Below are 119,401 nucleotides of genomic sequence, written 5' to 3'. Positions count from 1 at the left end.
GTACTGTCACGTATCGAATGTTTAATACTAAAAGTAAAAATTCGAAGATTTTTCAAGATGATAAAAGCATTGGTCGGCTCAAAAAAAAAGTGCATATCCCGTAACACCTTAGTAATAAAGTGTTGTGCTTATCAGTTCAACCAATATGAACACGGCATTGAAATACATTCTGCAGCTAAATGTTCTTTGAAGTCTGCACGTCCTCAGTCAAACTTAGGAAGCCTAATCACTGCGAAATTAAAATACCGCTAATTTTACAGTAATTGTGATATCTTCAAATAGATAAAAGATAATCGAAATGTGGAACAAGAGCCGCGCTAGACAATGTTATTTTGCATGAGGTGCCATTATCACGTGTCACCTAGTAGCTTTCCGTTTGCAACCATTTAGAAACGCGAAAATAAATGCCGATTTTCTAAATGGCTCGAAATCAAAAACAGATAAGTGAGTCGTGATAACGATACCGTATGTAAAATAATATTGTCTAGCGAACTCTTGTTTCATATTTTGATTATCTTTTATCTATTTGAAAATGTCACATAATTACTGTAAAATTAGCGGTATTTTAATTTGGCTGTGATGGGGTCTCTTAATATCGTTTACACATCTATTGATGAAAGTAGAGTACTCAGGAATCACCTCGCAAACGTTGTTTTGAAACACCCTGTATAACAGAAGGGAACTAAGCATTTAGAAAGAGGCTAATTTTGTTGACAATACTCATTAAATACAGCTCCCCGTAACCAAGTGATCTACATTGCACTTTTTGTGTAATTCTAAGTTCGATTCCCGGTGAGTAGATTCATCTGGCCTAGAGAAGAAAAACGTGCATATGAAACTTAAAAAATAATAAAAATCAAAATACTGAGGTGCTCTTTTTTGAACCGACTGTACATTTTTATGAATTGGAAATCAAATGTTAATATCATGATTTTTATTAGTATATTTTGCTCATAATTATTTGCTTTATTTGTATCAATTTCTGTTAGAAAATATCAGATTTTTTCCACTCAGCATTAAGATTCACAATACAGTAGTTCGTAGATTAATTTTAGTGTTTCCAAGTAAACGAAAGAATATGAAAGGTTTTATTTTAAAGAAAGCTTACGGGATATGTCAGGCGGTAGACGCACGGCTTTTGTGAACAATTTTTGTTTGTGAGAACAAAAATATTTACACTTTACAATGGTCAGTAAAAATTCTGCCTTTGTGATAATTGCATTTATATATGTCGTTGCACATGTGCGTGTTCAAAAATCGTTGCATTAAGAACAAGTGTTCTTCCTACTTAGCCATGTCTGTTATGAATTTTTTACATATTGCAATAAATTTCTTTACCAAAAATTATAGTCTGTTTCCTTATGAATTAGCATAGTGGTATTAAAATTCTCTAGATACTATGTAAGTTTTCCTGATTATTTGAGACCATTATACATTCTTAAGGATCACAACAAAGAAACAAAACAATGTGACATGGAAATGCTTACTCTGATAACGTTTTTCTTTTTCAAGAAAAAGCTTGCATGCATATTGTAGAAGTTTGCCACTAGGTTGCAGTAGTAACAAATATGGCATTCAAAACATAAGCAAGGCACTTATACTCCAAAACATAAGAACCTTGTCCGTTGTGACTCTGAAATTATGATTTCGAGCAGAATTCTATGCTAAACACAAATACTTGCACAGTGCCTCCGCCAGGACGTCCAGAACCAACAAGAAAAATATGAATCTATTTCAGAAACTTACCAGCGTAGCCTCTTTCTGAAGCTTAGCCTCTCGCAATCAACAGTATGGTGGATTCTTCGTAAGAAACTACATGTAAACCCTGCGGTCTGCAGATGTATCAGGATCTCAGCAACGGACGAGATGTTTGAGTATTCATAAACAGCAGTACTTTTCACGCTTATTAAATGCCATATTTGAGTTTGTTGTCTCCCAGTGGCAAGTATGCCTAATGAATGCAAACTCTTGCTAATACCAATTCCTAAATATTCAATTGAAAATGAAATGAAATCTTTGAATTTTAATTCCCACGATTATGCCGGCTAAGCTAAAGGAGACGTTGATGAGGAGAAATGAATGAAAGGGTGGAAGGAAGAAAATGGGAGGAAACAGGAGAATCCTGAGAAATACCGACGCACACGGTGTTTGTCCACCACAAAGTTCACTTGGCGCGAGCTGGGATCGAACCAGGGACCCCGTGCACCAGACGTGAACGCTCTACCACTGAACAACTGCGGCACGTAGATGTTCAATTGGTTACACGCAATTAATGTAAGGTGTCATTCTGAGAAGAGGGATGAAAACTGGTAAGTAAAAGTCATATTTTTGGCAAAATCAGTATTTTAAAGTCATTATTTCAGGCTCTTTGAATGATTAAACAAAAAACTTTCAATTATTAAACGGCAGTTCGGAAGAATAGACCTCTCATGTTAAAATTATCTTTGTTTATTTAACCTATTCGTTTTTCTCACAGCAGTTTGAAGAAATACTGTAGAAACTGCTGTTTGCATTGGTCAGTAGGTGCTTCAGCAACACAAATCGCTTACCTCTTATTTTTCACGTGTGTAATAATAATAATAAAAGCCATTTGGTGTTAAATTTAGGTGAGTTCGGACAGTGAGTTATTAATTCGATTCTTTTACTGAAAAAAGTTCGGTGTGCTGTATGGAAACGCGTTATGGTGAAGAACGATGCGACGATGTGGGTTGGTTTTACGCAAGTCATTGATTACATGTGGCAAACAAATTCTCACTCGCCTTCGATTTTCTAAAACTATGATTATCACATGTCCGGTGTAAGAAATAAGCCATCATTTGGTTGGCAGCACTTGATCAGTGATGAAACTCTCATGTGAAGTGAAGTTGTTAATGTGAACCCTGCTGCTGTTAATTGACAAGTAATGAATAGAAATTTATCTAGAGAACAGCATGGTTTGTACAGCAAATGTGGTGGAAACATGGCCATAATTTACAGTGATGTTGAATTGTTTATGGATCGTTTTCCAATCATCATACCGCCATCTCGTGAAGTTATTCGGAAATTTAATAAAAAGATTTGAATTGACCGGTTCGATAAGGGAACTTTTCTTAAACCAACACAGTGAAAATTTCTGATAAAACTTGTTTCAGTGTTGCAATGATATGAACTTTACGTCCAACAGAATGGAAGTTGCCTTGATAATCTTTTGAAGGCATATCTTGTATACTTGAGCAATACCTTTATTATTATTTTGTTTTGGAATTAAAACATGCTGAATATATCATTTTTGGTTTATATTTCACCTATACATCATCAATAGAATTTTGCCCACTGACTTCTGGGTCACCCTTTGTTGCAATTCTATTTCCGCAGACATGTCTTGGAGGTTAGATTTGCTTATCTGTAAGTTTTTCTTTTGTGTACAAGTCGGTAGTTCGCCGAAGATCAGGTACCTCAGTGGAAGAAAACTTTGTGTTCTGTGTTCCATGTTATTCGGGTCGTGTTCTGTATTATAATACTGGTTAACAATCTATTAATTAGTCAATTTTAGTAGTTTAAATACTAAATTAGTAACAATACAATGTTTCTTTTTTTATTGTTTCTATATCAACCAAAGCACCCATGTGAGAAAACAAAAAAAAAAAAAATCTTTTCTTTTGGACATCTACTCATTTATGGTAATCATGGGCCAAATCAACGGGTAAGAACTAGTACTACCAGTGACAGTGAGTATGTGTTTCATATATTTAGTCTCTTTTTGTGTACTGTGCTACCATAACCAATGGAGTCTAGTGATAAAAGCATAAAGCGAGTCTCATTTCAGGTTTGTGAAACTATTATAGACTTCTAATGTATGGAGGTCTAATAATGAAACCGGATGTGACAGGTCTACTACGTCCGGTTTCGTTAAATGCATAAGGGCAGAGGTGGAATATCTCATTGTTTTTCCTCTATGGGGATCCAATATTGAACCTAGGATCTACGATTTCCAGTTTCAATGTAGGCTATGTGTATGTAATTCTCGTTCTTATTTTTGCTTCTGATACCCGTCTACAATGACTTTTTTTTTTTTTTTAGTTTAACCTCCCACGATTATGCGCCAAGGCTAAAGGAGACGGTGAAGATGAAATAAAGAAAGTGGGAGAAAATAAGAGAACCCCGAGAAAACACACGTGCGTGGTGTTTTCTCCCCCACAAAGGCCACCTAGCGGGAGCACGCAATCGGTGAACATTCTACTATAGCCACCCAAGAAATCCTAAATATTCTTTAGGATTCAACCAGATTTATGCTAACATATTAAGATAATAAACAGTGAAAAAGTAGAACAGGTGACTACTTTTTGATACGTGGGTAGTAGTATTAGTAATGATATGAAATGTGAACGTGAAATAAAAGCAAGGATACGAATGGAGAAAGAAAATGCTATTTTGTTGGACCTTAAACAGAGAGTTGAGAACAAGACTCTTAAAGTGTTTCGTGTGGAGTATTGTGCTGTATGGGTCAGAAACATGGACATTATGCAAAAATGAGTAAAAACTACTGTAAGATTTCGAAATGTGGAGAAGAAAGAGAATTAGCTGGTTCGAGTGGAAAACGGTGGTGTTAGAAGCATGATTTTTCCAAGGCTGTAGAAATATAACCACCATCACGGTTTACCCAGTCATGAAGGTTTCTGAATTTTTAACAAGAGGAATTCATCATTACCAAACTCTCCCTTTTTAAAACCTACGGAATGTACTTAAGCACAACTGCACAACAAATATAAGTGAGTGGTTAGCTTTTGCGCTTCTATCGAAAAGTCCGGGATTCAATCCCGCATTTGACCATTCTGACAAAAGTTTTTCTTAATTCATTTGTGAATGTAGAAATAGTGTACGTACTGAGAGTCCTGGCCGACTTCCTTTCTTATTGTTTTTAAATCGTTATTATTGCTAACTACCAGCAGTGATGGATTTGCGAATGGGTTAGGGTGTCTTTCGGACTGGAAGTCTGTTCCCTAAAATTACGAATTTCTAAAACAAACGTCACATTAGTTACGTCTTTACTCATAAACTTCAAGCTTCCCTCAAATAAAAATTAGGAATTCTTATAAGAAGTAAACATTAATAAGAAAAACCTCCTTTCAAAACACTTTTCTAAATCTGCCCACTGATTTTATCAATGGTCTTCAAAGTTGAATCTACAAACGAAACGAAATATTAGTTATGCCTGTATTCATAAACTTCAAGCTCCTCCCAAATAAAAATGAAGGATTCTTAATAATAATAATAATCTGAGAAACTCTTCCCAAAGTACTTTTCTAAACCCGCTATTCATCATTTGTATAAAATAGTATTCGGAAGATTACCGCTAAATCATTGCACAGCTACAGTATAACAGAAACGTGGAAGTACGCTCTGACGGATATATTAAAAACCACAAGTTTAACTTCTGTGCTAGAAGCTAGAGTACTAAGCTCTAAGAAATGAAACACGGATGACTAAAAATGAAATGACCTAGAGAAGAAAAAATGTCGATAACTCAGGTGTTAAAGTTAAATATCCTCTAAATTTACCCTCAAGTACTACGTACTTTATATTTACTTTAATTCATACAACGTGCTCTACCATCATTATGGTGAATTTCCGACCAAAATATGGCATTTAGATCATTAAATCTTATTTAACTGTAGAGTATACTATAAGAAAGCTATTCAGATACAAAAATCATGAAAATGAAAAAAGCCAAAATTTCCGTTTTTTTTAAAACTGTTTTTTTATGTAAAAAAAACTCGATTCAAAAAAGCCGGCTTTTTTGCATCTCTACTACTAAGGTACAAGCAAACCCGTCGGGGTGATCTAACACTTGCTAAACAAGAATAATTATATTAATTCTACAAGTTAAATTAAGAGTTATTCTAAAACATAGAGTCTATGGAAAGAAACTAACATGTCCAAATTGATGATAATAGACAGTAGCTAATTTGAGGTAAAAAGGATTTGCAGGGAATGCAACCATAACCAGATAATGGCTTTCTCTCTCCATGGAGTTCTCCTAAGTTCGAACTGACACACTGGTACAGTACCTACACAGGCGACGTGTACAGTGGCAAACTATCCTACCGAGTCTCCCCGAACAGCTCTACTCCAACGGTTTTGTTCTCGATTCGTGTATGACGTAAGATAGGAAACGTCTGATGATCTCCACGTGTGGCCAAAATATCGCAGTGGAACTTTATCAAATATAAAATCAACTTTGCCTTTAATATCCTATAGCGACTCAGTCCTCATGTCCCAACAGGAAAGAGGACATGACATCCGCATATTCTTTAATATGGCAGGAACAAGCCACATTCTAAAGCTGTAAATCAATTTCAAGCTTGACAGTTCTCCAAAGTTGATTTTAATATATCCTGTAGAATCGAAGTATTGGCTCTTGTCAAAATACATACGTAACATGAGTTATGAAACACAAGAGTAAAAAACAGACTGTTGGAGAACACAATTAAATCAATGACCGAAAATAACCCAGAAAAAGCTGAATTCATGTAGCATACGTGAAGAATTAAAGTAGTTGCAATTAAGGAAAACAGAGGCTTTTGTAGTATCCGAGAGATAGTTTTAGCTCTAAGGTTTATTACTGTAATTTACAGTTAATCGAATTGTTCTTAATTTCAATGACAACGGAATTACTGCATTGAATAAGCTTAATTAACAAAAAGTAAAAGGATATTGCTTGTTTATTCTTGATGTGACGTCAGAAATCAATGTTACTCCAATCGACGACGAACTCCAGGGTAAATGACCAAACGGTTTGATGTTGAAAGACGGTAAGCTTCCGTGTAGAGCTCAGCTCTTGAAGATGGTCAAGATACAGATAGAATCGATAATTAAAAATCTCCATCCTTTGACTTGGAGCCCAGGGGTTATTCACCCAACAAAATGATATCAAAGTCAACGAATTCTGTCGCCGAGAAAGAAGAGCTCAGGAAAGAAAGCACAGAAAGTGGACAAAGAAGAAAGCGAATGGAACCCAAATTATATGATGTCGATCCAGACGAAGCGGCTATATACAATACTGTGAAGAAAGGTTATTGTTATTTAATTTACGATTTGTTGATATTCATCCGACATGTTGGTTGTATAGTGTTGACACGCTATCATTCATATTATCATAAGTTATTTTCTGGTATAGAAAGATGTTACCAGTATGTTTAGCAAACTAAAAGTCTGATTTGGAATCCTGTTGCCGTTATTATTATTATAATTAGCAGTAGTAATAGAGTGCAAAAAGAGCCACTGCCAACAACTCACTTACCTAGTTGATATACGAGATATTAGGCGAGTTTATGAGTGATTACAACAAATGATAACGCCAACGAAAGTAGCAGAGATTAAGTATGCAGAGTATCGAAATTGTTAAAGAAACAGTACCGCCAATCCACTAATTTTATTGCCAAGCGTTTTAAATTCCATTCACTGAGACAGCAGAGGACAGTCATTTAAAGATTATGCAAAACTAGTAGAAACCCAGACAAATTAATGCACATTTACGAACACTTTACAGGAGGCCATTAGGGATCAAATTATGATTGGTGTAGAAAATGAAATCATGATCAAAAAGTTACTTGCAGAAGCGTCCCTTACATTAGCAAAAACACGAGATGTAGGTGCATATATGTAATTGTTAGAAAGAGGAGCTTAAGTATTTTACAGAGAAGATTAAATTACAGGGAACATAGCCAAGTTTAGTAAAAGAAGAGCAGAGAAAGATCACAAGAAGAAACAAAATGAAAACTATAAAAGTAGTCTAAAGTATAACACTAAACATAAGACACACCGATGTCTGGCGTACGTGGTCAAATGTCATAGATGTAAAAGGTATCACCATTTTACGCTGATGTATTACCATAGAAAGAAAGTCTAGAAAAAGATGTTATCAGATGGTGACAATACAATCAAGTTTATCAATTTCCAAAGCAGATTCAAGTACAAGGTAGAAGTTTGATGTGAAGAAATCTGAAACACATTAAGCAAAAAAGATGAGTTGGAAGATAACGAAGAAATAAGTATGAAAATTATTAAGTTAGTCATGGAGTAAAAGTGAAGATGGGGGGGAAGGAAGACCTGATGACAACAGTGATCAATGAGTTGCTCAGAGGCAATAAAGATGAATCAACAGGGTGTCTACTAAAATCCCAAAATGAAATTTCGTGACCTTTTCTTTACCAAATTATAAAATTTCCTAATATTTTCAAGAGTGAATTTGGGTGCGAATTAGACCGAATTTTCATCCATGCGATAGAAACGTACTTTGCTTGCGATTTGGTAGCGTCTAAAGCTGATCATAGACATTTTTGGTGGTGAACTTTGACGTTTTATAGAACAAAATTTTACAATCTGTACTTACATTTGAACAGTTAAAAAAAATCGTGACCCAAAAGCTAAATTTCGTGACTTTCATGACCATTTTCTGATTTCGTGACTTTTTCGTGACATTCGTGACTTTCGTGACCGATAGACACCCTGATCAAGAGGAAGACAAAAAAGACATAGGAATATAAATTAAAGAATTCCACATGGAGTAAATATGAGGAGACGGAAGAAGACGGGAAACGACTGGGTGTTCAGGAGAAATCGAAATGAGACAATAAAGGAAAAGTTCGAAAAAAAAAAAAAAAAAGACAAAAAGGTTAGAACTGTATGGACGTAAAAGAAGTAGAACAATCATTGCGATTTTAAAGATTAGATTCGATAAAATCAATAAGTGAAAAGAATACTCCAGAAGAGAGTTGTGTAGATTGAAAGTCAATAACAGGAGAGTGAAATTCGAAATTGACACCGGAGCAGCCAGGATAACTATTCCATATAGAGCATACCAGAAGAACTTTAAAACTAGAGAACTACAACTTACCAGGTACCGAATATTCGACGTAAATGGCAATGAAGTTAAAGTGATGGGACAAATCACAATCCAATTCGAGACTTCTGAAACTTTCTCTTTACCTATTATACTAATGAGGACAGAAAAGACACAAATATCCATGTTGCGAAAAACCTGGTTCAAAGAAACTTAAAACAGCACTAATACGGGGAAGAGAGATGATTTAACAGGAGATCCAAGAACAAACGAAGAAAGTGTGTGGAAAACTAGAAATCAAACCAAAAGATAAAGTGATAATCAGAAGTTTGTGAGAGAAGACTGTAAAGAACGAACGGACAGGCAGGCAAGCAGACGAACAATGGAAAAGAACAACTCAATTTCAAATCAACATGAGAAAATTATATAGGGATGACAATTGCTATAGAAACATCAAACTGATGGCAAGTTACATATTGGTCTGGTATTTAATCATCTTGTTTCTAAAATATCTCAAGTCAATACTTAAAAACTAAGATTCTTCAAATTGTAATACTAAAATGTGCTTCTCGTTTGAAGACTAATATAATTTCACTGTTGTTGGGTATTTTGCTTTGCTTTGAATTCTTGGCAACAAAATCACCAACTACAAAGGATACTAGGAAAGTTGCAATACCACACAACCATGTGTCGCAGGAGTCTGCTTCTTGGTGCATGCTGACATGCTCATACGTGCACAGTAACTTTTGTGCCAAGTCAAAGGGCTGAGTATTCATTAGCAGTGATAGTCGAAAGTGCTTGCTATTGCATCTTGGTCACGAAATGAGATACGAGCAGTTTTGCGGTATAACTTCGCGCGTGGTTTAAACATGGACCAGTGCTTAGAAGAAAAGACTCTTGGACAGACTGGGTGATGTCTGTTCACAACGCAAGACTATATTCAGGTGATACAGAGAATTCCAAACGGGAAATTTTACTCTGGAGGACGCTGAGAGGGGAGGAAGACCACGAACATCAGTGACGGAGGGAAACATGGCTGCTATTGGGAAAATGCTTGACGAAGACAGGCAAGTGACCTATAAGCAGATTGTAGATACCTTAGGCTTAAAGGTATCATTTGCACGTGAAGCAACTTTATTGTCTAGGTGCCGCATAGTCTGACTGAAGAGCAGATGACACGACGTGTGACATGGTGCCAGGAGGTGCTGTAACAGTTTGATAATGGATAATCTCGATATGTGAACAACATCGTGACAGATGATGAAACTTGGTTGAACAATTATGAAGTTCCGGCCTTGACTCAGAATAAAGTGTAGCTCTTTGATAATGAGGATACACCTGTAGCTATCAGAAAATCCCGATCAGTAAAGACGAAAATGATATCTGTGAGTGGAATTGTGGAGTGTGTCGTTTTGGACACACAAAAGAGTCGCAGCTAAGTGGTACATTGAACAGTGCCTGCCTAAAGTCATCGAATCTATGAAGAATCAACGACCAAACTGAAGAATGGACACCTGGTTCCTCCATCATGACAATGCTCCAGCTCACCGCACGAAAGTCTATACCGAATATATGACCACTACAAGACTGAAACTTCTTGAGTACCCTCCTTATATTTCAGGTCTTGCTCCCTGCGATTTTGCACATACGTAAAACGAAGCTGAAAGGGATGTGGTTTTCCAGTGATAAGGATCTCCTGAGGGCTTGAGTCAACGAATGTGCCTTCCTCTCTAGTGAAACTTGGCAGATCTGGTTTTATGATCGGTTTCGGAGGATGGAGAGGTGTATTGAATGTGGTGGAAATTATTTAAAAATAAATAAATAAAACTGTATTACAAATCTTTCTTAGTACCCTTTGTAGTACAGTATACTTATACACATTGCTGTTTCTAGAGATTCCGAGGCAACGTTGATTGTAGATTCATAACTGATATTGTACCCAATACTTTCACTGTACTGTTCCTTAGTTTCATTAAATTCCTATTTTCCTGTTGTACTGTGAAGACCTGAGTGTTAGACACGATCCAATATTGTAGTTGTTAGTTTGTGGGTGTGTGTGTGTGTACTCCTATTATTTATTAAGATTGCCCTTATCCAAATTCAATTTAGGTACATTAGTTCTTTTTAAAAATCATAGACTAGTCTTTCAATATATCACGACATTTTATGTATAATATTTTCTTAACGTTGTTTGAAATAGAAAATTAATTGAAAAAAAAATGGAGAAAATGGGACAACTTCGAGGGAAAAAAAAAAAACGCTATACAAAAAGAAGCTCATATGATTTTGGATCAAACCTAGGATCCTTCGCACCACAGTTGAGCTACACCACTAGTCCATTGTGTCTTTCTCCTAAACAAGATTCTAAATACTATAGTAATAAATAACATAAATGCAGAAGATAAAAGCTTGTAATAAAGGAATGATTTACTCTTAGTTCTTATTAAAAACAATACTAAAAAACTCTACATAATATAAACAGTTCTTACAAAAAGTAATGTTCTGCATACAAAGGAAGGAAATGAATCAATTCTCTTGCAGTTAACACTCTTTCTACAATAGATAAAATTTAAATTATTCGATATCCAGACATTCGAATAACGAATAATTACTCGAATATATACATATATACACACACTGAACATTCTACAGCATGGGCCATAAGTCACTTGACAGCAGCAGTAACTCAGTTCTCAACTGACTAGAGTATTAGTAGTTCATTGATGTAAACAATACATTATGGTGTGATTTCATGAATAATAAGTGCTTGTAAATAATACGTTGTAAAGAGTGATTTTATAAAGGATTTCAATCTAGTTACAGTTGTGATTAAGTTAATTTATGACGGATAAAAAGGTATCCTAAGGATGAACTTTTGTATTCGTACTTCATAAGTGCTGGTTACATGATCACAATTGCCGAAATGTGATTGAGTTATTTGTGAATTTTACTGTCTGGGAAATAATGAAAGACAACGTTCTTTTCCTCCTGAAAAATACGTATCTAGAACTTTTAAAAAGAGATCATTACTTCTGAATTTGATAAATTATTATCTAACAACATCAGTGATATAATTTGTTCTTTTTTTTGCTTAAAAGATGTAATTTGTGGACTGAAAATGGCGGAAGTTACTTTGAATACTTGATTTTTGAAACCTAACTTAATGTTATAATAAAACTTTTAATAATTATTTCATAACTGATAAATAATTCATTTCAAATGCATTTTTGTCACATACTGACTTACGGCCCATCCTGTATCAGAGAAGACAATAAATAGTTTCTTAAACAGTTACTGTTTTATCATACATGTACTAAGACTCAAACTCCTTTGAGATGTCTTTTTTTCTGTTTCGTACTTCACCACATTCCTTGCAACACCAGGAACTTCAATTTTGTAATTTGATATAAAGATAACTATAATAGGTACTACGGTGTTTCAGTTATTTTTACAATAACAATTCACTTAGATGACAATCCGACTGATTACTAGAAAAAAAATGTGTAACATAAATTCTTTACAAAAACTCGCATAATTTTTATGCTTATTATTCCCCATGTAACATTTATTATGTTTTGTTGTAGGTCTTCCGTTTTCACAGATCGAAAATTTAACACAAACATACATATACACACTAACAACTGGAAATTTGTGGGACTTGAAGAGGGGATAAAGAACTTCAGGTCATTGTTTCGTATCATTGGTTATCTACACTTGACCTTCTAGTTTCTTAATCTTACGGTACAGTCTATGTATTTCATCTCTCTGGTTGGAAATAATCTTGTCACGCCCCTGAAATAAGAAATTATATTTTGATATTACTTTCATAATAAGTTGTAATTATCTTGTGATGTAATTACAAGTAATATGTGCATCACTGTTCGAGAAATCAAACAATAGACATTCTCCTTCTTAACGGTGTATATTTCATATACAGTAAATAAATATCGGCTTATTACAAATGATTGACCCGGTTTCGTAATTCCACTGTAGCTTTATTATTTGACATATTGTCACAAAACTTCGGAGATGTATTGAAAAACTCAAAAAGTTTGTGTGTGTGTTGCAGGTTCGCCTCTGATTTCTGCCACGACAGCAAGGCAGTAAGCATTTATTTAAGATGGTAACAGGCACAAAGAAAGCTTATGTTGTGCTCGAGTTTCATTCATATCTGTCTGTTCTAACAGTGCAACGACACTTCTGAACAAGTTTAACAAAGATTTACCAACTGCCAAGTCCATTCAGCGATGGTATGTACAATTTACAGCTTCAGGCTATGTTTGTAAGGGAAAATCAACTTGTCGGCCTACAGTGAGAAATGGCTGAGCGCGTGCGAGCGTGTTTTGCACGAAACCCACAGAAATTGATGAACAGAGCAAGCAGAGAGCTGAACATTCCATGACTTACCGTTTGGAAGATCTTACGGAAACGATTGAAACAGAGGTCTTAACGTTTGCAATTGCTACAAGCCCTGATGCCTGATGACAAAGTCAGACGCTTTGAATTTTCGGCATAGTTACAACAGCTTATAGAGGAAGATGTGTTTTGTGAAAAACTCATTTTCAGTGATGAACCAATATATATATATATATATATATATATATACAGAGCGTTCAAAAAGTCTCTATACACCTGAATTGTCACATATTCAAAGCAACGAGAAAATTATTTTACTCAAAATGTATTATATTTTATGGCATAAAAGCACTATGTACAGGGCGTAGCATATATACACACATTTTCACAGCAAATGTTGGAAATGTCCCCCATGAGCCTCCAAACATGCTTGCACACGATTCAGGTGATAGAGACTTTTTGAACGCTCTGTATATATATATATATATATATATATATATAGTGAATATCACTAACAGAAGTTTTTCAATACGTCTGCAAAGTTTATGACATGTCCAATAGTAAAGCTACAATGAATTTATGAAGTAGGGTCAATCATTTGTAATAACCCTTGTAAATAAATAAATAAATAAATAAACCAGCAGAATAGAAACTGTTTGCTAGTGTTATAATGAAAAGCATGAGGAGGGTATACTTCAGTAAAAGCTTCAGCTAGCAACAAACAACATACCTCTTAACGCCCATGACAATGATTTTTCTCGAAAAGTTCGCATTAGAATTTACCCTCTAGTTGTCATTTTATTCAGTTCAAAGGGGGCACGGTGGCTCAGTGGTAGAGCACTTACCTCTGGTACGTGGGGTCCCTGGTTCGATCCCTGGCAAAGTAAGTTTGTGGTGTATCCCGTTTCCTCCCACTTACTCATTCCACCAACTCTTCCATCATCATTTATTTGCCTTAATCCTTCCTCTCTTAGTTTAACAGGCAGAATCGTGAGACGTTAAAACGAAAGATTTCATTTCCGTCGAAAATTGATAGGAACGATAAAAATAATGGGTCATAACTCGAGAACAAAATGTCGGATCAATGTCGAGTAAAAATATATAGCGATTACTTCGAGTCTAGATTCCATTAAGGTACGAGTGGATGTGAAACAGATGCACTGGTATAGCATACAGACACTTCTCGTTCCAAAACATGTTTACATTAAAAAGTAAAATAAGAAAAGAAAGAAAACAGCACATCTCTTGGGTTGCATATCGTCCAGGGGTTAGTATCACGAAGAGAGAAAAATGAGATATAAACAATTCTAACTATGGTATCAAACGCTGGTCGACTCAGTTTGACTTCATTCAATATTATATTATGTAATGTACCAACTTGATCACTATTATATATATATATATATATAAAATTCCTCTTCATACCAGACACTGATGTCGCTGAAGTAAGAAGTAAACGTTGTTTGATATAGACATAGGTACTCCCTAACTTTATGCAAGAAATATATTTGCTGTTTTCTTCTGATAAAAATGTAAAGTAATTCTACAATATTAGCATTTAACGGGAAAAAGATAAGATGTGTGTTAATCGATAGAGCTTGACAAAATGATATGTATAAGTGTTAAAGCTCACGAAATGAAATGAAATGAAATTTTTCAGTTTTACGTTCCACGGTTATGCCGGCTAGACTAAAGGAGACAGTGATGATGAGAAATGAATAAAATGGTGGAATAAATAAGGTGGGAGAAAATGAGAGAACCCCGAGAATACCCACATACACGGGGACACGGTGGCTCAGTAGTAGAGCGTTCACCTCTGGTGCTTGGGGTCCCTGGTTCGATCCCCTTGCGCTATGTGGAATTTGTGGTGGACAAACACCGTGCTCGTGGGTTTCCTCGGGGTTCTCCCGTTTCCTCCCACTTTCTTCATTGCACCACTTCATTCATTTCTCATCATCACCGTCTCCTTTAGCTTAACCGGCATAAGTGTGGGACGTGAATCTAAAGATTTCATTTCATTTTATTTACCCATGCACACGTTGTTTGTCCTCCACAAAGTTCCCCTGGCGCAAGCTAGGATCAAACCAGAGACACCAAGCACCAGAGGTGAACGCTCTACCACTGAGCCACCGCGACCCCTGTTAAAGTTTATGCGCAGTTTTTCAGAAAATGGAGGAAAATGAATTTGTTTGTAAATCTAGAAATTCATGTAATACGACATTTTTTGAGGTGCAACTGATATTGAAACATACGCTCATCAAGCTTTTCATTATGGCACTAACATAATGACAGTACATAGTACGATGAATGAGATATAGTCTAACTCTGAAAGCTACGGGTGTTTTAATCTTAGTGAATGAAAAGTAAGGGAATGTTACTTTTCCTGACTCTGCACTCTTAGTTGGTGAAAGTATTTTCGTTAAGCAAAGACAATCAAGATCGTCTCTTACTTTCAAAGAAAACATTTTAGTATTTCAAATTATAAATTACATTTCGATTTTTTAATGTTCGATTTCAAAAACTGAAAATCGGTTTATGTTTGTTAAACTGATTTAATAGCGAAGCGTACCATGAAGATCGGTGGCAGAACTTACCATATTTGTTTTCGTGTGCTTTGTTTTAATCATTACATTCTTATGAATTTAAATTACTACTTACAATTTTCGACTCTTATTGTTACATACAAAATATTGGATAGTCTGGTGGAGATTCCTTTTTTTTGAGTCTCTCTAGTGTGGGTGAGGAACAAACAGGCTATGTTGTTCGTGAAGCAAAACTCGTAAGAATAATAGTACAGCAGTTTAGAAATTTGGAGACTTGTAATCCATTGTTAGATTTTTTTTTTTTTTTTTTTTTTTTTACATCGAAACTATCAAGCAGTACTTGTAAATTATTATATTACGTTATACCTGCCCGAAAATTCGGTGCAACAACGTATCTTTCTATTAATAAATCCGAAATTGCTAGATCCTTTTACAAGGTATCTAAAGTAACCGAATAATTAGGATGGTCTGCACTGAAGATTTACTGTGCACTGCTCGGGTTCAATTCTCTTTAAAATTCCCTCTTCAATAGCATTCAAGAGTTAATAAAAAATCTGCCAGTGAAAACATGAATATAAGAAGAGGAAAAAAAAAAAAAAAGTATAACTAAGAGTTTTCGATTCAACTACTTCAGCATACAAAGAAACAGTAAAGTAAGCCCTTTCGTTTAAATTACTATTACTGTAATACCGATCCGCTCACTCACCAAGACGAATCATGTGCCAGCAATTTGTTTAATATTACTTCCATTATTTGTTTTTGTTTCCTTATGCCTAACTTGTTTCAGGTATTACACATAATTACTGTATATGGTATTTAATCGAGCACGTTATATCGAAAATGTACTATTTTTATCGTACAAGCTAACGATTTTTTTAAACAGAGATATTTGTAAAATGAAACGAAAAAAATCAAATCTTTAAGTTTTACGTCGTACGGTTATGCCAGCTAGGCTAAAGGGGACACACTGATGATGAGAAATGCATGAAATTGTGGAATGAAGAAAGTGCGAGGAAACGGGAGAACCACGAGACAACCCACGCACACGGTATTTGTCCACCACAAAGCTTACTTGGTGCGGGCTGGTATAGAAATATTTGTATTTCTAATAAGAACAAAATTAATAATGCTATTGTTTTGTCTCTGAATTTTGTTTTACGTATCTTACCTCAAGTTTCTTCTCAAACTCCTTTGCTATTTCCTCGTTAGTTGCAATTGCTGTTCTTAATTTTTGTTTAATTTCTTTCGGTGACATATACTTCTGTGTGAGGCCCATAAGTGATTCCATTTCGTGAATGTGGAGGCGAGCTATCTTCAGTTCTTTGCGTAAAGCGTTTATTTCGTTAACAAGGAACACATTTTCCTGAAACATAACGAAGTTTTTTTCTTTTAGTAAATTACACACAAGAATTCAAGCGTTAATCAAATCATCACAATTATTCTGCTATCATTTGCAGGCCAATTGCTGTAAATTTAAAGTTTCCCTGCTCTACGGTACTTTATTAATCTCTTCAACCTGGACACTTTATCATAGTCCGTATTACATACAGCGTTCTTTCCTCTCTTCCTCTCCTCCCCCCCCCATCATATCTATTCTAGAGTAGGGTTATGGCACTATATATCGAACACTTAAGGACATTCCTATGAATATTTAATCATTATTTTCTATCAGTGAGGAACAAGGCACTGTTTTAGCGATAAAACTTTAAAGGTGTTATTTATTGATTGAAACCAACCCTTTATGACAATTGTAATTAACAATTTTGAAATTTGAAGAACATTTAAATAGCAAAGTTGTATTACTTCATGTATCGAACGGGTTGTGTTATATATCGATCAATGAGGTTTTAATTATCGAACAGGCTGTTTTATATATTGAAGAGCGGGGTTTAAATATAGAAACAAAATATTTTATTTTTAAACAAGTTCACTTTAAGGACAATACGGGTGTAGTTTCATTGTAAACACATTGCAATAATTCTAAAATATAAACTAAGATAGCAGACGCAAAGAGAAATACATATTAAAATATTCTAAGCTACAAAATGTTTGTTTCATATCGTCACTATTCAGCATAGAGAGGAGCATCTTACGTTAATCTTTTTGGTTGCCTTTCTTCTTCTTCGGTTCTTTCCGGTATTCCTCGGAAGATATTGCATACACTTTCTTCAGCTTAAATTGTTGGGGTTTCTCCGTGGCTTCAGGAAGTTTGAGAAACTCTTTGAAAAATCGTCACTACTACTTGAGGAAGGCGAGCATAATAATTCCGAAGCAATCTCATCTTGATGCAATATTTTGACTTGTGAATTTTTACTCCAGTTTTCGAAATGATGGCACCTAGAAGATCCTTCTTGGGTGAAGGTGCGTACATATTTAAGCGTTCATTATGCCATGTGAATTCACCATTATCACTTTCTTACTCTTCGTTTTCTTCTTCTGAGCTTCAATCATTTGTTGTTTAGTTTTTATCAGCCAATTTAGTTTCATGTGTCACACTGTACCGGGTTTTAACACTTTTCCAATAAGCATCCAAATCTGAATCACCATCACTCTGTTCCTCTTCGTCACGGCTTAGTTTGTCACGGAACTTATTAAGAACACGAGGAGGCATGAATTCTTCCAGATCATCAAGCACGAACTTCAGTTTCTGATGAGGAGTAGGGACCTTTTGTTGAAAAGATGAAGGGGTACTCTAGTCACTCTGTTGCTGTGGTTTTCCCACTGGGATCTTCCGAATATCGTCAACACACACGGTATAGTCCACAGCAGCAGGACTCAATGGATAAAGACCACACTTACGAAATGCGCTTTTCACAATTTCTGGTTTGACGGCATCATTACAAACTTTCTTCAATTGGGGTGCAAATTTTACTTTCGTTACCGAGAGTTTTGATTTTCTCGTCCTAAAGAGCATTCTTCAATGCTCGTTTCAAGGATGAAAATACGCCTACATCTGCTGGTTACAGAAGATGAGTGGCATTGGGGAAAAGACAATGCACCAGTATTCGATAATCGTGACAATATCCACTGACTTGAAGTGATAGATGATTCCTGTGCCCATCAAGAAAGATAATAAAAGGAAGTGTGATTTTCTCAGTCTCCAGCCAAACCCGTTGGAGGTAAGTCAAAAATGTTGTAGTCTTCATTCAGCCACTTTCTGTTTTCTCATAGATCCATAGCTCAGGTACATTCTTCTTCATAATTTGCTTAAGTCCTATGTTGCTGTAGATAATCATGGTTTGGGCGCAAAGCTCGTTAGCACAGAAATTGCCAAGTACTGTTATGCCCTCTTTTTCTTTAGATGTTGCTGTAATTTGACGCTGTACTTCTCTCACATCAAGGTACTTTCCTGAAACCATGTGGAACGAAGTTTATTTTGTCTGCGTTGAGGATCCTTCTTGGGTCTTCCATTATTGCACTTAATCCCTCAGATTCAAGATAGCTCTAAAGTTCAGCAAACCAGCCGCTCATTCTCTCTTCCAAAACCGCAACCCTACCCTTGCTAGTAGTTTCAACCTTCTTCTGAGACAGACAAGGATGTCTTCCCATAAAACACTTGAACCAAATTTTCCCTGGTCTTCCATGCTTGAACGATGTGCTTCTTCCTAAAGACTGTACAATTTACTGAACAGTGTCCAGTAAATTACTTTTCTTAAACGGAAATCCTCTATTTGCCATGTTCATTACCCATTCAGAAATTCCCTCTTCTTCTTGCGGGCTCAGGAACGGCTTCCGGCCAAGAGCAATCTCAGTCTTCTGACGCCCAGATAATTTATCGTTTAAATTTGTGATAGGAACCTGGAAGGTTCTCGATGCCTGTCTTTGGGACATCATACCGGACCTCATCTGCTGACCAGCTTGTCAAGGCAGATAACGAATAATGGAATGGTTTCATTTTCTGACAGGTTTGATTCTGATTTTGGGGACACCTTCCTTGTTGGGTGTCTTAATTTTGCCCATTGTCAAATCCTGAGCAGTAGTTAAGGATACTCAACAAGAATGTAAACAATTATTTATGATTAACTTCAACTGGGTTACTAGTCTATACGTTAAGGAGAAGAGCCCGGGTCAGAAGTGTGAAATAATGCGATCAGCACGATGTAAGACCTCGATTAGATAGGCTCTCTTTGACGAAACATTACTAAAAATTGTAAATCTAAATATTTTTATAACGGTTTGAACCCATGAACTATCAGATACAAAGTGGATGGCTTACAATTCAGTGTAAAACTCGGTATTCAGTGCAAAAGAAATCAACAACTTAGTTAAATTAATATTTAAATCACCAATAGCCCTTCGAATTACAATAATGTTCGATACAAAAGAACACTTTTCCTTAAAGGAACCTCTTTTATCGAACGGCATTTCGATATTATGAAATGGGTCTCGAATATCGAACATTATTTTCTTTTCCCTTCAAATAAGACGATAGCTGAAAAGAAATATTATAACAAATAAATATACATATATTGATATTAACACATCGTATTATTAAAAGGATATTTTATAATGACACCATCACACAAGAGAAAAAGGATTATTACTGCGGTGCTGCACCTTACAAAAAATATAGCGACTTCTCCAATCTCCCACCAAGACCACAGACTAGGAAACTTTCCCGCGTTCACTCATATCGAAACGTATCGACCTATTGATTTTTATAAGGCCAGGTTTGGAAGGGTGTGATCACAAATTTCAGATAGTACGCAACGTTTTTGGTTTTCTTATTTCTTAACGAAATGACCAAGGTGTTCGATATTTAGGGGTCGTTCGATATTTACTGCCATTACCCTACATTCTCTTAAATAAAGTCGTAACCAACAAATAGAAATTCACAGGAAGCAAATTACCAGTGGGCGAGAGGTGAAGAAGATTTCCTTCCCCTTAATCACATTTTGATCTTAAGAAACTAACTGAACCACCTCTGCTGAGGATACTTGTACTCCTTTTCCCAAACTATGTTTAGTAATAAAAATTTCGAGTATAATGTTAAATTCCACTAGTTTTTTCCTGCTAGCTGCAAGGGCGCGGATCCTGGGGGCCTGGACACCCTCAGTGCTCATGTGGGTCCCGCGCATTGTATTTATGAATATACAATATTTGGCATAATTTGAATTCAATTTTTTTTTTAAATCCTCACATATGCTTTCTGCAACCAAACACACATCTGAATGCCCCCTCCCCACAAAGTTACAGAGAAATCAGTGCCCTTAGCTAGCTGTATACCGAAATGAAAGATGTCGACTATTTACTTTCGGCTTCTAATTCTGTCCACAGCTATCACACTATACATATTCTATACCCCTGTTTTCTCCGTCATCCAGATTAACTATTTTATTGTGCCTATAGTTGGCATTTCCAATCTATCTTTATACCCTTCAGATCGTCGCCAGAGGTAAAATTTGGATGACAATATTACCCTAATTATGTATATCAAAGTCATGTATGGAGTTGCAGACATCTTATATTTTATAGTATGCGGCAAAACAAATAGTACTAAAATCACATCGTTGGCATTTATTTATTTATTTATTTATTTATTTGTTGTACAACATAATGAAACATAAGAAATGTTGTCAAATGAATGTCAACTAAACGTTACTCAACCCACATTATAAATTTAAGAAGACTCGTGCCTGCATATCATGTGTTCAAAATGATGACCATTACATCGCGCACATTCTTCATAGCGGTCCTATAGATCGATGGACGTTAGTGAACACGGGTTGCTGGAACGACAGAACAATGAGCGAATCTTCTCTCTGAACTACGGTATACTGGTAGGGGTTATCTAGGTGTCTTGAGCCCTGAGGCCAGGGGAGTGGGAAGGATATGGAAAATCTATTTTGCGGGAAATCAGGTGATGTCCAAACTCTTGTGGGCAGAAGGACAAGTGACGATCCAGTTGCAATGTGAGCGGTAGCCCCTTCTTTCTACATCCATTGTTATTGTAACGACAGATTTTTGATGCGGCGGAAACCGCGGAAAAGATGCAAGAATGTATCAATAATCAACTGGCAATCGATGTGGCGATCAAGGTACATATGGCTTTCATCACTGAACCATATGTTACTGATGAAGGCTTCATGTTCATATGCCATAGCTCCAGAGCAATACAGTAGACGTGGGCGCTCATCTGCAGTGAGATGTTGCTCCACAACGTATGAGTGGAAATAGAGCTCATCAATAAACCTTCTCCTGTTGTAACATTATCTTTGCATCAACTGCACACTACGCTAGTCCACACACGACTGAGCGCACGTTTGACGCTCACAGCTCATACCATGTTGTATCTGCGCACCATCCGTACGCGAATTTCAGTACTCTTTGTTTTGCCGCATACTGTACATATCCAATGTAAGACACTTTCAATCCTATATTCAAACACATTCGGAAAGATTAGATGCGCGTAATTCAGTCAATATAGGCCCTATAGTTAGTTTAGTTAATCTTTTTTATTATTATTGTTATTATTACTCTCGTCAGATAGTTAGGTTTGTGTGTGTTAGATGAGTGGGGAAAAGGCTGTTAGACCTTTATGTCTTCCTGTCGAGCCTCAGATTATCTCCCAACATCAATAATTTAATTCGCACACTGGTTAATCGTATCCTCATCTCGCAATCGGGTATAAGATTCGAATCCAGCGAATGCGTAACCTTACTGGAGTTTCTCCAGGAATTTTCCTAATTCTCATCAAGAACATACTGGGAGGGTACTTTTCTATATTTACAGAGTGGCGCACAAGTCAGTTTACCCATACACAAAATTTAAGTTTGATTATAGAAGTCAGTTACATTGCGGGCCCCTACACAAATAAGCAGTTTCTGTTGTATCGCTCAAACTATCCTCCATTCTTCACTACATTTTACAAATACTTGGACGACCAACTGTCTGTTTTCTTCCGTACAAACACCTCTTAGCCATCCACACTTCGCTATACCTGCAATACTTTCCGTTGTTTCAAGTTTCTTGTTCACTTTCCACAGCTGCTGTGTTGCTAAAGGCGCATCAAGAAACGACTCGAAAAATTTTCTGCACTTCAGTTGTTGTTGTTGTTAAGTTTCCAACACAATTGAAACACTTTCACAATATTGCAGTTTTCAACACGTCACAAAAAAGGGGAAATTGCTTGAATACAACAAATCAACACACCACAACAAAAACTGAGTTTTAACTGTAGACAAAAGAATAACAATTGGTGTACTGTTGTCAAGGTTACACGACAGTGTGATCAACTTATTACTTAAACATACCTAATTTTAGTGCAAATTATCTTTATTTTTATGAGAAGAAAGGGCGGGGGACTGACTTTTGCGCCACAATGAATATTTATAAGTACTGGCCAATTACTTAAAAAAAAGTCCTTGGCATCTTTCATTGCTAACCTTTAATTGGTATGGTTTAGGTCAAATTGCTGCTGCATAATTACAGGATATTCTGTTGTGGATCTGGTAGTTTTTCGTCCAAAGTATTTTACTTCTGCATAGCTACATTCGTTCAGAAATCCTATTTATAAAGGAGGAACGTATCAAAAATGAAATCTTTAAGTTTTACGTCCCACGGTTATGCCGGTTAGGCTAAAGGAGACGGTGATGATGAGAGATGAGTGAAATGGTGGAATGAAGAAAGTGGGAGGAAACGGGGGAACCCCGAGAAAACCCACCACGAGTACGGCGTTTGTCCACCACAAAGTCCACACGGTGCGAGCTGGGATCGAACCAGGGACCCCAAGCACCGGAGGTGAAGTTCTACCACTGAGCCACCGTGCCCCTTGAGGAACGTATCAGCCTGTGAGTACAGTTAATATGCAAACTTCAAAACATTTAAGAGTTGTGGGTTGCATACACATCTAGACTGAAATATTTAGATATTTTTCATCCTTATTATAAACGCAAGACGATTCAATACTTCACAGTCTGGCTAATAGTTTTTGCTAGCCGCGCTGCCTCTTACATGACACCAAGAGATGTCACTAGCGTGCAGGAAATTTTCAGACGAGCCGCGAGCTTGTGGGGAACAACTAGTATGCTCATTCCTAATAAATGGTAAACAATGTGAGTTTAGTTTATACTAAATGAGAAAAAATTAGGAACAGGATTTTGAAAGTCGTTGGAATATAAAATGTACGTTTATATTGTAAAGATTCTGACTTAGGGTAGAGCTAAAAGATAGTACAGGAGAGTTCCGTAGAGCTAAAAGATAGTACAGGAGAGTTTCGACTTTCACACCACCTTTTTATTTTAAAAGTTTCCTCTTGTATACAGTAGTAATAAATATTACAGATAAAATATAAGTTCCTCTTAATAACCTGGCGATTGCTGGTGAATTTATAGGAGTCCAATGAACATGCGTCTTAGGGCGGTAGGAACTGAGGCACTTGTGGCCAAAGTGTAAGTAGGTGCTTCTCAATGGCCAGGCGTCTTAGAGAGTGGTGTACGATCAATCGGTGCAGATTAACGTCTTGTGCGGTGTTTCGTGTCCTTTGACCCAAAAATGTTGGCTAACTTCGTTGATTTTCGTTATTTGGCGATTGTTGGCTATAATCTACGACATCTTCGTGGCTGTCGTCTGACATGTGTTTACAGCCAACACATGGTGTTGGAAGCACGTGGAACCTTGCAATACTTTCTTTTTGTATTAAATGCGAAATTTTACCAACTGAGAGATGGGCTATCATAATATATTACTCTAAGCCTCACATTGTACATTTCACCTACATTTAAATCTCCCGTTTTAATTCTAACTTAACAAGGAAGCAAGCCCTAATAGACTTGTAATTAAGAATTTTTCTGTAGAAGGGAGTTACCCTAGAACAGTGGTTCTCAACCTTTTTTGATTGAAGACACACTTTACTAAATATCCAGGACATCGCGACATACTTCTTTGATATTATTATTATTATTATTATTATTATTATTATTATTATTATTAATAATAATAATAATAATAATAATAATAATAATAATAATAATAATTAATTATACTAGTGAAACCAATTAGTTTTTACAATGACTCTATATAACACCGAGCATTATTGCTACCGCTGAAGGTGTTGACTTCTACAGTCTGTCTCGATTTTAACTAATTATTATTTAATTCCTCGTGATTTTTAAATTCTTTTGCGACACAAGTTAGGGGACTACATGACACACCCTGCGTCGCGAAACATCGGCTGAGAACCACTGTCTAGGACACTTCATAGTTTAAATACACCTTGTGCTAGTTACTTTTAATTATCTCCACACTGCGCCTTTCTACCCCACTTTCTCCATCATTATCTATTTAGATTTACTTCTCTTTCTACCCAACAATCTCTCCAGTGTCCAAATGCTTTGCATGTCTGCTCGGCGTTCGATTTCTGGACGAAACAGACTTCAATTTCTGCATACTGTAAATTATAAGACACTAAACTAAAAAAAAAGTTACAAAAGCTTTCCATTTGTTTAAATTAATACATTCCATTACTTAAAATCATTGTTAGCAAAATCAGCTTCATTTAATAGTCTAAACAATGCTCATTATTACATAGAAACAGAATTTTACAAGTGATGTATATAAGCACCTGAGAGGAAGTTAAAAATATTAGGATGATATACGTTATTTAAGACAATATAAAAATACGTAAGTACATATACAAGCTATTGCTAAAATAGGAAATTGAAAATGTAATATATGTATTTTTAGAATTCTTATCTGAACAATTTGCAAGAGATCATGCATATATTTACTATTTTGTTTTTCATGTCCCTATCTTTGTTTTAACAATTTCTAGGTGAAAAAAAAAGAACAGAAAAACATACCTCCATTAATTTCAGTTGACTTCCTGTTTGACTTGAGCTACCTGCTTGCATCTGTCGCTTGAGTGTTATTATCATTTTTTCTAGATGAGCTCGCTGTCTCTCAAATTCCGCCTGGGCATCTCTATCTTTAGCTCTGCTCTGCAGCAGTTCTGGATCTTCTCCATGCCTATGATAAATATCCTAATAGCGGATAAAATAAAAATAATAATTATTAACGATAATTATTAAAGCTAATCCATTATACGAAAAATCATCGAATAATTTTTAGATACAGTACATAAGGAACAAGGACAGAATATGGTATTTGTATGAGCATATAGTACATACATAAATCTATTATAAAATTTAAAGTAACTATGTTTGTGACTCTTCATCTCTTGAGCCACTCGACCGATGTCGATCAAATTTTCAACATAGATGAGATTCGGGTCTGGAATGGGTTTTTGTCATTTCATTTTCACGGAGCAATGTAAGGGAGAGGAGAAGGCGATATATATATATAAATGAAAGTGACCATGTTTGTGACTTAATAACTCTTGAATCACCCGACCGATCTCCATCAAATTTTCAACATAGATGAGGTTCGGACCTGAGATGGTTTTTATCATCACTTTGACGGTGAAACTAAGGGGAGGAGGAGAGACATTTAAGAATGATCGAAAATGACCGATATTTATGTTGAATCTATAGTTTTCGAGGTCGCTGAGATGAACAGTGACACTTCCGATGCCGTTCAAATCCAATCAAATTCAGCCCTGTAACTTGAGGGAGGGGGAGATACATAGAAATGATCCAAAATAATCAATATTAATGTCGAATCCATATTTTCGGGGTCGTTGAGATAAATAGTGACACTTCCGATCTCGTTTAAATCCAAATTCATCCCCGCAACATGCGGGAGAAGAAGGGAGGAGAAATACAAAAATGATCGGAAATGACCGATATCAGAGAGCGCTTTAGTAGTAGTAAAAAGTGACTGACTAAAGGAACATATTACAATTCTTTCTTAATTTAGCCCAGCGAAGCGGGCAATTGATCCTAGTAATAAATAAATAAATAAATAAATTTATTCTAGCAGAGTAAAAACTATTCAACTACATCAGATCGGCAAGCAACGACATACTTTTTAACAGCAAATAAATTCGATTTTCGCGATTTTCTCGAAAACTGTATTATAATTTTACTATGAAGTATATCCAAGTCACCTGCTCCAATTTCTTAATCATGTGCTGCAGTTAATACCGAAACATTTATTTGTAATATTTGAACAAAATTATCAAGTAAGCCTTCTCGGGATATCAGCTAGGTAAAAGCATTGATATTCGACGTTTCGAATGCAGACATCGCACTCATCTTCAGAGATTGTAAGGAAGAGACCGGAGAGACATGAGTATGTATATATAGTGACTATAGAATGACAACCCTTCAGAAGTAAAGGATATTAAAATATCAGTGGCCTATTCTTAATGCTTTATGCTTTACAAAATTAACCGCTTTTTTTTTTTTTTTTCAATATAAGCAATGTACTAATGAAAATGCTTATTTTAATTTACTATATTAGTCAAAAGTTTTCTAGCTTACAGCACCTAAATTCTACAATAATACCGTTTAATGGAAAAAGATTGTTCAAAGATGAGACATATAGCAATCGATAAATATTACTGATACGAACAAAAGGAAATGCGTTAGAATAAAAGTTCACGCATACTTTTTGAGGAAATAGAGAAGAAGACAAAAATTAATTCGTAAACCTAAAAGTGAATACTGAACGAGAACCATACCACCTATTGATCTGAAACTAATAGTGAAATATACCCTCATTAAACCTGTCATTATGGCACTAGCAACGTGATAATTTATTTATTTATTGTCTTCAACAGAGAATATCTTCTCCAATTACAGAAGACCTGGACATTTTTTTACAGGAAAACAATTTAAGTCCGAATAATATAGATGTACTACCGGAGTACCTCAAGAATCCTAGCTTGGACCTCTTCTTTTTATATTGTATATTAATGATATATTTAATACGGTTAAATATGCCAACTCCAGGAATGTACGCAGATGACTAAATTATTTATCGAAGTAAAAAACCATAAAGATAGTCTATGTCTACAACAAGATATTGATGAATTGTATAACTGGTCAGTAAGATATAGACTTCAATTTAATGTCATTGTAGATCTGCCGGGGTAAAACCCATGTTGAAACTCAGAAATATATGGTTTGACGTACTTAAAATTTGTTCAAATATTTGAAGACTTTGGGGCAAAAACCCGTTAAGTCCAAAAAGTGAACGTGTAAAGAAGATAGCTTCACAAGGGTTTCTCCTCATCCGATTTTCTTCAAACTTGACACATATATAGTAAACTGAAAATAAATCGACACGTATGTTTTGTTTCTTTCGGAAAATAGGTTAAGGGAGGCAAAGACCCCCTTTTCAAAAAAAGGGCCCAATTGTTTAAAAGGGCCAATTTAAAGAACCGAAACTCTGCCGATGCGAAGAGACTTCAAAGTAGGAAATACGGGTTTTGTCGTTTTTGCGAGAAAAGGGTTGCTATGGCCCCCTTCGAAATCACAAAAGACCCCGCACAATCCTGATGGAAATTGGATTTCGGTGGAATTGCTTAAAACCATGTTATGTTGTAGATATGGTGTTCCTTTGAAAAAGTCTCAATGAGCACAACCACAAATCACTGACCGTTTGGCGACTACAGGGCCACTTTTTTGAAAACAGCCGAAGATAACGATATTCTGGATTTCGGTAAAAATGACTAAACCCGTGATATGTTTTAGATATTGTGACCCTGAGAAAAAGTCTTAATGGGGATAATCACCAATCACTACAAGACAACTTTTTTGAAAGCAGCAGAAGATAGTGATATTGTGGATTTCGATGAAAATGACTGAGACTGTGATATGTTGTAGATGTTCTGATCCTGAGAAAAAGTTTCAACAGGCACAACCACAAATCACTGACCGCTTGGCTATTACAGGGCTACTTTTTTGAAAACAGCCGAAGATAACTATGTTCTGGATTTCGGTAAAAATGACTAAACCCGTGCTATGTTTTAGATATTGTGATCCTGGGAAAACGTCTTAATGGGGATAATCACCAATCACTGATCGTTTGGCCATTACAGGGCCACTTTTCTGAAAGTAGCAGAAGATAATGATATTCTGGGTTTCGATGAAAATAAATGAAATTGTGATATGTTGTAGATGTTGTGATCCTGAGAAAAGTTCTTAATGGGCTTATCACTGACCACTAACCGTTTGGCCACTACAGGGTCGGTTTTGGAAACAGAATGTAACGGTATTTTGGATTTTGGTGGAATTGCCTGAAACCGTGTTATGTTGTATATATTGTGACCCTGAGGAAAAGTCTTAATGGGCACAACTACCACTCACTGACCGTTTGGCCACTACGAGTCCACTTTTATGAAAGTAACCGAAGATAGTGATGCTCTGGATTTCGGTGAAAATGCCCGAAACCGTGATATGTTGTAGATATTGTCATCCTGAGAAAAGGACTGAATGGACACAACCACAAATCACTTATCGTTTGGTCACTACAGGGCTACTTTCTTGGTAAAAGCCGAGTATAACGAAGATATGTTGAAGATCTTTTCATCACGAGAAAAAGTCTTAATAGACACAACCATCGAATTATGACCGTTTGGTTACTACATGTCCAGATTTTTTAAAACAGCCGGGTATAACGATATTTTTGATTTCGGTGTAAATGAATGAAACTGAGATATGTTGTAGACGTCGTGACCCTGAGAAAAATTGTCTATGGCTTTCCAAGGTTTTCCTTTGTCCAGCAAGATGAACATCTGAATGTTGTCTGTGCTTAAATGATCTTGGCCGCTACTCTTCCCATCCCCTTTTGCAGTTGTGGGATCGGACTTTTCAGGGTTTCATACAAGTTTACTACCGAAATTCCAGAGTATCTTTATCTTCTGTTGTTTTAAAAAATGTTGCCCCGTAGTTGCGAAATGGTTACTGATTGGTGGCTGTGTCCATTGAGATTTTTTCTCAACATTTTTTATATAACGACTGTGGTAAGCATAATATAATATAGTATGATATACGCGGCGACTCGAAAACTTGAAGACGCTTTTTCTCCGCTATATTAGGCCACTGCGCTCTCTCAGTTTGTAATATGAACACTTTAAATGTACACTATCACCTTGCATAAAATGGACCTAAAGTTCATTTACCAAAGTCTGCTTTCTCCTTGTCAGTCATTTTTATCGAAATCCAGAATATCACTATTTTCTGCTGCTTTCAAAAAAGTGGCCAAACGATGAGTGATTGGTGGTTATCCCCATTAAGACGTTTTCTCAGGATCACAATATCTACAACTTATCATGGGTTTAGTCATTTTTCCCGGAATCCAGAACATTGATATCTTCTGCTGCTTTCAAAAAAGTGGCCCTGTAGTGGCCAAACGATCAGTGATTGGTGGTTATCCCCATTAAGACGTTTTCTCAGGATCACAATATCTATAACGTATCATGGGTTTAGTCATTTTTACCGGAATAGTGAACATCGATATCTTCTGCTGCTTTCAAAAAAGTGGCCCTGTAGTGGCTAAACGATCAGTGATTGGCGGTTATCCCCTTTTTAAGACTTTTTCTCAGGATCACAATATCTACAACATATCACTGGTTTAGTCATTTTTACCAAAAGCCAGAATATCGTTATCTTCGGCTCTTTTCAAAAAAGTGGTCCTGCAGTGGCCAAACGGACAGTGATTTGTGGTTGTGCCTGTTGAACTTTTTCTCAGGATCAGAACATCTACAACATATCTCAGTCTCAGTCAGTTTCATCCAAATCCAGAACATCACTATCTTCTGCTTTCAAAAAAGTAGCCCTGTAGTGGCCAAACGATCAGTGATTGGTGGTTATCCCCATTAAGGCCTTTTCTCAGGATCACAATATCTACAACATATCATGGGTTTAGTCAGTTTTACCGGAATCCAGAACATCGATATCTTCTGCTGCTTTCAAAAAAGTGGCCCTGTAGTGGCCAAACGATCAGTGATTGGTGGTTATCCCCATTAAGACGTTTTCTAAGAATCACAATATCTACAACATATCATGGATTTAGTCATTTTTACCGGAATACTGAACATCGATATCTTCTGCTGCTTTCAAAAAAGTGGCCCTGTAGTGGCCAAACGATCAGTGATTGGTGGTTATCCCCATTAAGACTTTTTCTCAGAATCACAATATCTACAACATATCCCTGGTTTAGTCATTTTTACCGAAATCCAGAATATCGTTATCTTCGGCTGTTTTCAAAAAAGTGGGCCTGTAGTGGCCAAACGGTCAGTGATTTGTGGTTGTGCTAATTGAAGCTTTTTCTCAGGAACACCATATCTACAACATAACATGGTTTTAAAAAATTCCACAGAAATCCAGTTTCCGTAAGGATTGTGCGGGGTCTTTTGTGATTTCGAAGGGGGCCATAGCCCCTGCAAACCTTTACTCTCAAAAACGACAAAACCCGTATTTCCTACTTTGAAGTCACATTTGCATCGGCAGAGTTTCGTTTCTTTATACTGGCCTTTTTAATCAATTGGGCCCTTTTTTGAAAAGGGGGCCTTTGTTCCCTTAACCTATTTTCCGAAAGAAGCAAAAAAATACGTGTCGATTTATTTTCGGTCTACTATATATGTGTCAAGTTTGAAGAAAATCGGATGAGGAGAAACCCTTGTGAAGCTATCTCCTTTACACTTTCACTTTTTGGACTTAACAGGTTTTTGCCCCAAAGTCTTCCTTTTTGCTGGTGCACATAATATTGCTATGGGTCGATAATTATCAATTATTTTACTATTTCCAGATTTCAAAACAGGACATACTCGAGTTGTTTTCCATAATGTAGGGAAACAATTAGTTTTTATAATCATATTAAAGATGGAATATAGTGGATTCATAAGTAGTTCAGAGCATGCCTTAAATATAAAAGGAGGTAATCCATCAGGTCCACCAGTCTTTTTTGGTTTAAATTTCTTTATAGCAATTCTACATTCATTAATGGATACACTATTTAAAGTTAAACTATGAAAAACAAACATTATTACTAGTGGGCCAGTCCATAGTATTGGGGAAGGTTTTATATACAGATTGAAAGAATTGGGCATACCCATCAGCTATACTTTTACCAGTTTCCAATGCTATTTTGATACTTTAGTATACTATTATTGTGTTTCACTTTTCTCTTTTTGTTTTGTACTAAATTTTAAAGAAGAGCGGATATCACATCTAATGTTTTTTTTTTTTTAATTTGCTTTACAAAATCAGAATATGCAATATTTATCATTTTCTTTAATTCTCTCCTGGTCTTTACGAACATAAATTTATTATATTCAGATAATTTTATTTTTTCCCTATAATATTCTTTTAATTTTAATTTATCTATAATATTCTTTGTGAACCAGTATGGATATTTCTTTTGAGCATATATCCTTTTCCTGGGAACAGTTATATCAAATATTGAGTTCAAAATCTGATAAAAATTGTAAACTGCATCCTCTATATTACAAGAGGTACTTACAACATTAAAGTTAGCTTCACTTAGGAGTTTATATAATTGCATAAAATCCGCTCTTTTAAAATTTTGTTCAATAGCATTTTTTCATCATTTTTTATATACTTCATTACTCTTTCTTGTTTAATCACAATAATCACCGGAGGATGGTGTTTATCCGGTTTAACCAATGGGTCATTTTCTTTGGAGGATATCAATTTTTTCTTCAAAGTTCGATAAAACTAGGCCAAGAGTTCTATAATTGCTATCCCTAATATTATTCATTGAGCACAATTCAGAAATATTCAAAAAATCTGATAGTGTTTTGTAACAAGTCCCTCCTGTTGTAAGATCATGGTTAGAATCAGTGATTAAAGGAAGATTAAAATCTCCTATTATAATTACACTTCCATTAAACTACTCGTAATTTGTTTCAAATAAATTATAAGAAGATATGTAACTTTCAATTTTAGATGCAGGACAGAAATAAATTCCAAAAATGTAATATGTGGTGTGATTGGAAATTTTAAGTTGGCAACACTGCTCAGGAGGAATAGATATCATCGCCCGTTAGCATGGAAGCGGTGACTTGGTGTGTCTTTGAGACATGTTGAAACATGCACCGAGATATTTTTATTCAGTACGGCGTACATTCAGTTGAGTGTAGGCGTGTGTGTGTGTCTTGGCGGATTTTTAAGTGAGCAAAATGGATGAAAAATTTGAACAACGCGTTTGTGTGAAACTTTGTTTTAAAACTGGGAAATCTGCTTCGGAGACTTAAGAACTCTTAAAAACAGAGCTTTTGGAGACAAATGTCTGAGCCGGACAAACGTGTTTATCTGGTTTCACAGATTCAAAGATGGCCGCGAGTCAGTAGAGGATGATTCCCAGTCTGGTCGGCCTTTAACATCAAAAACTAACGAAAACATTGCGAAAGTTGGCGATTTAGTGCGCTCGAACCGTAGACTTACAATTAGGGAGATGGCTGAAGACCTGAATTTAAGTTTCTATGTGGTTCAGTCAATTTTAACTGATGATTTGAACATGCGTCGAGTGTCCGCGAAATTCATTCCAAAAATGTTGTCACACGAGCAGAAGCAACACAGACTTGAAGTGTCCCAAGAACTATTTAATCGAGCCGAAATTGACTCAGGTTTCTTGAATAAGGTAATAACAAGTGATGAGTCATGGGTTTATGGGTATGACCCAGAAACAAAGGCCCAATCTTCTCAGTGGAAGAGCCCAGATCCACCAAGACCAAAGAAAACGCGACAAAGTCGGTCGAATGTGAAGACACTGTTGGTTTTTTTCGATTCTAAGGGTATCGTGAATCATGAATTTGCTGCTAGGGGGCAGAAAGTCAACCAGGAATACTACAAAAGTGTCCTTCAGCGTCTGTGCGAAAATGTGCGGCGGAAAAGGCCTGCCCTCTAGAAAGAAAAGAATTGGATTCTCCACCACGACAATGCACCAGCGCATTGTGTTTTCTCGATCCAGGAATTTTTGGCCAAATTCAACAGTCCTGTGCTTCCGCAACCCCCGTATTCCCCAGATTTGGCCCCGGCCGACTTCTACCTTTTTCCTAAATTAAAATTGTCATTAAAAGGGAAGAGATTTGACTCAATTGAGGACGTTCAAGCACATACGGAGAGAGTGCTTCACACCATCACGGAAAATAATTTTCAGGAATGCTTCCAGTGGAAACACCGTTGGAATCGGTGTGTTCATTCAGCAAGGGACTACTTTGAAAGGGATCCATCACAATTGCCTTTAAGTACTGCCATTTTTAAATTACAAGCCCAGTCTTAAAACTTTCCAATCACACCTCGTATACTTGGCGGTTTAAAATTATTCTAACACAGATAACTTCATTTTCATAACCCAGATCAATTCTATAAGAGGCGATATCCTCTTTTACTGCAATCAGTACTCCTCCATCTCTTTTATTTAATCTATCAGTACGATAGACTTTATAAGAATGAGTAAATAATTCATTTGTAATTCCACCATGCAACCATGTTTCTATTAATACAATAATGTCATATTCACAAGACAAGTTATTCAGATAAAACTTATTAATTTTAGTATTCAAACCATTTACATTTTGATAATAAACAGTTATGCTATTATGACAATCCATCTATTATATATTTAAAATATCTTCAAGTGTTTAATACAAATACATTCCTAACATCTACCCCTTTTTCCCAGTTTTATTGTACCTGCATCATCCACCCACAAATAAGCATAACCCTTTTCCCGTTTATCTTTCCTAGCCTGTCTCATAATATCCTTTCTATATCGTGTTCGACTTTGGTTGATGTACACGGATTGGTCTTTACTGAAGCCAACAATAATATATAATGAATCAATAATAGTATGGTTAATAAGATAAAGTCTATAATTATCTTTTACTATTAAATTTTATATTCCATTTGAATGAAATGTCCAAAATATAGAGGGTAAAACAATAAGTATGCACACTTTTATTCTAATCATCTGTAAATTGGCTGCACGGCTTTCTGCTCTCGCAAGCCGATAGATGGCACTTTTATTTCCGTTTGAGACAGGTTTCAGCGTTATTACTTCAATTTACTGTTGCGAAGTAAACATCGTTGTCCCACTATCCATTTGCACCACAGAAGAAAACCAGTGATGATTCATTAATATATATATATATATATATATCGTTAGCATGACGGTCCAATAGGTGCTGACATCGATTGCCATACGTCTGCGTTTGTGCTCTTCAGTGGGTTATTTAGGGACCCACCACGCACATACATCCTCTTTCCTCGTCCTTCACGCTTTTTCGACCGATTGCAAAATTTTTAATCCACTGTTAAACACTTCGCTGTGGTAAAACATTGTCTTCCGTGTTGTGCTTAAAGTCTTCTGTGCACTTCAGTTTTTGGTACACTTCAGACCATAAAAAACGGATTAAAGAACGCTCTTCTTCTGTGGTGCAAACGGACATTGGCGTAGCCATGTTTATCTTGCAACAGCGCATAGCGAACTGAAGTAATAACGCTGAAACCCACTAAAAGCGAAGGGATTACTGTCATCTATCGGCTTGAGAACGCAGAAAGCCGTGCAGCCAACCTACAGGCGATTAGAGCAAAAGTGCACATACTTTTTGACTTACTCTCGTAAGACATACATCAGTCAATAAATCACATCGAGCTGAAGAAAATAACATGCTTGAGCGTAGATTCTCATGCGTCGTTTTTGAGAAAATCGAAAGAACGAATTTTTGTGGCGCCAAAAGGTATGTCGCTCGTTGCCGATAACTGACAGTTTTTATTTTGGCAGAAGAAATTGTTATTTATTTAGTTATGTACTGTATGTATAGCAAAATACACTTTAACTAGCAGATTATTAGGTTGTCTTGTCCTAATGGTGACACAATAATGTTACACGGGTTTTTTCCCTTACCTGTTTTATTATAGAAGTTTGTATACAGTGTATAAACTGAATTACAAAATCATGTCTTCAATGATCCTTTCTCTATAAGTTGGACCTCCTGCCCAGAGCAGCGCGGAGGTTTACGGTTGTTGGTTAGGAACCTGTTGTCCGATGCAGCGCAGAGGTGAGATAGTACCTACTGCAGCGTGGAGATTGGTAAGGAACCTCTTGCCCGAAGCAGCGCAAAGATGGCATAGTATCTTCTGTTTAGTGCAGCGCAGAGACGGGTTACGAACCTCTTGCCCGAATCAGCGCAGAAGTGGGATAATATCTTATGTTCTGTGCAGTACGGAGATGAATAAGAAACCTTTTGCCCAAAGTAGCGCAAAGGTAAGGTTAGGGAGTCTCTCCCACCCAGAGCAGCTTGGATATATATAGGATACAGGGTTTGTCCGGGAAGTAATAGGACTGATTTTATTCCGTCATGACTGTACTTCGGAGCGTGCGCGCACCGACTGGATCCGGTAGAGGGCGTTCTTAGCTAACGAACGAGCGGCTGGTCAGTTGTCTCCGAGCACACGGAGAGTCAGGACAGGCTTTTTCGCGCGACGTGTTTCTGTGAGTGGTGCAAGCCAAAAATGCAGCGTCCGTTAGAGCAGAGGTACGCGATTAAATTCTGTGTTAAACTCGGTAAATATGCGACAGAGACGTTTGATATGATCAAGCAGGCTTACCCAGATGATGCTTTAGCAAGAAGTGGTGTGTTTCGGTGGCACAAGGCCTTTTCGGAGGGCCGGGAAGAGGTCGCCGATGAAGACCATGCTGGAAGAACTTCGACTTCGACAAACACCGACAATGTGACTCGTGTGCGCGAAGTTTTGAACTCAGACCGTCGACTAAGTATTCGTTTAATTGCCCAGATGTTAAATTTACCAAAAACTGTGGTTCATGAAATTGTGACGGAGCATTTGAACATGCGCAAGGTGTGCGCGAAGATTGTCCCAAAAGTGTTCACTGACGACCAGAAATTGCGGCGAGTGGAATTGTGCCAAGAAAATTTGAACATGTGTGAAAGTGACCCCCAATTTTTGAATAACGTAATCACAGGTGACGAATCATGGATCTTTGAGTATGATCCCGAGACAAAGAGGCAATCTTCCGAGTGGCACACGCCGGCGTCTCCTCGCCCAAAAAAAGGGTAGAATGAGCAAATCCAAAGTGAAAACGATGCTCATTGTCTTTTTTGACATCAAAGGCATCGTCCACCATGAATCTGTTCCTCCTGGACAAACCGTCAACGCCAAGTTTTACGTGGAAGTGCTCAAGAGACTCAAACGAAGGGTCAATCGGGTCCGACCAGACATCGGAGCCGACTGGAAGCTGCACCACGACAACGCCCCGGCTCACACCGCCTTTCTTGTGAACAGCTACCTGACCAAGGCCGGCATCCCAACGCTTCCGCAGCCGCCCTACAGCCAAGATGTGGCCCCCCGGACTTCTTTTTGTTTCCTTGCTGAAACGCCCGATGAAAGGCAAGCATTTTGAGACGACAAAGGGGATCCAAGCAGCTTGCACCGCGGCTCTCAAGGCTATTCCGGAGAATGACTTCCGTGACGCCTTCAATGCTTGGAAATCGCGCTGGAAGCGCTGCATCGACGCAGAAGGAGCCTATTTTGAAAGTTTTTAAAGAATTGTAACGATTGGCTCAATATTTTTTTTTAAAATCGATTCAGTCCTATTACTTTCCGGACAAACTCTGTATGATCAGTTGATGACTGATGTTTTCTGCTGTTGTGCGTTCTCTTTTATAGCCATATTGGAGGCGTAGCCTGTGGAGGGGTTGAAAGAGTCCTCTTCGTGACTTTCTCGTATTTCTTCGGAGACGGCATCCCTTGGCTGCTTGGTGGTGTTTGTGCTGAAGCACGTAGGCTAGAGTTGCCATTCGCCCCGAAATCGAGATCTGCGTCCTGGTGTCTCGAAAATAGTTCTCGGGACGCTTAAATGTCCCGGATTTCAGCGAAGAAAGAAAGGGAATTTATATATATTCTTTTTTTAACAGGATTAAGCACATAATTATTCTCTTCAACTTCTGAGTATGGCAATTCAAAACATGAAAAAAATTGAATACATAAAACATGGATTTAATTAAGTTCACGATTTAACTACTTTGAACAAAGCATTCGTTTTATTGGGCCAGGGACAAAAGGTTTTACTACTCAATCTTTTTGTTATCTTTAGTACTCTGTTTCAATCTGCATTTTGCTTTTGAAATATTTTAATGAATAATCCCTGACTGATATTTTTGGTAATTTTCCGCTGACCATTCAAGAAGAAAAATATTAATAAAATTAAACGTACAACAATGGAAAAATGTTGGGAGTATTTTCTTTTTTTTTAAAAAAAAAAAAGACTTGCGAGGGAGACAAATCATCTGCTTACGTTTGCTTAACTAGGGAGGAGGTGGTCTACTAAAATGACTAAAAATGTGATTACGTAATACTAGAACAATTGTATCTAATGGAAGAAAGTAAATTAGTATATAACACTTCTTTTCATTTTGAACATTTCAAAAATTCTCATAATTTAGTAACGTTCCGGATTTTTATTTTTGAAATATGGCAACCCTACCGTGGGCATATCTTGCACTAATATGAGAGGATATTACAATATTCTTTACACATATAGGCCTATTATTTGTAAATAAAAAATATTATTACAGTTGAAATTAATAACAATAATAATAATAAATAAATAAATAAATAAATAAATAAATAAATTTATATTAAAAGTAGTGAGAACCAACCTTAACTGCCTTCTTCAGCTCCACGGGATTCTGTATGAGACCTGAGGTATTGTGTAAATCAATGCGAATATGTCTCAAAGTACTTTCTAACTTATGATTCTTTATTTTAAACTCATTCAGTTCACGTTCCGTTGCAGTTACTCTATTACCTAAATTGTCAATTTCCAATTGCAGAACTGAATTCCTCTTCAGCAGTGTTTCTAGTTCAGTTTCCATCTGCAAAATAAATAATTAACATATAATATTACAAGAAGGATACTTACATAATTGTTTTATTTATTTATTTATTTAATTTATGTTCAAATGATCCAAAATTGTACATTTGTACATGTCAGTATACTTATTTAAGAATTCTGTGTCATTAATAACAATAGATACTTTCATATACACCATATTACTACTACAGCATGAATCTGTGAGATTTTTTTTAAAACTTATTAATTCATTAATTCTCACATATCAGATTACAAATATTTGGATTTCATAGTACTAACATATATTATTACTTATATATTTTACACTATGTTAACTTTGTAGTTTCTAGTCTGTCATTGTACTTTTTTTTTTTAACAAGTTCATATTGCAGTAGGTGATTTATTAGCCTTTATTTGAACACTTTTTTTTATCAGATTTTGATTTTCTTATGTTGTCAGGTAAGTTATTGTAAGTTAATATTCCCATATGCTTAAGAACTTTTTGGTAGAATGTTATATTATATACAGGAATAGGAAAATTACTTTTATTTCTAGTATTGTAGATATGTATGTCACTTGTCGGTTTCAGGCAGTGGTGCTATTCGCATCGGTTCGCTAGAACTGGTTGTTAAAATATTTTGGGTTCACAGAACCGTTTGTTATAAGAGACATAACAGTAAATTTTACCCAGTTTTACCCAGGAAGAAAATTTTAGTTTAACTATCTTTGTTTTTAGAAATTCTTACAGATACAGGGTTAAACATATGATCTCTCAGAACAAGGTATAAGCGCTTATTTCTTAATATCAAATGCTCAGATATCAAAAATGAGGAATAAATCGCATGAATGTAGTGGTGAGGATTATTTACATCTGAAACGCATACATATCATTATCAACAATTATCGATCATTGCTGGATTAAGATTTTCCCAATAATACTTGACAACCATCTATCTTGGACAATTTGTTTTCAAGATATTCGCAGTGCTACCTAATTTCGTCACACCACCTTGTATAAGGATGTTGTATAGGTTCCTACTTGTTACTTGTGATATCCAGTAAAAATGCTGCTTTAATCTATCTTGTATGGTTTGCTTCCTAAGAAAGTTTTATCACCTATCTATCTATTCATCTACTCTCTCCCTCTCTTTATATGTAAAGCTCTTGATTCAATACCTTTTATAGTTCGTATTATTCTTTCCTGTACAACACAGAATGGAAGTATTAAGTTACATTAAGCTTTCGAACCACAGACGTTTCACCGTCACCGTATAGAGAAGAAAAACAGCGTTTTAGAGAATTTCACAAACTGAACGGACAAACGTAAATAAGTGACACGTGAAAGGCGTTTATAGTTATAGTAACAAATGCGTGTTTATCACAGAAAACGAAAGAGATATGGGAAGAATTCTTTTAAATATCTATTACGTATAATTTTTGTATTAATTAGCAACATTTTATTCAAGCAAAGGACTCGTAGTGAGAATTGCCTATTTTAGGACGAGAATTCACATCTAATGAAAACAGACAAAACAGTAATGGAATATCTTAAACTCACAGGACTCATGCTTAAAATCTGAAGTTATTTAAACTTAGATTCATTTTTCTTAATTTTCATTTGGTCTCTCACAAAGACAATTTCCAAATTCTTAGGAGCAGCAAAGTGATGTGGCAAAAGGTAAGGTTTTACTACTCAATTTTTTAAATTACAGACATTTTATGATGAACAACATTTGAACAAACATAAATTATTAATACATATTTTGAACATTGTTGACAATTTCCGATAGTAATTTTCACGCTTAATCATGGAAACTTTTTAATTATATGGTACTGCTTCGTTCTTCCGCTATTCTACTGATTTTGGTAATGTATATTTTGTAATAAAGAATTGGTAATGTATATTTTTGTATATTCTTTCCAAGTATTGTTTACATTTTCGGGCAAAAGTGCTATTTTAAAGGCACAAGCACTTAAGACGAACAGATAAAAAAAGTAGAAAGAAATAATTTAAATATTTGTATTCTATTGAGAGATTTTCTTAATTTGGTTGCTATGACGACTTGTTTAACTGTTTAACGTCGTTGTTATGGTAACTCAAAAAGATAGATGTAACGAAGAACCATCTTGTGTACACTGAATGTGTATTATTTTAATGTGACGAATGCGATATATATGTTGAAATATAATAATATTAATTTGAAAGTGTATAACTGTGTTGTGTTATTCTAGATAATCTTGTGAACTGTATAAACATTTAGAATCAGGGAATGTAACGTAGTTGACGAAAGAATTAACGTTACATATTTTTACGGTGCCGAAACCGTGGAACCTTGAGATTAGTCAGAAGTTTAGTAAACGATCTCAGCAACACGGAGTACATTTTACTACGTAACAAAAGAAAAATATATCGAAGAGATAAAATGAATACCAGTACCGGAGTTGAAGACATTAATATTCCAACAACTAAGAATTCATTGGACGTGATTGATCTTTTACGACAGCTAGGACAGCAGAGGATTCCACGACACAAAATTTGGATTCCAAACTGGAACAAGTAACACAACAGATGGACTCCAGATTGGATCAAGTATCACGAAATTTGGATTCCAGACTGGAACAAGTAACACAACAGATACCAAATTGGAACAAGTGACACAAAACTTATTGCCAGATTGGAACAAGTGGCTCAGAAATAGGACAACAAATGGATTCCAAATTGGACACCAGATTGGAACAAGTGACACAACAAATATGACACCCAGTTGGATTTCAGATTGGAACAGATAAATATCAAATTGGAAATAACTGACACTAGGATGGAACAAATCATTCATAGCTTTGTATTGGTGAGAAGTACTGTTGACGTAGTCGAAACACAAGTCAACGAACATGCCAAACAAATTCAAAGACTGCAAGAAGAGATTCATACTATTAAGGAGAAAATCAGTACGGCGAACTGTAATCCTGATCGTGCCCTCAATATTGTGTATAATGAACATAGGAGACCTGAGTCAAGACACTGCGAAGAAGACAACTCATCCGAAGTATATTCTGACAGGGAGGACATCATCTCAAATACTGAGAATGAAGAAAGAAGATCACGTCACAGGAATCACACACACGTAAAACAACATCTAAGGTATTTTAGTAATAACAATAATCGCGTAAAATTCAGTGAAATAAGGTCATTAACTAAATTCAGTGGCAGATCAGAAGACATCCCAGCGAGTACGTCTCTAGAGAAATTGAGGAATAATGCGAGTTAATTGGCATAGATATGGCCAATTTCCTTAAAATCTTACCGCATATTTTGTTACCACCTTGTTCTGTATGGTACAAAGCAATTAGAGGTAGTTTACGTAATTATTCCGATTTTAAAAATGCATTGTTAGCTAATTTCGAGAACGACTTTATGTTAGCAGACAGGGATGCCCAAATAAGGAATCGACGTTTTAATCCAAAAGTCGATAAAAACCTTACTGATTTTGTAATCTCAGCGTATAATGATTTGAAACAAATCAATTCTTACCAACAGGAATCGCGTATTATCGCATCAATAAGAATATTGCTACTGTCTAAGCTTCAGCAAGTATTGATTTCGTCGCAATGTATAAATTTCAATCATTTAATAATGATTGTTCAAAATTATGAAAGTCAGATTAAATTGCAAAATAATAGTAATAGAAATCAAGCTAAATATATTCCTGTTCAAAATATCAATGTTAGAGAGGATTGTAAGCATAGTACGAGAGGTAATGTTAGATTTACTCGTAACGACAATACGACAGAGCCTAACTTCAGAAGAAATAGAAATCATAATAGTACCGTTTTTAGAAATAATGTAAATAATCGAACTAATTTCTACGAACTCCCAGATTTCGTAATTATTACCTAGGTGGTAGAAATTTTCAAAATAGAAAGCAAAGAACTGGTGAAGTAAATAACATACAGGACGGTACTTAAGATTGTGCCATTCAATGAAACTTAATCGAATCTTTTGGTAATGTCACTTGATGAGTTGAAGTTATGGCGTCCGTCAAAACATACCAAAGGCAGGGAAGTAATGGGACGTATACGGGAGTATACGGCTATACCCACCTAAAATTTTGTAAGTCCAGCGTATACTCACCTTGAATTGACGAAAGAATGAGCGTATATTGGAGCGTATACCTACCAAAATTTCTAGAATTACACCAATGACCAAAGGTAAATGGATTCAACTAGTTAAAACGTTAGTTCCTTCACAAGTTTTATCTAAGATTAATATCGATAATATTGCAGTTTCAGATTAATCATTAGTGTAACCAATTCTTTATTGTGGGAATATTCTTTTCGTGATATTAATTGGTTTTTGTTTTGTTTCACTTTGAATATTGTTCTGATTTCATTGTAATTCTTACTTCGTATGATTTCTATGCAATCACATCTATGCATTAAATGCAAATATTGTATATCAAGTTTATGTTAAATATGCCCGAATAAATGAAACATGTTATATTGTATTCTAACTCACACCAACTTTGCTGTTAACGAGTATAAATGGCATCGAATTATAGAATCTATTTTAGGACCTAAAATAACCAACGAACTTATCCTATTTCTTTGAATAAACCCTTCTCATCGATAATTTTATAGAATTAAAATGAAATTGATTGTTAAATAAATATAAGAATAATATTGAGATAAAATGAATAATATTTTATGAATTGTAATTTTATATGTATGAAGGCTATTCAAAAAGTAAGGTAACTATTGTATATATGAAATATCGGTCCAGGATTCTTTCTTTAATTGTGATCAATGTAAAGAAGTTCCATAGTTCGGGCGCCATTAACAACGGTAATGTATATTTTTGTATATTCTTTCCAAGTATTGTTTACATTTTCGGGCAAGTGCTATTTTAAAGGCACAAGCACTTAAGACGAACAGATAAAAAAAGTAGAAATAAATAATTTAAATATTTGTATTCTATTGAGAGATTTTCTTAATTTGGTTGCTATGATGACTTGTTTAACTGTTTAATGTCGTTGTTATGGTAACTCAAAAAAATAAATGTAACGAAGAACCATCTTGTGTATACACTAAATGTGTAATATTTTAATGTGACAAATGAGATATATGTTGAAATATAATAACATATATTTGAAAGTGTATAACTGTGTTGTGTTATTCTAAAGAGTCTTGTGAACTGTATAAACATTTAGAATCAGGGAATATAACGTAGTTGACGAAAAAATTAACGTTACACACGTTAATACTCATCATCTGTTTCCTCATCGACATCACTATCTTTTCTAATTTTTCCACTTTTGATGGTAAAATACTCACAAAATACACATTGTTTACAGAATCGTGACTAACGGGATTAGCAATTTTTGGCAAAACTCCATCTAATCTGGCCTAAATCTGCATAACTCAAATCTAAGACGTACTTTGATTTTGGAGGGGGGAAAAATCGACACAAATGTGCGTTTGAGAATCGCTGAAATACGGTATATATACGTAGTGTTATCCAAAAAAAAAAAAAAAAAAAAAAAAAAAATCGGGAACATCATTTTGACTCACCCTGTACATGTATGTATGTATGTATGTCCTAGGATAGTGCACTATGTATTTACCCAGTCTTTTAATTGTGCATTAGGTTTTCCATTCGATGGTTTCTTCTTAATCAGCACGTACACGTATATATAAGAAAAACTGACTGAATATCGTTAGATTTCTTTCCCATGTGACTTCCCTCAAGAGCCCTACTGATTGCAACATTATTTTGTAACAGCATTCCAAGATAACGCTCACTTTGAAGTTTCAAAGATAATTTTAGTTGTTTAATTTTCTTCCTTTTTCTATTTCATTCCTCTTCCCCTTTCCCGACACACACTTAATGAAGTATATAGCGAAAATCTTACAGTGTACCTTATAGTGACGTGTGTCATAATGTTTTCACTGTTTTCTGGTACGCGATTCGTCTTCGATGCTCGTTTGAAGATTATTTTATTCCAACTAATTGATTAACTCTCTTGTATCTTAATTTTTATATATTAATATGTATACTATTAATATACAGGGTATCCCAAAAGCAATATTGAAATGATACAGATTTAGAAAATATAAATAGAATGTAGAATGTATATTATAGCCTTTGTTTCAGGTGGGAATGTTGGAATAAAGGAAAAATTTAGCTATATTTTATTTATTTAATAGATTTGTAACATTATGAGACCGGAATTCTGAGACATCCTATATATATATCTATAAGGTATTTCAAAATGATTGTTCGCGTTTCCGTCACTGTTGCATTAGATCTGGGTGATTAACAGTTAACGGAAACGCATGTAAATATAGCGTAACTGAGAGAGTTTCTGTTTATTTATTTGTATACCTCAGTTTCCAGATTCTGCCACCAAGTGACAGTTTTGCAGTTGTGTAATGTGGCTGATATTGTTAATGAAAAGACTTTTTGTGTTCTTGAATATCACACAACGAGATTCATTACAGTTGTGTAACGGCATTTTCGTACACTTTATGGAAAAGATCCGTCTGACAATCCCATTAGAGGGTGGTATGCACAGTTCAGACACAAGGGTTGCATTTAAAAGGATAAAAGCTGTGATAGACCTGGATTAGAGATGGAAATGACGATTACAAACTTCTGCCATGGCTACCCCGTTCCCCAGGCCTTTCTTCTTTCGATTTTTTATTCTGGGGTGGTATTCTCCATTACTGTGTACAATCGACGAACTAAAGGCGCACATAGTCAATGCCATCCACACTGTTGCACATGACATACTAGGCTGTGCATGGCAGGAAACGAACTACCGAATAGATATCTACAAGATTGTCGGAGGAGAGCACTTTGAACATGTGTAAGAGTTCACAGACCAACTTGATGTTTTCTAACATTTTGTATGTATTTGTATGTATATATCTTCATTATATAAATGCCCGAAAATCGTTTTAAAAATACATAAACTAAAATGATACTTACATCTTGAATCTGTTCTTTCTTCTCTTTAATTTCTCGTTCTCGAGGTTCAATTTGGTTCTTCAGCTCTTTTATCTTGTAGTTTAAGACAAACTTGAACTTTTCAAGTTCTTGATTCTTCTTCTTTAAATCGTAGATTCTCTTCTCCTGTAAAACAAACAGAAAGATATTCAATTATAACAACAATAGTATGTTATATATCGGTGAAGACTGATGTTATATAAATTTAGTACAGTTGTAATCGGAATAAAGTAACATCGGTCAACTATATACAATTAGTATTTAACATTTCAAGTAAATATCTATGATCACCTCAAAGATAAGAAGGAAGAACAGAACATGGAAAAATGTAAAGTTACATTTTGAGTTAATACCTAGTGCGTTCGAAAAGCCACTCCGTAGGGATGTAGGTACTTGATATTGTGAGAAAAGGATCGAAGCATTCACTTTCCTCCTTACGTATGCGTATGTTATGTTATATAAATGTCCGACACAGACAAGAACGGAGCTAAACTTTAAATTTCAACTCACAAGTAGCACTTCGCTCCTCTGGCGAAATGCGACACGTATTCTGAAAGAGCCATTCCTAATTAAGATGCAGATGTAATCTTAGCGTTAGTCAGCAATGGGTTCGGGAGTTATGGGTCTGTAAAGTTAACATTGGAATCCAAGGAAATACAACATCCTTGACGTCTCTTTCTGCTAACCTTATGTAATATACTGCATAGAAAGCATACTATCTATAAAGCACGAGAGGCAAGTGGAAGATAGCAGTCAAACAAACAACAAAACTGACTTTGGTTTAAATCAAAGGGTTGTTACTGAAGGCACGTTGGAAGCATTTACAGAGAACACTCGATGTGAAGATCAAGGAACAGAGTATAAGAAGCACAGAAAGTTTGCTCAAAATTTCCTGACAAAATCTAACTCATTACACTTGGAACACGTGTCACTATCGATTGAATCAAAACAGTAATCGTGAGAGGAAATCCTCATTCCCGGTGCTTCGTCCAAGTAACCAGCTTTGTAGAAAGTGTACTGAAACAATTTCTGAACTTGGGAGCGCTGAACTGATATACCCCATGAACAACTGCAATGTCAGGAATTAGTCAAGGTGCCAGATATTCACATCACTCACCAACACCAGTGTGTCAGTTACGTAACGAATGAATGACTTGTACTGCCTGAAGAAGTCCACACCCAATGGTTAAATAAATCAACATTTGCAGGTTTAAGGTTACTTTTATCTCCTAATTTGTATTTTTGTTCTGTCTTTCCCATATGCTGCCGAAGATACTTGCTATATATATTCCACCCAAGTTCTTGGGATCACCCTGGAACATGCAAACACTTGTTACGCTTCTTCGTTCACAGCGTTACACTATATTCATGTTAGCAGAAAGAGAGGAAATTCCTAGACGTCGTACTTCGTATGGATTCCTATGTTAACTTTACCCATTACTAACTGACGATCCATATCTATCTTAATTAGGAGTGGCTTTTTCAGGATATGTGTCACATTCCGCCATTTCGGATTCAAAGGAGCGAAGTGTTACTTGTGAGTAGAAATGTAAACTGCACAATAAAAATGATTGGCGTTATATTGAAATCAGTTGTGTTCACGGATCAGTCTGAGTATAGAGTAATACAGGTGCATGGTACAATGCTAACAATATAGCAACAAGTATGGTTTGGTTGAACGCGTGTTTTGTGCTGGTGACAAGTATACGGGACATGTAAAACACTATTCACTGAAAAGTGATTCAACAGTATTCGTTGAACAATATCAAGATCAACCTAACACTATTAATATACTGTGAGACGCTAATCACATATAAGGTATATACAATTTATCGATCATCAGTCCTTAATTAGAATGTTCACAAAAATGCGTAGGAGGCTTGACCTGTACCCTCAAGCTAAGATGAACCATTTACATTTACTGTAATGAAGTGTTTCTATGTATTTCTTTGCCATAATCCACTGCGGAGCAATTTTTTTAACACACTGTATAAGTATTCAAATCACGAATTAATAAAATTTATACAAACTTAAAATACATCAAATTTTCATAGGATCTTGTATGACATAGTGTGACTGTTAGAACGTGAAGCAAAGCATTTTATTTCTTTTCAAACGGAAAGACCAAATCAATAGGTAGTTTTGCCTTCTTCTCCTGAAAACCACCCCAAAAAACTGATTTACACTATTATACACTGTGAAAAGTTGACAAAGTATGAAGAAATATGTTATTTCATTTTGATTAGATGAAACTATAGGTAAATATTACGGATATTTTTTCTTTTATTTTAAAAATCTTTATTATTTATTTTTTGGCAATAATTTAATGAGGAAGGATTTACTTTAGTTCAATTAAATACTGAAATACATTTAATATCAATTATATAGAAATGGTAGTTTTGCTAATTAAAAAAGTATTATTATTATTTTATCTGTTTTAAACAAAAAGGAAGACGTTTCCTTAAAATCTAAATATTATAGAAATTATTTAGACACCAATGTTAAAGGTCTTCATGTGCTAATAGATGAATAATTTTAATTTCATTATCTTTTAGTCAGTAAAATCTTTTAGCACATATCATATGAACTTATGTGATCAATAGTATGAATACTTTGCAACATAATTTTCTTAAAATACTGACGCCATCTACCGTGATACAAATACGTTTCATATACAATTTTAGAGATTCCTTGTGGCTATATGTTACAGTACGCGCCTTCGCTGCGGAAGACCAGAGTTCGATTCCTGGTGGGAGCTCATGTGCTCCGAATGCCACATGATGCTGCAAATCCATGTCTTATATAGCCTCGGTGCTGAAAGAGACACTAAAATCTTAACCAACCAACCTATATAAAATTTTGAGATGAGTTGAGTTGATTTTGAGTTTAACGTCCCGTTCAGCAGCGAGGCTATATGAGACGTGGACCTACTGATTAACGTGGAATCCGAACCACATGAGCTCCCGCCGGGAATCGAACCCGGGTCTCCCACGCCAAAGGCGCGTACACTAACCATATATAAAATTTTATATCACACAGATCACAAAGAGCTGTGTACCATGGTGCCAGTGGCGTAGCAGCTGCCCCCGCAACCCCCGCAGTGCGGGGGAGCCCCGAGGTATAGGGGGCCCCGAAGTCTTGCGATGAATAAAGTTTTAAAAAAGTAGAACTTCAACCTTACTTCTGTCGGCTTTACAAGTGGGGCCCCTTCTCTATACTTTGCGGGGGGGCCCGCAAAAGTGTGCTACGCCACTGCATGGTGCACTTGTTCCATGAGGGGGAATGGTTCCGTATACCAATCCATATGACCACATAACGCTATAAGGTGCCATTGTAAACAATAAATCAGGTCAATAACCTACCACATGGTAATACGTATTGTTTACGTAAATTTTTGGCAATTTTTTTACTCATAGAAGTGAACAAGCAGGAGTAACCTAACTTTCAGAAACGTAAACGTAGAGAACATTTGCTAAATATTTGTTTTCTCACAATTTCCAATTTAAGTGGTGGGCCAATGTATCCCTCCAGAAATTTAAGAAGGTGCGTCGATGTACCCATCTCTTATAAAATATAATGGGTATGTACATAACGTGATAAAACCTCGTCAAAAAGGATAAATTAGATCAAAAACCTCCCAAATTCGAACTTTTGGCTATGTTTTACCCATGAAAGAGAACGAGAACTCTTTCATACCATACTTTACTACCATACCAAATTTTTAGTTTTGGAAATTTCCAAAATTTAAGAAGTGGACCTATGCACCCATTCCGAAATTTGAGGGGCTAAACCAACGCATCCTTTGACAAAATTCAGATGTTGCGATCTTAGGTGCTTTTGGGCCAGGGACGCAAAAGTAAGACCAAGTCAGGCCACTACTGCTATTGTGCTATTACTCTAAGAATAAGTAAAAGTAAGTCAAACCTTATCTTGAATAGTTTCGTCTCTTTCGATTATTTCTTTTTTGAGGTCTATAATATCTTTTTCTAGAGATTTGATCATCTGCTGGAATTTCTCCTTTTCTACTGTCAATCCTCTGACTTGATTCTTGCCATCTTCAATCTCCTTCTGAGAGCTGTGAAAAAAAAATCAAAGATTAGTTATGACTAATAATTATAAACGAGGAACTTTATCTTAGAAAAACCAGCATCAGTTACTGAAGATACAAAATGGTTCTGTGTAACGAATGGTAAATGCGCGTGCTTCGAGTTCGATTTAAAGACGCTACGAGAATTCTTTCTGACAATAGTATCAATGCATTAGACGGCCGTATATAACTTTTGACTTCTCTTGCATACAGACTGACATATCTAAATAGTACATTAACTGTAGGAAGGTTATTTGCTAAAAGCAGTGAGTCCTGTGGACTACGAAAAGAATACTACTGGATCTTCTCATACGTTGATTTTGTTCATTAGTAATTTGCAAGGCAATATTTCACAGTTTCTTTGTATGTACAGCCTTGTTTAAAAAAATCTGGCCATCTACCTCACTTTGATAAGTCTTGTATTCTTATCTATGTGTGGGATTAAATTAAACAAATGTAAATCTTCTCTGAATGTTTAGTACTTTTACGACAAACCAAAATACTAAATTCTGCTACTTGCGGCTATGAAAAGAATATGGTCTTTTAAAAAGAGATGGTGGCCAAGATTTTCTTAATAAGATTATATCTACATTACGATTTATATAATTAATTTAAACTTATTAGTGAAAACTCTATCTTGCATATGTTTTCATACAACTATACATTACGAGTATGTACTTCTGACCGATGGATGTCCTGCCAAAGGGACCAATTTTTGCTATCCTTATCATCCTGTACATGCTCACGCCATCATTTCGACATCACAATTACTCAACCTTCCGCTCACATCCTTTCGACATCACTTTCACTCGATCTTGTATTCACTTAATTTCGACATCACATTCACTCGATCTTGTATTCACTTAATTTCGACATCACATTCACTCGATCTTGCACACACTTCATTTCGACTTTACTTTCACTCGATCTTGTATTCACTTCATTACGACATCACTTTCACTCGATCTTGTACTCACTTCATTTCGACATCACTTTCACTCGATCTTTCATTCACTTCATTCCGACATTACATTCACTCGATCTTGTATTCACTTAATTTCGACATCACATTCACTCGATCTTGCACTCACTTCATTTCGACTTTATGTTCACTCGATCTTGTATTCACTTCATTGCGACATCACTTTCAATCGATCTTGTACTCACTTCATTTCGACATCACTTTCACTCGATCTTTTATTCACTTTATTCCGACATTACATTCACTCGATCTTGTACTCACTTAATTTCGACATCACATTCACTCGATCTTGCACTCACTTCATTTCGACTCCACTTTCACTCGATCTTGTATCACTTTATTGCGACATCACTTTCACTCGATTTTGTACTCACTTCATTTCGACATCACTTTTACTCGATCTTGCACTCACTTCATTGCGACATCACATTCACTCGGTCTTGCACTCACTTCATTGCGACATCACGCTCACATCATTTCGACATCACGCTTACTTTGTGAGGTTAAGGTTGGGGATAGTCCCGAGTTTTAAACTTATAAGCACCGTCCTCATGAGTTCGGGCATCTTTGACCCTGTGATAGGAAAATCTTTGTTCCCCGTCATTCATGATTTTGCTGCTGCAGGACACTGATTAACTAGAGGGAATATTATTCTCTTAACTAGTTTTGCAATGTCTTTGTAAGTTATACTATTTTCCGAGTAACTGAAAATATCGAATTATACACTGACACAAAACAAAGAAGTCGTCTTGCTAGATTTATTCTTTATAAAGAAATAAATACCTGACCAGCTTTTTCTTCAAGATTCCTGATTCTCCCCTAAGTTTAATGTTCATATCTTTCTCCTCTCGAAGCAATCTTTCATATTGGGTTCTAAGTTCGACTATTTCTCTATCAGCATCATCTTCAATTTGTTGTTTGATTTCTTCGTGCTCTTTCACTTGGTGGCGACCCTCTTCTCTGAGCTAAATAATTTCAAAGAAACAAAATTACTAAAGGAAAGGAATTCGGAAAATCTTATTTTTGAATATTCTACGTTCAAAGCGAAAGGAAATAACAAAATTGTACATCAATGAATTGAAAATAAACGACTTATGATAGATACAATGGTTGATTTGGTTTGATACATACAGGAAAGTTATGAACTGACAATCTTTGCTTTTCAAATATTTAGCGAATATTTAGTGCATATACACAAAATTATAGATTTGCTTCTGATCCTATACGAATGTGGAGCTGAACGTAACTTAGAATGAGGCAATTGAGAACAAAATCCTGAGGTATATATATATAAATTTTTAGTCACTCCGACAAAATAAGGGAAACAGCAGTATTAACTTTGTAAGATATAATGAGGAAGATCAGAATTGTAACAAAAACTCTCTAGGAGGCATCCGTAGGAGACACATTTTGGTACTTAGCATTGCAAAAATAGCTTAACAGCAAAAAGAATGACAGTCTATAACATATAGAATTTCTAAATGCAGAGAAAGAGAAAACAGATATGCATTTAAACCACGACATAACATAATAGATCTTGAAGTATTAAGTAAGATGAACATATATGTTAAAATATTTTATGTACGATGTCTGAACAAAATTTAACTGTGATTTAGAAGTATATATATATATATTGAGATCTTACCTCTTCTAGTTGAACGTTCTTTTCGTGCAACTGGGCTTTAAAGTTTTCCGTCAGCTGTTCTAGCGCATCTTGTTTGTCAGCTTCTAGTTCTTTCAGTTTCCTGTTGAAAAGAATTAAAAATAAAAGTTAGTATTAATTTTCAAAGATAAAACAGACAAAGAAATAAATATGCTATTTTTTTAACAGTATATGTTTACAAAATCAGAAGAACCTTATTTAATTTGGTAAACTTGTATGTTAACACTTGTTATTTCTAGCTATAATATTTGAGTAAATATTTCCGCCTCTTCAAGGCGGCAAGTTTGCTAAACATACTAATGTTCAGGGTTCGATTCATAGGTTGTGGGGTGGCTTAAAAATGTTTTGTATAATTCTGGATTAGTAGTGGACATCTCCATGTGAATTATTCTATTAAGGCACGATGAAAACTCAATTCCAATAAATCAGATTTAAGGGTTATGAGACCTATGCGGTTGTGGGAGGTTGATGCACAATGAAGCTCAAAAAAGTTCGCAACTACAGACGATGGATTTCTCTTCCAAAATATTCGTGATATCATCTCTATGTGGACAATAGAAAAGAAATTAGCCCCTGCATCAATCTCAATCACTCTCGTTCTTAGGAATGGGGTTGAAGAGATAAGGTTTAATGTAAGGTTGACGTGTAGGACGATTGAAGAAAATGTAATGTTTGTAATGTTTTGGGTTTCTTATAAATCCGATACTGCTCATGTTCTTTATTCTAAATGATATTGTTTCTGAACTTTCTATATGTATTAAGTAAACGCCAGAACAGTTTCGTTTTTGACAAAGACGAAATACTTACTTTCCCCAGGACACCTGCAAAACGCTCCTTGCATATACACTCGTATATACTTAAACAAATATTTCACAAGTATGAAGAATACACGCGAATAATCACTGCAATCATAGGCAGAGTGAAGGATCAACCGCATACGGGTCAGAAGTGTTAATTATTCTAGTAGAGAAGGATGTGATAAACAACAACAACAACAACAACAAGAATTTTCTTTAGTGATCCTATTAATTGTATAACTGTGAAAGCAGTGTTCTCTTAGCAACTCGTATTTCTTTATATGATTGAAATTCCCACAGAGCATAAGAAAAATTCTGTGATATTTTTTTTTCAGAACTATGATTTATACACAATGTTATTCAATTTGGCTATTCTCTCCTGCTAGACAACTCAGAATATTCATTTTTTAATTGTTTTGTTTTATTTAACGTTCCACGATCATACACCAAAGTTAAGGGAGACGGTGATGATGAAATGGATGATAATGATGAAATGACGAAAGTGGGAGGAAACGGGAGAACCCCGAAGAAACCCACGAATACACCAGTTGCCGAAACAGTAGCATTGCTTCCCTCACGATTAAGTCAAGTATTTTCAATTAGTATATATGCAATGCCAAAATTTGAGACAAGCAAAGGCCGGTGGACTAGAAGGTAAAAAAAAAGTTCCCTTTTACTACAATAATGTAGTGAAGTAGAAATTTTCTCTGAGTGACTTGTATGTTTAATCTTCATCACTATAGAGCTCCTCCGTGGCTAAGCGGTTAGCGTACACGCCTTTGGCGCAGGAGACCCGGGTTCGATTCCCGGCGAGTGCTAATGTGGTTCGGATTCCACGTTAATCAGTAGGCCCTGTCTCATATAGCCTCGCTGCTGAAAAGGGACGTTAAACTCAAAATCAACTCTTCATCACCATAATAATATCAGATCAGAGGAGAAACCGTGGAACATTATTGAGGAAGTTCTTTTACTTTATAACCTATGAGAAGATAATTTGTGCAGACACTAAAATATTCCAGTACAGAAAAAGTGTGAAGAGTTAAAAACGTGAGAAGTATTTTAATTCAGCTTCAGAATTAAAATTTAAACAGGGTCAGAAAGTTATAACTAAGTTTCAAATTGGTAGGGACTTTTACATGCCTTGACCTTGGAGACTATATCTTCCTTTAGTTACGCTTTAAATGGGTCTGCTTGTGAGTGACAATAAGGACTTTCTCACTTGACTTGTACTTTAAATAAAAATCATTATTGATATTCACGTCTTGAGATTTCTATCTTCTCGTTTGCCTTAACACTTTCTAATTATTACAGTTTACAGCACAAAGTCTGTTTGGAATATATAATCGATAAGTAATCCTACATTGTTGTTTATAACAATATCTAGTTTCTGTAGTAACTGAATTAAAATATAACTATATTTTTCTATGGCAAGCTGGTAATTAGGAGTATTTTCGATGTGATGCACTTTTCAAGAAAAATATAACACAAAACGTGTATCTGGTTCTCAATTGGAGAGTGATGAGATGATGACCATAAATTATACCATTTAGTCTAGTAACTTTCGACTTTCTCTTATCTACAATTCTTTCTTAGCACTTACAGATGATTATCAAAATAAGAGAGACACCTGGAATTGGAATCATGTCAGACAAGTTAGATGCCTGGGTTGGCAACAGTCAGGCGGCGATCGAGGCGCTGGGCTGTTGGTAATGGTATGTTATGGCAACTCAGTAGTGCGTTAGGCAGTATGTAGTGAACTAAATTGACAGTGATAGTGTAAAATGGGCGACCTCTCTGATTTCTAAAGCAAGTGTGTAAAGTAATAAGTGTGTTAGGTATGTTGCGAAAGACAGTGTTCAAGACGAAAAACCACGGCAAACCACTTAAGAGGAACAGTGGTCGGGAGAATACACTCAGTGACAGGTCCTGGCGACCATTAAAGCGGATTGTCACTCAGAACCGTCATGCAACTGCGGTGCAAGTGATAGTGGAACTCAAGCAGCACCTGCCACAAGCTGTGTGCACAATTGTAGTCCGCCGCGAGTTACATGACATGAAAAAACTGTTTCGGGTTGCACGGGCGAAACCACAGATAAGGGACCATAACGCTTTAGCACAACGTCAATGGTGCTGCGAACATGCAATAAGGCTTACTGATGACTGGAAACGTGAGATAAAGTTGGATGAATCATTGCTCACCTTATTTGAAATCACGGACCGTATTTATGGTGTTTATCTGTGGTGAATGGTTCAAGCATATGATCCGCAGTATCTCCGTCCAACCGTGAAACATGACAGCGGCTCTAGGATGCTGTGGGTCACAATATACTGGTTTTCACTGGGTCTGCCGTCAATTACCGGTCTCGTCACTGACCGTAATTATGTCACCATTTTAGGGTACCATATGCATTCTATGGTTCAGATGTTTCAGGGCAATGATGTCATATTGTAAGATGATGATAAGCCCACCTACACAACTGAAGCTGTTGCGGCGTGAACATCGCCATGAAGCCCCACCCAACCTCCGGGACTGAATATAACTGAAAATCTATGGTCTGTTTTGGAGACAAGAATCCAGTGTACATAGCCGCGATCATCCTCTCCATCCGGAATCTAGTGATGCACTGCATGTGGAATGGTGTAATATTCCACTTACTATTGTTCACGACTCCTACGACTCCATTCCACGTGCCCTCAGATGTTATGAGGGCGAAAGATGGTCCAACGTAATTTCATTCTGGTAAGTTGAATTATTTCAAGTGTTTCTATTATTTTGATAGCCATCTATATTATGTATCTTCCAGTGCTATATATCCTAATCATCCAGTCTACATAATCATAAGCAGACTGATAGTCAATTGTTCTTTTCTAAGATGTGCATTCGCCAGTTTGGGTTCTATTTACACGAGGGAAGGTCTACAATTTTCTTGTGACGCTAACGATAAAGGTAAGCATTTTTTAAATATAAGATTCATTCAAATCAATGACACATACACTGTTATAGATTTCATTTTTATGCAACTATCTATAAATAAAGAAAATTTTACCTATAGTATAGCGTAGATTTTATCCATCTTTCTTAGTGTGGGCATTACCAGAGGAACAAAATTCTTTGGGGACTTTACTCTTTTTGCATGTTATTTTTTAACTTTCTTATGCGCGTAAGTACATATTTTCTTATAGTGGAGATAAAATTAAAATGTATGGTGAAAACCACTACTATCCACTGTAAATTGAACCAATGCCTCCTTTGAAGGAACCTAATACTTCTATATTATTTTTACCAAAGTTGAAAGAAAGGTACTTACATTTCATAATTATGGATTGTTTGTTCTAATTTTTTCTCGAGAGATTCGTATCTATTATATTCTACAATCAGTTTAGCGTCATACGTACTCTCTAACTTTTGCACAAATTTCTCATGCATATTTCTTTCTTGCTCACGGTCATTATTCATCATAGTTATTTGATTCACATGATCATTGGCTAATTGCTGTAAAAGAAAGTCATCAAAAGAACAATTAACGTAAAATTATAATAATTCTGGAAGTATTAAAACGAAAATGAAATGAAATATCTAGATCCACACGTATGCCCTATAGGCTAATGGAAGCGGATAACTAATGAATATGAAATAATTTATGGAATGAAAATGTGGGACGAAACGGTAAAACTCAAGAAAATCCATTTTCTGTAACACTACAAATATTATAGAATAGTATGATTACAATTTTCCATTAAATAGTATTAAAAAAAAAATAGTATAACAACTTGAATAGATGAAGGAATTCTATTAGAAAGTAAAGTAACAACCAATAAAAGGTGAAAATAAGAAGTAAAATCCAGAGTAGCTCAGGCGAAGATGGCACTTGAAGAAAAACGAAAGCTTCTAACGGAACCATCAACATAAAACTGAAGAAAAGATTGGCGAAAGTATACATAGTGTTGTATACGAATATAAAGTATGAACTCTTAGAAGAGAAGGAAAAGTGGAGAACGGAAGCTTTCAAAATGTGGTGCTACAGAAGGTGTACTGAAAACTATTTCGAAAAGACAAGATAGGATGATTGGACATATGATACATGGAGGAATCAAGTTATTTGCTATGGAGAGAGCATCAGAAGAAAAGGTACTCAGAGAAAGGCCCAGATTGAAAATATGGATCAAACAAGAATTTTAGGAATAATAATAATAATAATAATAAAGATGGAGCAAAAGATTGCAATCTTGGCCAAGAGTTTCAGGAATGATCCAAAAAATGCATCAAAAGATTGCGATCTTGGCCAATAATTAGTTTTTGGATCAGAGGCCACAAAATTTTTGAACGACCTCTATATAGAGTTTTCGTATTTTTTACAGAATAAGTACATCATACTGAGTTAAGTGATAGTTTGTATTTAGCTACATTATATGTAGTTCCCCAGATATAAAGCGTACAATGAAATTTTTGATTTAAATATATTGGATCTTTTGATCCAATAATACACGATGTACGAAAGACAAATACTTGAAAATGAAATGTGTGGCTTAAGATAGGGAAGGGTGGAAAGCTGCGTCAACTCAATCGAAAGATTGTTGATTTTAGACGAGAAACATCTTTAATGTATAAAAGACAGAAGTTTATGAACGAAAAATATTTAAACAAAACAATACGATAAAAGTATTGCAGTCATCCATACCTCATTTCTTTCTTTGAGATCTTCAATTTGCTTTAAATACCCTTCATGCGTTTCTTTCATTGTTTCTGCGTGCGTGATATCTTTGATTCGTAACTGATATGCGTGCTCTGATTCCATTTCTTCGATTCTCTGATTCAAGTCTTTGATAGTGTTGACCTTGTAATTGAAATCATCGACGCTAATCAGCACTTCATTCGTATAACTAAAGTCTTTATCAAGCTTCACAGCTTTCCCTTCTGCATGAAGCAGTTTCCACTGACAAATGGTTCCATCTTCAGCGCAAGTGAATAATGTCAGGTCATCATAGGTCAACTTCATCTGAAATGACAAGAGAGGCATTCATTCATTTATTTTATTGCCCACAGAGTACTTACCGTCCATGACCGTACAATTACGGGTGACTAATTAATAAGGTGCAATCTCATTTTCTCAAACCTTTTTCAGGTGGGGACCACTTTTATTAGTCAGAATATTCTACGGACCACCCTACTCTTTCCCCTTCGAAAGCAAATTTGTCACTTTATTAGTCAGAATGTTCTACGAACCACCATACTCTCATCTCTTTCGAAAGCAAATTTATCATTTTATAAGTTAGAATGTTCTACGTACCTTCCTACTCTTATCTCTTTTGAAAGCAAATTTATCATTTTATTAGTCAAAATGTTTTACGGATCGCCCTACTCTTTGTCTCCTTTGAAAACAAATTTATCATTTTATTAGTCAGAATGTTCTACGTACCGCCCTACTCTTATCTCTTTCGAAAGTAAATTTATCATTTTATTAGTCAGAATGTTTTACGTACCACCCTACTCTTATCTCTTTCGAAAGCAAATTTATCATTTTATTAGTCAGAATGTTCTATGGACCACCCTATTTTTGTCTTCCTTGAAAGCAGATTTATCATTTTACATGAAAGCAAATTTGCATTTTATAAATCAGAATGTTCTACGGATCACTCTATTTTTGCCTCCTTCAAAAACGATATTATCATTTTATTAGTCAGAATGTTCTACGAACGATCCTACTCTTATCTCCTTCGAAAGCAAATTTATCATTTTATTAGTCAGAATATTCTACGAACCACCCCACTCTTGTCTTCTACCAAAGAGATTTACAACTTCTTTTAGCATCTACAGTCTACTTATATTGTTAAATTAGTATTACGTAAAATTCCCTTCATTTTATGTTGCTCTTAATAGAAGAAAATACATTAGCTATTAACGATTATACAATCTCTACCTTATGAAATTAGATACTCTATCAATTTATATAAAATATAGCTGTTCGAGATTCTCAACTATAGTTCTTTTATGTGCACATCACGAATTTTATTTGATCTTGGATTTTATTATCTTGGATTAATGCTCAATCTATGAGGGCCACAAGGGCAGATCTTGAGGATCACTCGTAGTCCGTGGACTACGGTTTGAGAAGCGCCGCATTAGACAAATTCAGACGTAGGGGTAGTAAAAAATGTGCCTAACTATACCTATTTTTATTTTATTTTACTTAGCTTGTCCCACCTCGTCTTCACTATATGGTATCTTACGGAGCAATTCTATTTAAGTTAACAATTATCCCACTAAGAAAACAAAACCTGAGCAGAACCAACCTTCAGCTGATCAGCTCTCTGGGTAAAGTGTTTGGGTTTTAAAGCAACGCAGCTCTTGGGTAGGTCTTTCAATGGCTTTGCGCTAGTTGTACTTTTAGAATTAGACTCTGGATTGACTTTTATTATTATTATTATTATTATTATTATTATTATTATTATTATTATTATTATTATTATTATTATTATTATTATTATTATTATTTTACTTTGTATTTTTATCGTTGTTCTGTTGACAACTTTCCTTCTCTTTGAAGAAACCTTTTAGTTGAGATTTACTTTTTTTTTCTTAAACCGAATTATTAACCTTTTTTAAAAGCAGACATTTATTTAACTAGAAAAAAAAAAAAAGATTTGCATACACAAACAAAAATTATCTCTTGTTTATATCTATTTATTTTACAAAATGTGTTGAATTGTTATTACACTTTTCTTCACGTTTCTATAATTGGATAATGGCTATAGGGTGTTTTAAAATGCTAAATTAAACCAAGATATTCCTTCATATTTATACCTATGGGCTAAGAGCCATCAAAATTTCGGAAAATTATTCACCCAACAAAAAACGGTAACAATAATAATAATAATAATAATAATAATAATAATAATAATAATAATAATAATAATAATAATAATAATAATAATAATAATAAGGCATTCTTCGCATGGGTCAGATAAAATATCTATGTAAACAAACTGAACAACGAAAAAAAAAAATCAGTCATTTTCTACTACTATTACATATCCCGGTAAACGCCCCCTGAGACCCCCTGGTTCGAATTTTTTTAAAAAAAAAAGCCTCTGGCCCCCAGCCGATGGGGCTGTATTTGGAAATCACCATTCACCCTGTGGGAGTATCACCATTCATTCCAGCGACTGCGAAAACTATGGATTTGATACTAATATCGGTCATTTTGGATTATTTTTACGTCTCGGCAACTCCCCCCTCCCTCATACAATGGTAGCTGAATTTGCAAGTCATTGCTAATGGAAGTGTCACCATTGATCTCAGTGACCGCGAAAACTATGGATTTGACATTAATATCGGTCATTTTGGATTATTTTTACATGTCTCGGTATCCCCCCCCCCCGTGACTTCCGGCCCGCAGCCGAATGGGTGAATTTGGAAGTTAATGCAATCGGATTTTCACCATTGTTCTCAGCGACAGCGAGAACTATGAATTCGACACTAATATCGGTCATTTACTAGTACTTTCACATGTCCCGGTAAACGTCTCCCCTGACACCCCCGTGGTTCGAATTTTGAAAAAAAAAAGTCTTGATCTGCGGCCTGGACCAAGGTACCCGTGACCAAAATTTGGTAACTCTCGGTTCATTCGTCTGGTCCCCAGGCTGCACACAGACAGACAGACACACAAACACTTTATTTTATTTATATTAGATTATTATTATTATTATTATTATTGTTACTTTGCAATAGAACGTTTATGTAATCTTATTCCTTTCTTTCTGTTTGCTATTACAGAGATATATTATTATTATATTTTATTCTTTTCAGTGGAGATAGAATAATAATAATAAATCGTATCACAAATAAGTATGATAATGAAAAGCCAATTAGAGAAAAGGTAATGACAATAATATTTTTAAAAACAGGTATTTACTTCAACGTTCAACAGATTGCATAAGCCATAGCTGGTTTAAATATATCCATATGGAGCTTTATATTGAGTGATGAATTCGTAATGGTGTTAAGAAGGGAAAGAACTTGAATTACACAATTTATGAAATAAATCATCTTTTTTTATGATAAAAGCAAAATAAGAAATGAACATTTTTGTGAAATTTAAACTAATTCCTATTGTAGCTAAATGATGCTAAGATTCAGTTCTTTTTCTATTTTTCCAGGACGTTTTAAACAACAGTACTTTTTTTTTTCGCAACTTGAACTGAACATAGGAGATAATAGCAATATGACTAAACGATGTTTCTGGGCTAATCCTATGAAATAATACGAATAAGAAGATTGAAGGGTAGAAGATAGAGTACCACTAAAGTCCCGCGTTTCTGCTAGTGATCTAGTCTTCGGAAAGTAAACTCGGATGTTCTATGTCGAAAACCTATTGAATGCCTTTCTTTATACATGGAATAAAATGTCAAAGTGCACATGGCCTCTTTGTCGTCAATTCTACAGCTAATCTCAAGTAAAAAGATTTTAGTACATAGCAGTTTATTTTCATTAGAACTTGACAAACACCTAAAAGGAAACTTTGAATTTTCGAAGAGACATTCATCATTGAGCATTAACTGTATTCGAGACCAAAAGAGAGGTGTTATGTCTTGAAAGACAATAATATATTATTTTCTGTTACAAAAGTAGTTCACTTTGATAATTGTGATCATAGATACATCATATTTTGCGATTCAACGTTTCGTTTGTAATGAATTTCTAGGATTTTTTGTAGCAAACTGCGATGCGATACTGCTTAACTAAAACGCTGATATATTTCTATATGAACAACTAATGACTGCTTAATACTAGAACTTAAAATCTTTATATTTTATTATAATGCATACTCACTTTAGTAATAGCGTTGCTTTGCATGTGAAATTCCGTCCATTCTCCAGGAACTGTCAGAGGGAATTTGAAAGATAATACTGTACCGTTACTACTTCCACCAAAGAGCATTAAGCCAGACCTTGATATAACCAGAGAGGTCAGAATCATGTGGCATTCTACTAAACGTTGCACCTGAAATATTCAATAAAAGTTAAGTCAAAGAGCCTAAACCCTGGAAAACTTTAGATAGCCCTTATAGATAAAATTAAATGTCGACAAAAAAAATTAGATTACAGATAAAGGATGAAAAAAAAAAACTCTATACGCATTTGCTACCAAATATCTGCTTTTCCGTTAAGAATTTTGCTTGTATATATTTGCAGATATATGTATGTGATCGCTTCTTTTCTCTAAAGTAACAATAAAAGTACCAATAATGTTGAACCAGTTCCTGTTAAGCATGTCCATGCCAACACTTTTTCTCCTCAATGAAAAAAAAAAAAAATGTAGAAGATACTTCATTCCCCATCCCCTTTTCTCAGAGTTCGTTAGGAATTAGGAATTAGATTTCTGGGCTTTAGGCTCTATGGCCATTTAGCCCGTCATGTATGGGGGATGACGTCTCTCGGCGAGCACACTATCCAAGAAAAGGGAAGGAAGAAAGAACTGGAGAAGGAAGGAAGGAAGCGGCCTGGGACCATTATATGAGGTACCATTTCGGCATTTGCCTGGTGTGAATGAGGAAAAATCAGTAAAAACCTCATTCAAGATGGCTGGCCTGAAAAAAGCTCTTACACTTCTTCGACCGAGTGTCCCCACTGGGAACTGAACCCGCCAGAGTTCGTTAAAGGCAACAGCTAAGTTTCCAAAATGTTTCCTCGGATCAAACTACGAGATTGCTTGAAATAGTGATTATACTATATTAAATTCAGTGGCGGATCTTAAGGGAAGTCACGTCGATAAAAATTAACATTTTATCTCTACAAGCTAAAGAAATAAGTACACATTTTGTCGCGATCTCACACCATGGCAGCAGTGACAGCGATCTCACACCATGCAGCTGGCAAACAATGCAAAAAACGATTCAACCTCACTTCCGTTAAAACCACTAACTGCCGCTTTAGCGAGTTTTTACTACATTATAAAATATAAACGTTGAACACTATTGCGCTATGTTCAATACATGAAGAATGACCTAATGAGGTTTCTATAATGGAGTGCATAGATGCACTGTTCGGAGAAATACAGTTTCTTAGGTTGGGTTTGGGTGTTGTCTTGTAAAACTGGCAAATCCCGCTGATGGTAGCAACCTCTTTAAAATGTTAGTAGTAAAGGTATGGAAATCTATACAGGATGTTTCAAAACAACACCGACAACGTTTGGGAGGTGATTCCTGACACCAAGATAAGACAAAAAGTATAGAACAACCTGGGTGCAAAAATGCTTCCTTTCGGAGTTATAGGCTGCCGAAAACATGAAAAAAATGAACTTTGAAGGTCCATAGTGTAATGTAAATTCAACTCATTAATGTATATTAAAACCTTTTAAAATTAAAAAATAAAAGAAACAAACAAGCTGAGGTTCCGTGAACGCACTTGCAAGGAAGTGAAATCTAAAAATGAAAGTGAAAATGTCAAAATACAAAAACAAAATAAGGCACTTATACAGGTGAAAAGCCAAAAGCAGGATATTTAAACTAAACAAATGGTAAACAAAGGGTCAGTTATTTGTTAGTCTACCACTAGAATTGGAACCTTGGCAGTATGGACCTCAGCCTATACCATCAAACCTTCCTATAAGTACTTCATTAACTATGCTAAGAAGCAACACATAAGAAGTTCGTGCATGGATGTCTTCCTCCAAGACAGGCGTAAATTGTTAAAATTTATAACTTCTATATTTATTATTTTCTAACCTTTCTCTATGTAACTTGTTTCAATAATAATCAAGATGCATCTGAAGTAGTATTGTCTTTCTACCGAGAATGAACAATAAGCAATATCCTATAATCATTGATACAAATTAGAAACCAATCTCTATATTTTAAAGTTACGAAACAATAGCCCCAAAATTATGGTACCTACCGTAGTCGAGTCAAGACTTCACTTAGAAACTAATATGTGCACTATCCAAAAATACAGGTTTCAGTATCCTAAGGTGCTCACGCAACAATTTTTATGGAAGGAATTTCGCTACGGGCATTTAGTACTCAACAACTACCTCTATAAAAATTGTTGCAGAAGTACCGCAGGATTCTGAAACTTGGATATTTGGATAGGGCACATAATAGTTTCTAAGTGAAGTCTTGACCCGCATGCGGTAGGTGTCAGATTTGGAGCTATGGGCCTTTAAAATTCATTTTTTCATGTTTTCGCAGCCTATACCTCCGAAAGGAAGCATTTGTGCACCCAAGTTGGTCTATACTTTTTGTCTTATATTGGTGTCAGGAATCACCTCCCAAACATTGTCGGTGTTGTTTTGAAACACACTGTATATGAATGTGAGACAATTATCGGATATACTCAGTCCCAACAACGCTGAAATTCACTATGCGCTATTACTTCCTTGAGAATAGGATCAACACATAATTTTCACGACTCACAGTCTCCTGTAAGTATTTTCAATTAAATGTAATGGAAAACGTAATGAGTTAATTAAATACTTTAGGCTTACCGATACTCCAAAAAAAAAAAAAAAAAAAAAAAAAAAAAAAAAAAAAAAAAAAAAAACAGTTTGAAAAACAATACTAAATTGGCAATTCTGAATGTGTTATCGTTCGTTTGGTTTTCTACCCAGTAACGCTTTACAATTCACAAAAACAATATTGTTTCCGCGTGTTTTCCATGTTTTATTAAAAGTTGTTTGGCGACGAACGGTCTGGAAAAACACCCGGCTGGTCTTTTAACTAAAAAGTACATTATTCGTTACAAAAAGCAAAAAAGAAAATTAACTATTTCAGAATATTTTCACTTTTGAGATTCTCACTGACATTGGAAAATGTTACGAAGAAATAAATGCTAGTTAAAATGCGTTGTACACTAGGGCAAATGTGTCATGGAACCGTAGATCGACTACAGTCAAGGAAGAGTATATTAAAAAAATAATAAAAAAATGAATAACTAAATCAACATTTTGTAGGTCATTCCGAGAACTTTTTCACACTACCCTCGCATATTGTCTTCAAGCCTTGAATGGTACATCGACTTCGAAATTTTTCATTAGTTTATCACAGGCTTCACTGTACTTTATGTGCGTTACTAGCATCGTCGTAGATTTGGAAAATTCAAGATTGGTAATAAAACCCAAGCTGACCAAACCTTTTAATTGGTCCTAAAAAGTAAATTTTTAATTAGATGTCGCTACTTTCTCTTTTTGCGCACCTGTTTATAACCTGTTATAAAAGTTTTAAGAACTAAACTCTTAAGTAGATGTTTGTCACTTACATTTTCTGCTCACTATTGTCTACCTGCCTTTCTCCAGTGTACATCTGTCCTAATAGCTCGTATTAATACTTTTAATTCTTTCTTTCTACTTCGTCTATCATCTTTTCCCATAATTAAATAGCCGAAACTGTAAATATACTCTTAAACTATATATACTGCTATGGTCAGTTGGAGTTTTATTAGCATTGTCGTAGAATATTCAACTTAATGAGGTATGACAATAATGCTTACCTGTGATTCTGAAATCTCCTTTAACAATTCATCTATACCAACTGCAAACACACTTTTTCCATCTGCAGCTACTTGCACAGCATTGTATGAACACATCTTTATCACGCATTCACTTACGCGTTTCCCAGTAACAATTTCCCATTCATAAACAGCACCCTCTTGTCCACATGATATTAGCTTGCTATCATCCCACGACCAACATATATATCGCACCTGAAATATTTAATAAAATGAACATATGTTGAATGCTATATATTAAAAAAAAGAAAAAAGTGAAATAAATTATGAAAAAGATACAGTATTAAAGCTTCTGTTTATCCAGCTGGTTAGCGCATGGTCTCCTTGAGTGTGCACGGAAGAATTAAATTTTCGGTGATGATCATGAGGAAATTTTTACTTAAACTAAAGAAGTAGTAGACTGGACAAGATAGCTATAATAATGGAATTGTAGTCAATGCTCTGACCACGCATCGCATAGCTGAATATACACCATCTGACTAGCCAGAACCTTTCATACGCTCAAAAGACTAAAGTCTACTTATTGCTAAGAATTGATATAATTGAATAATTTCACTATTTTCATCAAATGTCATTACACTTCTAACAATTTCACCAATTTACTCTTCTTTAAATATACTACGTTTCAAAACACTCCATCAAATTTCACATGAGTTTATCGCTACATTCATTGAACCACATATTAACTTGGTATGCACCGAATTAAAAAGGAAATAGTAGTTTTCAAAAATCCATTGACATTCATGCTCTACAGGTACTCTTCACGAGAAACCGATACGGAAGTAACAGAACGTTTGGTATGCAGGAAAAAAGAAAACATAAATGAAGCGTGTTTTTACGTCCCACGAAAATGTTATTTACGCTACAGGAGGCAGATGATTAATGAACGCGAATAATAAACATGGAAGAGCTGGTGGAATGACAATGTAGGAAGAAACCAGTGAATCCCGAGAAAGTCACAGACCAGAGGTAAGCCCTTTACCACTAACTATTATATTTTCTTTTATGTGCTGCGGATTCCTAAATGTACATTTACGTTAATATGTACTGATAGGTTGTGAATTGAATCTACCGGCTGATTAGAGCACTTATAGATCAACTGTTCAACAATATAGTATTGTGAAAAGAAGAAAACATAAAGAAAGACCGTGGATACCTCAAGATGTAAACTCGAAAAAACTTTCCAACGTACGAGACAACAAATTACAAAGAATCAGCCCGCTGCAACTGAAAAAAAAAAAAAAAATACTTATGGCCATTTAGCATGTTTTGAGACGTCGACTGTGTATGAATTAATAGAGGCTGCAATGGTTTCTGTTACTTCTCTGTAAAATGTCAAATTTCGTAAGAGTGAAAGCACATACATATTACTTAAAACTATCTGAATTGTAAATGTAGTCGTCTTCCAAATTGCCCAACACTTTATACTCTAAGTAGTAGGCCTATTTTACAGACATAACACTTTCAGGTTTGGTATTGTCTTATTTATTATTACTCGTTCATTTTTTTGTCTTTCACACAATATATTTTCTTAAAACAATCAGTAGTATTTCACCTTAATCTAATTCTAACTATCTGATTGTCTTAGGTCTTGAAATATATAGAATTCACAATTTTATCTAAACTGTATCATAAATAATTTCTTGTTTCCATAAATTATATCTTAGCGACACCTTGAGTTGCATGCAGATGGTGATCAGAAAAATGGAAACACCTGTAGTTGGCAACACGTCAGATGAATGGGTTGGCAGTAGTGTCGTGGCGCTCGCAGCGCCGGACCGCTGGTGGTGGTGTGTTAGGTCGGTCTCCATACTACGTCAGGCGCAGTGGAACAGCAGTGTGCAGTGGCTGCAGCAGACGCAGGTAGTGTAAAATAGGAGACCTCTCAGATTTTCAAAGAGGGCAAATTGTTGGTGCGCGATTATGTGGAGTGAGTGTGATGGCAGTGGCTACTGTGTTAGGTGTGTCGCGTGGGACAGTGTCGAAGGTGATGACCTACACAACACACGGGAAAACCACATCGGGGAAGCGGAACAGTGGGCGCAAGAAAATCATGAGTGACAGGTCACGCCGGGTATTAAAGCGCATTGTCACGCATAACCGTCGTGCCACTGCGGAGCAAGTGACGGAGGAACTCAATCAGCACCTCCCCCACCCTGTTTCGACAATCACAGTCTGCCAAGAATTACATGACATGAACTTACGGGGTCGTGTTGCACGGGCCAAACCGCTCATCAGAGACCATAACGCTTTCGCATGCCGCAAATGGTGCCGCGACCATGCAACTTGGACCGTTGAGGACTGGAAACGTGTGATATGGTCGGATGAGTCATCCTTCACCCTATTCCCAACCAAGGGCCGTGTTTATGTGTGGAGAACGCCCAAAGAAGCTTATGATTTGCAGTGTTTCCGCCCAACTGTGAAACATGGCGGCGGCTCGGTGATGCTGTGGGCCGCCATATCATGGTTTTCATTTGGTCCTGTGGTCACACCTAGCGGACGAATCACTGCCAACGATCACTGTCGCAATTTTAGGAGACCACTTGCATCCTGTGGTCCGGATGTTGTAGCGTGAATTATCGTCAGAAAAAAAAAATGTAAATGTTTTTGGAAAGATATTGTAATCCATGTATGTGACGGTAAATGCTCGCTTTGATTAAGTGATTCGCGTTTTTAACGCTAGGGTGAGCTGAGTCTAAGTCTTGACTGCGATGTCACCGTTTGACCTGACATCTAGTGGCCGAATCAAAAACCTGTTCAACTGAACGTGTTTGCGTCAGTTCTTGGACAGGTGGGGGATAGAATCTCAAAAATACACTGTATTTGCTACACCAACTAGACTCTTAGCTTTCAAAACTATGCCAATGGGTTTTTGTCATTCCGGATTTGCATTAACTAGAGTTTTAAATAAAATATTTAAAGACTTAATTGGTGAACATTTAGATCTGTTTGTTGACGACATTTGTATACACACCAATGACGTAGAAACACATAAGGAAATTTTAGAAAAGGTGTTTGCTCGATTAAAAGAATGGGGAATAACAATCTCTCCTAGAAAAACCTTTTTGTTTAAAAGAAAAATAAAATATTTAGGATACGAGTTTGAAGGTGGAAATATGAAAATCGATCCAGATAGAGTTGAAATTATAAAGAATCTACCTAAGCCTCGTAATAGGAGAGCATTAGCAAGGTTGATAGGTTTTGTATCATATTATTTAAAATTTTTACCAGGTTATTCAGAATATTTAGCACCTTTGTACAAGTTGAAATCTGAAAAGGTCCCTTTTCGGTGGGGAAAGGAAGAAGATGATTTGTTAAATAAAATTAAAGAGACAATAGTAGATCATATTGTCCTGAAAATACCAGATTTTAGAGAGCCATTTGTTATACACTGTGATAGTAGTTGTAAAAATTATAGTGCTATTTTATCACAGTATGATGATACAGGTAAACTTCGACCCGTATATTTTTGGTCTAAGGCGATTCCAGAGAGTGAATGGTCAAAGAATATATTCGAATTGGAGGCTCGTGCTCTTTGTTTAGCACTTTCGAAATTTGATATGTATCTGTTTAAAAAATTTACTGTTTTCTCAGATAATTCCAGCCTAACTTGGATATTGCGTAACCACAAGCGTCAGCGCAAATATGGGTATCTGATCGAGCGTATCAGTAAGTATAAGTTTGATGTAGTTTATCTGCGCTCACGCCGTAACCATCTTGCAGATTATTTAAGCCGTATTTATCAATATACGGAGTTTACTTCTCCATCTGAGGAAATTGTAGAAATTGGTGAGTTTGAAGGCAAAGAGGTACATGTATCGTATTTTAATTTATGGGAGGAGCCTTTATTAAATGAACCTTTGCATAAATATCAACGCGAAGATACGGAGTTGAAAGAAATTATAAATAAAATAGAAAGTGGTGAAAATGTAAGAAATTATAGTCTTAAAAATAATATTTTGTTAAAGAAAACCAATGGTAGAGTGAATGGTGGTCAAAGAGCAGTAGTACCAAAATCAATGGTAAATACAGTTATAAAATATCATAATGATGAAGTCGTAGGGGGCGGTCACAGTGGGATTTCCCGCACGATAGCTAAGATAGCATCTAAATTTACTTGGAAAAATATGTTCGATGAAATTAGGAACTATATACGCCAATGTATTGTCTGTCAAAAATCGAATGATAGGAACACTCTTAAATACGGAGAGTATTATTCCAGGAAAGTAATTTATCCATGTCACACTTATTACTTAGATACTTTAGGACCTTTGCCTAGCAGTAAGGGATTTAAATATATCCTAGTTTTGGTAGATGCTGCTAGTAGATTTGTTGTAATGGAACCTTTGAGAACCTTAAGTTCACGTCTTATATGTGACAAATTAGAAAAGATCTTCATGTTTTATGGGTTATGTAATAAGCTGGTTCATGATCAAGGATCATATTTTATGTCTACGACCTTTAAGAACTTTCTTTTTAGTAGGGGTATTCAAAATGTTACTACATCTAGCTACTCTCCTAGTTCTAACTTAGTTGAAAGACAGAATAAGGTAATTCGTCTAATATTAAGATCTTACATTCATCAAAATCAAACGAAATGGGTTGATTTCATAAGACAAGTTCAATACACCATGAACGTCAGTATAAATTCAGAAACGAAGAAGACACCTTCTGAAATTTTCTTAGGGCGTAAAATGTTCAACCCAATGGATGTAATTTGGCTGTTAGACTTAGGTATAGTAGAGTCCTCTACAAATAAAGAAGAGATCAGCAAAACAATCATGACTAATATAGAAAAGGCGTGGCTCCGAAAAGAAAAGCTTTATAACAAAAAGAGAGTTCCTTGTACTCTTCAAGTAGGGGAACTGGTTCTCGTAAAAAGGATTATGAAGGCCTCTTTGGATAAAAAGTTCAATCCAAAGTTTGCATTGCAATATTCTGGCCCATTCCGTATTTTGAATTATCCGACAAAGAATACAGTTTGGTTAGAATCTGTTGAAGATCCCACTAAGAAATTAAAAAGACATGTAATGTATATAAAAAAGTATTACCCTCCCCGAACTTCAGATGATACAGTAAATGAAAATCAAGGTTAAAAATATAAAAGGAGTAAATTCAGTCTATTTAGAGAACCTATGTAAATAGTGTATATATTTATGTGTATGTTTATTTTGTAAGAATACTGTTCGTTGTGTTTGTATCCTGCAGGAATGTATTGTGATCGAGATGTGTATTGTCCACAACGCTTGTCATATTGTCAGTCCTGTTGTCAATGTTGTCATCCAACTGGTGCAAGGAGCAATTCCAGAGATCAACCTTAAAGATCCTGTCATTGAGTGCAGTTCAATGTCTCGACTAAGAAGAATATGTATGTATATAACTAATCCAGGCCTGGGAAACCAACAAGTAAGAGATCTATTCTTTTCTTATCGAGTGACATTGGAAATATGAACTTTACAAAATTGCAACTCAAATTCACTATCTGGAAAATCTTTATTAAAAAATTTTTAAATGCGGGAGGCACTTTATTATGTAGCGTGAATTTTCGTCAGAAAAAAAAAATGTAAATGTTTTTGGAAAGATATTGTAATCCATGTATGTGACGGTAAATGCTCGCTTTGATTAAGTGATTCGCGTTTTTAACGCTAGGGTGAGCTGAGTCTAAGTCTTGACTGCGATGTCACCGTTTGACCTGACATCTAGTGGCCGAATCAAAAACCTGTTCAACTGAACGTGTTTGCGTCAGTTCTTGGACAGGTGAGGGAAAGGATATACGCATATTCCTTTCAATCCATTAGATTACACGTAAAATGAGTTAAATAGAATAAGTATGAGTAAGATTTAAGTTTGCTATATTCACTGTCTTGGGAGGCTATTTAATTAGGCTAATGTTTTCTAAATTTAAACCTTTTCTTTTTCTCCTTCGATCAGTGGATATTAGTAATATTTTTTGGGAAATTAAATTTAGAAATTAATAATGGTATTTTTTGGCTACTTAACTAGAAATTGCTAAAACGTAGTAGTGAATGACTTTCGGTATATCTTTATATTTTGTAGTGCTTATTTATATTTCTTCGTGTTTGTTAATTAGATTCCATTTGGTACGTACTAAAAATCATTTAATCAATTCGTGCACTTACTGCAATATTCATTTTTCTTGTGTGTTGAAATTGCGTAAAGATTTTTGCTCCTTTAAAAACCAGTTATATAGAGCTTTCAAAGTTTGCTCCTTCAGAGCCAGAAATATTAAGCTTTAAATGAATTATTTTATTTGTTTGTTGTTTGGCTTTACATTATTCGTTATATACAAAGATATTCATACTAATAGTTGTTGTTGAAAATTTATTTTTGAAAAAAAAAAAAAAAAAAAAAGTTAAAAATGAAAGTTTACTAGCATGTATTTCATGGAGTCTTAATGAAACGAACCGAGGTCCCTATGTATGCGGTGCATTTCGCTACAATGTTGTTCCCGGACAATGACGCCATCTTTCACGATGATAATGCACCCATTCACACAGCTGGCGTTGTTGCAGCGTGGTTTGAGGAACATCGGGATGAAGTTCAACACCTCCCCTGGCCCGCCCAATCCCCAGATCTCAACATAATTGAACGTCTGTGGTCCGTCTTGGAAACACGACTCCGGCGACGATTTCCACCTCCATCCTCTCTCACAGAACTGGCCGATGCCCTGCACGAGGAATGGTGTAAAATTCCACTTGCTACCATTCACGACCTCTATGCCTCCATCCCACGTCGCATCAAGGCTGTTCTGAAGGCGAAAGGTGGCCCGACACCATATTAATCTGGTATGTTGCAATTTCGTTGAGTTGTTTCCATTTTTCTGATCACCATCTGTGTTGCTAACTACTTTTATGGCTCTTTTTGTCAATACTCAATTCCCAGCAGTTTCAGACAAGGGAACAAGTTGCAGCAAATGGAATTTTGCCCTCTCATACTGAAGATTACTACACTTTTACTCTGTGCTTTATATTCAGTGATGAAGCAACGTTTCATTTAAGTGAAAGTAAAGTGTCACAATGCGCATGTATAATTAGCTTATTTTTATTTATTTATTTATTTATTTATTTGCATCCTTTTGATTATACAGAGTATAATATAGGACTCGTCATAAAGTCAGTATAATAGGTATTACATATATTTACGTGTTACATATACATTAAATTAATTACAAAATTTGTTGAATATAAATTTTTTTAGTAAACTCTAAATAAATATTAAGTACTGTACCTCTGCTATATGCTACCTTGACATTGTATATGAAAGTGTGGTATCTGCAGTTTGTAGAATCTATCATAGTATGCTCGAGAAACTTGTATAAACTGATGTAACTACTTAGTTTCCTATCTTATTTTATTATAACTCCTGTTTAGATATTCGTCTGTTGAATAAAAACAATGCTGCATAAGGTAATTGTAAAGTTATAATTACATGGGCGCATGGGAGGATATTCAAAATTAACAAAAAAATGGCTACTTACCAATGAATCCTCCCTTGAAAAATTTAAAGATTTTGACGTTTCGGAACTCTCAGCTGGTTCCTTCCTCAGTGGCAAGGCAAAAAGGATTAAAACGGGAAGGAGATAAAAGGAGTAAAACCAGGTATACATACCACTATATAAAAGTAACGTACAAAAAAGATCCTGAGGAAGGAACCAGCTGAGAGTTCCGAAACGTCAAAATCTTTAAATTTTTCAAGGGATGATTCATTGGTAAGTAGCCAATTTTTTGTTAATTGTAAAGTTGTTTAATTTCCCTTGGTAACTTGTTATATATAAGAATGCCAGCATATTTAGGACCTTTCTCAAATACATGTATTGTGGTCTATTAAGAAAAAAATCCCTTTATTTCTGCTGTCGTACTCGTGCTGATCGCTATGTCGAGTAAGGACATGGCCTAGGTTTTCCTTTACAAATAACAACAGATGGAAAATGTAGAAACAAGGTAACGGCAGTATATTGAGTTTCTTAAATATTGGCCTGCAATGCTCTTTATATTTTGATTTAGTAATTATTCTTACAATCCTTTTTTGTAACCTGAATATTGCTTTACTTTCAGATGTGTTTCCGCAAAAAAATAATTCCGTAACTCAACATCGATTGAAACAGACTAAAGTACCTTATTTTGAGTGTAGAGAGGTTTAATACGTTAGAAAGTATTTTAATTGCAAAGCACACTTGACTTAGCTTCCCGGTAAGTGACAGTATATGTTCATCCCATGTAAAGATGTCTGATATATATAATCCCAAAAACTTAACCTTTGATGGATTTTGTATTAGTGTATTGTTAAGCATGGTATTTGCTAGATTAGGTTGTTTATTTTGGGTTTGGTGGAAAATTAGACTTATTGTTTTCTGCCAATTTAGTTTGAGTTTCTTTTGTGAAAATCAGTTTGAAAGTTCAGTAGTTATAGTTTTTGTTTCAGTTTCGATATGATGTTTATCTTTGTCAGTAATACGAATATTAGTGTCATCTGCAAATAACGTTGTTTTTGCTTGATGTAGGTTGCATGAGAGATCATCTATATATATTTAGAATAGTATAGGACCTAAGACAGACCCTTGAGGTATACCACATGGGTTTATTTGAAATTTGGATATATATTTCGATGACAAGTTACTCCTTTTATTTTCCGAATGTATTATTTGCACTGCCTGTTTACGATTTTCTAGATATAATTTAAACCAGAGATTTGCTAGTCCCCTTACACACTGTCGTCTAGCTTTTGATGGAGTTCTTTATGAGGTACCAAATCGAAAGCCTTTGTAGGATTTAAGAATAGTCCAATGCAATTTTCTCTATTATCAAGACTTTCACGTACCTTTTCTGTGAAATTGAAAAGTGCTGAATCCACTGATTTCCCTTTAATAAATCCATGCTGTTCATCTGATATTATAATAGCATGGAACAATCCAGCATGAATACGAAATACCTGAAGCTATCAACTGTATAGTTTCTCGAGTAAAAAACATGCTTTTTTTTTCCACGTCATTAAAAGAAAATTCTATCTGGATATGTTTTAGAATTTATTATTACTAGAAGAAGATTCCAGCGTCTATATTTCCCAACATGATGGGGCCATTTCATTGGCATGCAACGTTCGCTTTTACTAAAAAACACTTCCTCACTGTTGGATTAATCGCACTGGACCCATAATTTGGTGCTCTATAATATTACTTGATATACACCGTGCAAGTACTTTTAGGAATACATTAAGGATGCTGTTTACACGCCACTGTTACCAACTACTTTGAAAAAAATATGAAAATGAAATGAAATCTTTCAGTTTTGCGTTCCACGGTTATGCCGGCTAGGCTAAAGAAGACGGTGATGATGAGAAATGAAGGCAATAATGGAATCAATAAAGTGGGAAACGGGAGAACCCCGAAAAAACCCATACACACGGTGTTTGTTCACCACAAAGTCCGTTTGGCGCGAGCAGGGATCGAATCAGGGACAAAAAAAAAATAAATAAATAAATAAATAAATAAATAAAAGGAAAATTACATTGGTATTGCCCTATTGTTAGTAACAGCAGATATGCTACAAAACGTACGACAGAAATTCGATTACCGCCTTGATACTGTTCATATCACTAAAAAATCAACAAACCTGAAAGTGAGTAACATTAACTTTAAGAGCATTTCTTTATCGCTATGCTATGTAGTATTGAAACAACTTGAATATTTCTTACATTTTATTGCAATATAAGTAAAAGCCAAACTACTTAACTAACCTTTCCATTGTGTCCTTTCAAATTATGAACAGTTTCGAAAGAAATTGAAGAGAATATCTGTATTACATTTCCACTAACAGCAGCAAACAAATGACCCCCACGGCTGAAACAACACTCTCTACAGCTTCGTATAGCAAAATCATGACACACAACGAGATCATTCGTTTGAATATCCATATATCTAAGTTTATCCGAAAAGCCAGCTAACATGTAGTGACCTGACAAAGAAAAGAAAAGCTAAAGTAAAGGAACATGATAATGAATTTTATAGCGTCTATTCTTTTAATTAGAAAAGAAAATGCAAGTGACCCTATGTTCGATCTGGAAAGTATATAACAATGTACATTATTATTTCTGGAACCACAGCCTCGTTGATACTACCTTATTGAGTATTTTTAAGTACGAACAAAGTCAGTTAAGCATTCTTCGAGAAATCCGTTTACACAAACTTATCAAAAGCATTCTTCAAGAAAACCGTTCACACAAACTTATCCATCAACCCTTTTACTCATCCTTGCTTTACTAAAGAGAAATGACTTACGCTATACCATACTTCTTCACGATCACAAACTTTTATTTACTTATTTATTTATTTAATATTTTACTCTTACTGTCGCTAGAAAGTAAATATGTTACCGGAACTATCCTCAATACGAATTAATTCGACGGCGTAAAAATATTTTTCTTTTCTTTGATTTATGCATTAGGTTAGTGTAAGTGAGCATGTTCTCTCTTAGTAAGTTATACTACAACGAAGTTGTGTATATTAGATTAGTGTGAATGCAATGTCCATGTGAAGTTTGTGGAAAACTCACCTCAGCAACAAGGTGACGGGCTAAGAACTTACGTCTAACGTCATTTCTCTGTACACATCCATCAAACAGGACGGAGTATCCAGTCAGTCCAGGAAATAGTGTGTTATTGAACAGAATCATATGAAAGTGCACCTAGTGCCAAATCTTTATGAATTCAATTTAGGCATTTTTAATAGCAAGTCTAAATAATATTACAATGTATTTGGGCCAAGAATGGCGAATGAAACTCTTATTAACCGTTGGTTTGTGAAATTTCATTCCGGTAACACAGTATTGCAAAATAAGCCCATGGACACCGACTAACATCTTGTTTGGTTGAACTCCACACGAGCGCAGTGGAAGCAGATCCTCAGGGAAGTGTTCATGCCAATGCAGACGAGTTAGGCATACCTATCACTGTATTCGGTAGCTTGTCGTAGAATCGGCAAGGTAAAGAAGTTAAACTCACGGGTGCCACACAAGTTAACGGTAAACATGAATCGTCGTCTCAATATGTACAGATTTCGTAGGGAATGATCTGAAACATTTCCTGCGTCGGATTGTCATTTCAGAGGAAAAATAGATCTGCTATGACAAACAGGTCAAGACAATGGTTGGATTGTAATCAACGTCCAGAACGGTTTCCTAAACCACTTTTTCACCCACAGGTGTTGTTGCTGGCATGATAGTCTATAGTGGGAGTGATCCATCACATCTTTTTCAGGCGAGATGAAACTATTCATATAGATCGTTAAAGTGCTGAAATCCATTCCATGAAATGTACCGCAAACTTGTCCGCAAGTATCCAACAGTGATCAGTAGACATAGTGTCCTCCTGTTGGACGACAATACTCGCCCACATGTTGTACAAAGGACAGGACATAATTTCTCATGAGCTGCAATATGAAACCCTCTCTCACCTACCATATTCTTCCAATATTTCTTCTAGAGATACCGCCTGTTTCACATTCCTCCGATATTTCTTCTAGAGATACTGTACAATCATATCTTCGGAGGGAAAACCTTCTCTGATGATCGGGCTGTGCAATGTGCGGTGGAGGACTTCTTCGCATCGCAGATTCCACTTATTTCGTTACGGAATCCAATCGTTGGGTGAACAGTGGCGAAAATATATGGTTGCAGAACGTAATTATTTGATTAACCAGGTATTGTAGCTTTTAATTTTTGGCCTTTGGAATGAAGCACCTGGAGGAGATTTAACTCTCATCTAGCTAACATGTAGAAGACACTAACGCAAAGGCCTTTCTTTGCTTTAATTATCTCAAAACAAATTCACACCCATATTTATTGAACTTTTTAGTTGCAATAACCTTTTTTTCTTTTCTTTTATCGGTTATTTAACAGATTTTTACGTATACTCAGAAAATGTATTTCTGCTTGGCAAGTTATTAGGACTACGTTGAAATATTACTTGCTGAGAAACGGGAAATTCCTGATTCACTGTTTCTTGAAGTATTTGATTTATAGCTGAAATAGATTTTAAAACCGATTTTTCCTACTTTTTCTACAACTGGTTCTGCTTTCCGGTTGTATGATTTCCAACTTGTATTAGAGAAATTTGGTTGTTACTAGTCGAAGCAGATGCATAGCGGTGGAGAGTTTTTAAAGCACATTCTTTCAATTGTGTTATTCGCTAATGGTACTTGGGAACTCTACAGGTGAGCGCACCTCTTCTAAAACTCTTCTAAAATTTTAAGCGTTCAAATGGTTCTGAAAAGAGTCTCTCAGGAATTTGGTAGGGATATCGTAGCTCATGGGTACATATCTCAAACTTTCGGCAATGATCTTTGACATTAAAAAAAGAAAAAAGAAAAGAAAAGAAAGAAAGAAAGAAAAAAAAGAAAAAGTAAAAAAGTGAATATATTATTGCCAAAACTTTTTTGAGCTTTAACCCTCTGAGAGATAGATGTATATGATTCGGTCACTATGATACATATCCCACACCCTGCTAAAACAATGGATGAATTAAGCATGACGTACTTCCGCCGTAACTACGGGCATAATTTGTTTCCGGTGGATTCCGAAGAAATAATACAGTAACTACGTAACTTACAATAGTTATATTTTTGTTGGCCTATAAACATTATAACGAAAGAGAGAATTGTAATTTTTGTCTAAATTTCTGAAGCAAGAAACTTAATAGAATAAACAGGTTAAAAATAGGGAAGGTAGGGAAACGTATCGCAAGCAAATAAACGTGAACCAGCCCTAGCCTATGTTTTCTTCACCAAGCAGTCATACACTTTGGAACCTTTCACTTTTGTTGTCACCAGAAGTGTTGATTGCTTGATTCATCCATTAAGAAGCGGTACATATACTGTTGCTGAGTATATGTTGTACTTGTTTTGCAGACTTTACAGATACATTTTTTGCATTAATTGACAAAATTTCTTCCCCAACAATCAACTGCTTCAAAAGAAATAATGTGAAAGACTTCTTTCTCTGCAGAGCGATCTCAAATACGATGTATGCAGACCAAAACCATAAAACCACTTTTTTCAACTACTACTTTTGAGACGAATTATGCCCACAAGTAACAAGTCCTTTCTTTACATAACCCAGGAATTTTCTCGGAATTATTTCACTTAACAAAGAACTAATTTAAAATCGTAAAACCTACAAATTCAAAGTTTTTCCTTGCAGGAACTGATTTTCGCAAATGAAATTTAAAAATGACAAAGAGCAATAATTTACATGTGTATATGCAATGATGGTAAAAATACACACTAATTTTCCAAATATGCATTACATGCCCTACAAAACTTGGTTATTTCATTTGCAAATGAGCTGTAATGGATAGAATGAATAAATAGATATTGACCCATTAGTTTACATAATCCGAAAAATCGGATGTCGTGTTTTTTACTTTTAAATTCATTATAACCACATATCCACAACTTTAACGGACAGAATATTGTTGCCCGATCCCATAACAATCTTACGAGGGTTTTATTCTCAAAAAGCTGGCAACTTTGGCTTTATGGGGCAAATTTTTCAAAGGACACCATTGTGACTGAATGGTAAAGAAATGTCAATTTGTAGTCAGCAATTAAAACTAGTAGAGAAAGTAACTAAGTATTAATTTTGTATGAAGAATATTCGTTTTTTTATTATTATTATTATTTTAAAAATATTGATAAAATATATTACTCCACGTATCTCCTGTATATATGATCCAATTTTTCGAATGGTGCTTCCCACCCACTACATTCAAAATCAAGGTAGGTTCACGCTTCATCCAGAGTGACAACCCACTGCCATTTGTCACCTGAGAGGTACTGTTCATACAATTTTATTACGTTCGTGAATCTCTCTTGAGTGTGGCTTGGTGATAACTTATACCCCATCGCCTTATAACGTTTCTTCAGTCCTAAATTGTCCTGGCAAGGTTGCTTTGAGTGGGTGGGTTCTCCTTCACAACTGATAGCCTGATGCTTCTCAGAACGCGTGGTGTCCTGGCTGGACATGCTCGTTTCCTTTTCACTCTCACGACTTGATCATATTTAGAGCCGGTGCTTTTACAGCGCTGGCTTACCCTTGCTACTGTACGTCTGCTGATATTGTTGCCCCTTGCCGCACACATTTTCACAATCACTGACGCACTGAATTGTACATCGGAAAGCGCACATATGTACCCTACCCAATAAGGTGTCACTTTAACAGACATAATAGCTGTTCACTACAACTTCCACCCAGTGCTGTACGAGACTCACTACTGGATTCAAGGGCTACTGACTACTGGCTTCTTTTCCTACGCCATGCTCGTCAACAGCTCTGTAAAATTGGCCACCTTAGGTGAATTGACCTTCTGTATAAGCTGTATATGTTTGGATAAGCAAAACAACAATTTACTAGAACAAGGTTAAATTACGGAAGATAACCGATTGGGACAAACTTACAAATATTTTTCTGTTTACATACTTTTGTATTAGTTAAAACAACAATGTGACATTGAACTTAAACCACTGAACTTAAACTATAACCAAATTAGTTAAAATCAGAAGTTAATTAGACTGCTTCTTACACACAAAATTTTGTACTTCACAAGAAAAACTGCAGTACTCACCAGTAGGATGTAACGCTACACTACATACATCTTCTTGAAATTCTCTGCAGAAGATCTGAGATAAGGTTTCATAGTTCCATATTCTTAATGTCTTGTCTTCTCCACATGTCACGTATATCGGTTTCCATGCACAAACATCTAAACCAGTTACTGCACCATGATGTAAAGGTTCACCTACCAATTCAAAAGTTCCTTCAGTTGTCTGGAATATCAAACAAGAACTTAAACTAAACTAAGTTCACTTACAAATGTTCCGTATTTAAAGTGATATTTAACTTACTAGAATTTTGATGTACATATTATTGCACTGATCTTATCTGTTTTATGAAGTATATTTCTTAAATTTAAGCTTTCCGTGAGGTAACGTCTCATCATCAAAATGTGGAAAAGTCAGAAAATAAAGGTTAAAGAAGGATCTCAATTCGTAAGTGGTTTTCTTCAAAATAATAAGAATTAATTTCAATACTTCAGTCTCATTGCTTCACTCAAAAATATAACCCAGGATATAACGTAAGCTGATAAAAGTAAGGGCCACTGGACTAAACTATATTGCTTCTTAAATTACTCGTACAACACGTAGTGCTGCAGTTATTACTGAAATATTTATTTTTGAAATATAAATGAAATGAAATCTTTAGTTTTACGTCTCGTGGTTATGCCGGTTAGGCTAAAGGAGACAGTGATGATAAGAAATGAATGAAATGGTAAAATGAAGTAGGAGGAAACGGGAGAACCCCGAGAAAACCCACGAGCACGGTGTTTGTCCACTACAAAGTCCACACGGCGCGAACTGAGATCGAACCAAGGGCCCCAAGCACTGGAGGTGAACGCTCTACCATTGAGCTACCGCGCCCCTTTTTTTGAAATATAAATAAAATTATAAACAGTTATCAAAAACTTTGTCCGAAGAAAGCTTACTCCCAAAAGTAACTTACCCTTTATGGTATGAGAGGTAATTTTCGCGATATTATAGGTGTAATAAAAAAAAAATAAAAAACACCACTTCAGTTACATCTAGCAACACTGTGTGGTTCCTAGTGTACTTCAATCGTTGCTTCCTAGTTTAAAAATATACGCATGAACAAGGTTTCATTTTCGTATAACCATTATTTGTGTATCTTTAAGGTTTAAGTTCTACTATCCTATAGCACGGCCAACAAGAGATGGTCTCTGACGTTTCTTACCACATGCGGTGCGACATTGCAGCCCCTACTTTGATACCAGTGTTACCAACCACGATTATTCTTTCTTATACCATTAATTAAGTTGCCATTACAGTTACACCGAAAAAAAACCTTGACACGCGAGTAGTGGCAATGTCACTGCGAGCTGTCAGGGACGTTCTCTTACTGGACGCACTATAAACTTCGGGTTGTATTGGATCTTGGACACCTTGTATTTAGTCTAGTAAACATTAATGAACTAGCCTAGGATCCATTTCATTGCAAAGTGATTAGTGGACAGTGCAAGGATGTAATTACTATTTCCTGAAGCTAATCTGTGCTTTAAATGGTTAGTGAAAAAGAGTGTTATCACCATTTCTTCTAACTTACTTCATGTTTAATAGAGTTGTCAAATCAGTCGACGAAACATAGAATAAACACACATTATAAAAAGATTAGCCTGTAATTTTACCTGTTCTAGATCTGTAGACACAATGTTGCCAGAATAAATTTGACTTCGACTGGTTGTAACAAGTATCATATCTTGAGCCAGATTTACAGATAGTGATATAATATGTAACGGGTCTGATGATTCTAGCGTGGAAGAAAATTCAAAAGTGGGAAGCTTCACTATTTTTCTTCTTCTGTATGTCATAGCATCTAACCCTTCATATATATAAACTTGATCCGGTCCATATGTAAAAGCAAACCCTTTTGGGAAATATACAAGAATATCAATTCCGTTCTTTTCGTCAGTTGTAGTAATTTGAATCTCTGAAGGTCCACCTATTTGTGTCCTGGAATTAGGTAACATTATAAGCAGGTACAAAACAAATAACGTATATTGAAATATATTCTGCACAAACTTACACATTAAAAAATTAAGGCAAGCTTGTACACTCATATATATATTACTACTTTAGCTTAATGTAATGTACTTATCACACACATTTTGAATTTTAAAATAGCTTTAACGTTTTAAATGCAAACTGAAGAATTTAGCAACATAAGGTTGGTCCAAAATTTGCACTGTATTTATTGCAGTAATTTCAAAAAGTTTATTTTTTGAATCAAAAGATTCAATATATTTAAACAAAAATTTTCTTGTAGGCCTTACACATATAGTGTAGCCGAACCTAAACTATCAGTTAACTCAGTATGATGTGCTTATTCCGTAGAAAGTACAAAAACTCGATTTAGGGGCCATTCAAACATTTTGTGGCCCTTGATTCAATTGGCCCAAAAGATCCAATATATTTCAATCAAAAATGTTTTTGTAGGCTTAATATATGGAGAACTACATACAGCGTAGAAAAACCCAAACTATCACTTAACTCAGTATGATGTGTTTATTCCGTAGAAAATACGAAAACTCGATTTGCGGGCCGTTCAAAAATTTTGTGGCCCCTGATCCAATATATTTCAATCAAAAAATTTCTTGTAGGCCTTATACCTGGAGAACTACATACAGTGTAGCAGAACCCAAACTATCAGTTAACTCAGTATGATGTACTTATACTGTAAAAAATATAAAAACTCGATTTAGGGGCTGTTCAAAAAATTTGTGGCCCCTGATCCAAAAACTAATTAGTGGCCAAAATCGCAATATTTTGATCTTTTTTTTTTTTTTTTTCCTAAAATTCTTCTTAAAAATTTAAATAAATCTATAATACAGAAACCAATGTTCAAAAGTCAGAGTAACATTCATTTCATCTAATATTAAGAATGGATAATAATCATAACTTCCTATTACAATTATGTATGATCATTAATTATTCGCTAAATAATATATTCAACATTATCCATTAAACTATTGAAATCATTAAAATATTAATAATGTGATGAACATCGTTCATTTCAATACATAATATCTTCCAATGGTTAATTAAAAGTATTATATACTAAACAGTATCTTTTATAGTATATGCTAAGAATTATTTATAGTGGTGTCGAATATCATCACATTATCGTATGACATTCAATTATTAATAAGTATTCTGGCTCTTAGTAGGTCCTGGAACTAATGAGGTTTTTTTCTTCTTTTCTTCTTAATTTTCAATTTGGGCCTGGAAATGTTTCTTCCATATTTCTCGATTTTCAACTTTCTCTTTCAACTCCCAATATTTTCTTCTTTTTCCAAATCATCGATCAGTTGTGTTCTTCTTCTTCCTATTCCTCGCTTTCCTTCCATCTTTCCTTGTATGGCGGTATGAAGAAGACAATTTCTTCACAAGATATGCCCAATCCAATTAGCTTTTCTACGAAGGATGGTGGCTAGAAGCGTCCTCTTCTCTCCTATCCGTTTTAAAAGATCTTCGTTTGTTACTCTTTCTGTTCATTTTTTTATATTAAAAAAACTTTGGAAGTATGAAGTAATTTATACATTAAATAAGATTGTAAAAAATCTTTTTAAAGAAAAAAAAAGAATACTTCACAAGGCCTATTTAAATGTTTAAAAACTGAAATTAATCTCACTTTACAAAAACTGAAATTAAAATTTACATTACCGAAGAAAAGTTACTCGATTGATTTTCATTGATAGAGCTTGTTTCATCATAAAAACTACAGTAAACTGATCTTAACCTCTGGAGCTTTTAATTTCCATTTCCATTTCTTTTCTTTTTCTTTTTCTTTTTCTTTCTTTCTTTTTTTTTTTTTTTTTTTTTAACCATGTTACGATTAAAGTTACTCATATTTCTTAAAATCAATTAGTTTTCGGGTTAAATAAAAACTGCAATGAATACACTTTGGAATGTGAAGTAGACTCATTCCAAATTTTCTAGGGGTTCTCCCGTTTCGTCCCACTTTCATAATCATTCCACCATTATCATTCATCTCATTGTCACCGTTTCCCTCATATGCTCGTGCATAATCATACGACGTTAAACTAAAAATTATTATTACATTTTTAGTACGCCACTTTACTGAAGCACGAGCTTGACAGTGCACGAAGTTAGAATCACAGGTTCTGAGAATGTACCAATAAACTATATATAAACAAAGAAAATTGTTGTTTGACTTTGTGTTTATATAGGTATAAATGCTTTAAAAGATATTAATTGTTATAGTACTACAGTATAGTAACTGTGTAATCCAGTTAAGCAAATAAGAGTAAGCAAATTGATAATTAATGTATGGATAAACTATTTATTTATTTTAACGTATTAATGTGATTTAAATGTATCTAAGTATTAAATAAGTTTAATAAGCTCATAAGCCCTCTCCGCTGTCTAATGGCTAGCGCGTGAGACCCGGGTTCGATTTCCGGTGGGAAATCACATAGAAGTAATTTCACAATCATGCACTTTCATTAATCATTCATCTCTTTTAGCCTAAAGAGCATATCAGTGGGACGTTAAAATAAAATATTTCATTTCATTTACATTTACAAACAAACGCATAATAGACGAACCCAATTTGGAGGGCACGATAGCGTCTGGACGGGTAGAGCTCCTATTTGGCCCCCGTAGCTACTACATCTCTGATGTTTAATCATTACATTTTGATTGACGAGGGGCTTAATTTTTGACAAAGAATAACGGCTCCGCCATTGGAAATGGATTGTTGTACATAGAACTTGGGTCGGGCTGGGTTTTTATAATTTCATTTCGATTCATGTACGCATCCTAAGAGGGAGGACGGGTCTCAAATACATCTCAAATACATCATGTTTTTCATAAAATTTTTTTTCCCACGCAAAGAATGGACATTTCACCTAGTAAATAAAAAATCCAAAAGTAAGACATCTCGATTTATTAAAAATTTGGAAACTTATATATAAAAAATACATACTTACTCTTCTTTGAATTTGGCACTTATAACTGGACTCTCTGGTGGCTTATGCGAACCTCTGTACTCTCCTTGCTCTACAATAAGAAGCTTGCCATCGGCCGTTCCTAACATTACTCGGTCTACTGTAAGCCAAAGCGCAGAAACTATTGGATAAATATCGCCTTTCTGGTACCCAAACTGCTTCCACTGACCTTCTGTCAGGCGTAGTAGTCTTAATAAACCTGGTCCAATGATGCACACAAGATTTACGTCAATAACATTGCAGGCAACCTTATGAAACAAAAACAAACCCATGTATTACATACATTTGCAGAAAGTGAACATTACAAAGGACTCAGGTTCACGAACTCCTTTCTTCCCAAACAAATCGGTTCACTAACAAGTTCTGTGAACAATTTTTCCCTCGGCTCACAAACGATATTTTGGGATATGAACGAACACACAAATCTGTACCCAAAATGCCACATGCTCAGCAGTGCTTTCGCACATTTGCTTTAAATATTATCTGTCAGTGCTCTGCTCAAAAATTCTACCTTTTGTTTCTTTTTTTGGATTTCATGTGTTATTTTCAGCCCTCGTTACCACTAATTAAAAATAATGTTATTTTCATTTTAAAAAAACGTAAAAAAATGAACACCATATTTCTGTGCCTAGAACGGATTAATTTTACTTACATTTATTTCAATGCAAAAAGTAATTTCGGTTTGCGAACAGCGCTACACAACGGATTAAGTTCGTGACCCGATAGTCCACTGTATTAAGAATTTGACAATTCTATTAGAAGGATGAATATTGTAAAATATGTGAAGGCATGTATTTGATGACAAAACACCATAGAAATACTAATACTAATAATCATAACAGAAAACGAAGAAATCAAAATAATAAAATGATAAAGTATTTATTTTTACTTACATGCTTGCATATTTATGTATATAATAAAATAAAGTAAATTAATTACTTGTATGTTTTTTTATGATTTCTATTTTATCCTATATTTCGGTAACTACTCTGTTACCTTTTGCAGGGGATGAAAAATTTGATGAAAACGAGATTCTTTTATGGATTACAGATATCTTTGTTGTGATATATGTTTCTTCAAATCGAAATACAAAGTGAATAAAGATAAAGTAGACGCTCAGCTCCCAGTATGGGTAAAATCTCCTAGCTTCCTTAAGGGATGTGAAAAAAGGAAACGTGTAAAAATGATAAACAACGACGATATTATTGTTTAATCCTTCGTTTTGGTGAACGCTGGAATGAAACGTGACACTTCCGATGCCGTTTAAGTTCACGTTCATTCCCAATTAGCACTCCAAGAGGGTAGGAAGGGATGATATAAAAAAAAATTGAAGACAAACGATATTAATGTTAAAACCATAGTTTTTCGGGTCGCTAAAATGTATAGTCACACTTCAGATACTGTTCAAGTCCTAATTCAGTTCTTATTGGAATAGAAGTTAGAAAGGGTGAAAAATAAAAAGTCTAAAATGATCCAGATTACTGTCCAATCCATCGGGGTCCATCAAAAATCTCAACTAGTTACTTTCACCCTTCAGTAAACTACCCTTTCTTTCGGGTGGGGTGGTAGGAAGAAAATTCGATCCCTCCCCAGGGGAATCTTATCAAAACTTTAAGTTTAAAATTTGATCCAGATACGTCGAACGGCGTGGCGTCAGGACGAACAGACAATTAAGCCTGAAAGTTAGTTTATCTTTATCTGATGCTTTCAGTTCTTTCAGTAGCTTTTCTATTTTAAAACCATCCACCTTTCTTATTTCTAGTAAATTTTCATTTGCAGTCAAATCCAATTTAAGAATATTCACAGTACTGTCAGCAAGTTTAATAATGCTTTGTTTGACACAATGATTCATTCGATCACTGCGAAATTAAAATACCGCTAATTTTACAGTAATTATGTGGTATCTTCAAATGGATAAAAGATAACCAAAAAGTGGAACAAGACCTCCCTAGACAATGTTACTTTGCATGAAATACCGTAATCACGAGTCACCTAGTAGCTTTCCGTTTGCAGTTATTTCGAAACGCGAAAATAAATGCCGATTTTCTAATTGGCTGGAAATCGAAAGCAGGTAAGTGAGTCGTGATAACGGTATCTCACGTAAAATAATATTGCCTAGGGAGGTGTTGTTTCACTTTTCGATTATCTTTCATCTATTTGAAGATATCACATAATTACTGTAAAATTAGCGGTATTTTAATTTCGCAGTGATGGGGTCTCTTAAGAAAGATAGAAGTTTTGAGTACAGGAAACAAACAAATGACTCAAGACTCTGGAATTTCGTTTAAAATGGTTCACACTCTGCTGTGACAGTTTTCAAGAAAAAAAAAAAATACACTTCATAAATTATCTTGCACATTTACGTTCCCTGACTTTCCATGACATTATAAGCAAAATGTATAGTTTCCCTGATTTTCCAGAATGTGGGAACTCTGTTATACCTTCTCTCCTATCGTCGGTCCAAAGTAAAAATTAAAGTTCAAGAGTTAATTGTAAGTTTTAATTACATCTCTTTAACAATTGTTGTGTGCTGTAGTCTTGGTAGTATCATAATGGGACGCTTGATAAGAATATACCTCAGTAGCAGTTTCACCTTAATAGATGGCGTGGTTATCGAATAGCATCAAGTTTTAGGTTAAAAAAAAATCTAGACTATCTCGAAAACTATGTATGAGGATTTCAGTTCGCCAATATAATTTTGTTCAGCTTGATGAGATTTTGAACATTTTCCCCCTTTAAAAGCTTATAACATCGTAATAATAATAATAATTAATAATAATAATAATAATAATAATAATAATAATAATAATAATAATAATAATAATAATAATAATAATGTTCATTGCATACTGGAAATTACAGACAGAACTGCCCACTTACAATTTTCATAGAAATAACATGCAAATAACAAAAATAAACATAATACATTATAAAATACAAATGATACATGCACAGAAAAGGAAAAAAATCATGCATAAAATAAACATGCTGTTATATAAAAGAAAATAATACTCAGTTGATAATGAAATGATTATATAACTGTCTTTGTATATTACTAAAATTATGATCAAAAATGTCAATAACACTGGCAAAATCATTGGCTACTGATAAAGTTTTATACAAAGGAACATCACTGAGAAACTGAATAGGTTTAAATATTTTCGGATTTCTTTTATAGTAACTGGTTGTATGCAGAGTTATTATTGATAACAGATTCAAATTACCGTGAAGAATTGAATGTAACATTTCAAGATCCAAAATAATCCTTCTTTCAGACAACCTTAACATTCTTAAGGACATCCTAACTTCATCCAACGACATACCTTCATAACACTAAGGCATGTTTTTGGCGTGGGAGACCCGGGTTCGATTCCCGGCGGGAGCTCATGTGGTTCGGATTCCACGTTAATCAGTAGGTCCACGTCTCATATAGCCTCGCTGCTGAAAGGGACGCTAAACTGAAATCAACAACAACAACTAAGGCATGTTTTAACAGACTTAAAATCTTTGGATATCCATTTAAGAATTCCAAGATTCCTTCTCGCTTTGGAAGTTATATTCTCAAGATGTTGTTTGACAAGCAATTTGCTGTCAAAAACAATACCTAAATCTGTAATAGTATCTACAATTTTAATTGGAGTATCTTTTATGTTATAAGTGAAAAAAAATTGGATTTGTTTTATTCGTAATATTCATTGAAAAGATTTTGTCACAATTTAAAGGTAGTACATTGTTTTGAGACCACAGTAGTATTTTATTAATATTATTTTGGAGCACTAAACAATCATCCAAATTTACAATAGTTTTGTAGATTTTGAGGTCATCTGCATACATCAAACATTTACAATCCAAATTTTCAGTTATATCATTCAGTTAAACATAAGGAATACAAGTAGTCCGAGATTTGATCCTTGCGGAACACCGGAGTATATGTTATATACGTCTGAAAGATTACCCTTATGCCTAACCACAAACTTATACCTAACCTAATAATAATAATAATAATAATAATAATAATAATAATAATAATAATAATAATAATAATACAAACCTGAGTGACAGGAATTGTTTGAACTGGACTCGTGGCTTTTGTTGTACTAGCTATTTTGCCATTCTCCAGATTGTAGACAATAAGCATCCAATCTGGGTCACCAGTAACTGCAAACAGATATTTATTATCGTAGGAGAAAGAAATGCACACAAACTCGCCGGCTGTGATATCATGAGGAGCCATTCCGCCCCTTCGACGCCTCGCAGTTGTCAAGTCATAAATTGAAAATGTTGCCCTGTCACCTTTTTCTGCAACTGCCACCAATTTCCTTTAAAAACAGAAGTATACACAGTAATGTATAACATACAATGATATACAATCTTAAACACAAATAATATTCATATAGTAATGCTAGGACTAAGAGAGGTACAACTTGCTTATATTCTACTCAATGAAACTTTTATATTATAGATTCGGGTTTAATATTATTGTTAAATATCGAGAGCATATAAGGAGATTTTTATTTAACGTGAGAACCGAAACACGTGAGTTTCTATGGAGATTTTAAGCCAAGTTTCTCTATTAAAGACGGGAGCGCTAACTAACAATTTAACAACGAGGATGTCCTAAGGCTGCACATCCAATGGAAGCGAATACGAATGTGACTGTTAATACAAACTGCGAACTCAACTGCCTCTACTGCATGAGAATATTTGTGAATGCGAATTACATCAACGTAGATCTTTTAAACATTCAGTTTAAATTTTACGAGTGAAAATTCGTATATTACATTTTTGAAAGATTCGTAATACCATAATGAAAAAAAAAGGTAATTTCCATTTCTTGCCATGCAGCTCCACCATGTCTGAATAAATTTAAGTTTGCTGCTGATAAATATAATATTATTCCCTTGTTGCGATTTAGTTTCCCCTAGAGAGTCGTGAAGACGCCACTGTCCACTTTATTAATTTATTTTGCACTATAATATGTCTGAATGACTTTAATAATTAATATAACATAATATGAAAACCTAAATAAAATGTAGGTCTTTTACAGGGTGTCTACTAAAATTCCAAAATGAAATTTCGTGACCTTCTCTTCACCAAATCATAAAATTTCCTAACATTTTGAAGAGTAAATTTGGGTGCGAATTAGGCCGAATTTTCATCCATGCGATAGAAACGTACTTTGCTTGCGATTTGGTAGCGTATAAAGCAGACCACAGACATTTTTGGTGGTGAATTTTGATGTTTTATAGAACGAAATTTTCCAATCTGTACTTACATTTGTACAGTTAAAAAAAATCGTGACCCAAAAGCTAAATTTCGTGACTTTTTCGTGACTTTCATGACCGGACTTTTTCGTGACCGATAGACACCCTGTTTTAACAAGAAGAATGATTAAGCACGCGGGACAGGACGTTTGGGCGCCACCATTTGGGCGCGGACGTTTCGGCGCTGCAGTTTGGGCGCGAGGTACATAGTAAAAATTACAATTTGCGACATATAAAGTAAGCTAGGCACTGAAAACTAAGCGCGAATCAAGATATACACATTTCCTACACTTCTATCTTTATCTCACCTCATTTATCTATCTATTTTATTAAATAGTTTAAATAGTCTAAATTAAATAGTTTAATGTGTTTGTGGCATTTGTTGCCTAACCTCGTCATGGATTGATTTTTCGCTTGTTCACGATTCTTGTACTTCTGATCTAATGTTGATCTAATTTTTGTATTATATAAGAAAGCTAGGAAATGAAGGAATCAGACGAACTGTTAATAATTTTCTTAATGTTAATTAAAACATATTGATTTAATTTTTGTGTTTTTTAAAAAAAGTTAATAATTACACATTTATGAATATTAAAATTTGTTTTCTTTCGTACTACGTTTGCTAAACTCTTCTCTTCCTTAAGACCAATAAAGAACTACCAATAAAAGATTTCCGTGCACTCGAGTTGAGGAAAGTGGCCCCGCGTAGCGTAATCGCTAACACTCTCGCCTTCGGTGCGAGCGGTCCCGGGTTCGATTCCCGGTGGAGGCACTCCGTCGAAAAAGAGTAACACGCTCTTTTAGGCCAGCAACCCTGAATGAGGTTTTCCTCATTCACACCAGGCAAATGCCGGGGTAATACCTAATTTATACGTCCAGGCCGCTTCCTCCCTTCCCCAATCCTTTCTTCCTTCCCTTTCCCCGGATAGTGTGCTCCCTCAAACGTGACGGGCTAAATGGCCTTAGATGCCGAGAGCCCAGAAATCTAAAAATCCTAAATCCTAATCGAGTTGAGGGAAAGATATTTCGCACGCAGGGTGTCTAAAACATATTTCGCATACAGGGTGTCTAAGACATTGAGTTTAGGAACTGCTGTATGCCGTATTTCTAGTATCACTTTTTTTAAATTAACATTCCAATACAAAAATCAAAACTTAACACACATTTTTTCGTCCCATTGTAAGCATTTAATCTGCATTAAAGAAAGTGGCGAAAGGAAAAAAAAGAACGATTTTAAAGTGAAAAATAATAGTTAAGTGTACATATATTGGTCATTTAGCCACTAGAAATGTGTTTGACATTCACACTTATTGCATAACTACAGTAGAAGGCCTGCTTTAAGTTTTTTAATAGAATAGGCTCACTATGTACGTAATGCAGTCAATCATATCTAGTCTGGTCTACTTACCTTTGGCTTGAAAAGTTATCAAATAAAAAGTACACTTAACTTTTGTTGAAACTTAAATTTACAAAATTTAATTGTTAATTCAGTTTTTAGAATTTTGAAATTCCAGTATTTCTAGTATGTAAAACAAAATCCAGTATAATTCAAGGACTTCCACTACAGTAGACACCTTGTGATATCTTGATTCGAACTTAGTACTCAGCGCCTAACATAATGACTTTTTAATTTAACTCGCGCCCAAACGTCTGGCGCCCAAATGACTTCGCGCCGAAACGTCACGTACCGTTAAGTACGTATGTGTAATAATAGTTTCGATCTTCAAAGAAGAACTGTCTTCACTAGTATGAACAGTGTTGTATTCACACTCACATATTTTGATTAAACAGAATAATAAAGTGCAAAATCTTGTTTGTATTATTCTTGTCTTTTCACACTGCTTTTATAAGCATTTCCCGCGCTGAAAACTGCTTCGCTTCGACTGCAGAGGACGCTTTATTCGCACGAATCCCAGTATGTTGGGATCATTCGCATTAGTGACTTTTCGTCGGTCTTATCAATTTGCAGTTCAGATCAACTGAAGGCACTCCAATTCATTTATATGTGTTGAAAAATTCGCAATCGCATTCGAATCAAGAAGAAGCCCCCTGATATACTCTCAGTATCACTACTTATAACCTTTTTAGATTTAGATGCTAATGGAACTAAATATCCATATGAGAAGAAAAGAGCATTTCGAACTGCGTAATGATTCATTTCCGTTATAGCACCTCATTTGAACATCATTGTATGAATTGCAAACTAGGTTTTTGCTTTAAAATGAATAAAATGTTCACTGAAATCTACCAATGTATGAATACATAAATACTACACCAGGTACACGTTAACAAGCAGCATAACGAAGGCAATATTAATAAATGTACTGCCAACAATCAGAACACTTTTTAATGATCAAACGTGATACTTCTTACTTACTTAAAAAAAAAAAAAAAAAAAAAAAAAAAAAAAAAAAAAAAAAAAAAAAGTAGGTAATGATTCCCAGAATAAATATACCTTTAAAATATACGGAATCTGAAGATCATTCTTGACTAAGTTTGAAGTCAATTATATAGAATTTTATTGTTATTTTAAGAATCATTTTTCAGTAAATTCTAGGTCAACAAAATCTGGACCATATTATGAAATTATTAATAAAAACATTGCAATATCTCAAGTACATAAAATATTACCTTGCATACGGTGAATTCAAACTGTTTCGGTATTCCCTGATACCTTTTTCAGTGACTTCTGTATACTGTTAAATTGGTGACATAAAGAATACTTAAGAGAGAAAAATAAATGAAATCTTCAGTTCTTAGAACTGTGTTGGACTCGGCCTCTTGAAAGAATACGTTACAAAGTTGATAGAAAAGCAATTCTCAAACCAACTTTCATTTTCTACAAAGATTCTATATCTTTAAATTCATTTATACATCTTCAATAGATTCAAATGTGATTTTTCTTTTCAACGAGTAGGAAGAACACATAACAACTTTTATGCAGAAGTCATTGAAAAAGATATCACCGAATACCAAAGTAGTCTGAATGAATTTCTAATTCACAGGACGCAAGGCAAGATTTTCATTTCAGTTATTCAATAAACATTTTATAGCATCTATGAGCAATTGGAAAAATTTACTTATATTTCTACTCAGAATCTTAGAAATACGAAACGATATGTCAGTGTCAATTGCGAGCACTCTTCATTTTCGGATAATATCGAAATGTCGATCTAAATTAAGTCTGATATAAAGTGAGCAACGTGGTGTATCAGATTGGAAGTATAACTGCCTTTTATCAGTGTATTATATTCATTAGACATTTATTAAGCTCCATCGTGCTAACACTACACATTTTCGTCTTTGACTTGATAGACACAAATTTGATTCTTGGTACTGGCACGTGGTTTGAATTTTATGTTAACCTTTATATACTAATTTAAATGAAATGCAAGGAAACTTTTTAGTTTAACGTCCCACATTTATGCCCTTTAGGCTAAAGGAGACGGATAATTAATGAAAATGAATGATTGAGAAATTAAATTTTTGTGCTCTTTCACTGAAAGTCGAACCTGGGACACGTACACAAAAGGCACAAGCACTAGCCACTAGATCAGTGAAGGGAGCTAATATACCAATTCAATGCATATATCAACGTTTAGGCAAGGCCCTCGATACGAACTAACTTTCTTCGTAAAAATAAGTTACTTTGTGTATAAATCGAATAATTTTTCACTGATGTTGAAAGCACAAACTATGTAAAGATCTTACTGCATAATACGATTTAAACCATTAGATCCTTGAAAATGAATACTCGCTAAAAGTATTATATCACAAATTATTTCAATCTACTAGGAATACAAAAAGGTTAAAACAATTTTTATCTTATATACAGTTATTTTAGTCTAAATGCATTAATAGGGCTTTATTAATATTATTCATATTTCTCTTTGGAAGTCTATATTCTTAGTGTTATTTACTAGTTAACACATGTTTCTTACTGCTTTTGTGATTTTTAGTCCAAAGGACCGATTAGAGAATAAGCTACTGACTTCTGTAAATAACTAAGATTTCCTTCCTAAAAGATAAATAGCCTTTCCACTTTTTCTCATTGAACTAAGATTTTATTTTACGAGGAAGAGTCCGAAAATAAGATTCTCCTCTTGTTTTCCCCAAGAAAACGAACAGCAATGGGAGAAAGAAGACAGCGAGTGAACGCAAATCATCCAGATGCAAGTAGGTATCGTTCGCCAGCGATACTGAAGATGGCGCCGTAGCAGCGCCTACGCAAAGCGGAGACAAGTCAATCAGTCTAAACCTGGTAGCTATGTAGAGAAGGCGCGCTGTGACGTCGTGGTCAAAGGAGGAAGTGCGAGCGGTTGTCCGCTATGAATGGATATATGGCATATCGGGAGCAGAAATCCATAACCGCCTGGAGTTCTGTTGTTGCATGACAATGAGAGACCACACTCAGCGATGACAACGCAAAACCATATTGCAACTCTTGGGTGGGAGCGCCTTCTCTATTACCCATACAGTTCTGATCTAGCACCCTGTGACCTTCATCTGTTACCGGCTTTAAAGAAGACTCTCGGCGGCGGCAGCATTGCTGAAGTCACAGAAGCTGTTCGACGCTTCTTTCGTATGCAGAACCTTCAATTTTTCCTGAAGCTTATAGACCGGTATGACGAATGTCTCAATATATGTAGTACTTAGGTGGCAAAATAAAGGTACGTCTGATTTTTAATGTCACATACTATTTTTGGTATTGCATCCCCACCTCTGTCCACATTCGCCTGGGGAAATTTATTTTCGGACTCCCTTTCGTAAATACACCAACTCGCATTTTTTTTTTTTTTTTTTTTTTTTTTTAGAGAAAGGGACTATAATACACGAAGTGTTGTTCCAACGACGATGATGAAATTAAAATAATATACGAATTTCGTAATAATCACTTTTGGTCAATTATGTTATCGTTGTGTGCATACTTAGCGACAGCTATTCAATATATTCGTTAAAAAAAAGGAAAATTTTTCAATTCACGTCCCCTTTTGAGATTATGGTTTTCTTCAACGAGCATACATGTTATGAATGTTTGAATGTACTGTGCATCATATTATTTATTCATGTATCTACACTAATTAGAGACTGAGTTATTGACACTTGAAAATAACCCTATGAAAAAAAAAATGGGTGGGGGGTAATACTTAGGTGCTGGGCCGTAACACGATCGCTGCGTTACGAGTCACCGGTGGCTCGTGCGATATTTCATTTCTGTGCTGTGCCGTTTGATGCATTTTATTATCTCTGTTTGTTTGTAGTATTTTCGTTTGTACAGATTTTTAACATTGACAGACAAACCTTCACCAAGACACACGGTGACTCGTATAGTACTGAGATCCAAACTCAGTTTTACACTGCCGTAGCAAAGGTGTTAATTTGCAAAACTTATGCTTAAGACTTATTTAGTAAGATTCTGAAAAGTGGACTAGTCGGATTAACCATACGCATTTATAGTACAAGACAAGTTAGGAATGAAAATGTTGACTTTAGTTAGAAACAGTTACAGTAAGAAGTTGTTACTACCTGTTGGAACTAACAGTAATAATATTAACTGTTTTGTTTTGCATACGAATGAAATATTGATGTTTCTGTCCGATATTGTGTAAAGCCATAACTGATCCAACAGGGTAGAGAATAGTTTGATCAGTAATATAGGCGGCACTGTTCTTGATATCCGTCCTCAGCCCATACAGGAAACGAGGCTGTATATCCGTAGTCGACATTTTGGTTCACCGTTATCAATTACTGTAGGACAACAACTGAAAGAAAAGACGAAAGCAATGAACAACTAATTACACACATTTATTCTGCAAAATATCAATAAATAATTAGCAAAATACATGTTTTCAAGTAAAATTATTTCTAAAAAGAATGAAACCATCCCGTTCTTTTAAATAAGTACTTATATATTTTCATTCTTCAAAGACTACTAATACTAAGTCTGTATTGCCAATTTAAGTACAATTAGTATTTTGTTATGTATCACAGCCTTCTCATATACATATAACTCTAGAATTGAAATATCAGGGAAAACTACTTTCGCTATTGGAGATAACATAGAAGAATTTTGAATTTGTATAATATGATCTGGAATGTATGCAGGGATTGGGTACAGGGATTGGGTGCTGAGTGTCCGAACCCCCAAAATCCCGACTTTCCTGTAAAGTTAGTATAGTTTTAGGGGTGATTTTACAAATAATTTATTCTCAAATTCTGCCAGTGGTTCATGCAACAGCCCACTACCATTATACTGTTTCAGGCATCAGTAGTCTTAAATCACGGGGCCACGTTTAGAAGGGATGGTATCAACATGCGTAACACACACACACACACACAATGAACATATGCATATCCCCATGGTAGATTGTCACTCACCATTAACAACAGTTTGGACTCAATGCATACTGGTATGGTATTGTCCATGATTAACTGATCGGCCCAGATATGGTATCGAAGACGTAATGGAAAACAATATTTGACCTTCCTGCAGGATATACTACCCGAATTACTGGAAAATATTTCCCTAGCGATTTGCCGCAATGTGCTTTACACGCATGATGAGGTTCACACGCACTTCAGCGTGAATATCTACCGGTGGTTGAACAACAACTTCCCAAGACGTTGGGCCGGGCGTGACGGTTTAGTAAACTGGCCTGTCCGGTCTCCGGACTTGCATCTACTGAATTTTTGTGGACACACATTAAAAATGTGGTATATGTTATTCCTGTCAACGATGTAAATGACTTGGAATAGCATATTCATAATGTCCACGCAACTGTTCATCATGACGCAGTTATCTTGGACGGGTCCGCCAATCCATGATCTGGCACTGTCATGCATGCACTGCTGACCATGGCGGACACTTTGAACATATCCTGTGACATGCCCGACGAACGTACAATTGTGTCCCTCTGCATCTCGGTATCTATCATTTGAATTTAGTATTCCCACGCTTTCGGCCCTCGCTAAAACTGAATATGCTATATATTTATAGGATCTCTTTTTACATATCTCGGTGTCAGAAATCACCTCCTGACTTTGTTACATTAATTAAGTTATATATATTCAGTCCATCATCCTGACTGAATTTTTTTTCAGCGATAAAGAGATGACTTTCATTATATATAGTTAGTTTTTATCTTTCTTTAAGTATAAAATCTGAAACCGATAGACAAAATTAAAATAGTCTCAACAGAAAATTTTAGAATGAATATTATACTCCAAACTCATTACAACCAACAATTCTTTTAGTAGTCAACTCAGACAGTGGTAATACTTTAGGAATAATTCGTAGTTGCTATTGTATTAGAAAGAGTTAAGAATGTCTGATAACAATAGTATATATCGAACTGTAATAGGTTTTTTTTTAACATTTTAGCAACATGGTCCTAGAAGGGGAGGGGGGCGCGGTGGCTCAGTGGTAGAGCGTTCACCTCTGGTGCTTGGGGTCCCGGGTTCGATCCCAGCCCCCGCCAAGTGAACTTTGTGGTGGACAAACACCGTGCTCGTGGGTTTTCTCGGGGTTCTCCCGTTTCCTCCCACTTTCTTCATTCCACCATTTCACTCATCTCCGTCTCCTTTAGCCTAACCGGCATAAGCGTGGGACGTAAAACTCAAAGATTTCGTTTTCATTTTTTTCCTAGAAGGGGAGGGGGATTCGAGTAGGGGGCATAGTCTCTTATAACTCTGAGGCTGCAGAGGTGCCTACAAGGACTACCAGCCACTTTATCGAGACAGGAGAGAGAGCCGAGATTTAGATGTAAAGAAAACTCAAGTTTTCCGAGGCAGTCTATAACATCATGTCGTTGCCTCTAGCTATTGCCAGTTCGTATTCTGTCAGAATTGAAAAGTCGATTCCAAAGAAACACCGAAGAAAGTCAACCATTGTCCATTTGTCTGGGCATAGCCCAAGGCACTTAGCAGAACTAGAATATCTGTCGAGACACTATAAGTAAAAAAGTTTGTAAACAGAACGCTGCAGCCTAGCTGTTGCGCACCTAATCCTACATTTCCCCACTCCCTTCTCCGCGACGATGATGTTTTGCAGTGTTGCAATCTGCAGGGAGCGGAATGGTCTGAGGATTTTCTACGACATTTGAGTGTAAAAGCTGTATATTGACTGTGCCAGTTCGTACCAATGAAAAAATAATAACGAAAAGAGAAATTTTCCTTTCAGAAGGCGTGAAGGGATCGCCCCGTCGGAAAGCGTCACTGCTTACAGTGTATCCATGAGGTAGTCTGCACAGGCCCGACCCATGAATTAATAATATGACGCCCGACCCGAGTTAGAAATATGTTTTAGCATTTAGGCCAGACCCCATATGATAATCAAATGAGCCCGAAATGAGCCTGAATTACAAAAACTTAACAATTAAGGCAAAATTGCATTTTTTATTTGCAACAATTAAATGTTTAATTTTGCAGTTTAAAAGCTTTTATGATTCAGAGACAACAAGGAAATAAAGGTTATCCTGTACATTTAGTTAACTATGAATTCTCTTTTAAAAAAAGTCATTATATAAATGCTCATATAATATAAACTGACATTGTCTTGAAGAAAAAAACAAGACACGTTGTTCCCAATGCTCTTGTTCCTTTAATTCAGTGTAAGAAGCAGTATTTTCACTCAGACAAGCTAAGCATATTTATTTGTTACTTTTAGCTTTTTTCTTCTCTATTACACAGCTTTTCTCTCAATTGCACAGTGATTTTAAGTGTGGGCGTCTCAAGTTACAAATTTAGGTGTGCATTAAAAGTTCTCCAGAAAATGTTGTATTATGCCCGAAAAGGTCCAGAGAAATATTATTGTTTATTTAAAAATTTACGGCCCGGGCCCGGCCCTAGGCCCGAGCTCGTGCAGACCTCTACCACGAGGTTGCTTACCTACTTAAAAAAAAAAAAAAAAAAAAAGTAAGATTCGGACTTTAAACATTTTAGCAGGTGATATTTGTTGTAACATAAGTTTGCTGAGTTAGTATCACTGGAATTTTCAAAGCCAGACCAGTGGATGGAAGAGTAGTGGGGAGGAAGGCGGAATACGAAGTGCTCCGCAGCGATCTGCGCATCTTGGTTTGAAACTTGTCGAGTTATAGGTACAGCTCAAGAATCATAACCGGTAGATAAGGTACTGTGCTCGAATATACTTTCTTTCTTTTTGAATTCTTGGTCTTATTTGGAATTCTAGGTGATTGATCCTAATATAGTTGTAAGTCCTAGGAGTGGTTAGTCAACTAAATTCGTAAGAATCTCCTTTGTAGTTACTAAGACGAGCTACAAGGTTTGCACAATACAAGGATATGTAAGTTTGCGGTAGACAACATCGTGTTCGTGAGTTCCATCAGGTTTCCCTCGTGTCATCCTACATTTTCTTTCCACCAAGGCTTTCAAAATCATTCACTTTCACTGGTCTTCTGTCTTCTTTTACCTAAAAGGGGTTAATCTGAGAGGTTAATTTATAGAGTTCATCTTTTTATTTAATTTTAAAATCTAAATAGGAACCTCTCAAATTCGAGATGACCGCTCTGCTATTGAGCCGCTTTTGCGATCGAAGTTTTTCTAAACTAAAGCGATATCAAGTAGATTCACTTTCGTGTCGCTCAATGAAATGGCATTACTAATGTTTATGAGAAGCGAACCGAGGAAATTCCACTTCTTAGTAACTTCCTTTTCTTACTCAACAACGTTTAATTTGCATGCAAAGCTCATCCTAAAATAGAGTGACCAGTCATCCCGTTTTTAATGACTGGTCCCCTTTTTCAGAAAGTCGTTCGAAGTCACGAGAGAAATGGAAACGGGACACAAATTGGCCCTTAAAAAATATAAATAAGTAAGTGCAATGTTTCTAACCCGTAGTTACATAGTATAATCACAAATGGCCATTTTAAACACACTTCTTGTATGGACTTCTTACAGTTTTATTTTTTGAATAAAATTCAGTCATAAAAAATACGATATTCAAGTGATTGTTGCCCTTAATAAAAATTTTTGTTAAATGTTAAAAAATTTAACTGTAACAATTAAAATTGTAATAAGGTCAAATAAATAAAAATCTGGTTATTTGAAAAGGTAGAGACTTCTTCACTGACTCAACAATGACTATAATTATACCTAGAGGAATTGTCAAATTATGCCGGGCTGCCGATTCCACCATTTATTATCTAAATGTGATCGCCCTATCCTCCTAAGAGAACCCTAATTATCACATGGTCTCAACAAAATCAGTACAAAGTTGTATTATATAAATTTAAGAGTGTGGATTATGAATGTTTTGATTACAGATTGGAACTGTTTTTGGGTAATATTGAAATACTCCAGAAGAAATCTAACAAGTTATTTTGGTGTACTAGTCTTATTTTAGGGATGCGCAGATTTGTAAAATTTACGAAAGTAATGTTATCTTATTTCGGGACACCAGACATTTTCACCCGGGGGGGGGGGAATATGAACTCCTCGGGGGAGGAGAGTTTGGGTGAAGTAATTTCTACATTTTGTGATTGAAATTTTGAGTTTCTCCGGGGGGATGAATTTTCTTCGGAAGAGAGATTTCCCCCGGGCTACCCCCTGAATTCATCCCTGTAAGTAATAAAATAATCTTGTCTGAAACATGCATTATAAGGTAGAAATGTGCTGTTCTAGTTTAAATAAACATAGATTTGTGAAATTTACGGAAGAATTATGTTATTTTGAAAGACCAATGTATAAGTACTCGAAATATATCAGATCTCACCTCTCACATGCATAATAAGGTAGAAATACGAATGCATACTCCATAAGAAATCCACGATGAAGTCAAGTGATAGATGAAGGGATGTACGCACTGATCATAGATGTGCCGCAAAGCTGTGCCACACGCAAGGCATATATTTGTATGTCATATGCAGTTTTCTTCCATTGTCCTCATTTAACCGTATATTCGCCATTACTGACGAGTCTGCCCCCTACGGACGCATCCCCGCGCGGAACCCGTGCTGTGTTCATGCTCTAACTCAGTTAATCAGAATTCTCACTTTCAGTAAACTTTACAACATATGCTCCAGCTGCGCTCGATAAATAGGACTGCTCTAAAAGGGTATAGTAGAGTAGAATAGGGTAGGGTTAGTCTACTGCTAGGAAAGTTTGGACCAATTTCGTTAAAATTAATCGAGTGTAATTTCTCGTACCTACGTAAGGATACCAACAGGAGCGGGCAAAGTTCATTCCTCGTCTTCAGTAGCCCCCTAATACAAGTTAGTTAGTGTTTTTTTGTACTAGAGTTTTTATAGCATAAATCATCATAATGGGTAAGTCCCCCAAAAGTGAATCTGCAAACAGTAATGCAACTCTTTAAACTGTTTCTAAAGTAGTTAAGAAGGAAATTCCTGATGAAAGTAATGAATATATCATGAATCCAAGTGTATTTAACTAAACTGGGATTGTGCGGGTAAAAATATGAAATTCAAGGTGTATGATCTTTGCAACGTAGTATTTCATAAGGAAACAATGATGAAAGTGTGCAAATGCTTTATATCATGTAAGGCATGTTTTTACGCTATGTGAAATGTTTCCATTATACTGATTTATGCGCCTGCTCACTACAGACTCACTCCTGCTTCTCCCTCTCCCTGTTGTGCTTGCGGTCTGACTCAGATATACTTCTCGGTTTTAGAGTGTGAATATAAGTAATTACTGTCAATGCACAGCATATTGAAATGAATTTTGAACGACAGTGAAAGTATTGTATGTTTAAATGTGCTCTTCCACTATCCTCGTTTATGAGTATACCCCCGTCGCCGACGCCCCTTCTCTCTATGGACGCACCCCCTTGCTCCGCTCGGGATCCCTGCTGCGCTCCTTCCCTGACTCGGTTAGATAGCATTCGTGCTTTTAGTGGCCCCCTACCACAAGCTGGATCGTGTTTTATGCATTGTATTTTTTATACTATACGTCCGAACTTTATTATATGATCCGTCCTGCAGTCAATCTGTAAAAAATATTGGAGCTCCTCATTTAATACATGCTCTACTAAAATAAATACAAAGCTCCAACCTAACCTGAAAATGTAAGAAATGTAGGGTTAAATTCCAAAGTTGGGCGTCCGTTTCCTGCAATTTTTTTAAAATTTACAGGAAAGATATGGATAATTTGATCGTTTGTGTGCTTGATAATATATAAGGGTCTCGAAAAATCTGTTTATTTGTTATATATAAGCGGTTATGAACATGGGACTATACGCCGAGCGGAGGGAACTACTTGGCGCAAGGTAACCAAATAGTTGCATTGTGGGAAAGTAACGAGCATTTATGTTATCAACATGGCGAATGTACAAGGGCAATGATCTAACAGTTTTAACATTTGTGAAGTAATACGTTGATAACTAGCAAAATCTTTTAAAAGTTTGTGAAGAACACGAATTAATGAACGTAATAACAAATTTCAGAAAATGTGGAAAGGAGAAAAGAGCGAAAAAACGTGGCGAAAGCGGACGCCCAACTTCGGAATAAATGCCGAAATGTATCGAAATTTGATAGAACCGTCTGCTCGAGTAATGCCAGAAAAATAAATACGATTTCCGCTCTCGTGCGTATTATCAAGCACACAAACGAGCATATGAGCCATTTCTTGCCGGTAAATTTTCAAAATTTTGCAAGAAACAGATTACCAAGTTTAGAAATTAACTCGTTACGGGAAGCGCACATAAGGGAATATGAATACAAATATGCAAGCAATTATCCCTGACTGAACCTAAACTAACATAATATTAACAAAAATAAGCATTTTATCATTTTTTTCGAAAATAAATCTTTAGTCTTTAACATAGGCTAAAAAAAAGATTACTTTCAAATCCATCAAAGTTTGAATCACAAACTGGGTACGCTTACGAAAGGTACAATATTTACTGCCCTCGAACATTCGGCGTCCAAACAGTAACTTTGCTCTTGCTTTCCATGGCTTTAATATTCCTCGTGGATCATTTACAATGTACCTTACAATTCATCTTCATGCGCACTCAGAAGTGCTTATAATACTATACTATCGCAATTCATGTTTTCTCAGATCTAGATGCTTGACCGAAGAAAAAAAAAAATCTACAGTACAGGAGTACGTACAGAGAAAATCTGGAAAATCTTCCAGTTCCATAAGATATCTTTACTTACCAGACTCTGTTATATACTAAAAACAATCCAAATATAAAAAGGGAACATGTTAAAATAAATACGTCAGCAAATCATGTTTCAATCATTTACGCGGTCTGCATTTCGTACTTCACCCAAACATAAACAATCGTTGCCAAGCGACAACTGTCATTTGTTCTCTGTTGCCATTTTCACGGGAATGTTTGTTAATATTTAGAGAGTGGAAAGGTTTAATGATAAATGCATTGAAATTAACTTTGATTATCAATATGTTCACCAAACTCATACAAGTGAACTTATTTTTACAGTATTTAAATAACTTTCAGGTAGCCTTCTCTATTTTTTCTCTCTTTCTTTCGTTTGGTGATACAGCTTGGTGTCCGATGAGCAACCCAACAGATACGGTACAGATCTACTGCGTATCTGTATTGCGCACTTGCCCGGTCTCATTGAAACTCGCTTCGTTTCCCAGAGGACAGGTAGGAGCAACTAATTAACCTTTGGAGCGCACTGAGTTTCTCCCTATCTTAAACCATGTAAAATCTGGCCATGATTAATCCAGGAACCACTGTACGTTAAACATTATCCGCCTTATGCAGAGTCGTTTTGACGTATGGTTAGTGTCATATTAAAGGCCTGACTACTGCAGGAAGCATATGTTAGTCTAACTCTTTAATACGACACTAATCACGAGTCAGGACGACTCAGCGTAGGCCCCTGTAATTTTAGATGTGTTTCAATGACCAATCTGAAAAAAAATCACTGGCCAATTTTTTGGATATCACGTTTCATTATGCAATAGACCTTGATCATTTAAAAACAATCACGCAATAACACTGACTATTGCTCACACGAAAAACAACAATCTAATTGTTTTTATCTTTCCCCTTACTCTCGTTGTTCTGTCTTCCTACACGGAATGCTTATCAGAAGGGTTTTTTTTTTCAAATTTATTGAAGTAATATATTAATCAGACATTTTCTTCCTCGAATCTGAAAACAGGTTGAGGCACAGATAATGTAACTTTCCAATTTTTATAGTGTTCAATCACTATAGAGCAGTATTTCCAATCTAATTCCCATCACGACCGCCATTTTATCACATCCTCTTACCAGAAACATCCTTATAATTTCTGTTTTTTATAAGCTTATGTGGGATTTTTAATACGCCTATTGCGGAGATCGCACAATATCCAGCTAATCCATCACTTCTTGTATATGTATAGTGGATACATAACAGTTATGAGGGTAAGGGTTCAATTACCGTATGTCCCTATTGAATGATGTTCTATGTTTTCTGTAATCGGTCGCAATAATATTGTTGTAAAACTGTGAATCATCTGACAACAGTTACACAGATAGCTCTGCTTCCATATGTTTTCTTTATTTGTTATTCTTGTGTCTTAGCATATATGAACATAAGATGGCAGAACTGTTGCCTATGTAACTGTTGTCAGACGATTCACAGGTTTACAACAATATTATTGTGATCGATTACAGAAAACATAAAACATTATTCGCTACTTGACATAAGTGCCAAATATAATTTGCAAAGCTTTGCTCATATTAAACGATAAATACCATGCAAATTATCTCAGGAAGTAACTAGTTATTTCTGATATGCTCGAAAAGCGATTTTTTAGCGCTGTTCCCTAAGAGAAGGCGTAACCCTCTAAAAGAGTGCTAGTCCTTATGACTAGCTATGAACGAACGACTCTTGGCGCTGAATTAACGCACAAGTAACACGCTAAAGTAGTAGTTATTTTGTGTTATTTCAACACCTCATTTTTTTGCTGTGTACAGAGTAAACAAGTTCATAGATAGCAAGAAATGGCTTTCTGTAGTCAATCAGGCGTCCTAAGAATATATTCTCCACTCTAATTTTTCTACTAAAACCGGAAGCGGTAGAAAGCTAATATCACTTCCGGTTTCAATATTAATTGATAAAAATATCACGTTATCCTCTTTACTATCATTACCAGAGCTTATTTCTTCAATATAACATAATATATTTCTGTCAAAAAACTCAGCAGAATTTGGGTGACTTTTCCAATGATTTTCTTGAAAGTGGTTCTTCTAATTTTATGAATAAATGCTAAAGAAACTGAATCTTTAGAATAAATATACGAGGGCGAGTCAAAAATTATCTACACTTTTATTATAACATTTCTTACATTGCGCACTTTGTCTTCTGTCCTCGCATATTTTACGTTACACTGCTGTGAAAGTGTGATCTTAATTCCTCCAATTTTTTCTTTCTTCTGTTGCAGATATATCATGGCTTCTCCATTAGAAGTTTGCACCAAAGAGGAAAAACGAGCAGTGATGCGATTCCTCTGGTCGGAGGGTGTCAAAGGGTCAGACATTCATCGCAGACTATCATCGCCTTATGGGAGAAGTGCACTATCACGTAAAACTGTGTTTTTGTGGCTCGAGAAGTTTAAAAGTGGTCGAACAAGTGTAACGCATGAAGAGGAAGCAGGACGGCCATCAACCTCCACTACAGATGACAACATTCAGCAAGCTCGAGAGATGGTTCTGGCGAATAGGCGAATCACTATCGATGAGGTAGCAGCTGCTTTGAACATCAGTCATGGCTGTGCCCATCAAATCATCCACGACGAGCTCGGTTTTTATAAAGTCTGTGCACGGTGGGTACCAAGGAAGCTTACTACAGAACACAAGCTCACTCGTGTTAGGGTCTGTCAACGCTTACTCACTCGCTTCAACAACGAAGATGTTGCATTTTTAAGCAGAATAGTCACCGGCGATGAAACATGGGTTCATCACTATGAGCCAGAATCAAAGCGCCACAGTATGCATTGGAAACACCCTGGATCTCCGACGAAGAAAACATTCAAGACTGAGCCATCCACAGGAAAGGTTATGTTAACTGTGTTTTGGGACTCACAGGGGCTCATAATGGCAGAGTTCATGGAAAAGGGAAAGATGATCAACAGTCCAAGTTATAGTGAAATATTGGAAAAGAACCTGAAGCCGGCAATTCACAACAAATGCCGAGGTTTGTTGAAGAAAGTTTTGTTGTTGCATAACAATGCATGGCCACGCACGATTCATCACACTATTAAAAACCATCAACTAGCTGAAATTTGAGTTATTAGAACACCCTCTCTACGGCCCATACCTCGCTCCATCTGATTTTCACTTGTTTGGGCCAGTAAGGATGCTTTGCGCGGTCGCCGATTTGCTTCAGATTTAGACGTGCAAAATGCGGTGCAAAACTGGCTTCACGACAAACCAAAAACCTTTTATTTGGAAGGAATAAGTAAGCTCGTTGACCATTGGGACAAGTGAATTGATAAGGAGGGAGATTATGTAGAAAAATTATGTGCATAGTAGCTAGCTTCATGTAAAGAAACTGTAGAATGAAAAGTGTAGATAATTTTTGACTTGCCCTCATAGTATTTTACAATTGACCCGGTAATATGTCATATTTTTGGTGGGGGTGAGAACCCAGAAAGGATATTACACTGGTGAGGTAAGCAATGTTGTCATGAAACGAGAGATGTCTTGTCTCGTCTCGAAAATGAAGCAAATAAAGTCTGCCAAAATGTCTTGAGCCGTGGCAAAAAATACAAACTAAAGCTCATATCCACGCGTTGAGCCACTAAGGGTTCAGCTGTTGCTAAGCGAGAGAGCCTTGGCGAAAGGGAGTGAAATTCCTTTAGCCGATAGCAGCACTTGGAACGGAAGACTAGGCGGCAAGTAAATGTGGTGTATCTATAGCAATTTCTAATTCGAGACGAGACGCAAAACATGGCAATTCTTATCTTATTTTCGAGACGAGAATCGAAACTAAACGAGAAATTTTTCAAGTCTTGTGAGAAACAATATTTCACCCAAATATTAGATCTTAAACACGTTTTTAGTGTAACATGGTGCAGAGTATAATCCTGCAAGTTGATAAAGTTATTGTACTATTTTAACGAAGAGCATTTATTAATATTTAACGATGTTCAAGTTATTATACATATTGCAATATTATAAACGTAGAATAATTTGAATGCTGTTATACGTATTACGTTATACGTACGTTATACGTATACCTTTTGCGGGTCTCTCATGACGCTCAAGGATTCTGATAACTTCTAGATGAAATTAAGAAAGAAATCAGGGTACAGTTACAAAGCAAGACGAGGAAATTTTCGAGTCGAGACGAGAAACAATCTTTTGAGAATTTTGGCAACGCTAGGGACACGCTTTCTTCTGAAAGTCTATTTTCCACAATCTCAATAAGTAAAATATGAAGTACAGAGAGACTGACTGACACGCACAGGCCAAACCGCAAGTAGAAACTTGAAATTTGGACAGTACATAAAATTTGAAACCTAGCGTACAACTAAGAAGGTTTTTTTTTCAATTCGAGGGGGAAGTTGATGAAAAGGGGCTGAAAGTTATTTTTATAAAAATGGTCATATCTCCGAATCCCTAAGGTAATAAAGTTGAAATTTGGCATTTTTTCTCATTTGACACGTGTTTCAGTATATATATATATATATATAGGCGCGGATCTAAGGGGTTATAGCTTCCCTTGATGCTCAAGTATACACTGGATAAAATGGGCTTCAATCTTGCTTTACACTGGATAAAGCGTCAAACTATGGTTTAGCCCGTCCTTTGATCGTATCCTGAATCCCCCAATGTACATATATATAAGCAAAAAGAGAAGAAAAGAGGTGGAAAGGAAAAAAGGGTGAGGATTGCAATCATTAAAATAATATGTAGATCACTCCGAACCTCTAAAGGTTTTGCTGGAGTATAGTTTGTTCAGATTTTCCATAGTTCCAAACACCTTTCCGTTGGTGCATTCTTTCTAACACACTGCATTTATTTAACGTAATTATGCATCTCTGACTATGGCATTCGGAACCACTGGCGGATCCACGGGGAGGGCAGAGGGGGCGACCGCCCCCTCCAAAGGGTTTTTTGAACTTTCAGCATTTATCATTGGGAAATACTAACATGGTCTTTTTTCCGACCGATCCAATATGTGTGACAAGCGTAGCAGAGTCTAATCAAAATGTGTGGTACTTAATAGTACTTAATACAGACATATTTGAATTGTGAATACGTTTCTCCCTAGTTCCTTGGGGCGGTCACCATAAGTCCCAAAGGAGCGAGAATATGATTCATTCGTTGGACGAACAGCTGTAAGAAGGAGGGTAAGACGGCTCACTCTTTGAACTAAAAACGTATATTTTAAAATTGTGTCCTAGAAAAAGGATATGGGAATGGAATTCGGGTCCTGAAACTTCAAGTACCTTTACCTTGAATAAAGAGAAATATAGAATCTTCTGCGCTCCTTACCGGAAAGCTCTCTGAATCTGAGACTTTTCAGTTGGTTGATTGATTAATATGTATTTACGTCGTTTGCCAAAAGCGATGCTTTACAGAACGAGGACTAGAGTTTAAAGTTGGATCTGAACCACTGTAGTGCGTTCGATGCTCACTCACCGAGAATCAAACCACAGAACCCCTTGCATCAAAGATCAAAGGTACGTTCACTAGCTACTAGATCAACAAAGAGAGCCATGACTTTTGGGGTTCAACACGGAAACATTAGGAAGGGACCAGGGATTTATTATGGCTTCAAATGGCATTTCATATTTTCTTGAGAAATAACACGAGTTTGTTATTGTAATTCATACATAAAAGACGAAATCCTGAGTGAGTAACTTCGTACAGGCCAAACCACTTAAGCTAGAATCTTGAAATTAGGACAGTATATAAGATTAGTTACGTAGGGTATTACTAAGGAAGGATTTTTTTTTTTTTTTAATTCGAAGAGAGGAAGGGAGAATGGGATGGAAATTACTTTAATAATATGGTCATCTCTTCGAATCCGTTACGACTAAAGACTTGAAATTTGGCATTTGGATTTCTCATTTAAAATAATTTGACACGCGTTTCAACTTTTTTTTTTATATTATAGTAAAACGCAGAAAAAAGAGATGAAAAAAAAAGTGGCGGCGATTGCAAATATTATAATAAGATATCAATATCTAAGAATCTTTGAAGGTTACAAACATGACATTTCGTATATGGACTTTCCAATTAAAATAATTCAACACGTATAGCAGCATTTTTTATATTTTACCTAGAAAGGAAGAAAAGGGGTGAGATTATTATTAATAATTTTATTATTATTATTATTATTATTATTATTATTATTATTATTATTATTATTATTATTATTATTATTATTATTATTATTATTATTATTATAAGATGCCATATCTCGGGATCCCTTGCGCTTAGAAACATAAAAGTCTGATTTTTCATTTAAAATAATTCAACATTTATTTGAACGTTTTTTTTTTTTTCACTCAACGTAGAAGAGAAGGAAAAAAGGTGGGGCTGGTTCATTAAAATGCCTTACGAGGTGTTTGAATTTCGTGACACAGTCTTAGCTCAATCCAATTCTATATGAAAGGCAGAAGGAAGAACGCGAAATATTGCGCCACAGTACCACGTAGGAATATCTGCTACGGCCGTATGTCGACCAGATTGAGGATCTGGGGCGAGCCCCACCTAGACGAAGGCTAGTATAATATACCTAGGTAATTTTATTGTTGTTGTAAGCATAACTATAATTAGACTGTTTCGTAGACCCCACACAATTATAGAGATAGATTAATTTTGTATTAATTTTTCTAACTGCCGTCCCGCAAGTTACTCAAAATATAAATGATTAGAGCAAATTGTACACTCTTTCGTTAAAATGAATGTTATCGTCAATACAGTATTTTCTTTTGTGCAAGTACTGTGCCAGACAGTGCATCTCATATGTTGCGGTGACTGTGTGTGAAGTGAATCATGACACTGTCACGTCTCCGAAACGGAAGTACGTATTTAATTTAAATCTACAGAAAAAATACTCCCATTACAAAAAAAAAAAAAAAAAAAAAAAAAAAAAAAAAAAAAGAAGGAAAAAATACAATTTCGGGTCCCAAAGTGGAATCTGGGAATCTTTTTTTTCCCAACCCCTTCCAGCCCCGGATTCATATGAGTCCCATTCTTGCAAATTAAATACTGGTCACCTTGAAGCTACGCACATCTTCGACAAAGCGAACCGCCCCTCCCAAACGATCCTTCTGGATCCGCTAGTGTTCGGAACTTGGTTTGTTAATCTTTCCCACGCTGCAAAGTACATAAAATAATGTTAATATCTTAAATTTATAAGCAGGGAAGGGGGAAATTAGCCCTCATGTTCCCCGTTCCAGAAACGCCCTTGTCTAGCAGTTGTTTTATGAAACTGTAGCCCATACCAGAGGTGACCACTTTGACCTAACCTCACGCTCACAAACTCATTTCGACCTCACGCTCACCTCACCGGTCTGACCTCACGCTCATGCAAACTCTTAACTGTTTCGTACTCATTTTCTTTCTCTTTTGCTCTTACGGACCTACTATTTTTACCTATATGTTTCGAACTTATCTTTTGATTTCTTGATGAGACCTGGAGGTTCCTACTGGATTCCTCATCATGCCTCTCCTACCTATCCAACCGACATGAAAGATCATTTATTCTTTCACGTAACTGATTAATTTCTCCTTTGATAATATTTTCGGATTTCTCACTTATATCATCAATCCTTTGACTAACTAAATTATTCAACTTCTTTTCCTTCTCGCTACAATTTTTTGAACTTTCCCGGAACGCCTGATTCAACATCTTCTTATTTGCCTCTTTTAAGTTTTTACATTGTTCATTCGTATTATCTAAATTAACTTTACAATTTTCTTTAATACTATCTATTTCTACAGTTAGTTTGGAAAAATCCTCTGCTACAACACCTATCCTATTTTCTACACTTCCTGTTATGGTACAACACTCTCATTAAGATTTCTTTCTACATTCAAAATATTTTCCTTTATCTTCTCTACATCTGTTGCAACATTTAACTCTTCTGAACATTTAAGTCTTACTTCGTTTAAATTTTCAGTCAGTTGTGAGGTAACTAGTTTGATTTCCGATTTTACAGCAGATAACTCAGTAGACATCCTTGTATCTAAGTTAAGAATAGAAGATTTCATGGAGCTAATTTCTGATCTCATAGAATTAATATCCGAACTAGTTTCTGATTTTACAAGTTGAACATCTGATTTTACTGAGTTAATGTCCATTGATAACTGTTGTCGGAACCCTTCCATTATATTTTTCAAGCTCTCCAGAAACGGTCCCCTTCCAATTTCGATCACTGCCCCCGGAGCTCCGAGAGTGCCCCCGAAGGAGACCAAAATAAAACGTCTATAATAATATATTAAAAAATACAATAGTAGCATCAGTGCTTCCCCAGAATACCAATTGTGCCCCCCGGAACATTTTTTCTTGAAGAAACACTGGGTAAACGAATGTACGTGTAGTACATACATTTGTTATTATTATGACAACCGATACGACTAACATTTCCTCCCCCCGTAGTGGGCAGAGCTATGGGGGCATAGGGGACATTGCTCCCCCAACTTTTTGACAAAAAACAAAAAAAAAATCCTATTTATAAGATCCTTCAATTCTGATTTGTATTAACCGTGCCCCAGTAGACAAAAGGTCTGCTCCCCCAGCAACCAATTCCTAACTCCGCCTATGCCCCCCATTGATGTAAGTGTTGAGTAACAACACTTACATCGCAGGTATATATATATAATCCATTTCTTGGGAAAACCTTGGAAACTTAGTACTTCATAGTAACAGGAACACCACCAAGGAAACCATTAAGCTAATCAAAGTGAATTATGAAATTACACTATCCAATTATGCAATTTTATTCACCTTTCTCTCTCACTGGACCATAATTCGAAATAGTGAACTTACTTGATTTTCCCTTGTAGATTCCGTCTCTCACCTTAAATCCACTTTTGAAACGAGGAGTCCCTCTTCATTATCAATTTGGAATAGTAGGCCTATGTGCCGGGAATCTAAAAATTCCCACAGGGCATTTCAAAAAAATTATTACTTCAATGTAGAGACATGCCTACATCCTTTCAAATGGCGGATGGCACCCAAACCAGCTATTAGGTGCTGATATCAGCATTGAACTTTTCTGTTCGATGAACAGCACACCGCATGAGATAACTTTCTCATTCACAGGAAAACGATCCATTAATCACTATTTTCATATCAGCTTATCACAAATTCACTGTTTTTTCCACTTTTCCCAGATTTTAAGAAGAAATAAATTTTTTGGACTCTGTTCCGAATGTTGTTTTCTAATAAAACAATGAATAGTAAGAAGAAAACCACTAATTGGCTATTGTTGATGACGTAACGATAAGATGAGAGTTTTAACCACTTTACATCAGAGGCGCCGTTAATCTCAAACGCAGCAGAGATTTTTATCATCCAATAGCAGACAATTTTCACAGAAACAAAGGGGATGTGCCAAGAACACATTATGGCTGAATTTCTAAACTTAAAATTTTTGAAGAAATTGCGAAACAAAATTTTGAATTTTTCTTAACGAGATTCCCTGGATCAAAATTCCCTTGGAAATAAACTAAAAACCACTGAAAGCTACAAAATGCACTCTTATTTCCTATAGTAATACAATATTTTTGATTAAATAACCAAAATTCTGAAAATAATATTATTCCATATATATATATATATATATATATATATATATATATATATATATATATATATATATATATATATATATATATATAGATAGATAGATAGATAGATAGATAGATAGATATAGATATAGATAGATAGATAGATAGATAGATAGATAGATAGATATATAAAATGAAATCGATACTTAAATATTAGTGTTTTGACGAAATAATGAAAATTTTGCGAACTAACTTTACAGTACCACAATAAATTTCTGGGAAGAAAATTCATTCCTCCCAGAGAAGCTCTCAAAATTTCAGTCACAAAATGTAGAAATTACTTCACCCAATTATTTGTTTTTCTTTCCGTGCACATGCAGCCGAAATCCGATCTCTCAATATACATATAAATGACGCAGACCCATTCTATATGAATATTAAAATGTAACATCTAAGATAGAATACCAAAATAGTCAATAAAACCTGTATTTCTTAACGCTATGACCGCATTTGGCAGAACATGAAATTGTCAACTGTTGAAGTATTTTAGTAGGTACTATACTCTCGCCCTATATTATATATTACTAGGTAGCACTAGCACAGATTGAGATAGGAAAGGAAAGATAGGGAAGATCTTTCGATCATTCTATATGATCTCTGATGTCAGCGAACTTCAGTTGTTGAAAATGTACAGTTCTTGCATTATTTGAAATAGAGCGCCTAAATCCCATTTCTCGCATGGGAAGTAACAGACGTAAATGTGCTTTACGATTGTTAAAGTAAACATACCTTTCTTTAACTAAAAATAAGTCAGTTAAAGGGTGAGATTCAGAGGGCGTCATTTAGAGGGATCAGGGAGGAACAGTTATCCCTCCTGGGTTAGAGATTTATACAGAATTTATCAATATAATACAGGGTGCGGCACGTAAAACCGGCCCGTAAAGTGAACACATAAAATGAAATGTAATGTATTGAATATGACTACTCAGCTTCACAGCAGCCTTCACAGCAGGTGCTGAAAGTGTCCTCCGCCCACTTCAACACACATGTGAACACGATTGAGGAGATTCATATATACCCTTGTCAGTTCTTGTGTTGTAATGCTATTGGTGACATCCTGGATCCTGGTCTTGAGTTCTTCAATTGTGTGTGGATTTGTTTCGTATACTCTTCTCTTTAACAGTCCCCATAAGTAAAAGTCACACCTGGCAAGTCTGGTGACCGAGGAGGCCACAAGCCTTTGCTGATTGTCCTCTCTGGTCCCTCGGAAATTTTATTTAGCAGATAAACAAGGAATAACTGCATTTAAAGTTATAGGGAGAAATTTGATCAAACTTACATTTAAATCAGGGCAAGAAGCAAATATGCTTTTAGATCATAATATTCTTAAACAGAATCAATGGGAAGCGTTTATCCCAGATCATACCTTGTACTCAACTGTAATAGTAAAAGATGTAGATCCAGATGTTACTATGGATGACCTGTTAAAAGACATTAAAAGTGAAGTTCCTATTACTTCAGCACGTAGAATTTTTCGCTTTCATCAAAAGAAAGGTAAAATTCCTACCCGATCAGTTGTACTTACTTTTGACTCCCAACAACACCCCAAAGACATTAAAATATATTATTTATCCATTCCTGTGGAAACTTACATACCAGGTATTAGACAGTGTAAAAATGGATGTTGGAAATTTGGGCATATTCTCCGTTTATGTAAATTAAAACACAAATTATGCAAAAAATGTGGTCAGCCGCATGAGACAATAAATTGTAAAAACACGCCAAAGTGTATCAACTGTGGAGCTTCTCATGAAGCAGACTCTGAGCATTGTGAGGAGAGGACAAGACAAAAGCAGATAATGCAACTTATGGCTTTACAAAAAATTTCTTTTAACGAAGCAAGTAACAAAATAGGTAAATTACCAACTTATTCGTCTCAATTTCAACCCTCTTCAGTCATGTTACAAAATAAACCACATATACAGAATGATTTCCCTAAGCTTAACGCAAGCATAACTTCAAATAATACTAATAAGATGATGAACTTACAAATGAAAAAGCCGTCTTTTCATATTGAATACGAAACTCCCCCGGAAAAAAGGATGGAATTAGATCAGAAATCAAGGAGTTTCTCTATTCCAAGTACTTCGCGTGGGATTCGACCATTACACTGCCCTAATTTTATGGAGTCGTCCTTTCAAAATCTCCAGAAGGATAACTCCCCTGAAAATGAGTCATTATCAATCCTTAAGACACGAAATAAAATGAATACTAATTGGAACACAGGGGGCGATCATTTAGGAAATTTAAGACTCAGATGCGAATCTAAATAGTTCTAACAGAACTATAATTTCCTTGGAAAATATGAATAACCCTTCACTCAGAGGACAGACTTTTAATTTATACTCACCTGAATGTTTCTCAAATACAAACAATAGGGAAAACTTCAAGGAACCATCACTTTCGTCACAATAAATATCTTTGAAACAGACCGAAGCTCTAAAAAATTAATGGGAACTATTTTTATGTCACAAAAGATAGATGCTTCACAATCTTTTTTAGAAAATATAGTAACACAGATATACCATACTTTAAATCTCTAATGTTGATGAATCATGGAAAAAAATAGGCAACTTTGTTCACTTACTGTCATACAACGGAATAGCCAAAGCACCTATAATAAAATCTTCTTCATTCAAAGGTTAATTATGTTTTCTAATCCAGATATTATAATCTTACAAGAAACCTGAAAAAAAAACAAATTTACCATTAGCTATTAAGAATTACAATATAATAACACAAAATAGAGAAGATGGATATGGAGGACTTGCTTTTTGTATTAAAACTAAACTAAATTTCAAAATTGATCAAATCAATATAAATTGTCCGGATCATAATATACAATATTTATCTGTAACAGTACAAAATATTAAATTTTTAAATTTATATATTCCTCCACATATTATTCCAAATGCTACTTTTTGCGAAAATATATTTTCGAAATACGATTTTGATTATATTCTTGGAGATTTGAATGCACAAAGTAAACTGTTTGGAAGCTCTAAAGGAAACACTGCAGGAAATAACCTTATGCAAGCATTAGCTACCTCTCAATATTTGGTCATGAATGATGGTACACCAACTAGAATTACTAAAACAGGGAAGAGTGTACCAGATATAACTATGGTGAAAAATACTCTTTATATATACTCTCACTGGAATGTATATTTTGATCCAGGTGGGAGTGATCATTATCCAATTATTTTTTCTACTCAAGAAATCAATCTTACAACTTATGACAAAACGGAAATTATTACTGAATTTAGATCAAAATTACAAAATGTTACTTGTAAGATAGATTGGAACACATATCAATCTGTTTTTGGACAAATAAACGAAACTATGGATGCAAAACAAAATAATGAATTAGGAAATAATAATTTTTTTCATAATGTGATCAAAAAACTGTATCAACATTAAAGAAAATTTCTCATAACAATCAACAATTTATAACAAATAAAAAGAAATCTAATCTCAATTATAAGATATGGTGGAATATAGAATGTCAAAAAGCTATAACTTTATGTCAAAGATCTCTCAAATTATTTTTACATAATAAATCCAAAGAAAATTTCATAATATATCAGAAACATAAAGCTATAGTTAAAAAACATTTTATACTACAAAAGGAAAAGTTGGGAACAATTTTGTAATAATATTTCATTTACTACTCCCAAATATAAAATTTGGAAATTTTTTAAATATCAAAACATGAAGCATCAAAACTCACAAACATATACAGAAGTTTGTAATAATGAACAAAAATGGATTGTAGATTTTCATCATCAATTAACCCCGCCATATGTGAATAACTCAAGAACAAATTTTATGAAATATATATTGAGTAAAGAGCTATCTACTCTTGAATCAGATTTTTCTTATGTGGAACTTAACACTGTACTTCAAAATTTACAAACTAACAGTTCTCCTGGAATTGATGAAATATATATTATAACCATTATAAACATCTATCAGAAAATGGAAAGAAAACACTTTTAGAAATATTTAATAACATTTGAAAAACTAGACATATACCACCTCAATGGAAACAAATACTTATTATTCCCATCATTAAAAACAAAAGACATAGGAATTGCAGATAATTACAGACCTATTGCGCTACTTCCATGATCGCTCAAAATATGTGAAAATTTGATCTTACATAGATTATTATGGTTTTTAGAGTACCATCAAATATTACCTCAAAACATTACAGGATTTCGTAAAGCTTCCTCAACATGTGATGCAATAGGACCAGTTATCCTGAACATATATCAAGCATATCTGGAAAGGAAATTTGCTATGGCCATCACCATTGACCTAAAAAAAAGCATATGACTCAGTTTTTTAGATGTTCTTATTGAAAAGATGTATAAAATCAAGATACCGACTAATTTCATTAGATTTATTCATAATTTACTTATAAATAGAAGAATAGCTACTAAATTAAATAAAACTTACAGTAAATATCGAACAACATCCATAGGCCTTCTTCAAGGCAGTAAGCTGAGTCCTATCCTTTTCAATATATATATTTTGGACCTAATTTTAGAGACATCAAAAGACATCAACATATTTTCGTATGCTGATGACATAGTGGTAATGTTGTCCACTAATGATCTAAATAAAGGGAAAATCAAACTTGAATACATCCCAACCAAATTGATCAAATGGTCAATTAATAATGGGATAGAGATAAATTGGAATAAAACCATATATTCGGTTTTTACGAGGAAAAAAGTATATTCAATCCCAGTACTCTCAATAGATGGACATACTCTCTATCATAATAATCATTTTAAGTATCTTGGACTTTACTTAGATATAAAACTTAATTGGAAACACCATTTATCTTATTTAATTACAAATTTAAATAAATATCAAAATATAATTAAAAGTTTAAGTTCGAAGCGATGGGGAATCAATCCTATTTGTCTTCAAAAAATCATTACACAATGCGTCATAAATAAAATTTTATATGGAAGTATTTTTTACACTGAGAAAATGAATTACTTTTATCAGAAATTAACAAATTTAATTTATGAAATGCTCAAAATCATACTATCTCAACCTAAATTTTGCCCAAAAAATGTTATTTTTGAAGAAACCGGAACGATTCCTCTGCGGTACCAAATATGTAAACAAGGTGAAAATTTTATTTTATCTAGAATGGCAAAATCAAAAAATATTATCATTCACAAATTATACCAGATCCATTATATAGTTGAAAACAGAAGAAAAAGGATTCCATACAAGAACAACTTACCATGGATTTATCAAGCTTTTATCAATATTAAAAGATATGAAGGAATAATATTTAAGACACCCTCTTTACCTTGTTATGTGATTGATTATTTTAGTAATTTAATACAAATAAATCTTATTACACCGAAATATTACACTTCTAAGAATATAGAAAAACAATAAAATCAACAAAAATATTTGGAATATGCATTTGGATCTACTTCCACCTAATTGTACTCTACTCTTCACGGACGCTTCAAAATATAAAGGAAAAAATGTTGGTGCAGCAATATCAATTCCGAATTTAAACATTCTTAAAAAATACAAACTTCCAAAAACTTTCACAATTTTCGAAGGAGAGGCTTTTGCAATAAGACAAGCTCTAATCTACATTAAAACTTGAAAACTTTATTGTTCATGTATATGTTCAGACGCTCTCAGTGTATTACATACTTTAGAAAAGACTAACTGGACTATCAAAACTACCTGGCTTTTACTTAATATTAAAATTTTATATAAACAATTACTAGAAAATGGGTATATAATTAAGTTTTTATATACTAAATCACATACCAACATAAATTATCATGATGAAACAGACCTGGCCGCGAAATCGGCATGTGATGATGGACAACCTGCTCTGATTAAAGTAAGTCATTTAAATCTCAAACCAGTGGCTTGTCTTCAACAATCTCAATCAATAAATGAATGGAAAGCAATTAATCGACAAGGTCCAGGCAAATTCTACTGGCAGATCATGGATATAAATACATCTAAACCTTGGAATATCATACACAACTGGACAAGACATCAAGTTATCCTATTTTATCGACTACTTTTCAATACAGCACTAACACCCCATAAATTATACAAAATAAAAAAAATTGAAACTAATCTATGTTGGTGGAAAAAAGATATTGGATCTATTGACCATATAATTTTTGCTTGTGATAATAAGAAAAAAGGAAGGAAATTTATAATGGATACAATTTTTAGGAATCTGTTACCTTATGCCCAGCATAACGTAACA

At 35.2% G+C, this 119,401-nt stretch overlaps 1 protein-coding gene across 5 annotated transcripts; it reads right to left on the bottom strand.

Annotated features, from left to right (window-relative positions):
- Nucleotides 1-11,221: 11,221 nt before the first annotated feature.
- Nucleotides 11,222-103,828, bottom strand: tous (testes of unusual size). 5 transcript variants are annotated; one of them, XM_081742343.1, is made up of 19 exons: nt 103,511-103,825; nt 95,901-96,136; nt 89,162-89,429; nt 85,093-85,358; nt 81,769-82,093; nt 80,134-80,335; nt 75,253-75,470; nt 65,482-65,694; nt 61,829-61,999; nt 57,678-57,995; nt 56,307-56,491; nt 52,184-52,283; nt 51,322-51,503; nt 49,394-49,544; nt 45,452-45,595; nt 38,270-38,485; nt 25,521-25,700; nt 16,889-17,083; nt 11,222-12,613 (listed from the first exon to the last, which is right to left on the bottom strand). In XM_081742343.1, exons 2-19 carry the CDS (start codon nt 96,098-96,100, stop codon nt 12,530-12,532), a joined length of 3,618 nt encoding a protein of 1,205 aa, XP_081598469.1. In that variant the 5' UTR covers nt 96,101-96,136; nt 103,511-103,825; the 3' UTR covers nt 11,222-12,529. The 5 variants fall into 5 exon arrangements, with proteins under 5 accessions (XP_081598469.1, XP_081598471.1, XP_081598473.1 ...); XM_081742345.1 differs by lacking the exon at nt 103,511-103,825 and adding an exon at nt 103,235-103,362; XM_081742346.1 differs by lacking the exon at nt 11,222-12,613 and adding an exon at nt 24,948-25,108 and having other exon boundaries at nt 16,947-17,083; nt 103,511-103,828.
- Nucleotides 103,829-119,401: the final 15,573 nt, after the last annotated feature.

Source organism: Thermobia domestica, chromosome 16 (assembly GCF_964235325.1).
Source record: "Thermobia domestica chromosome 16, izTheDome1.hap1.1, whole genome shotgun sequence".
Classification (NCBI taxonomy): Eukaryota; Metazoa; Arthropoda; class Insecta; order Zygentoma; family Lepismatidae; genus Thermobia; species Thermobia domestica.
This window is presented reverse-complemented; position numbering and strand designations above follow the sequence as displayed.

Coding starts and splice junctions, on each gene's coding strand:
- tous (XM_081742343.1), bottom strand. CDS start 96,100: ATGTCGACTACGGATATACAGCCTCGTTTCCTGTATGGGCTGAGGACG. Junction 89,430..95,900: donor ATTACTGTTAGTTCCAACAG/GTAGTAACAACT, acceptor CTGTTTTTAAAG/GAAATTGGTGGCAGTTGCAG. Junction 45,596..49,393: donor ACGAAACTATTCAAGATAAG/GTTTGACTTACT, acceptor TTTGTTTTACAG/GAGAAGAGAATCTACGATTT.